Consider the following 144179-nt stretch of genomic DNA (forward strand, 5'->3'; position numbering starts at 1 on the left):
TACCGGTGAACTTTCTTATTATGAAATGAAGCTAACTGAAGACATAATCACTGAATTATTAATCTAACATAATAGTTATTCAATAAGTGAGTAGAAGGATATTGATGAAAGAAAGTCCATTTGCCGTTAACTATAGTGATGTTTCATGGCACTTTTAGCCTCTTTTGTGATTTTTTTAAGAAGATATTATATTTTACTTAGTCTCAAGTATGTGGATAATGACAGTTTAGAGGCTTATGAAATCCCTGAATAGTTTATGTGGCTACCCAAAAGTGCTTTGGGGCCAAGATGTACTTTAGGTTGACATTCTATGTAATCATTTATATTATAATGAAGTGGGTCTACAAGGTATGTAGTAGATCAGAAAAAAATTGATTTTTTTTTAAAGAATAACATCTTTTTATCCCTTCTTATGCCCTTACCCTCTCAGGTTACACAGTCTGTCAAAGCAATATATAGTTTCTACCTCCTGCTATGCTGTGCTCAGTGGGTGCTTAGTAAGGTCAGAAAACTGAACAAACAAGAACAAAAGAATGGAAGCAGAACATTTTTGTTTAAAGAAAAAAAGGAAAGCATTTGGAAGAAATGGAAAAATAAGTATGGTTCATTTATGGAAGTACTTTGCAAGGCATGTTTCATGTGACATTAATTCTATTAAATACCTTTATCTTACCACAATAAAAAAAAGTGCTATGTTCAAATATATGTGGAAAATCTGCATATTATAACAGATTCTAAGACATATTTGCATATCCAGTGTTCTAAGACATGAAGAGAAGAAACTCATTTAAATTTGGTTAGCTATATGATACTTAAAAGTGTTTGATTACAGAAGTCTTTCTAGCATTTGATTCCTTTTAAGCAGCTTCTCAAATCAGGGTTCTGAGTATCATACTTTGGGAAAGCATGGTTTGGGTGAGATAACCAAGTGCTGATTATTCCCTTCCAAAAAGCATTAAAAAGGCAAAATATATTCTGAAGACAAACATTGTATATTTGGCTTTCTTATGGATATTTGTTCTATTTATAAAATTTAAAATGAACAGCTATCTATAGGTTCCTCCCACTAAAACTGGGGCTCTTGTCACTCTAGATGGCTAGATGCTACTTTTATCCCTTGAATCTACATTAAAAATTAATGGCAGGACACTGAAAGACATGATTTCCTTCTTATCTACTAAATATACAGACAAGCAGAGTATAACTACTACCTCACTGCTCTCAGCTTTTATAAGTGTTGCACCGGCCTTGTGACTGAGAGAAAGAAGCATGGCTCACTTAGAGAAGGAGTCCAACAGAAATCCACCGCTAAAGCCAAATATCTGTGAATTTAACCAGTCAAACTTACCAACAGTGGAGGGAAGTGTTTTGGCACTCATTAATTTTTCAGAGCAGAAGTGTGTCCTCAAGTCATAAATTTCAGATCTCATTGGAAAAGACGAAAAAGGTTTTTCTCAATTCCTTACATAGAAAAATAAAAGCAATCTAACACGATTTCTAAACAAAGAAAGTGTCTATTTTTACAGATGTTATGTGCTCTCTCTTCATGCAGATAGGATGTCTGTTTTCAGAAAGAGGTGCATTGATCCTGGTGTATAATCCATAGCATTGCAGACCTTCTTCAGATGTATACATGCAGGCAGCTGCATTTTTCTTTTAAGTGCAGTATAAAAAGTAGGCCCATTTTACTGTTTCTCTTTTTTAGCAAGTATTCAGTTGTAACCAAAGTGGCCCTGTACATCAACATTGAAATACAATCTTTATGTCTGATGACAAGATATTTTTTTTTAATTTCTCGTTTGATCATATTTGTTGTTGTTGTTTAGTCACCAAGTTGTGTCTGACTCTTTTGTGGCCCTATAGACTATAGCCACCAGGCTCCACTGTCCATGGGATTGCCCAGGCAAATTTACTGAAATGGGCTGCTATTTCCTACTCCAGGGAACTCCCCAACCCAGGGATTGAACCTGTGTCTCTCAGTCTCCTGCATTGTGGGCAGATTCTTTACCACTGAGCCATGGGGAAAGTCCCTAATCATATTACATAAACTCAAACCCTCAGTCCCTCATAGGCATCATTAAGGCAACCTCCAAGACTCTAGACACCAGTCCCTGATTCTGACTATCCTTCTTTCCTGATTTATTCAACTTTATGGACACCTCTACCCTGACTTTCCAACCTTTGAGGTATATTTGTATCATAAATTAAGATTATCTAAGGGCTGTATGATTAGGAAGCATTTTGAATATCAGCTTTCTATTTCTGAAAAATCTACACAACAAGACTCATAATAAAATTTGTGGTAAGGAAAAACCTCTATGTCAGTTTATTCCATCATCCTCTCATGTCCTTTCTTGGTTGCACTGAAGAGGCTCAGAGTCAATCCTGGCATTATAATTCAGAGGTCAGAGATCAGAGATGTCTGAAACAGGAACAGACTGGGAGGTCCATTTGGTCAACCTCTCAGCAGCTAGAAACTTACCTTGACAAGTAGGCAAACAAAACAAAACAAAACAAAGCAAAAATACTTCTCTACAAAGTATATTTTTTATGAACTGTTATAAATCTTTTTAGGAGAAAAAGATAGCTGATTTGTGTTGCTTATTGTAATTGTTTTGAAAATTTCAGCCTCTAGGTCTCATTAAAAGATCTCTCAGATTGACTCAGGCTAGGACTATTTGTTTGATTATGCCTTTTTCAGTGTGAGCTGAAATTTTCCTATTTCTTTAGTGATTTAGCTTATGGTGACAGACTATTCTGGGATGTTCGCAAAGTTTCCACAAACTCTGTGAGGTAGAATTCCACTCTGCCTCCAAGAAATGTGGATGCTGCCTTTGAAATTCCATATCAGAATGATCCATGACTGGAAGGAATCCATTCTTAAGGTTAATGTTACAGCTCCTGCCACACTATTTTGCTTAATGACTGGTGAAGGATCTTTCATCTCTGACGAGTCTTTTAGAGTCTAATTCCCACCCAGTGTTCTGCTTCACCCTGCAGCATGAACATATTTCCATGACTCTCAGCTTTTAACTGACGGAGAAGTTGCTTCCAACACATTTTCTTCAATTGTTCTCAGTCATATTTGCCTGGTCAAGTCCAGTTAATCCTTCCTCTCAGTTAGAAGTTTGAAATTCAAAGGCATAGTATCCTGACCCAAGGTCATGTGAAATGAGAATACAGTTGGTCTCTTATCTTTACTACTCAAATTATTTTTAAATGAAAGTTCAGCCTATTAGATAGAATGATAGAATTACCTTTAAGAATTGCCTGTATTTAAATAACATAGTTGTTGGTTTTAAAAAAATCACCCAGAACACAGAAGAAGATTTTAGACAAAAGGTAACAGTGATGTTTTTCTGTAGAATGTTAAATGTTCTTCAGTTCAGTTCAGTCACTCAGTCGTGTCCGACTCTTTGTGACCCCATGAATCACAGCACGCCAGGCCTCCCTGTCCAGCACCAACTCCCAGAGTTCACTCAGACTCACATCCGTCGAGTCAGTGATGGCATCCAGCCATCTCATCCTCGGTCGTCCCCTTCTCCTCCTGCCCTCAATCCCTCCCAGCATCAGAGTCTTTTCCAATGAGTCAACTCTTCACATGAGGTGGCCAAAGTACTGGAGTTTCAGCTTTAGCGTCATTCCTTCCAAAGAAATCCCAGGGCCGATCTCCTTCAGAATGGACTGGTTGGATCTCCTTGCAAGTCCAAGGGATTCTTAAGAGTCTTTGTATGCACTAATTGACCAAGTGCCACATTGCAGCTGCTTTGAGTGAAAAATAATAAACCCTGTGACTTGCTGGGCTTATGAAAGTCATGTGTCCCAACATTCTTTCGGAAAAGTGTTACTGGAGGATCAGGCAACTCTCTGCAGTTTGGTTGCTGCTTATCTGAATATACACACAACAGAAGGTAGTTTTCAACCACACTGTTTCCCCCCGTGTTCCCCCTGAGAATTGTCTTGAACTTGTTTCGTTAAAAGCATAAACAGTAAAGGAACTAGGAATGGTATTTAGGATTCTGTAAGGGAATAAAGAATTGAGGGCAGGCCCCTGTGTGTAGTCTGTTGTGACATATGAACACAATTATGGTCTCAAACTGACCGCTGAGAATCCATGAACCAGGAGTAGACTGTGAAAAGAGGTGGTGCCCTTTCTCTGAGAGAGCCTTGGTTCCTCTGCTGCATTCATAGACAGTTCAGGTTGAATAAAGAAAGCCAAACATGCACACTGAATGTGTAACCAGTTCAGAGGAAGAAAGGTTAATTAATAGCAGAGATGGTAAGGTCACACTGAAATCCAAGAAAAAGATATTCTAAGGACACCATTGAAAGGCAGAGCATAAAAAGATCATAAAGGGCAACAGGCAAACAGAGTGGAGAAAAAGTCAGAATTCGTTATAGTGCAGAGTCTAAATTTTTAAAGGGCTACTAGCATATGACCACAAAATTGTGAACCTCAGAGTTTACATCTTTCCCAAAGGATTATATTAGCGAATTGGGAACAAAAGTGTTTTTTTAAATAATATTTTAATTTCATCAACTGTTTCATGTTCAAATGGGCTCTGAAAATTGGTGGCTAATACTATTATAATTGCTCTCTTCTTTTGTAAATTGTCAATTCACAGTGTGTTCATTTACCTATAATATTAGTATTTTCTTACTGATTCCTCTGAGGCATTTAAACTTTAATGATATAAATAATGTTTATCTTAAGTATTCTGAATCATGGCTATTTTGTTTTTAATTGTGGCTTTCATACACTTGAAGTTGTGATATTTTATGTTGTAAATCTATGAAACAGTCTCTTTTGGAACACCTTCTATTGCTTTCAAGTTCAAAAAATTCCTCTATTTCAAGTATTTTATTTATACCTTTACAGGATATAATATGGTTAGTATTATACAGAAGCTAATTATGATGGAATCAAGATTGCTGGAAGAAATATCAATAACCTCAGATATGCAGATGACACCACTGTTATGGCAGAAAGCAAAGAAGAACTATAGAGCCTCTTGATGAAAGTAAAAGAGGAGAGTGAAGAAGTTGGCATTCAGAAAACTAAGATCATGGTATCTGGTCCCATCACTTCATGGCAAATAGATGGAGAAACAGTGGAAACAGTGAGAGACTTTATTTACTGCAGATGATGACTGCAGCCATGAAATTAAGACATTGCTTCTTGGAAGAAAAGTTATGGCCAAACTAGACAACATATTAAAAAGCAGAGCTATTACTTTGCCAGCAAAGTTATGTCTAGCAAGGCTATGGTTTTTCCAGTAGTCATGTATGGGTGTGAGAGTTGGATTATGAAGAAACCTGAGCACTGAAGAATTGATGCTTTTGAACTGTGATGTTGGAGAAAACTCTTGAGAGTCCCTTGGACTGTGAGGAGATCCAACCAGTCCATCCTAAAGGAAATCAGTCCTGAATGTTCATTGGAAGGACTGATGCTGAAGGTGAAACTCCAATACTTTGGCCACCTGAAGCAAAGAACTGATTCATTTGAAAAGACTCTGATGCTGGGAGTGATTGAAGGTGGGAGGAGAAGGGAACGACAGAGGATGAGATGTTTGGATGGTATCACTGACTCAATGGAAATGAGTTTGAGTAACCTCCAGGAGTTGGTAATGGACAGGGAGGCCTGGCATGCTGCAGTCCATGGGATTGCAAGAAGTGGGACATGACTGAGTGACTGAACTGAAGTATGATGTTATTAGGGCATCATCTTAAATTTGCTCATTTGTGTTTGCTTCTATCTTAACTGGAGAGTGGATAGTAAATAAATAAAACAATTTACTTGTTCCTTAATATATATTTTTTTCTTTTTATCACATAATGGAGAAAAATTATAGAGGAAATGATAGTGCCTATTTTAGTAAGCTTGTTTTAAAAGTATCTTTTGAGTAACATGTTAATAATACAGTAGAATTCTTCAGGGCAATAATTTCTTCAAAGCCATTACAAGCACTGTATCTTTTAACATTACACTTGACAAAAAGAACAGAAAAAAAGATGGCATCTGCTCTACTAAGCAAGTACTTGAGGAGAATAAGAAATTATCAAAATGATATAATTTTTCTTTTCCACATAACACATATAGTAAAGCATTACTAGGACACACAAAGTCAAAGGAGATCTATACATCTATATATTTAGCATTATTACATACCTATTAATTATGCATTTGAAAGCTACATTGTGTTTTTAATATAAAATATCTAATATTTACAATATACAAATATTATCTGTGGAATCACACTTATAATAATAAGAGATTTTGTTCCCTTCCTCACAAAAATGAAGTGATGAAATGTAAGTTATTGAAACTTTTAAAAAGTGTTGAAAGGTTGAGTACAAGCATGTTTCACTTAATATAGACACTGGAGTAGGATGTGGTTTGTTTGGACAGGAACAGAGTGTGTTCTGAGGCAGTTTTCCTTGGCATTCTGTTTACTTTGACTGTCTATAGGAGCATGAGGGTACAGACTATGAGTTAATGTAGAATTATGTTTTTCATAATTATCTGCTTAATAAGCATTGAAGAAACAATTTAATTAAAAGAGTAACATGTATAACAGCAAAAATATTATCTGAGAACTCAGTCAAGGCTTTGGATTGAAACATGTTGGTTTACTAAACAACTATTAAATTAAAAACAAGAATCACACATATACAGCAACAGAAAATAATGATAATAATAGTAATAATAATAATGAGAGTGATAAGTACATCTAGAATGCGCCAAACATTGCTTTCAGCACTTTGAAAGTGAAAGTGTTATTTGCTCAGTTGTGTTTGACTCTGCGACCCCATGGACTGTAGCCCCAGGCTCCTCTGTCCATGGGATTCTCCAGGCAAGAATACTGCAGTGGGTTGCCATTTCCTTCTCCAGGGCATCTTCCTGACCTGGGGATGGAACCCGGGTCTCCTGCATTGCAGGAGGATTGTTTGCTGTCTGAGCCACCAGGGAAGCCCTTGAGCACTGCAGCTACACTTTAACCTTCTCAGCTTCATTTAATCTTCATGAAACTTTATAAGGAAGGTATTAACAATATCTTCCACACCTTTTTATTTAGTTGTTTTTAAGAATAAAATGTGAAAGATAAAGAGATGATATGAAGCCAAATAACCATAACAGAAACTAAAGTGAAAACAAATAAAAACAATATGAATCCAACTCTATCGAATTTTACTATTGCTATACGTATTTAGCGAGGGCTTCCCAGGTGACTCAGTGGTAAAAAATCACCTGCCAATGCAGGAGTTACAGGTTTGATTCCTGGGTCAGGAAAATCGCCTGGAGAAGGAAATGGCAACCCAACCCACTTCAGTATTCTTGCCTAGAAAATCCCATGGAGAGAGGAGCCTGGGGGCTACAGTCCATGGAGTTGCAGAAGAGTTGGATATGACTTGGTGACTAAACAACAACAAAAATAGCTATTTAACACTTTTAAAAACATTTTATTTTTTCATAATATGTGGTAAAATTATATTTTTAAAAAACAAGAGAATAATCTCATATTTCACAACAGTGGTTTCCAATAGTTGGAAGGAAGCACATAGAGAGTAATTAATTTGCAGTGTTGGCTTCTGAAGTTGGGTGGTAGAGTCATGAGTGTTTTTTCTATGCCTATTACCAATATGTGACATCTATTAAATACATATATATAGAAAGAGAGAGTGTGTACAAATAAGAAATAAAACAATCTCAAAAGTTCCTACAAAATTTTCTTAATTTAAGAAGTCCATTTAGCTAATATAAGTGAGTGAAGTCACTCAGTCATGTCCGACTCATAAGGGATATTCTTAAAGAGATGGGAATAGCAGACCACCTTACCTGCCTCTTGAGAAATCTGTATGCAGGTCAAGAAGCAACAGTAAGAACTGGACATAGAAAAGCAGACTGGTTTCAAACCAGGAAAGCAGTCCGTCAAGGCTGTATATTGTCACCCTGCTTATTTAACTTATATACATAGGACATCATGCGAAATGCCAGGCTGTTTGGAGCACAAGCTGGAATCAAGATTGTCAAGAGAAATATCAATAACCTCATATATGCAGATGACACCACCCTTATGGCAGAAAGCAAAGAACTAAAGAGCATCTTAGTGAAAGTGAAAGAGGAGAGTGAAAAAGTTGGGTTAAAACTCAACATTCAAAAAACTAAGATCATGGCATCATGGCATCGGGTCTCATCACTTCATGGCAAATGAAACAATGGAAACAATGAGAGAATTTATCTTGGGGGGCTCCAAAATCACTGCAGAGAATGACTGGAGCCATGAAATAAAAGAGGCTTACTCCTTGGAAGAAAAGCTGTGACTAACCTAGGAAGTGAAAGTGAAAGTGAAGTTGCTCAGTCGTGCCCAACTCTTTGAGATCCCATGGACAGTAGCCTGCACCAAGCTCCTCCATCCATGGGATTTTCCAGGAAAGAGTAATGGAGTGGGTTGCCATTGCCTTCTCCAGAGAATCTTCCCGATCCAGGGATTGAACCCAGGTCTCCCATATTGTAGACAGACCCTTTATCGTCTGAGCCACCAGGGAAGACCAACTTAGACAGCATATTAAAAAGCAGAGAAATTACTTTGCCAACAATGTTCCATCTAGTCAAAGCTATGGTTTTTCCAGTAGTCATGTATAGATGTGAGAGTTGGACTATAAAGAAAGCTGAGCATTGAAGAAGTGATGCTTTTCAGCTGTGGTGTTGGAGAAGACTCTTGAGAATCCCTTGGACTGTGAGGAGATCCAACCAGTCCATCTAAAGGAAATCAGTCCTGAATGTTCATTCGAAGGACTGATGCTGAAACTGAAACTCCAATATTTTGGCTACCTGATGCAAAGAACTGACTCATTGGAAAAGACCCTGATGCTGGGGAAGTTTGAAGGTGGGAGGAGAAGGGAACAATAGAAGATGAGATAGTTGGATGTCATCACTGACTCAATGGACATGAGTTTGAGCAAGCTCCAGGAGCTGGTGATGGACAGGGAAGCCTGGCATGCTGCAGTCCATGGGGTTGCAAAGAGTCCAACTGAACCCAACTGAACTGAAGGGTATATGTTATGTATACCAGTTGGGTCTTTCTGGAATTTGTATTTAAAACTCTGGGCTTTTAGAGAGCAAATGAGATAAGCATTATACTTTCCAGAAAGTTACTTTAGTCAGGCTTATTTATGAACTTATTGAAAAATACCATGACTAGCAAATTCTGGAGAAAGCATATGATTTAACACAGAATTTAGATTTTCTTCTTACCATCAGTTCAGTTCAGTTCAGTTCAGTTGCTCAGTTGGGTCTGACTCTTTGTGACACCATGGACTGCAGCTCATCAAGAGGCTCTTTAGTTCTTCACTTTCTGCCATAAGGGTTATTGTATATCTGAGATTATTGATATTTCTCCTGGCAATCTTGATTTCAGCTTGTGCTTCATCCAGCCCAGCATTTCTCATGGTGTACTCTGCATAGAAGTTAAATAAGCAGGGTGACAATATACAGCCTTGATGTACTCCTTTTCCTATTTGGAACCAATCAGTTGTTCCATGTCCAGTTCAAACTGTTGCTTCCTGACCTGCATATAGATTTCTCAAGAGGCAGGTCAGGTGGTCTGGTATTCCCATGTCTTTCAGAATGTTCCAGTTTGTTGTGATCCACACAGTCAAAGGCTTTGGCATAGTCAATAAAGCATAAATACATGTTTTTCTGGAACTCTCTTGCTTTTTTGATGATTTTCTTACCATACCTAATGCTAATAATGGCTTTGCCTATAACCCCAATAGCTCAGTGCTAAAGAATCCGCCAGCAATAGTGGAGACACAGGAGACGTGGTTTCAATCCCTTGGTCGGGAAGATCTCCTAGAGGAAAGCAAGACAACCCTATCCAGTATTCTTGCCTGCAGAATCCCATGGACAGTGGAGCCTGGGGGTCTACAGTCCATAGCTTCACAGATATTCAGACATGACTGAAACCACTGAGCACTCATAACATCTTACTCACTTTTTCCATGAGTTTTTAGTTTTGAAATGTTCATTGAATTGACATAACATGCAATACAACTAATAGTCCCTTCCCTAGACTTCAAGTGGACTGTTTTGTCATTCAGGCACAAAGACACCCACACATTCATAAATGGCAGCACTGTCCTAACACAGGACAAAAGCAGACACTGGTGTGTAAGGAAAAAGTATTTGATACATTACGTCATAGTGGGTTTACTCCATAAACTTGCTAGTGGTTATGGAGAGAAATATGGTAGGTAGTGAAATACCCAACATTACATTGAATAGTTACATAAACAAATATGAGCGAATATTTAGCTCTTCATCTTCACTATCTTTTAGCAAACTTTCAAGTCTCATGAATAGAGATTTTATTGGCTTATAATTCATATAAATGTACAACATTTATATTGTACAACATTATAATATAAATGTATAACATTTTCATCTAGAAGATGAGAAAGTCTTTAGATTTCACTATTAGCTATATTCATCTCAGATATTTATGTCTTAACTCTAAATATAAAACAAGCTGTTTTTTTAAGAGATCCTAAAACAAGCTAATTGATAGTTGCTTAAATGTGAAATGAAGCCAAAATAAATGATAAATTTAACTTAATGTTAAAGAAGTTTAAATTTCCCACTAGTTAGGTTAAAAACTTTTTAAGTTGTTTTCTATACACATTTTAGAATATTTAAAAATTGTATGCATTTATATCAACTTAATTTTCCAGGAATTCCTCAAGAAAGCAAAATAATTTAATAGATATAGTTTTATTACTATAAATCATTTGCTAAATTTATGATGTTGAAAGTAAACAAAATTATCATCTCAATAAAAGTACTCAACTCTATTAGCCTCAGATTTATGTACTAACTGAGAAACAGCATTACCCTTTCCATGACCTGCACTTTCAATCTGACTTTTTGTAAAAAGCGAGGTTTTAATAGACAACCCAAAGAGAGAATACATTGCCTTGTGTTTTGTAAGTAATTCAAATTTTCACACTTTACATATTTGCATCTTGTGAATTTTCAGATTCCAAATATAAGCCCATTCATAATGTTTTATAACATCCCTAAAACGACTGACAATGTAAAAGCATTAATCATTTACATGTTATGAAATTTATTACCTTCTTTTAGCCTCTTTGCATCAGGAAATTTTGTGGCTCACTGTTTCTAATTTTCTAAGTAATCAATACATGTTTTTAGTTTTAACCACTGCTGCCATTTTCTCATTTTTAATTTGTTCTTATGACCAATAAAACAAAGCAGTTTTCCACATCTCCTTAACTGCCTTGAAAATGTGCTTGAAAAGGCAATGCGTATGTCTTTTTCTTCCCTAAGATGTTTCTTCAGAATAACACAGCATATAATGAAGTTGACTTTTCCTATAGAACTACACTGTCCAATAGGGTAAGCTACATTTACTATATTTATTTTAAGTTAATTAAAATTAAATGAAAGTAAAAATTTAGTTCCTCAGGGCTCTTAGGCATACTTTGAGGGCTCAATAGCCACATGTGGCTCATGGTTAACATGTTATGCAGGAAGATTTTAACTACATTAAAATGACAAAAAAAAGAGAACCATGTAAATATATATTTATATTATTAAACATATGTAAAATATTATGTATATATATATATATTTCTTTTTTTCCTAAGGGAATTAAATGAGGGAAAGCCTAGAAAGCTTGAAATTATCAAAATCAACAAAAGTCACCAATAGAGAGATTAAAGAATCAAAAGGTTCTTCAAAAACTGCAGACTTCTGAGCATCAGAGCACTAGATGCTTCAGTCTGTGTCATCCATGGAAGCTAAGTATAGTCCAAAAATGGAATGGCTGAAGAGAAACATAGGAGATTTTACTTTTTATAACATTTGTTGTTATTCAGTCACTAAGTCCTGTCTGAAAGTTTGCGACCCTATGGACTGCAGCTCTCCAGGCTTCTCTGTCCTTCACTATCTTCTGGAGTTCACTACGATTCATGTCCATTGAGTTGGTGATGCCATCCAACCATCTCACCCTCTGCTGGCCTCTTTTCTTTTCGCCTTTGATCTTTCCTGGCATCAGGGTCTTTTCCAATCAGTCAGCTCTTTCATATCAGGTGGCCAAAGTACTAGAGCTTCAGTTTCAGCATCAGTCCTTACAATGAATATTCAGTGTTGATTTCCTTTAGAATTGACTGGTTTGATCTTCCTGCTGCCCAAGGGACTCAAGAGTCTTCTCCAGAACCACAATTTGAAAGCATCAATTCTTTGGCACTCAGCCTTTTTATGGCCCAACTCTCACATCCATATATGACTACTGGAAAAACCATAGCTTTGACTAAACGGACCTTTGTTGGCAAAGTAATGTTTCTGCTTTTTAATATGCTGTCTAGGTTTGTCATAGCTTTCTCTCCAAGGAGTGAGCATCTTTTAATTTCATGCCTGAAGTCACTGTCCACAATGCAAATAAAATCTGTCACTGCTTCTTGTTTTCCTGCTGCTTTTCCCATGAAGTGATGGGACTGGACGCCATGATCTTAGTTTTCTGAATGCTGAGTTTTAAACCAGCTTTTTCATTCTCCTTTTTCACCCTCATCAAGAGACTCTTTATAACCTCTTCACTTTCTGCTATTAGAGTGGTGTCATCTTCATATCTGAGGTTGTCAGTGTTTCTCTTGGCAATCTTGATTCCAGCTTGTGACTCAAGCAACTTGGCATTTCTCATGATGTACTCTGTATATAAGTTAAATAAACAGGTTGACACTTTTTAAAGCATATTATTTTTATATCCTGCCTGTCAACTACTCCATCACCCACAAACACCCAAAAGACTTTCCTTTGCCCCCTTACCCAGAAAATTTAAAAAAATCTGGAATTAAAGACACAAAGGCAGTTTCCTACTACAAATGGAGGGTAAAACAGAATAACATTTTAACCATTTTGTTTTGCTATAGAAGAAGAAATCTAGACAGTTAATTTCTTAATAGGTTATTCTGTACATATTAAATCCTTAAAAAATTACTGTTCCACCTTATGTAATTTTTGTTTTAACTCTACACTGAAACCACAAAGGTGTTTCTTTGGTGAAGGACAGGGAAAATGAAGGGGAAATTGTGTACTGTTCAGTGAAACATATATTTGTAGACATTCACATGGGTACCACAAAATAAAGTCATGTGTTCATAAAAGCCTAGGAGCAGTGAGTTTTTATTCATAGCTAATATGATGACTATCAAAGCTTAGAGTTTATCCACACAGTCACACAAAATTGATCCTCAATTTTATATTTATATTAGCACATCACTTTGTGGCTGTATATTCATAGGATAGAAACTTACACACACCTTTGAGGAAATTTTTTGTTTGTTTGTTTTTGACTGCATTACACAGCTTGCAGGATTTTAATTCCCAGGTTCCTGGCAGTGGAAGCACAGAATCCTAACCGCTGGATCCCCAGGGAATTCCCTAGAGGAATGGTTTTGTTCTCTTGTAATTTCTGTAGTGTTTTTTCTTCGCAGCTCCCACCCTTTTTCACTCTTGTATTACAGGAAAGTTCTAGTTTTGTGAGTAGACTAGGTGAGATCCATTACAGTACATAAAATGGCCCTTATTTCTTTTTCTTTTCTTTTTTTTTTAAATTTTGAGAACTATAGACAAGGCTATCTACATTATAGAACAATTTTAAAGCTGCTAGAGTTCCACTCCACCCCTCTCCTGTGTTGGACTTCACATATTTGTTAAACGGTGTGTGCTTAGTCATGTCCAACTCTTTGCAATCCCATGGACTGTACCCACTAGGCTCCTCTGTCCATGGGATTCTCCAGGCAAGAATACTGAAGTCGGTTGCCATGCTCTTTTCCAGGGGATCTTCCCAACTCCAGTACTGAACTCGTGTCTCCTGGGTCTCTTGAATTGGCAGGCAGATTCTTTACCACTGAACCACTGGGAAATCCCTGTTAAAAGCTAAAGGCAGGCAAACTAGCATTTCACCATTACTCACACTAGCCATGCCATCTAAGCAGAAAAGGAGAGCTTTGGAGGGAGCAAATGAGTTTGCTAGTGCTTCATGTGTCTCACTAGGCTAACTGAGGGGAGCTCAGTCTCACAGAGCTTGAGGTATTTACCAAAGGGGGAGTTGACATCGATCATCTCTGATTGACTATTTCAAAAGCTGCAGAGACCCTTAGACTCATCCCAGACCAGCCACTGGAGGGTGTTCAGTTCTTGCAAAATCAATGTTTCTCCTCAGTGGGGAATATATTTATAGATACTCTCAGACTTCGGTGCCATTTTATTTCTCATGAACTTTGAAGACTGGTGGTTTAAGGGATGGGCCATAACCAGTATGGTAAGGAGAGAGGAAAATGGAGAAGTGGGCCTGGGTGCATACATTCCACAAGGTTAAACAGATACTGTATTAAGTGGCTCTATCAAGTCAGGATATGGATTGTCAACACGAATATCTTGAGGACAGTAGTTTCAAAAAGAGGTTCCCCACATACCCCATGAAAAAACTTACATTCTAATGCCAGTTAAAATAGAATGCTAATGGACAAATATTAACATTTTCCTTTATCCTGCACCAAAAGGATCTCATCTGAGTAGCCGTGCCTCCCATGAAATTGTTTTACAGTACAGTGTAATTTCTAAAACACAATAAAGCAAGAAAACCATGACAATCCAAACATTTTCAAAAATCTAACTTTAAAGTTCGTTGTTGTTGTTGTTTAGTCATTTAGTCATGGCTGACACTTTGAGATCCCATGAACTGCATCATGCCAGGGTTCTCTGTCCTTCACTATCTCCCAGAGCTTGCTCAAACTTCTGTCCATTGAACCAATGATGCCATCCAACTAGTTAATCCTCTATGGCCCCCTTTTCTTCCTGCCTTCAATCTCTCCCAGCATCAAGATCTTTTCCAGTGAGTCATCTCTTTGCATCAAGTGGCCAAAGTACTAGACCTTCAGGTTCAGCATCAGTCCTTCTAATGAATATTCAGGGCTGATTTCCTTTAGGATTGACTCGTTTGATCTCCTTGCAGTCCGAGAGACTCTCAAGAGTCTTCTCCAGCACCACAGTTTGAAAGCATTAGTTCTTTGGTGTTCTATCTTCTTTATGGTTCAGCTGTTACATCCATACATGACTACTGCAAAACCATAGCTTTGACTAGATGGACCTTTGCCAGCCAAATGATGTGTCTGCTTTTTAATATGCTGTCCAGGTTTGTCATAGCTTTCTTTCCAAGGAGCAAGCATCTTTTAATTTCATAGCAGCAGTCACTGTCCACAGCGATTTTGGAGCCCTAGAGAATAAAGATTTTTTAGCCTTTAAAATATTTTTGTAGTTTTGCATTTTAGTGAAATTTTCATTAAATACCTATTTAAAAAATAAACTATTTCTTTTACGTAGTACTTAGGATCTGAGCATGTTTTAAGCATCTTAAAAAATAGAAAGACTTTTAAGTTGTTCAATATCTACATAATTTAATATATGTATATACTAAAAACCATATATTCATATGTACTACATAAACTCCTTGAACTAAACACAATTTATAGTTGCTATTTAAGAGTGTTCAGTTCAGTTCAGTCACTCAGTGCAGTCCAAGGGACTCTCAAGAGTCTTCTCCAACACCACAGTTCAAAAGCATCAATTATTCGATGCTCAGCTTTCTTCACAGTCCAACTCTCACATCCATACATGACCATAGCCTTGACTAGATGGACCTTAGTCGGCAAAGTAACGTCTCTACTTTTGAATATACTATCTATGTTGGTTTCTCAGAGATAACTACCACACAATTCCACTCATCTCACAAGCTAATAAAGGAATGCTCAAAATTCTCCAAGCCAGGCTTCAGCAATATGTGAACTGTGAACTTCCTGATGTTCAAGCTGGTTTTAAAAAAGGCAGAGGAACCAGAGATCAAATTGCCAACATCCACTGGATCATGGAAAAAGCAAGAGAGTTCCAGAAGAACATCTATTTCTGCTTTATTGACCATGCCAAAGCATTTGACTGTGTGGATCACAATAAACTGTGGAACATTCTTCAAGAGATGGGAATACCAGATCACCTGACCTGTCTCTTGAAAAATCTGTATGCAGGTCAGGAAGCAACAGTTAGAACTGGACATGGAACAACAGACTGGTTCCAAATAGGAAAAGGAGTACATCAAGGCTGTATATCGTCACCGTGTTTATTTAACTTATATGCAGAGTACATCATGAGAAATGCTGGGCTGGAAGAATCAAAAGCTGGAATCAGGATTGCTGGGAGAAATATCAATGACCTCAGATATGCAGATGACATCACCCTAATGGCAGAAAGTGAAGAGGAACTAAAAAGCCTCTTGATGAAAGTGAAAGTGGAGAGTGAAAAAGTTGGCTTAAAGCTCAACATTCAGAAAACGAAGATCATGGCATCTGGTCCCATCACTTCATGGGAAATAGATGGGGAAACAGTGGAAACAGTGTCAGACTTTATTTTGGGGGAGCTCTAAAATCAGTGCAGATGGTGATTGCAGCCATGAAATTAAAAGACGCTTGCTCCTTGAAAGAAAAGTTATGACCAACCTAGAGAGCATATGTTAGATAGCATATTCAAAAGAGAGACATTACTTTGCTGACATAGTCAAGGCTATGGTTTTTCCTGTGGTCATGTATGGATGTGAGAGTTGGACTGTGAATAAGGCTGAGCACTGAAGAATTGATGCTTTTGAACTGTGGTGTTGGAGAAGACTCTTGAAAGTCCCTTGGACTGCAAGGAGATCCAACCAGTCCATTCTGAAGGAGATCAGCCCTGGGATTTCTTTGGAAGGAATAATGCTAAAGCTGAAGCTCCAGTACTTTGGCCACCTCACGCGAAGAGTTGACTCATTGGAAAAGACTTTGATGCTGGGAGGGATTGGGGGCAGGAGGAGAAGGGGACGACTGAGGATGAGATGGCTGCATGGCATCACTGACTCGATGGACGTGAGTCTGGGTGAACTCCAGGAGTTGGTGATGGACAGGGAGGCCTGGTGTGCTGAGATTCATGGGGTCGCAAAGAGTCGGACACGACTGAGCGACTGAACTGAACTGAACTGAACTGAACCCAGAGATAATAACATACAACACAAGAAAAAATAAACTATAGAGCCAGAGAATATGAGCTTCTTGAAAGTTAAAGTTTTTCAAGAAACATAAATGTCAGTCCAACTTAAAAAAATTTTTACAGGTCTTTGTAGAGTCTGTATAACAATGAAGATTCTGTCTGACATTTCGGAGTGTTTCCAGGTTCAGCAGTCATGTGTTTTGACAAGGCTTCCTGGTGTAACTAATAACACAGAGGCCATGGTAGGTCTCTGCCATCTGTAGGGAATCATTCCTACATTCAGATTTACTGTGAGGTCTGTTGAGTTCTGAATTATTATTTAGGAGTAACTCAGTGTATATCTACTATTACTTGAAATTTTATTTTTAGTGTTTATTGAGCTAAACTACAGGAGTGAAGGGAAGAGACTTCCGAACAGAAAACTTTACATTGGTTACTACTATTGAATAAATTGTTTAAATTAAATATTCTTGGAAAACAATAAATAGACTAAAGATATTTGTTAAACTAGATGAGTTAAAATGGTTTTCCTAGATAGAGCTTTTTGCTGTCTTTAAGATAAACATGCAAACATGGTGATTAATTATTTATGCCTGAGTCGGGGGAGGGATATCTCTTTCTGATCCATGACTTGAAGAAATATTTGCTGACAAAATTAAAATAAATTAGATGTACATAGAATTTTTATCAAAGGATCTTAAAAACTTTATCTCTTAACATGTCTCCCAAATAATATGGGTGTTTTGGAAGTTTTGCTTTGAGAATCCTCTAATTTAGAACAAAAGTGGAAATATATATCTTTGGATTATTTTCTATAGAAGCTGGCTAAGTCATCACTTTTTGGGTGCTAAGCTTTTATTCTACTATACTTCAGTAGCTTGAGTCTTTCATTTTTTTTGGTTAATTACACCATTTATGTAGTTTTTTTTCCTATCTTATTTCACGTTATTGATTGGGAAACACCACTTTTAAGTGTACATGGTACATGTGAGCATATAATCCCCATTTTATCAGTGAGAATATAAAATTCTTAACCCCAGAATCCACTGCAACACTGTGAATCGCCACCTCTTCTTAATCTCTTCTGCTTCTGTTAGGTCCTTACTGTTTCTGTCCTTTATCAGCCCCCTCCCTGCAGGAAATGTTCCCTTGATATCTCCAATTTTCTTGAAGAGATCTCTAGTCTTTCCCATTCTATTCTTTTCCTCTATTTCTTGCCATTGTTCATTTAAAAAGGCTTTTTTTTTTTTAATCTCTCCTTGCTATTCTCTGGAACTCTGCATTCAGTTGGATATATCTTTCCCTTTCTCCCTTGCTTTTCACTTCTCTTTTTTCCTCTGCTATTTGTAATGCCTCCTCTGACAAACACTTTGCCTTCTTGCACACTTTACACACTTGAAATCTAATGTCACATAAATCTCATTTGTGTCTAAGTCATGCACTCTTTACTTTGTAAATTTAAAGTTACTGCTCTGTCCTTAGTGGAGAGGGATATGCCACTGCCTCAGGAATTTCTATTAGGATCTAATGTGATGAGATATGTAAACAATTTAGAATTCTTATTATAATATTTTCACATTGTAGTATAAATGCTGCTACTCTTCAATCTTTGCCCTCTGACTTTTTTTTTCCTTAAAGCAACTTCAATGACATTATTCTACAGCCAAAACACAGAAACTCTCCTTGTCAAGGCCACCAATGACCACCATCGGATTAAACCCAATATTTCTCAGTTCTTAAAAAATTGCAGCACTATTGAACATGGATGATCTCCTATATGTGAGTCAAGAAGCAACAGTTAGAACTGGACATGGAACAATAGTCTGGTTTAACATTAGAAAGGAGTATGAGAAGGCTGCATATTGTCACCCTGCTTATTAACTAATATGCAGAGTACATCATGTGAAACGTGAGGCTGATGAATTGCAAGCTGGAATCAATATTGCTGGGATAAATATTAACAACCTTAGACGTTCAGAATATGAAGAGGAACTAAAGAGCCTATTGATGAGGGTGAAAGAGAAGAATGATAAATCTGGCTTAAAATTCAACATTCAAAAAATTAAGATCATAGCATACAGCCCCATAATTTCATGGCAAGTAGAAGGGGAAAACTAGAAGCAGTGACAGGTTTTATTTTCTTGGGCTCCAAAACCACTGAGGATGATGACTGCATCCATGGAATTAAAAGACACTTGCTGCTTGAAAGGAAAACTATGACAAACTGAGACAGCATATTAAAATTCAGAGACATCACTTTGCCAACAAAGGTCTGTATAGTCAAAGCTTTGATTTTTCCAGTTGTCAATTACAGATTTGAGAGCTGGAACATAAACAAGGCTGAGGGCCTAAGAATTGAAGTTTTTGAATTGTGATGCTGGAAAAGACTCTTGGAAAGTCCCTTGGACTGCAAGGAGATCAAGCCAGTTAGTCCTAAAAGAAATCAACCCTCAATATTCATTGGAAGAACTGATGCTGAAGCGAAAACTCCAATATTTGGTTCCCTGATGGGAAGATCTGACACATTGGAAAATATTCTGATGCTGGGAAAAATTGAAGGAAGAAGGAGAAGATGAGGACAGAGGATGAGATGGTTAGGTAAGCATCACTGACTCAATGGACATAAATTTGAGGAAACTCTAGGAGATAATAGAGGACAGAGGAACCTGGCATGCTACAGTCCATGGGTTTGCAAAGAGTCAGACACAATTTAGCAACTGAGCAAAAATAACAACTTCACTCTATCTCACATTCTGGAAGAAAAGAAAAGAGACATATCAGTTCAGTTCAGTCACTCAGTCATGTCCAACTCTGCGACCCCATGAATCGCGGCACGCCAGGCCTCCCGGTCCATCACCATCTCCCGGAGTTCACTCAGACTCATGAACATCGAGTCAGTGATGCCATCCAGCCATCTCATCCTCGGTCGTCCCCTCCTCCTCCTGCCCCCAATCCCTCCCAGCATCAGAGTCTTCTCCAATGAGTCAATGCTTTGCATGAGGTGGCCAAAAAGTACTGGAGTTTCAGCTTTAGTATCATTCCAAAGAAATCCCAGGGTTGATCTCCTTCAGAATGGACTGGTTGGATCTCCTTGCAGTCCAAGGGACTCTCATGAGTCTTCTCCAACACCACAGTTCAAACGCATCAATTCTTCGGCTCTCAGCCTTCTTCACAGTCTAACTGTCACATCCATACATGACCACAGGGAAAACCAAAGCCTTGACTAGACAGACCTTAGTCGGCAAAGTAATGTCTCTGCTTTTGAATATACTGTCTAGGTTGGTCATTACTTTTCTTCCAAGGAGTAAGCATCTTTTAATTTCGTGGCTGCAGTCACTATCTGCAGTGATTTTGGAGCCCAAAAAAATAAAGTCTGACACTGTTTCCACTGTTTCCCCATCTATTTCCCATGAAGAGATGGGACCAGATGCCATGATCTTCGTTTTCTGAATGTTGAGCTTTAAGCCAACTTTTTCACTTTCCTCTTTCACTTTCATCAGGAGGCTTTTTAGCTCCTCTTCACTTTCTGCCATAAAGGTGGTGTCATCTGCATATCTGAGGTTGTTGATATTTTTCCCAGTAATCTTGATTCCAGCTTGTGTTTCTTCCAGTCCAGCATTTCTCATGATGTACTCTGCATATAAGTCAAATAAGCAGGGTGACAATATACAGCCTTGACGTAGTCCTTTTCCTACTTGGAATCAGTCTGTTGTTTCATGTCCAGTTCTAACTGTTGCTTCCTGACCTGCATACAGATTCCTCAAGAGACAGGTCAGGTGGTCTGGTATTCCCATCTCTTGAAGAATTTTCCACAGTTTATTGTGATCCACACAGTCAAAGGTTTGGCATAGTCAATAAAGCAGAAACAGATGTTTTTCTGGAACTCTCTTGCTTTTTCCATGATCCAGCAGATGTTGGCAATTTGATCCCTGGCTCCTCTGCCTTTTCTAAAACCAGCTTGAACATCAGACAGATATCTGAGTTCAATTTTAAAGTACAAAAAGTAGAATATATTAACTATAGATAGTGAGGATATGGAAAGACCAATGCAAGCAGCTCTTTATAATCATTGTCTTGCTTGCTATTTGTACTGTCTTTTCTGCCTGCTTTTCATTCAGTTCAGTTCAGTTCATTTCAGTCGCTCAGTCATGTCTGACTCTTTGCGACCCCATGAATCACAGCACGCCAGGCCTCCCTGTCCATCACCAACTCCCAGAGTTCATTCAGACTCACATCCATTAGCTTTGTTAAATTTCCTATAGATGATTTGTGACTATGTGCTTATAATAATTTATATAGCCTGTGCTGCCATTCTATGACATGTAAGAAAAGAGCAAAATGCCAAAGAGGAAGTATTTGATTAGACTGAGAAATAAAAGAACTGTGGAAAATACGCTAAACATACAGCTACTTTTTTAAAAATTATGATGACTTAGAAACAAATGATTTTAGCTCAGTTATTGAATTATTTTACTTGTGTGTTTAGGAATCTAATAGTAACATTAGTTGCAAGCATGAGACCAAAATAAGTAAAAGAGCTCTAAAATCATACTTATTCTCAGACTCCATATTCACGTGCAGCATACATCACACTGTAAATATGTCAAAATCCTTTGTGTCTATTAATTTACTGAGTGTGAGGGCAAGCATGCTCAGTCTTGTCTGTCTCTCTGTGACCCCGTGGACTGTAGTCCCACAGACTGCTTTCTCCATGGAATGTTCCAGGCAAGAATACTGGAGTGGGTTGCCATTTCCTATTCCAAATAATTTACTAACAAAACCTTTCTGAAGAAGAAAAAGATTTAAAGTTAATCTATGTGTTAAAGCTAGTGGAGGTGATGGAATTTCAGTTGAGCTATTTCAAATCCTAAAAGATGACTATGTGGAAGTGCTGCACTCAAATGCCAGCAAATTTGAAAAACACCAGTGGCCACATGACTGGAAATGGGCAGTTTTCATTCCAATCCCAAAGAAAGGCAATGCCAAAGAATGCTCAAACTCCCACACAACTGCACTCATCTCACATGCTAGTAAAGTAAGGCTCAAAATTCTCCAAACCAGGCTTCAACAGTATATGAACCATGAACTTCCATTTGAATAATATGAACCTATTGGGTTATACTTGGGTAAAGAATGATTACCCATTAGTGGTAGGGAGATGATATATAAATTTGAAGGCCCGTCCAGTTTGGTGTGATGTAGGGGTCCTGCTGAGTCACCCATGCTCCACTTGACACACCCGGTCCTCTCAGGTACAAGGTGCAAATACCTCACTTACTCCAGTTAGTGTACCTGTCTTGCTGGTCATCGTGAATCACCTAATCATTTCTCTCCCATGTTTCCTTGTTCAAATCCCAGCTACCATATAAGCCTGAATTCTATAGTCACTCCCTCCTCGAGTATCCCAGATCTTTTGCTATGAAAAGAATTTTCAATACCATATTACAAATTGAGCTTATTTATACATCATTTCTCAGGGGACATTCACTACTTGGTGTATTTTATTTTAATCACTTCTGTGCATGCTTTATTTGTCTTAACTTCATGTTTTACTGGCTTCATTTTTCACCATCAGTTCTCTAACACCGCAGCTTCCAAATCTGGATTTACTGCAACCTCCCTCCTGATCACTTAGATTATACCTTGATTACGTTTTCAGTGAGAGATCATGGATTTTTTTTTCTTCCCAAAACCCTTCAGTAACTGAAAACATCTTTTCTGTTGATATCACCTATGACAAGAGCACCACAGAAAAGCTAATGATATCTAGTCCTTAACATATATTTTAGTGAAAATGCATAACTAATTAATCATTTTATCCATTATATAATAACCAACATAATGACTGCCTTTTACTTTGCACACTCTCAGCTTTTAAAAATAATCATTCATAAATATGTTTCTCATCCTAAGATATATTTCTGAGCTCTGAACATCTAGGTACAAATGCCTATTTAATAGCTTTTCATGTAACAACTGTCACAAGAAATTTCCCACCAATACTCCTTGATAGTCATTCCATCTTGGGTAGTGTCACCATCTCCATGCAGCTTCTCTGGGTATACAGGTGGAAGTCATTTTTTGACACTTCCCTACATCTTTCATAGGTCAAAAATATATTTTAAATAGAATGATATATCACTTCCATGGTCAAATGTTACATTTATCTTTTATTGTTTTTACTATAACAGCCTCTTAATGAACCTCCTTAATTATCCCCTTCTAATTCTTTTCATGACTTAAAGTATTCTTAAATTATCTTTCAACAATAGTATCATATTACATAACTCACCTGAATAAACTCTATAATTTTTCACTGCATTTTAAATGAATGTTGTAACAGTTATCTTGCGTATGAATATTATTATACTGGTGGTGGTGGTTTAATCATGTCCGACTCTTGCAAACCAATGGACTGTCGCCTGCTAGGCTCCTCTGTCCATGGGATTTCCCAGGCAAGAATATAGGAGAGGTTGCCATTTCCTTCTCCAGGGAATCTTCCTGACCCAGGGATCAAACCCTCATCTACTGTTTTTCAGGTGGTCTCCTACATTGCAGGCAGATTCTTTACCACTGAGCCACCAGACATGCTTAACCAATAAATATAAAACCTCATATCTAAATTTCTGTTGTATAACTTACAAATACAGACACAAAATTTACAGAAATTCTTAATAATCTCTGGCTCTTTCACTGAACCCAATCTGACAAACTACTCAAAGAATAACATTATATTTGTCCAAATAATTTCTACTTAACCATATTTCATAAACATGTCTTAAATTTAGAATTAACAATATCATCTGGATATCTTGATGTTATTATTTAGAATCACTTTATATAAAAATGTCTTTACATTGTATCACTTAGTCAATACCTTTAAAGCTCTGGACAAAGTATTGATATGAAGTAAGAGAATGTCTGTGGCCAAAAGGAGGCATATTTTCGTCACTGGGACTTTCTTCATGGAGACAGTTCAAACGAGAACATGTTCCATTGCTGAGACTAAATCACAGAACACTTGCCAAAAATGGCTACATCGATATTTGCTCCAGTTTCAAAGATATCAACAACCACTGTTAGGTAGATGAAGAATGGCAAAGCTCTAAGATCTGGTAGCAAGCCCACCAGAGTCTGTAAACAGAAAATGAAGACGACACTGAGGCTTAGTCCTTAAATGATGTCCTAATATTTACATAAACAAAATAAAAATAAATCAAATCATTGACACAACACTAAATGCACCCTTTTTCCTCTTCTCTTAGTACACTCTGACCTTCGTAAGGAAATGCTGCTGCTGCTGCTAAGTCGCTTCAGTCATGTCCAACTCTGTGCGACCCCAGAGATGGCAGCCCACCAGGCTCCCCCGTCCCTGGGATTCTCCAGGCAAGAACACTGGAGCGGGTTGTCATTTCTTTCTCCAACTCATGAAGGTGAAAAGTGAAGTCGCTCAGTCATGACCGACTCTTAGCGACCCAGGGACTGCAGCCCACCAGGCTCCTCCATCCATGGGATTCTCCAGGCAGGAGTACTGGAGTGGGGTGCCACTGCCTTCTCCGAAGACGTTTTGTGAAGGCAAAGATTCCTTTAGGCCTTAAAATATAAACATTAACTGAAACAAAGAAGACCACAACCTAACCATCTTTTTAGATTTTGTAGTAGTGCCTTGGAGAAGGAAATGGCAACCCACCCCAGTGTTCTTGCCTGGAGAATCCCAGGGACCGGGGAGCCTGGTGGGCTGCCGTCTGTGGGGTCACACAGAGTCAGACACGACTGAAGCGACTCAGCAGCAGCAGCAGCAGCAAGCCTGAAACTAAAAGCAGTGAGGAAATGTCAATGTAAAAAATAACTTGTATCTTTCCTGATTATATTGCAACAATTAAAACTCACACATGTAAACTTTAGCATATCAAGAAATATATGTGCAAACAGTACATAAGACTCTTTGTGGATTGCAAACATTTCTTCATTGCCCATTATTCTCCTCTGACTTGCTATATTTCAAGACTTTGGCCTCTTAAATCACACCAAAGTGGTTACGGTAGGTGGGATTTTGACTCTTCTACCTGTTCTGAATATTGAAATGTTCTCATCAAGTCAGTGCTTCCAAACTTCTATTTGGAAATATATATCTAAACAACCATTATTATTATTAAAGTAAATAGATTCAGTATAAATTGCAATTATTTTCAACAAGTAATGGAATACATCAAACACAAAGAATTCTTTCCTGCACTTATGTTTTATTCATTAGAAAAAGCTGAACAAGTTGATATTTTTGTTCCAAAGATAATAGGGAGTTTGGTAAAAGGGCTATTTTCAAATGTTAATAAAATATTAATCTACAAGTGAGTACATGCTTATATAAAAGAAAATAGAACATTTGAAAATAATATAGTTTGTTATTATAAAATGAAGCTGCAATATAAATTCAGAAGTCCATTTTTAAGATTGCTAGCATTTAAAAATAATTAGATTAAGTAATTAGACACTTAGTATTCTTTTTTGTACATACATTTGTTTAAAGCCACTGTAGAGTACTAAAGAATGAGCTTATTCTGCTATGGCACCATTGATAAAGGAACTTCATCCCACATGTATATTCACATCATTTTCAAACAAAGACGTAAGGGAAGAAAAGGGAATGAATCATGTGAAGAGCTATGGGAAAGATGTTGGATATTGGAGAAAAAATGATTTATTTTGGACAAGTGAAATTTGTAATGCTTTTAATGTTTAAACTTTTATGACTACATACCAAGCAGAGTAAAAGTTGGTTTGTATTTATTGTATCATTCAATTATCATAGCAACCTCATAAATTTAGGATTATTATTATTATTCTCACTCTTGTGAAAGGAAGCTGAGGCATATATAGGATAAGCGATTCTTCAAGGTCAGCTATCTAGTATACAGCAAAAGGAAATTGAAGACTTAGGTCTGTAGGCCTCAAAACACATGTGTTCTCCTGTGCAGTACAATCTTTCTAAACTACATTATGTTCAAATAATAAAATCCAGTAGACAATAATACATTTTTAGGTATGTGTAAAAACTGATGAAAATCTTATTCTAACTAGGATTTCCTAGAAAGTTTATCAAATCCAAATAGGAACAGTTTTGCATTCTATGCTAAATTTTTTAAAAATTGCTTAAGAGTTGAAATTTTCAAACTAGAGGATTGTTATATACAGTTTCCTCTTATGCAATAGCCTAGAGTTAAATAAATCTAGGGGGCTTCCTAAATGGCTCAGTGGTAAAGAATCTGCCCGCCAATGCAGGAGACACAGGTTCGATCCCTGGGTCAAGAAGATCCCCTGGAGGAGGAAATGACAACCCACCCCAGTATACTTGCTTGGAGAACCCCATGAACAGACGAGCCTGGTGGGCTACAGTCCATGGGCTCACAAAGGGTCAGACACAACTGAGTGACTGAGCATGAGCACAAAATAAATGTAACCATGGTTAATACAATATGATTTTATAAGCAATGGAATAAATTTGTGCAAAATACTCCATACGTTTATATCCCCAAAGACAAACTCTTTGATAGAAGCAGTGAAGCCAAAAGACATGGATGTCAGGAATAATTGCAGACTGATTTCTCAGCTAATATTTAGTATTTTTTTAAAAATGATGCAAAACTGCATTAGACAAAAAGGATTTGACTATCACAACTACTTTTGTTGCTGAAAAGAAATAACAGGCTTTGGCTCTCACTGAATAACTGTCAATCTTGTTTGTAGCCATTTGCCTACAGGGCAGACTTTTGTGGAAACAGTCAAAAGATACTTGCCTGGAGTTAACACGATTTTTGGTGCACTGTGTTTAGCTCTGGTTTGTGATTTTACTTTAATTTAATTGGTTGGCATAGGTTCTGCTAAATTGTATTGCATTTCATACATAAAATACAGTTATAGTATATTTCTAATACCTTGAAATATGAACATTAAAAGGAGAGAAATCTATTTGTATTTAAGGACACATTCCTCCATTATGAAAAACAAGTTTCAATGTAAGAACAAGGGGCTCCGGGGAAATGACAGGAGCATAATATTTAATCTCCTCAAACACCTTTATAAAAGCAGACAGAACAATTAAATAGTAAGCTAAAACCAATGAACCCCATTTAAAACAAAATTAAATTACAAGGTATCTCCACCAATCCCAAAGACAAGGGATTGGGAGAAAACTTGATGGCTACAAGCCCTGTGCTGTCTCAGCCTTTCTACAGATAGAAGGGTCAACTTTAAAAAAGCACACAGTGTGAGAGATGGGGGTTAAGTTTTATTGGGGGTAAAATGAGAACTGCAGCCTGGGAGATAGCAGCTCAGTCAGTCAGTCAGTCAGTCAGTTCAGTTGCTCAGTCCTGTCTGACTCTGCGACCCCATGAATCGCAGCACGCCAGGCCTCCCTGTCCATCACCAGCCCCCAGAGTTCACTCAAACTCATGAACATCAAGTTGGTGATGCCATCCAGCCATCTCATCCTCTGTCATCCCCTTCTTCTCCTGCCCCCAATCCCTCCCAGCATCAGAGTCTTTTCCAATGAGTCAACTCTTCACATGAGGTGGCCAAAGTACTGGAGTTTCAGCTTTAGAATCATTCCTTCCAAAGAACACCCAGGGCTGATCTGCTTCAGAATGGACTGGTTGGATCTCCTTTCAGTCCAAGGGACTCTCAAGAGTCTTGTCCAACACCACAGTTCAAAAGCATCAATTATTCGATGCTCAGCTTTCTTCACAGTCCAACTCTCACATCCATACATGACCACTAGAAAAACCATTGCCTTGACTAGACAGACCTTTGTTGGCAAAGTAATGTCTCTGCTTTTGAATATGCTATCTAGGTTGGTCATAACTTTTCTTCCAAGGAGTAAGGGTCTTTTAATCCATGGCTGCAATCACCATCTGAAGTAATTTTGGAGCCCCCAAAAATAAAGTCTGACACTGTTTCCCCATCTATTTCCCATGAAGTGATGGGACCAGATGCCATGATCTTCGCTTTCTGAATGTTGAGCTTTACTCCAACTTTTTCACTCTCCTCTTTCACTTTCATCAAGAGGCTTTTTAGTTCCTCTTCACTTTCTGCCATGAGGGTGGTGTCATCTGCATATCTGAGGTTATTGATATTTCTCCTGGCAATCTTGATTCCAGCTTGTGCTTCTTCCAGCCCAGTGTTTCTCATGATGTACTCTGCATATAAGTTAAATAAGCAAGGTGACAGTATACCTCAGATAGTTCTAAAAAACTACTCCAAAAGGGTAGCAGGAAAGGAGAGTATACATGTGATTTTGGTAAAGGGGGAGAACATAAAATCAAGCACATATATTTTTCTTTTTTTGTAGAAAGTTTCTGCTGGCCTTGTGAAGCTATTGCTAGTCACAAGAAGCAGTCATCACCATGAAGGGTTTTAGTACTTCCCTAGATGTGAGGAGATACAAGAAATGAGCTCATAAAACGAGCTCCTTAGAATACCTTTCTGAAGACCTGTCCCGCCAGTGTTCTGGAAGCACAGAGTGCCTCATTTCAACTCGCCACCCTGATCCCCTTCCGGGGTGCTGAGGGTCAGCAGCAGCAGCAACACATGACTTAATCCTCGTGGAGGCAGACGGCATACACCTATGGCAACTAGCTAGCTTCTAGTTGACAGAAGCATGGAGAGACCATCAGACATTTTAAGAACTGAAAACAGGATATTCACCAGGAACCATTTTGGAAACAGCAACTGAAATCAGGAGGGATTTTGCTTAATCCACAGTTGGTCAGTGTAACTGTTTGTAGGAAGGTCTGACAGGGCTGGAACCATTTAGCTCCTCTGAATTTTTAAATTGATTAAGCATGGCCAACACCCAGAAGGCAGTGGCACTCCACTCCAGTACTCTTGCCTGGAAAATCCTATAGACGGAAAAGCCTGGAAGGCTGCAGTCCATGGGGTTGCTGAGGGTCGGGCACGACTGAGCGACTTCCCTTTCACTTTTCACTTTCATGCATTGGAGAAGGCAATGGCAACCCACTCCAGTGTTCTTGCCTGGAGAATCCCAGGGACGGTGGAGCCTGGTGGGCTGCCGTCTATGGGGTCGCACAGAGTCGGACACGACTGAAGCGACTTAGCAGCAGCAGCAGCAGCAGCAGCAAAACCCAGAATTAAGTTCCACACTAAGGGAAAACAATGAAACAAACAAACAAAAACCTGAGAATTGAACTACTGACCTCAAACTTATCAGGACAAGTCCAATACAAAAGAAAAAGTCAGATAAAAGTGGGAGAGTGAAACTAAACCAGAAGAAACTTGTATTTTTAAATACTAATAGCAATTAAAAAAAAAAGTTGTGAGAGCTCTGTGAAGTTACAGAAGATATTTTGAAAAAAGCTGCCTTTTAAAATTTCAAATTTTCATATGAAAATAAGCCTTGGATTATAGCTAATTATAAGGAACTAAGCTTAAATGAGGAAGGGAGATAGAATATAATTACTTTTTGTCTAGACAAAGTAGATTCAGTAATATTAAAAATAACTGAGGACATAAAGAATGTATTTGCAAATCTTTTACAAGTGTTCAACAATCATATTATTTTTGGAAATATTTATATTGTTACATGGAAGCTGATGTGACTATGATGTGGAATAAGGCAAATGGATAATTATTGAAAGCTGTAACTTTATCATTCCTTCTTTAGAATTGAATTCTAAAGGTGAAAGAGGAGTAGGTATAAAGTCGAGGAGGCTGAGTGGTCCTACACGCTTAAGCTAGAAAATTAATATAAACTCATTAGGAATTTTATTCATCCATTGGTCAAGTCGTTGTTCTAACAATGTTTATTTCCTATGAATTCACCCACAAAACCAAATGGAAAGAAATCAGGTAAAAATGAACATCCTTAACAAAAGCAGAGATATTACTTTGCCAACTAAGGGTCCGTCTAGTCAAGGCTATGGTTTTTCCTGTGGTCATGTATGGATGTGAGAGTTGCACTGTGAAGAAGGCTGAGCGCTGAAGAATTGATGCTTTTGAACTGTGGTGTTGGAGAAGACTCTTGAGAGTCCCTTGGACTGCAAGGGGATCCAACCAGTCCATTCTGATGGAGATCAGCCCTGGGATTTCTTTGGAAGGAATGATGCTAAAGCTGAAGCTCCAGTACTTTGGCCACCTCATGCGAAGAGTTGACTCATTGGAAAAGACTCTGATGCTGGGAGGGATTGGGGACAGGAGGAGAAGGGGACGACAGAGGATGAGACGGCTGGATGGCATCACTGACTCGATGGATGTGAGTCTGAGTGAACTCCGGGAGTTGGTGGTGGACAGGGAGGCCTGGCGTGCTGCGATTCATGGGGTTGCAGAGAGTTAGACACGACTGAGCGACTGAACTGAACTGAACTGCTCATGTGATTGTTGGCCTGAATAATGTGAAAAAGACCTATGCACTGATAAATTGTTTCTCTCGAAATGTGCCAATTTATACTTTATGCTATATTCTGTTTTCCGCAGTTTTCCAACTGCTCATAATCTTTAAATTTTTCATAAATATTTTTAATCTTAAAAATTTTCACACACCTCTCAGTCTTTTTAAAATATATATTTAATATAGTCCCATTGCTAAAAAACTTAAAGAAAATTTTACAATTAAATTTTAAAACCAAATATGTGCCATGGGTTGCTGAGACATATTCTGAAACTTTATCACATAACATTATGATTCATGTCAAATTTTGGTTATCTGATGTCCTAAACTATGTGTGTGTGTGTGCTCAGTGTGTTCAACTCTTTGTGACCCTATGAACTGTACCTACCAGGCTCCTTTGTCCACGTAATTTTCCAGGCAAAAATACTGGAGTGGGTTGCCTGTTCCTACTCCAGGGGATCTTCCCGACCAAGGGATTGAAAGGGTCTCTCTTGAGTCTCCTACATTGGCAGCTGGATTCTTTACTACTGAGCCACTTGGGAAGGCAGTCCTAAATATGTTCCTGTTATCTGATTATCAGGGTAAGGCTTGATGTTTTTCAAAAACAATTATCATGGAAAAACACTTAACATGAGGTCTCCCTTTGTACCAAATTTTTATGTGCACTGTATAGTTTTTGTTGACTAGAGATACAATGTGGTATAGCAGATATCTAGAGTTTATTCAGACTTGACTGAAACTTAATGCCTGTTTATTAGTATCTCCTCATTTCCTCTTTGCTCAGTAGCTGGCAACAACATTATTACTCTGAGTTTGGCTATAGTAGATACCACATATAAGTGGAATCATGCAGTATTTCTGCAGTTTCTCTGGGCCTGGCTCATTTCACTAAGCATAATGCTCTCAAATTTTATCCATCTGTCACATATTATATATTTTCCTTCTTTTTACTTAAAGGCTCAATAAAATTTTATTTTATATATGCACGCATATATATACATATACCACATTTTCTTTATCCATTTATCTGTCAATGGAAATATAGATTGTTTCCACATTGAAGCTTGATTTTAACATATTCTATATTGTTAAATTTTTTTTCATGTTTAGCTTACTTTTCTATTAAGCATTTCATCTTTATCTTATTTATTTAAAAAAGTCCTTATCAATTTAATTTGCTATAAAGATCCTTTATCCATCTTGTTGAACTCTTGAATGGTTGACCTTTCACTTTAAAAACTTTGCTTTCCCCATGTAGTCCATGCACATGGAGTCAGTGTTGTTTCACACCATAGCCTCATTCTTCTCTTGCTGGGTACTGTGCCTTTCTCTTGTATTTACTACTGGGAATTTAATTGTACTTATTTTTATATTCAAACATTAAGGCCTCTGGGAATTTGCCTTTATGCATGCTATAAGGTGGGAAAACCATATAAGCAAAACTAAAATTATTCCAAATTTCAAGTTTTTTATAAAATAAAGTTAGAATAAACAGGAATATTTAGATATCAACAGTGAAACATAAAGTATTTAATGATAGAAGCATGTTAATTATAGGATAAGTCTAAAATTCAGTGAGAAAGTTTTCTAGGACATATAATGTTTCTATACTATGATGTTAATAACTTGGTATTTGTCAATTAATTGATGGTATGCTAATTTAAATAACATTTTTGTGCTAATTGATAGAACAATTTTGTAATTTTGCAAGTATATCTTTGATATGTATATAAGCAATTTGACCATATTAATTCTATCAGTTCTCCCAATGACCTAGCTAATATATTTTCTGTTGATTCATCTATCATTTGACTGAATGATTAAGCTAACAATTTTTTGTTGTTGTTGTTCAGACACGATCTAGGAATATGTTGGTACAACCACTTGAGATTTATTTCTTACAGAAAGCCTAATGTTTAAATTAATGAACAGAAGTCTATAAAATGTAAAGCATGACATTTGAATTAGTCATTACATGCCTAATTCTAACTGTGAAACCTAAATATATTTTCAAGTTGAACAAAAGGGTGGCATTGCATCAATTGTGCTCTCCTGCAGAGCTCTTAAAGTACAGCAATATATACTAGCATCCTACATGTGTCCTTGAATTTTATACTTTTGCCCATTACAGTTCACACAGAGACTGTCAGATAAGACTGATGATATTGAACTGAAAGTAAAGAGTTGCTTCACTCCACATTCTTAATGAATTTCATCCTTGTCACAATTGCATTATGTTCATGAGACATCTTTGTATGACTGGTATTAGCACTTTAATTTTTCATTTACTAGTAATTTATATAAATTAAGAGAAAATTCAAAAAAATCATATTAATTGCACAAACACTACTTTATAAAGAAAGATGACATGGCAATAACTGAAATTTTGCTCACCGACAGCATGGTCAAAGAATGAAAGTCCAAATTTTCAAACAAAACATGGTTTAGGAGTCATTCAGTCATGTCTGACTCTTTGTGACCCCATGGACTATAGCCCATCAGGCTCTTCTGTCCATGGATTTCTCCAGGCAAGAATACTGGAGTGCATTGCCATTTCCTTCTCCAGGATATAGACAGATAGACAGATAGTATAAAAATCAAACACATAAAAGCCAAGAGTTGGAAATAAAAATTTTATTCCAAGGGTGATGGCATATTAATTTTAAGAATCTAGTAGAAAATACAAAGCAAGTCTTTCATTGAATGCTATATAGTTATCTATGAATTATTAAACTGTAATTGAAGAGAAAGATAAAATCCATCATCCTATCTTAATGTACCTCTCCTGACCTTCTCTGTCTTAAGAAATTACAGGGAAATTCCTGGTGGTCTAGTTGTTAGGCCTTGGTGCTTTCACTGCGATGGCTCGGGTTCAACTGCTGGATGGGGAACAAAGATCCTGCAAGCCACCTTGTATGGACAAAAAATGCATAATTAAAAACATAAAATAAATTACATCATTATTCTTTCAGATGCTCAAGAAAAAACCCTTTACTTTTGATTCTTTCTCACACTCCACACCCAGTATAACTGTAAATTTATCATTTTTACTTTGAAAAGGTACCCAGAATCTGGCCACATTCCACTGTTTCCTGTTACCCTCCTTGTCTTTTATTTCTTCGTCGACTATGTCTATTGACCACCCAAATGGTTCCCAGCTTTTGTTCTTGCTTTTATACCACAAAGGTCCAATGTTAATGTAGCAACTAAATTGATCCTTTTAAAACATAATATATATCTTTTTACTTCTCTGCCAAAAATTTTCCCATGGACTTCTATTTTATTTAGAGTATTATACAAATTATTTACAATGGTCCACAGTGTTCTATAGAGACTTCCTTCCGATGTGTCTCTGACCGGATCTCTTACCTGTTTCTTTGCTGACTCTGCTGTGTCCACACTGGCCTCCCTTCTAATCCTTGAACATGTTAACTATGCTTCTACATACATTCTGTGCTGTCCTATGCTTAGTTGCTCAGTCATGTCTGACTCTTTGCAACCCAGTGGACTTTAGCCTGCCAGCCACCTCTATCGATGGGGATTCTCCAGGCAAGAATACTAGAGTGGGTTGCCATGTCCTCCTCCAGGAGATCTTCCCAACCCAGGGATTGAGGTCTCCCACACTGCAGGCTGATTCTTTACCAGCTGAGCTACCAGGGAAGCCCTTCCACATACATAGGTACTGTTTATTCAGCTTGGAGCTATTTTTCTTCAGATATGTGAATGGTTGCTTTCTATCTTCAGGCTTTTATTAAAATGTCTACCTTTTAATGATGTCTCCCAAAGCAACCTATTTGAAATAACAATACCACCTTTCTTGACCCTCCTTCTCACATAATATTGCCACTGTCTGACATACTTATTTTGCTTACTTATTTGTGCTATTTCCACAACAAGAATCTAAGCTCCACAAAAACAAACAAACAAACAAAAAAAAAACAGGTATTTTTCTATTTTGTTCACTGTTATAGCAGCCCAAGACCTAAATTAGTGTTTGTGACATACTGTATTCCCCATAGATATTTATGGACTAAATTGAGGAGTGTAAATTTGTATTACAGCTGATTCCTTTGGCAACTGTTCATTGAGTAATGCCTGTCAGGACCTCCTGACAGTGCCATATCACGCGATTTCCCACTTGCATTCAGGTGCATACGCACACCCTTGCAGTTCACATGCCCTCTGAAGAGTTGCTTCCTGCTTACCTGTTGACACTGAACCACCTATATTCCAGGAAAATCAGCAAACTTCTCTTCTTTCCAGTTGGATGGCTGCAAGTACACATTATCCTTGGAAGTGTTAACAGAAATTTCTAGGCTCAAGATGGAGTCACTCCTGCCCAGGGTACCACATTAGCTGACGGAAACTTAGATAACTCTCATGTCCTTATAGATGCTCTGCTAGACATGAAACTCAGGGTATCCTTAAGCCAATCTGCAATCACCAAGCCACCTTTGGGCTCTATACTAATTTCTTTGTCCCTTCTTCCCCCAAACAATGTGGATTATATGGCTCCAGCCAGTCAGATATTTTTCTGTTTTTCTCTTCTAGATACTTCATCCCATAAAAGCTACCTAATTTGCACATTTCTGAATGAAGATTGTCCAGGAGGTATTAAACATTTTTCTTTGTATCACTCAAATTGTCTTATTTAACCCCTGGTGGCTCAGACAGTAAAGAATCCACCCGCAACGTGGGAGACCCTAGTTCAATCCCTGGGTTGGGAAGCTCCCCTGGAGGAGGACATGGCAACCCACTCCAGTATCTTGCCTGGAAAATCCCATAGACAGAGGAGCTTGGCAGACTACAGTCCACGGGGTCGCAAAGAGTTGGACATGACTGAGCAACTAAGAACACAAGCACTTTATAACAGGTTTTGTTATGAGGAATGGGCTCCTAAGTTGACTGCTGATGGCGTACAGAACAATGAAATGCCCAGGTGAGATACCCACTCACCTGAATTCACTGTTCCTCTCATCACCACTGAGCGCCCTGGGTAAGTCACTCTCGGGTTTAAGCTCCACCCCCTTGTGTATAGCGCTCCAACCCAAATAACCTTTAAAGAATATACATATCTTATTCCCAGAAAGTTTCTAGAACCCCAGAACAATTTAAGGGATTATTAAAATTCCCAGAAAGGTTCTGGGTGCCAGAAAGTTTCCAAGTTTGTTGGAACATCAAACATATGAAATGATAGTGATAATTAAATATATATCTGTAATATCAGTACATTTAAAATGGCAAAATATTGATGAGAAAAACTAATAAAAATGCTCTTTATTAGGTTGAGGAAGTATTATTCTATTCCTAGTTAGAGAGGGTTTTTATTAGGATGTATCTTTGATATTATCAGAAGATTTTGTTTATGAAGATACTCATAATTATTTTCATTTGTTAATGTATTAAATTACATCAGTTGACTTTTAAGTGTTAAATCAACCTCACATTCCTGGGGTAAAACTTACTTGATTTTAACACATTGTCTTTATTTGCGGGGATTGATTTGCTAAAATTTTGCTTGTTATTTTTGCATTTATATTCTTATGGTATTTGGTCTGTAGTTTAACTGAAATATATTTGACTGGTTTTGGTGTCATTATAATTATGGTCCCATAATATAAATGGAAACTTGTTACCTTCTCTCAAATTATCTCTCAGTTTCTTTAGAATTGTTATTAATTCTTCTGTAAATATTTGATAGAAATTACTAGGTTGGGCGTTTCTTTGAGGGTTAATATTTTCAATACATAGTCAATTTTATTAATAGATACAGGGCTATTCAGATTTTCTATTACTTCTTTAGTGAGCCATGGTAGTTGTGTCTTTAAATAAACTTGTCACATGTGTTGGTCAAAACATTAACATCTCCTTTGTGAAAAGAGAAAATTGCTCAGTTGTGTCTGACTCTTTGCAACTCCATGGACTGTAACCTGCCAGGCTCCTCTGTCCATGGAATTCTCCAGGCAAAAATAATGGAGTGGGTAGCCCTTCCCTTCTCCAGGGGATCTTCCAGACCCAGGGGTCAAACCCAGGTCTTTCACATTGCAGACAAATTCTTTACCAGCTGAGCCATCAGGGGAAGCCTAAGGATACTGGAGCAGGTAACCTATCCATTCTCCAGGGGATCTTCTTGGCCCAGGAACTGAACCAGGGTCTCCTGCATTGCAGGTAGATCTTTACTAGCTGAGCTACCAGGGAAGCCCATTATCCCCTTTACATCCTTTTAATATTTGTAGAATCAAGAGTGATATAACCCTTCTCACACCAGAGGTTGTTAATCTGTGCTATTTTTTTTAATTCCTTGTCAAGAATTTTATTAATTTTATTGGTCTTCTCAAAGAGCCACCTTTGGATTTCACAGATTTTCTCTATTGCTTTGATTTCATATTTTCATTGGCTTTCAGCCTGGGCTTTGTTTTTAAAATATTCTAATTATTAATACTATGACTCTAATATTTCCCTTGTTTCTTAAGATGGAACCTGAAGTCATTTGTTTTGAGATCTTCCTTCTTTTCTTATTTAGGTATTTAGTGCCATAAAAATACCAAGTACTGCTTTAGCTCTTACTGATAAACTGAGGCACATTAAAATTTTCAAAATTTGAGCAAACATCAGTTCTCACGGGAACACATCCAGCTGAAAGTGGTTAGGAGCTTTGCTTCTACAGGAGCTGGGAAAGGCTTTTATAGAGCAGATGCAGAAGTAATGCAAAGACATCATTTTATTCCATACAACTTAAATAGTTGAGTTACTTGGGAAGGTCTGATTGTCTGTTCATGACTGGCTGTCCCTGAATTTTATTGAGCATATTTATAAGACTTTACTTTGGCTCAGGTTTTGGTTCACTTATATAGGCTCAGAGCCCTAAATCTAATGACCTCCTTGTCTAACTAATCTAACAGCTATATGAACAGCTTTTGATGTGTATTTTTGCTTTCCTTCAGTTCAAAATATTTTATAAGGTCACTTTTGGTTTCTTCTCTTGATCTGTAGATTATATACAATTGTCTTATTTAGGCTATAAATGTTTGGGGAAATTCTATACAGTCATATATTTGGAAACAATTTTTCCATCATTATGAAATTTTACATATCTTCTAGGTTTGCCAGAGATTTTTTTTTTTACTCTTGTATTATCTAGAAGTTAGTGCAGCCCTTTGAAATGTGTTGAGACTCATTTTATAAATAAGAGTATGGTCTATATTGGCTAAGGCACTAGGTGGGATTTGTAAATTTTAATGTTGCAGATGTAGTAATTAGTGTTCTATAAATATCAATTGGGTCAGTATGTTGATAGTGTTGATAGTGATACCAATTTTTAAATATGTTTGTTCTATTATATTTTCAAAGATAGATTTAAATGCCTAAAACTATGATCTTAAAATTTATTTTTCATTAATTTAATCAAGTTGTGCTTCATGCATGCGTATACACACACATTTACAATTGTTATGTCTTCCTGATGTATTGTCTTTGAAGTGAAGTGAAGTCACTCAGTCGTGTTCAACTCTTTGCGGCCCCGTGGATTGTAGCCTAGCAGGCTCCTCAGTCCATGGGATTCTCCAGGCAAGAATACTGGAATGGGTTGCCATTTCTTTCTCCAGGGGATCTTCCTGATCCAGGAAAGATTGGCTTTAATCATTACCTTTTTCTCTCTCTTTCTTTATTTTCATCCTTCCTTCCTATCTTCTCTTTCTTCATTTCTCTCTTTCCTTCTAATCAAAGTTACTCATGTTATCATCTCTCTTCAGCCGTGGGAATCTCCTTTCATATCTCTTGTGTACGGGTTTGCTGATGACCCCTTCTGTCATCATTATTTTGTGTGAAAATGTCTTAAGTTTGTCTTTATTATCGAGGACAATTTTTACAGGTGGAGAAGGAGATGGCAACTCACTCCAATGTTCTTTCCTGGAAAATTCCATGAATAGAGGAGCCTGGTGGGCTACAGTCCATGTGGTCACACAGAGTTAGACATGACTGAAGCGACTTAGCATGTACTTTCACAGGATATAGAATAATTAGCTGACTTTCCCTCTAGCATTTTAGAAAATTCTGGTCTTCATATTTCCTGATTAGATGTCAATAGTCAAACAAGTTATTGTTCCCCTATATGTTTTCTTTCATTTTTGTCTGTCTGGTTGTTTTGAAGATTTTGCCTTTATATTAAATATTTAGTTTTTGCCACTTTATTTGCTTTTGCTCCATCCCTTCATTCTTTCTGGAGTTATTTCTCCACTGATCTCCAGTAGCATATTGGGCACCTAATGACCTGGGGAGTTCCTCTTTTGGTATACTCTCATTTTGCCTTTTCATGCTGTTCATGGGGCTCTCATGGCAAGAATACTGAAGTGGTTTGCCATTCCCTTCTCCAGTGGACCACATTCTGTCAGACCTCTCCACCATGACCCGCCCATCTTGGGTTGCCCCTTGGGTTGCTGTGGTCCTAGTGTGATTAGATTTACTAGTTTTCTGTGAGTATGGTTTCAGTGTGTCTGCCCTCTGATGCCCTCTTGCAACACCTACCATCTTACTTGGGTTTCTCATACCTTGGGTGTGAGGTATCTCTTCATGGCTGCTCCAGCAAGGCACAGCCACTGCTCCTTACATCGGACGAGGAGCAGCTCCTTACCGCCACTGTTCCTGACCTTCAACATGGGGTAGCTCCTCTAGATCCTCCTGTGCCTGCTCAGCCACCACTCCTCAGGTTGCTCCTCCCGGCCACCGGCCCTAGCCTCGGGCGTGGGTGGCTCCTCCCAGCTGCCGCCCCTGACCTCGAGCGCTAGGTGGCTTCTCCCTGTGGCCCCTGACCTCTGACACGGGGTGTCTCCTCCCGGCTGCCACCCCTGACCTTGGACGCTGGGTAGCTCTTCCCAGCTGCCACTGAGCTTGGACTCAGGGTAGCTCCTCTCAGCCACCGCCCCTGACCTCAGACGCAGGGTAGTTTCTCTCAGCCATTCCTGCACCATCCCAGCCTGGCACTCTAGGCCACTGCCAAAGCAAAAACAATACCCAGTTGTGGATGCCACTGGTGATAGAAGCAAGATCCAATGCTGTAAAGAGCAATATTGCATAGGAAACTGGAATGTGAGGTCCATGAATCAAGGCAAATTGGAAATGGTGAAACAAGAGTTGGCAATGGTGAACGTCGACATTCTAGGAATCAGTGAACTAAAAAGAACTGGAATGGGTGAATTTAACTCAGATGACCAATATATCTACTACTGTGGGCAGGAATACCTCAGAAGAAATGGAGTAGCTATCATGGTCAACAGAAGAGTCTGGAATGCAGTACTTGGATGCAGTCTCAAAAACGACAGAATGATCTCTGTTCGTCTCAAAGGCAAACCATTCAATATCACAGTTATCCAAGTCTATGCCCCAACCAGTAACACTAAAGAAACTGAAGTTGAATGGTTTTATGAAGACCTACAAGACCTTTTAGAACTAACACCCCAAAAGATGTCCTTTTCATTATAGTGGAATGGAATGCAAAAGTAGGAAGTCAAGAAACACCTGGAGGAACAGGCAAATTGGGCTTTGGAAGGTGGAATGAAGCAGGGCCAAGACTAATAGAGTTTTGCCAAGAAAATGCACTGGTCATAGCAAACACCCTCTTCCAGCAACACAAGAGAAGACTCTACACATGGACATCACCAGATGGTCAACACCAAAATCAGACTGATTATATTTTTTGCAGCCAAAGATGGAGAAGCTCTATAAAGTCAGCAAAAACAAGACCTGGAGCTGACTGTGGCTCAGATCATGAATTCCTTATTACCAAATTCAGACTGAAATTGAAGAAAATAGGGAACACCGCTAGACCATTCAGGTATGACCTAAATCAAATTCCTTATGATTATACAGGGGGAGTGAGAAATAGATTTAAGGGCCTAGATCTGATAGATAGGTGCCTGATGGACTATGGAATGAGGTTCGTGACATTGTACAGGAACAGGGATCAAGACCATCTCCATGGAAAAGAAATGCAAAAAAGCAAAATGGCTGTCTGGGGAGGCCTTACAAATAGCTGTGAAAAGAAGAGAGGTGAATAGCAAAGGAGAAAAGGAAAGATATAAGCATCTAAATGCAGAGTTCCAAATAATAGCAAGAAAAGATAAGAAAGCCTTCTTTAGCGATCAGTGCAAAGAACTAGAGGAAAACAAGAGAATGGGAAAGACTAGAGGTCTCTTCAAGAAAATTAGAGATACCAAGGGAACATTTCATGCAAAGATGGGCTCGATAAAAGACAGAAATGGTATGGACCTAACAGAAGCAGAAGATATTAAGAAGAGGTGGGAAGAATACACAGAAGAACTGTACAAAAAAGATCTTCATGACCCAGATAATCATGATGGTGTGATCACTAATCTAGAGCCAGACATCTTGGACCATGAAGTCAAGCGGGCCTTAGAAAGCATCACTACGAACAAAGCTAGTGGAGGTGATGGAATACCAGTAGAGCTATTTCAAATCCTGAAAGATGATGCTGTGAAAGTGCTGCACTCAATATGCCAGCTAATTTGGAAAACTCAGCAGTGGCCACAGGACTGGAAAAGGTCAATTTTCATTCCAATTCCAAATAAAGGCAATACCAAAGAATGCTCAAACTACCACACAATTGCACTCATCTCACATGCTAGTAAAGGAATGCTCAAAATTCTCCAAGCCAGGCTTCAACAATACGTGAACCGTGAACTCCCTGATGTTCAAGCTGGTTTTAGAAAGTGCAGAGGAACCAGAGATCAAATTGCCAACATCCGCTGGATCATGGAAAAAGCAAGAGAGTTCCAGAAAAACGTCTATTTCTGCTTTATTGACCATGCCATAGCCTTTGACTGTGTGGATCACAATACACTGTGGAAAATTCTGAAAGAGATGTGAATAACAGACCACCTAACCTGCCTCTTGAGAAATTTGTATGCAGGTCAGGAAGCCACATTTAGAACTGGACATGGAACAACAGACTGGTTCCAAATAGGAAAAGGAGTACGTCAAGGCTCTATATTGTCACCCTGTTTATTTAATTTATATGCAGAGTACATCATGAGAAACGCTGGACTAGAAGAAATACAAGCTGGAATCAAGGTTACTGGGAGAAATATCACTAACCTCAGATATGCAGATGACACCACCCTTATGGCAGAAAGTGAAGAGGAACTAAAAAGCCTCTTGATGAAAGTGAAAGAAGAGAGTGAAAAAGTTGGCATTAAGCTCAACTTTCAGAAAACGAAGATCATGGTATCCGGTCCCATCACTTCATGGGAAATAGATGGGGAAACAGTAGGAACAGTATCAGACTTTATTTTTTTGGTCTCCAAAATCACTGCAGATGGTTACTACTGCCCTGAAATTAAAAGACGCTTCCTCCTTGGAAGAAAAGTTATGACCAACCTAGATAGTATATTCAAAAGCAGAGACATTACTTTGCCAACTAAGTTTTGTCTAGTCAAGGCTTTGGTTTTTCCTGTGGTCATGTATGGATGTGAGAGTTAGACTGTGAAGAAGGCTGAGCACTGAAGAATTGATGCTTTTGAACTGTGGTGTTGGAGAAGACTCTTGAGAGTCCCTTCGACTGCAGGGAGATCCAACCAGTCCATTCTGAAGATCAACCCTGGGATTTCTTTGGAAGGAATGATACTAAAGCTGAAACTCCAGTACTTTGGCCACCTGATGCAAAGAGTTGACTCATTGGAAAAGACTCTGATGCTGGGAGTGATTGGGGGCAGGAGGAGAAGGGAATGACTGAGGATGAGATTGCTGGATGGCATCATGGACTCGATGGACGTGAGTCTGGGTGAACTCCAGGAGTTGGTGATGGACAGGGAGGCCTGGCTTGCTGTGATTTATGGGGTCGCTAAGAGTCGGACACGACTGAGCAACTAAACTGAACAACTTTATTTCGTACAAACCACAAATTTATTCATATACATCCTGTTTAGAAGAAGCTTCGTGAACTAACACATTTTTTTAATCTTTGGAAAAATTCAACTTTTACATTTTTATACTCTAAAATATATTTCTACCTATTTTGTCTCTCTGCCTTCCACTACTCTTCATTAGAATGGTATAATTTGTGTTATATTCCCTGGAGTTTCTTAGGTTTGAATAATTTCTGTCAACTTTTTTTTCTCTCTTTTTTTCATATTAGTTTATTGGTATTGATATACCTTTAATGTCTTCTCTGATAGCTCAGTCAGTAAAGAATCTGCCTGCAATGCTGGAAACCCCGGTTCAATTCCTGGGACAGGAAGATCTGCTGGAGAAGGGTTAGGCTATCCACTCCAGTATTCTTTGGCTTCCCTTGTGGCTGATAAAGAATCCACCTGCAATGCGGGAGACCTGGGTTTGATCCCTGGGTTGGGAAGATCCCCTGGAGAAGGAAAAGGCTACCCACTCCAGTATTCTGGTCTGGAGAACTCCATGACTGTATAGTCCATGGGGTCATGAAAAATTGAACACAACTGAGTGACTTTTAGGTCCCTTACTACTTTTCCTGTCTTAAACCCATTTTTCTGTTAACAGCATCCAGGTTGCTTTTTTTTTTTAATTTTTTAATTTAAATTTTATTTTTTTACTTTACAATACTGTACTGGTTTTGCCATACCTTGACATGAATCCACCACAGTTGTACATGAGTTCCCAACCCTGAACCCCCCTCCCACCACCCTCCTCATATCATCTCTCTGGGTCATCCCAGTGCACCAGCCTCAAGCATCCTGTATCCTTTATCGAACCCAGACTAGTGATTCATTTCTTACATGATAGTATACATGTTTCAATGCCATTCTCCCAAATCATCCCACCCTCTCCCTCTCCCACAGAGTCCAAAACTCTGTTCTTTACATCTGTGTCTCTTTTACTGTCTCGCATAGAGGGTTATCATTACCATCTTTCTATATTCCATATATATGTGTTAGTATACTGTATTGATGTTTTTCTTTCTGGCTTACTTCACTCTGTATAATCAGCTCCAGTTTCATCCACCTCATTAGAACTGATTCAAATGTATTCTTTTTAATGGCTGAGTAATACTCCATAGTGTATATGTACCAAGGCTTTCTTATCCATTCATCTGCTGATGTACAACTAGGTTGTTTCCATGTCCTGGCTATTATAAACAGGCTCTACTACAAAGCCACAGTCATCAAGACAGTATGGTACTGGCACAAAGACAGAAATATAGATCAATGGAACAAAATAGAAAGCCCAGAGATAAATCCACACACATATGGACACCTTATCTTCGACAAAGGAGGCAAGAATATACAATGGAGTAAAGACAATCTCTTTAACAAGTGGTGCTGGGAAAACTCATCAACCACTTCTAACACCATACACAAAAATAAACTCAAAATGGATTAAAGATCTAAACGTAAGACCAGAAACTATAAAAATCCTAGAGGAGAACATAGGCAAAACACTCTCCGACATAAATAACAGCAGGATCCTCTATGATCCACCTCCCAGAATACTGGAAATAAAAGCAAAAATAAACAAATGGGATCTAATTAAACTTAAAAGCTTCTGCACAACAAAGGAAACTATAAGCAAGGTGAAAAGACAGCCTTTGGAATGGGAGAAAATAATAGCAAATGAAGCAACTGACAAACAACTAATCTCAAAAATATACAAGCAGCTTATGTAGCTCAATTACAGAAAAATAAATGACCCAATCAAAAAATGGGCCAAAGAACTAGACATTTCTCCAAAGAAGACATATGGATGGCTAACAAAGCCATGAAAAGATGCTCAACATCACTCATTATCAGAGAAATGCAAATCAAGACCACAATGAGGTACCATTTCATGCCAGTCAGAATGACTGCGATCCAAAAATCTACAAGCAATAAATGCTGGAGAGGGTGTGGAGAAAAGGGAACCCTCTTACACTGTTGCTGGGAATGCAAACTAGTACAGCCACTATAGAGAACAGTGTGGAGATTCCTTAAAAAAGTACAAATAGAACTGCCTTATGACCCAGCAATCCCACTGCTGGACATACACAGCGAGGAAACCAGAATGGAAAAAGACACGTGTACCCCAATGTTCGTCGCAGATTTTTTTTTTTTAGTTTTAGAAATTGTGGTTTATTTTTGTTTCCTGAATTTCCATTTTATACTTTTCTTTGTTGATATTTCAAATATTTTCATTCATTGTGAATCACATTTTTCTCTACTTCACTGAGTTTAATAATAATAGCTATATTAAAATCTTTGTATCCTAATTTCTGTGTGACCTCAAATCAAGATTGGTCACAATTGATGGACTTTTCTATGGAGAATTGGGTACATTTTCTTGATTAATAGTGTGTTAAGTAATGTTTTACTTTACTCTGAACATTGTTAATATTTTCTAATGGAGAGTCTGGGAGTCTTCCAAGGAGTGTTTATATTTAAGGGCTGTTTGTTTGTTAATGTAGCTGGACTAAAATTTCAACTCTGTTCTTTGGTGGCAACTCGTATTTTTAGATTTTACTTTTTATTCTAGCTGTAATATATCATACCCATATGTGATTCAAGGGGCAATCAAAGGCTTCTTTAGAGTTTAGATATAGAACTTGGGGTTCTGTTCTCATGCTTTCCCACTTTGAGTTTACTTTCTAAATGGCTGTATTTAGCCCAAATCTTTCTCTTTTTTTCTTAATGTCAGATAGGCTTTAGGTTTTTATCAAAGTTTCAGGCACCTTACATGAAGTCAGGTCTTTCTACCATCTTGCTAAAAGCTTGTTTAAATTTCCTTGTTAAAAAGGAAATTCATGTTTTAACTCTCCTCTCAGAATCTTCTTATTTGGATTCACTTACCAATGCCTACAGGTTACAACTTTCTCCAAAGATTATAGCTGTAATCTGTGGGAAAGCAGGAAATGGTGGAAGCTTCCTTAGTTTTAGTGAAAATAGAAATTTTGTAAATCAATTTTTAAAATTTGTGCTAGTGTAATTCCTGTGGAGAAATTATACTTTCACTTGAACCACTAGAAATTCATAATAAATTAATGATACTTCAACTGCTATCACACTACACAAAAAATAGCTTGAAACGAGTAATTATCCTGAATAGAAATGCCAAAAAACTTAAAACTTGTGTAAGGAGACAAAGGAGGGAATCCTTATGACGTTAGGATAGATAAAGTTCACGTAGGTGGGATACAAGAACCAGTGCCATAAAATAAGTGCTTATAAATGTGTCTGAGAGCTAGTTTCCAAGCTGGGTCCTGGTCATCCCCCTAGTACTTCCTGGCATTCACACCCTGTGTTATTCCTCTCACACTGTATAGAGTTGGCGTGTGACCAATGGGCTATGTCAGAAGTGATCACATGTCATTCTCTGAAATTACTGTATCAGATGCTGTGGTTTCCATCTTGGTCTCTTACTCTTGCTCTAGCTCTGCTTCTCTCCCCGCTTTGGATGACACCTGTTAAAGAAATTGAACCTGTCTTACCATAAGCAACCCTATGGAGATGTCTAGGTTGGAGGAACTGGGGGCTAGAGAATAACCATGTGAACGAGAATAAAAACAGGTCTCAAGCTCCAGTCCAACCAACAGCCTTACTGCAAACTCATGAGATATTCTGAGCCAGAAATATCTATCTAGCTGCTCCTAGACTACTGACCCACACAATTATGTAAGATAATAAGTATTGTTGATTTAAGCTGCTAAATTTGAAAGAAACCTAGTATGCAGCAATAGATAACTAACAAAGTGAGTTTTATAAACAATGAAAAATTATATTCTTTAAAGATACTGCTAAAAGTAAAAAGTTAAGTCACATGTTATAAAAAATGTCATGTATGTGACAAAAATCTTGTAACTAAAATATTAAAAAGTCTCTTATGACAAAAGCCAAATTTTTTAAATGGATCAAAAAGATTAAGACACTTTATTAAAAAGATATTTAAATAGTCAGTAAGGACATGAAGAGATACTGGTTATTAATCTTCAGAAAAAGAAAAAAAAATTACAATGAGGTACCAACTATACATCCACCCACTAGAATAGCTAAGTTTGAGTGGCTGGCAATACCATTTATTGGGTAATATGTGGAGCAATTAGAACTCTTCTTTACTGCCAATGGGATTAAAATGGAAAATTATTTGGCAGTCTCTTAAAAAATTAAATATACACTTTTCATAGCTGTTGTTGTTCACTCACCCAGCCGTGTCCAACTCTTTGTGACCTCATGCACTGCAGCACCCCAGGCCTCAAAATACTGGAGGTTAAACTTCAGCATCAGTCCTTCTGAGTATTCAGGTTTGATTTCCCTTAAATCAAACTGGTTTAAGTTTGATTTAACTTAAGTTTGATTGACTGGTTTGATCTCCTTGCTGTCCCAGGGACCCCCAGGAGTCTTCTCCAGCACCATAGTTTGAAAGCAGAAATTCTTCAGCACTCCACCTCCTTTATGGTCCAGCTCTCACGACCATACATGACCACTTGGAAGACCATAGCCTTGACTATATGTATGGAACTTTGTTGGCAGAGTAATGTCTCTTTTTTTTTAGCACACTGTCGAGGTTTGTCATAGCTTTCCTGCCAAGAAGTAAATGTCTGATTTCATGGCTGCAGTCACCATCTGCAGTGATTTTAGAGCCCAAGAACAGGAAATCTGCCACTACTTCCACCTTTTCCCCATCTATTTGCCATGAAGTAAGGGGGCCGGGTGCCATAATCTTAGTTTTGTTCAGTATCTAAACACTTATCGTATGGCCCAGCAATTTCTCTACCAGATATTTACATGAAGTAATTGAAAACATTTGTCTAAAAGGATATATATGTGGATGTGTTCACTAGTTCTCTGTATAAAAGTATGCATAGAATAGAACACTACTCTTTAAGAGGAACATATAACATGATAAATTTAAAGCCTTGTTGGACAATAGGAATCAGAAGCAAAAGACTAAATGCTGTATGAGTTCATTTATATGAAATTCTAGAATATGTAAAACAGTTGAATAGTGACAGGAAGAGATCAGTGGGTGCTGGGCAGGGCAGGGAGGGATAGACTGAAAAGAAATATGATGCAACTGTTTTGAGATAATAAGATCATTGAGGTGATATTCCATGACTAACTACGTGAATTTGTGAAAATTAAACTGTTCATTTTATATCTGTGGTTTTATTGCACATAGATTTATCTTAAGTTGATTTAAGAGAATAAATTTTTGTAGAGCACATGAAGCTATACATCATTATTTTTATTTTTAAAATTGAACTTAAATACCAGAGATAAACATGAAATACATACCTAAATACTTGTTCTAAGACTAATACTGATTATTAAGCTTAGGTCTGGAATCTTTTTTATAGGTTTTAGACTTGATATCTAAAAATATTTTCCACATTTAAATAAGTCATAAAGATAACCATGCTTTGCTCTTGTAAAGGGCTTCTGTGTATATGTGTGTGTGAGTGTGTTAAATGTAAGATGGCACTGAAGAACCCATCTGCAGGGCAGCAACAGAGACACAGACATAAAGAACAGACTATGGACAGAGGAGGAGAAGGAGAGGCTGGGACGAATTGAGAGAGTAGCACTGAAACACACACATGACCACATGTAAAATCAGATGGCAGTGGGAATGTGCTGTATAGAGCGGGGAGCTCTGTGACTAGCAGAGTGGGACAGGGTCAGGGTGCAAGGGAGGCTCAGGAGGGAGGAGACATACTCATACCCATGGCTGATTCATGTCGATATATGGCAAAACCAACACAATATTGTAAGACAATTATGGTCCAATTAAAAATAAATACATTTTAAAATTAAAAAATAACTTTGAGCAAATAACTTAGAGTCTGTGAGTCTTATTTTAATTATCTGTAAAATGAGGATTCACTTAGGAAGGTCACTGAATGATCACAAACATGACTCTACTTCTAAAGTTTCAAATTTATGTTAAAGTTCAACAGTCATATTTTATATAAACACAAATGAACACAAATGAATACAAACGTATATATAATGCAGAAAGATATCCTTTATATTGAATTTTATTTTTATTTTTATTTTATATATAAAAATGTGAAAGAATTGATTTTGACCATTTACATAGCTAATTGAATAAATGGTTCATTCCACTTAATTCCAGTTGCATGTTAAGTGTTATGATGATCAATTTTCTCCCTCCATGAATCTTTCAGTGTAGGTTATAAAATATGAAGGAAAAAAATCTTTCTATAATCCCTCAAAAATTATGCAACTAGGTTCTTAAAAAGATGATTTATCCAGCATTTGTTATTAGTATTATCATGTTGTTACAGATATACCCACTGCATATAGTCTTTCATATTTTATTTAAAAATGGCATTAAACAGAGGTTTGAATTACAGATCACTAGCTAATTATTGGATTTCAGGCATAACAGATGTAGTCCCTATACATTTATAATGAAGTGTTCTTTAGCTCGCTATCCTCAAGTCCCTGACAAACAAAGTTGCCAATTGGCAAAGGCAGCTTTCAAAACATAACAGCTGTTTATTTTTTATTTATTTGAGTTTTACATGGGATTTTGTGAACTCATCACATTTTTGTGGATTATTTTTCTATTCAAAGAGTGAGAAAGCAGACATGAAATTGAAGGCTTCCAAACTCTAGAGCCACTGTTGCCATTCAAGATTAGGAGAAGCTAAGCTACTTCGTGTTTATAAAAGCATCAGTTAGAGGAGCTTTTTGAAAGTCAATCTGCCAAATTTTCCATTTGAAGTCAAAGAGTCAGAATTGTCATATTAGTCAGAATTATTGTAAGTTCTTTAAAAGATATAAGGTCTTAAAGGATGTCAAATGAGATACAGGGGAAAATATCTGAAAAAGCAAAAGATTCTTAAAAGATACAGACCCTACACACAGCTTCATGTTAATGCATATCATACTTTCCCTCTATTTCTAGGCTTTCTTTCCTTCTTTCTCTCTGCTTTTTTTTTTTTTTTTTTTGTCGTTGTGGAAGTTCATGTAGCCACTGTTGTAAATTAAAACTCACATTTTTCATTGATATGAAAGATGAAAGTGACACATGATAAATAACTTTTAATACACCATGTTTCCCAGGTGATTTACTAATACAGTTCTCGCAAACTACTGATAGGGATAGTCATGCATTTTAGATACAGATATTCCTTTGAAATTGTCATGTCACACAAATGTCAACTAGGAGAGGCCTAAGGAAGTAAAACAAAACAAAATCCACGTAATCATCAGTATTCTTATGTAAATTTTTATTTCATGTGTAAAAGCTCTTTGTCATAGTAGTTATGAACTGAATTATATCATCAGTCTTCATGAGTTTAAATTCCAGCTTTAACACCTTGACTGCATGTAACATATATAACCACTGTATACCTTATTTTCCCTTTCTGTAGGATAAGAAAATATTAGGGCATATCTCATATATTTGCTAGGAGGTAGGAAGTAAATGCTATTACCTTCAGTGCCAGGTATACCTGGAATAAATTGAGGATTAAAAATGTTAACTTTCCCTAGTTTGTTCTGGCTGTTATAACAAAATACCATAGACTGGGTCACTTATAAACAGAACACTTATTTCTCATATTTCTGGAGGTTGGCACCCAAACCAGGGTGCCAACATGATTTGGGTAAGTGCCCTCATCTACATTTCACTTCTGGTATACTCACATGATGGAAGTGGCCAAGGAGCTCTGTGGAATTTATTTTCTCAGGGCACTAATCCCATTGATGAGAGACCCACATTCATGACCTAATTGCTTCTGAAAGTCTCTACCTCTTAAAAGGCCCACATTGGGTGTTAGGATTCCAAAATGTGAATTGGGGTTCAGGGGGAACACAAACACTCATGCCATAACACTTATATTGCCATTTTTACTCTTGTAATGTCATTGTAATGAGAAATATATTATTCGTCAACTACACTGCTAAGTACAGAGATAGATTTATGTTGCCTTTATTAAGTAAGCAATAGTAGTAGTATTTAATAGGCATCTTCCCAATAGCTCAGCTGGTAAAGAATCTGCCTGCAATGCGGGAGACCTGGGTTCGATCCCTGGGTTGGGAAGTTCCCCTGGAGAAGGGAAAGGTTACCCACTCCCGTATTCTGGCCTGGAGAATTCCATGGACTGTGTAGTCTACAGGGTCACAGACAGTCAGACACGACTGAGCGACTTTCACTCATTCACTCACTCAATAGTGGTAGTAGTATTTAACAGGCATTGTATTTCCAAAACATTCAACACTAACTTAATTGGTATAATTTGTAAGTTTGTGATGTAATCCTCAACAAAACATTCTTAAGTCAGTATATATACTTTTATGAAGTTAAATAAAAGTTTCTTTCTTTTTGTTTCCTTAAAGGCTTCATTGAATTTATTACAATGTTGCTTTTGTTTTAGGTTTTGGTTTTCTGGTGGCCAGGTATGTGGGATCTTAGCCCCCCAGCCAGGCATCAAACCTGTACCCACTGCACTGGAAGGCAAAGTCTCAACCACTGGACTACTAGGGAAGTCCCCTCAATGAAAGTTTCCCCTAAATGAAAATTATCCAGTTAAATCTCAAATATCCTTACTAATGGAATACAGTAGCTTTTAGGAACAGGACAACTATTGTTCTAATCTTAACAGAAAAGAAGTGAGGAAAGGCAATTGAGGACACACTAGAATGATGTCCTAGAATCAAGGCAGAATAAGGCAGCCTTAAGAGCAGTTTAGTCACAGTGTACTCAAGTTACTGATTGCAAAGTTAGCAGAGTTCACAAAAGACTTTTAGAATCAGCTGGAATCAAAGTCAAGACAAGGTCATTCTGTGTTCCTCTCTTTAAATGTTAAGTATAAGTGAAAAATAAAATATTTGTCTTGCTAATTTTGCATGAAAAATTCAATGTGATTAGCACAGAACTCCAAGATTAACTTATAAACACACTTATCAAATTTACCAGCTATTTTATTGTCCTGTGTTTGTGGATTTGTTGAGGCAGTTTTTATATATTCACTCTAAGTACAGCAGTTGTTCTGAAGTGATTCTCAAGATGGTCTTCCCAATTAAACTGAAAATCCTTTAAAATTAGAAGTTATGTTAGAGAAGAGATGCCTTGGTGAATTATAAAACATAAACTTCAAAGGGAGGTAGAAGAGTCATTCTTGTATCTGACTATTTTCATCCCCTGAAATCACCGATGGAACCCGTGCGATATCTAAAGGTGGGGGCTGGGTGTTCCATAGGACCCATTCCTTTGATGGAATGAGTAATTTCATAAAGGTGCTTTCCTTTAATACCTCAAAGAGGCAGGTACAGGGATATTAGACACTGACTGAAGCAGATGCACTAGGTTGGATCTATGAGAGGATAGATTGCTATTTAAGAATCACTGATTAAATTTTCCAGGAGAATTGTTTTCTAGTTTTGGCATTGCAATGTGTGTCAATATCTCTCATATCCTCCATGCTTTTTAAGACCCAATAGATTATTAAAACCAATTAAGTCTATGGTTAATAAACCATTTCTTTTGCACACTCTCGCAATTCTCTTCCCTTTTTTGCCTCAATTATACTTTCTAAAACCTTACTGATTTCTGCAGTGCATTCAGCTTTCTGGCACTTATGCTAAGTTCCTAACACTTCACTTTCAGTGAGATTTCAGTGCTCCCTAACAGTGTTGTCTTTCAATTCATGCGTCACTCTCCAAAAGGACTATTTTACACTTTTTTCACATTTCTCAATATATCAGCCATTTCTCCTGCTCCCATTACTCTCTGCTTATGACTGTATTATCTACTCATTTCACTTGAAAAATAGAAGGACTTAGAAGAGAATTTCTGTATTATTCCACCATGATGTCCATAAAGTATCCTGCCTCGGTAACTATGTGCAGAATCTTTCCTCTTGTTATGGATGGGTTATCAGTGTGCTTCACAATGGCCAACTCTTTTACCTCTGAACTGGATCTCATAACGTTTGGACTACTTGAATTTTGCTTTTGTAATTATCTTCTTTCTTCTGAATTGTGATTATTCTCTCTGTACTAGATTAAACACACTAAATATTTCTCATCTTAAAGAAATATAATATACACAATCATAGACAAAACTCCCTAGACTCTAATTTGTTCTTTCAAAGCAACTTTGAAGAAATGTATTACTCTGTCACTGCTTTCCCTCATACTCTTGAACTTATTTCCAACCTTGAGTGCACTGAAATCCTTTCACTCCACAAAACCAAAACAATTTAAGGTCAGCAATGGTCTCCACAGTATCACATCCAGTGTTCAATTACAAATTCTCATTTTACTCAAACTATAGGCTGAAATCCTAATGCAATTAAACACTACTTCTGAAAATATACTGTTCATGTATATGTGTGAACTGTACATGCAGTTTTCTTGATTATTTTAATAACTGTTCTTAGAGTAATACTCTTATTGTTCCTAAATTCACTGATGTTGCAATATTGGTATTTCTTAGGGATTAATGTTTGAGCCTTCAGTATCTACAGTACATCCAAGCATGTATCATTTCATCCATGGTTTTCAGTGTCATTTACACATTATCCAATCCCACCAATGATTTGTTTTTAGTTTATTTTTAAATAAATTTATTTATTTTAATTGGAGGCTAATTACCTTACAATATTGCATTCGTTTTGCCATATACCAACATGAATCCACCACAGGTGTACATGTGTTCCCCATCCTGAACCTCCCTCCCACCCCCTCCCCATATCATCCCTCTGGGTCATCCCAGTGCATCAGCCCCAGCATCCTGTATAATGCATCGAACCTGGACTGGCGATTCATTTCATATATGATATTATGCATGTTTTTTAAATTATCTTTTCTACCTCTAGAGTGAAACTTCTATGAAAACACGGGGTTTGTTTTATTTATTGCCATATCTTCACTGCTTAGAAAAATATATGCAAGTTGTTGAATGATTACATGAATAAATGAATAAAACAGCAAACAAGCTCACTGTCAAACTCTCAGCCCTTGAAGGATTTAATCTAACGTTCTGTTTTATTCAGAAGAGATTTTTCTGAATGTTGAGACTTGCTCCTTATTCCTCTTGACAGAATACTAACAACTGCAGAATAATGTATATTAACAAACTATCTTCCTCTCTACCACTTTGGATGAAATAATGTATTTCTATGCTACCAATGTATTCCTCCAACTACTGAACCACACACTATATGTGGTTCCAGGTAGAAGATAGGCCATAGTGATACTACTGTGTTAGCAACAGTTATAAGTCAGAGGACACTGTTTTAGGGTTCATTCCGTTACTATCTGCCCAAGCATTTTCTGAGTAACAGAGACTGCATAAATGTTAAAGGAGGGAAGAGTGATGAAAATAGAGTGTAGAATTCTAGAAACCTTAAAAAGTACCTCCACACTGACCTATGGAATGAGAAAAGATAAAGAAATAAGTGACACAGGACTGGAAAAGAGGAGGGAGGCTCTTTTCTTTGATAGATTATGTGATTATATACTTTAAAAAAAGATGGAAAATAGGTGTAAAAAAATTATCAGGTAGTAAAGTTAGTAACATGCTGGATTACAAACTACTTAGACAAATAAGTAAAAATGCAACTTGTGCTAGCATTAAGTAGGAAACAAAGTAAAATATTGTCTTCATAATTGGCAATATAAAAATATGAAATGCCCAATAATGAACTTTTCTAGAATATAAACAATGCAAAAACTGCAGAAATAACTCACTAAATAGAAAGAAATGCATACTCTGTACTTAGATAAGAAGATTACATGTTTTCAAAATGCCATTTTCCTAAATTAATATTTTAGATAATAACAGCTTTCATTTTGAATTAGAGAAACAGCTTTTAAAGTTGATATTAAAAGAGAAATACCTTAGAATAATCAGAAAATTTATGTAAAAAATGGAGGATTAAGATGGTGGCAAAAGAAGTATTTCAGTTAGATATCAAGGGATAAAGCTATAGTTAATAAAATAGATTATTTGTGTATAAGTAGGCTAACAAATCAATGGAGCATAATAGAAAATCTATAAATAGTCCCCAAAACATAAGCTAATTTAATCTATGAAAATTGGTGTGGAAAACAGGATTAGTAAAGAGACTATGGTAAGGAATTGACTAACTATTGGAATAAACCTGGATTTGTACTATATGCCCCATTACAAAATTAATCCCAGAAGTGTCCAATTTAAAAACATAAAAATGAGTTCAAAAAAGTACTAGAATAAGCATAAATTTTTCATGTCTTCAACTAGATGCCTAAGGATGACATAGAATCTATAAGCCATAAAAGCATTTGTTTTTATGAGAAAAACAAAAGAAAAACCTTTATAAATCCATAAAACAGTACCATCTTGAAACATTTGTAATGCATAAAGATAATTTGCTTCATGTATAAACAGTCATGTCAAATCTGTAGGAAATAAAAATACCTTGTTGGAGAAAACAGATAAAGATATGTTTACCGGTTTTGAAAAAAATTGACATAGCCACTTATATATGAAAATATATTTATCACTGATTAATTTAAAAACATTAGAAAACACCTTCTAAAATGAGACATAGTCGTTCCCTGGTATTTGAGTGGTTAGAATTTGTGGCTTGGGTTTAGTCCTTGGTCAGAGAACTGAGATCCTGCAAGAGGTGCTAGACAGCTAAAAATAAAAAATAAGAGAAAATAGAAAAACCTTAAAAAAGAAAAAGTGAGCTAAAACTGTATTGATGAAAATGAGGGAAAATGTGTATCCTAATAGAACAGCAGTTGTTGATGACCTTAATAGCACTAAAACTGTACTGTGCTGTACTCTGCTTAGTTACTGTCGTGTTTGACTCTGTGCAACCCCATGACGCAGTCCACCAGGCTTCTCTGTTTATGGGGATTCTCCAGGCAAGAATGCTGGAGTGGGTTGCCATGCCTTTCTCCAGGGGAACTTCCCAAACTAGGAATCAAACGGGGGTCTCCTGCACAGCAGGCAGATTCTTTACTGGCTGAGCTAACCCAAGAAGCCCATATTAAAGTTACCACATAACTAAAATATTTTAGAATTTTAGTAAAACTAAAATCTCGCATATTTTGAAGACCTTGGAATATGATATAAGGAAAGGTAAACAGGGAGTCCAAAGCAAGTGCTGTGCTAAGTCACTTTAGTCGTATCCAACACTTTCTGACTCTATGGAATGTAACCCACCCATAGGATTCTCCAGGCAAGAATACTTGAGTGGGTTGCTATCCCCTTCTTCGGGAGATCTTGCTGACTCAGGGATCGAACCTATGGTTCTTAAGTATCTCCTGCTTTGGCAGGCAAGTTCTTTACCACCCAGTTCAGTTTAGTCACTCAGTTGCGTCCACCTCTTTGCAACTTCCCTGTCCATCACCAACTCCTGGAGCTTACTCAAACTCATGTCCATCAAGTCAGTGATGCCATCCAACCATCTCGTCCTCTATTGTCCCTTGCTCCTCCTGCCTTCAATCTTTCCCAGCATCAGGGTCTTTTCCAATGAGTCAGTTCTTCGCATAAGGTGGACAAAGTATTGGAGTTTCAGCTTCAGCATCAGCATTTCCAATGAATAACCAGGATGTATTACCCACAGGATTCACTGGTTTGAGGTCCTTGCAGTCCAAGGGACTCTCAAGAGTCTTCTCTAACACCACACTTCAAAAGCATCAATTCTTCTGTGCTCAACTTTCTTTATTCTTTTTTTTTTAATTTTATTTATTTTTTTATTTTTTAAATTTTAAAATCTTTAATTCTTACATGCGTTCCCAAACATGAACCCCCCTCCCACCTCCCTCCCCACAACATCCCTCTGGGTCATCCCCGTGCACCAGCTCCAAGCATGCTGTATCCTGCATCAGACATAGACTGGCGATTCAATTCTTACATGATAGTATACATGTTAGAATGCCATTCTCCCAAATCATCCCACCCTCTCCCTCCCTCTGAGTCCAAAAGTCCATTATACACATCTGTGTCTCTTTCCCTGTCTTGCATACAGGGTCGTCATTGCCATCTTCCTAAATTCCATATATATGTGTTAGTATACTGTATTGGTGTTTTTCTTTCTGGCTTACTTCACTCTGTATAATCGGCTCCAGTTTCGTCCATCTCATCAGAACTGATTCAAATGAATTCTTTTTTACGGCTGAGTAATACTCCATTGTGTATATGTACCACAGCTTTCTTATCCATTCATCTGCTGATGGACATCTAGGTTGTTTCCATGTCCTAGCTATTATAAACAGTGCTGCGATGAACATTGGGGTACATGTGTCTTTTTCAATTCTGGTTTCCTCAGTGTGTATGCCCAGAAGTGGGATTGCTGGGTCATAAGGTAGTTCTATTTGCAATTTTTTAAGGAATCTCCACACTGTTCTCCATAGTGGCTGTACTAGTTTGCATTCCCACCAACAGTGTAGGAGGGTTCCCTTTTCTCCACACCCTCTCCAGCATTTATTGCTTGCAGATTTTTGGATCACAGCCATTCTGACTGGTGTGAAGTGGTACCTCATTGTGGTTTTGATTTGCATTTCTCTAATAATGAGTGATGTTGAGCATCTTTTCATGTGTTTGTTAGCCACCTTATCTTTGACAAAGGAGGCAAGAATATACAATGGAGTAAAGACAATCTCTTTAACAAGTGGTGCTGGGAAAACTGGTCAACCACTTGTAAAAGAATGAAACTAGATCACTTTCTAACACCCCACACAAAAATAAACTCAAAATGGATTAAAGATCTAAATGTAAGACCAGAAACTATAAAACTCCTAGAGGAGAACATAGGCAAAACACTCTCAGACATAAATCACAGCAGGATCCTCTATGATCCACCTCCCAGAATTCTGGAAATAAAAGCAAAAATAAACAAATGGGATCTAATTAAAATTAAAAGCTTCTGCACAACAAAGGAAAATATAAGCAAGGTGAAAAGACAGCCTTCTGAATGGGAGAAAATAATAGCAAATGAAGCAACTGACAAACAACTAATCTCAAAAATATACAAACAACTTCTGCAGCTCAATTCCAGAAAAATAAACGACCCAATCAAAAAATGGGCCAAAGAACTAAATAGACATTTCTCCAAAGAAGACATACGGATGGTCAACTTTCTTTATAGTTCAACTTTCACATCCATACATGACTACGGGAAAAAGCATAGTTTTACTAGACAGATCTTTGTTGGCAAACGAATGTCTCTGCTCTTTAATATGCTGTCTAGGTTGATCATAGCTTTTCTTCCAAGGAGCAACAGTCTTTTAACTTCATGGCTACAGTCACCATCTGCAGTGATTTTGGAGCCCAAAAAAGAAAAGTCTGCCACTGTTTCCATTGTTTCACCATCTATTTGGCATGAAGTGATGGGACTGGATGCCATGATATTTGTTTTCTGAATGTTGAGCATTAAGCCAACTTTTGCACTCTTCTCCTTCACTTTCATCAAGAGTCTCTTTAGTTCTTCACTTTCTGACATAAAGGTGGTGTCATTTGCATATCTGAGGTTATTGATATTTCTCCCGGCAATCTTGATTCCAGCTTGTGCTTCATCCAGCCTGGCATTTCACATGATGTACTCTGCATATAAGTTAAATAAGCAGAGTGACAATATACAGCCTTGACGTACTCTTTTTCCTATTTAGAACCAGTCTGTTGTCCCAGGTCCAGTTCTAACTGTTGCCTCTTGATCTCCATACAGATTTCTCAGAAGGCAGGTCAGGTGGTCTTGTATTCCCATCTCGTTAAGAATTTTCACAGTTTGTTGTGATCCACGCAGTCAAAGGCTTTGGCATACTCAATAAAGCAAAAGTAGACTTTTTTTCTGGAACTCTCTTTTTTTTCAATGATCCAGCAGATGTTGGCAATTTGATCTCTGGTTCCTCTGCCTTTTCTAAAACAAGTTTGAATATCTGGAACATCTCAATTCATGCACTGTTGAAGCTTGGCTCTGAGAATTTTGCACATTACTTTATTAGCATGTGAGATGAGTGTAATTGTGTGGTAGTTTGAACAGTCTTTGGCATTGCCTTTCTTTGAGATTGGAATGAAAACAGACCTTTTCCAGTCCCATGGCCACTGCTAAGTTTTCCAAATTTGCTGGCATATTGAGTGTAGCACTTTCACAGAATCATCTTTCAGGATTTGAAATAGCTCAACTTGAATTCCATCACCTCCACTAGCTTTGTTCATAGTGATGCTTCCTAAGGCCTACTTGACTTTACATTCCAGGGTGTCTGGCTCTAGGGGAGTGATCACACCATCTTTTTTATATCATCTGCTTCTTTCAGGTCCAGACCATTTCTGTCCTTTATTGTGCCCTTCTGCATGAAATGTTCCCTTGGTGTCTCTAGTTTTCTTGAAGAGATTTCTAGTCTTTCTCATTCTATTGTTTTCCTCTATTTCATTGCATTTGTCACTGAAAAAGGCTTTCTTATCTCTCATTGCTATTATTTGGAACTCTGCATTCAAATGGGTATAGCTTTCCTTTTCTCCTTTGCCTTTCGCTTCTCTTCTTTTCACAGCTATTTGTAAGCTTACTCAGACAACCATTTTGCCTTTTTGCATTTTCCTTGGGGATGGTCTTGATCCCTGCCTCCTGGACAATGTCACAAACCTCCATCCATACTTCTTCAGGCACTCTGTCTATCTGATCTAATCTCTTGAATCTACTTGTCACTTTCACTGTAAGGGATTTGATTTAGGTCATAGCTGTGTGATCTACTGGTTGTCCCTACTTTTTTTCAATGTAGGTCTGAATTTGGCAATAAGGAGTTCATGATCTGAGCCACAGTCAGCTCCCGGTCCATTTTTGCTGACTATAGAGCGTCTCTATCTTTGGCTGCAAAGAATATAATGAATCTGATTTCTGTGTTGGCCATCTGGTGATGTCCGTGTATAGAGTCTTCTCTTGCCTTGTTGAAAGGTGGTGTCTGCTATGACCACTGCATTCTCTTGGCAAAACTTTGTTATCACTTTACCTGCTTCATTTTATACTCCAAGGCCAAATTTGCCTGTTACTCCAGGTATCTCTTGACTTCTTACTTTTGCATTCCAGTCCTCGAGAAGACACAAACAAAAATTCTCAAGATGAAATTTTAAGCAATGCATTTGTGAACATTCATCTATTTATATAGATAAGATAACAGCCAAGAAGAATCTCACAAAAATGAGAAAATTCAGTCTGATTTTGAAAGATAGGAGAAAACATTTCAGATTAATGGACCATTAAAAACACGGAAAGCAATGTAAGCTTCAGTTCAAAGCAGCAAACAGTAAGAACTCTTATATGTTAAGAGGACTTCTATTACAGTAGGAAAAGTGATTAACATGGTTAGAAATGTTGTCATAAGACTATGATGAATTTCTGGTATAGGTAAGGAATTTGAAATTTATCGTGAATACAATGGGATTCTAATAAAATATTTTTGAAAGATCACTTTAAGATCACCTGAGAAATGGATTTGAGATAGAAAAAAGATGAATTATTCTGTTATAGAGAAAATGAGAGCAGTGGTATGCTAGTGGTACCGAAGACAGAGAATGAAGATGAATTCAGATTTATAGGAATTGGGATGAAAAAGTCTTGGTTGAATGATTGAAATGTGGAATGAGAAAGAGGCTTTTTAAAGACTCTTAAGGATATCCAGACAGAATGTGGTCCACTGGAGAAGGGAATGGCAAACCATTTCAGTATTCTTTCCTTGAGAACCCCATGAACAATATGAAAAGGCAAAATGATGGGATACTGGAAAGGGGAACTCCCCAGGTCAGTAGGTGCCCAATGTGCTACTGGAGATCAGTGGAGAAATAACTCCAGAAAGAATGAAGGGATGGAGCCAAAGCAAAAACAATACCCAGTTTTGGATTTGACTGATGATAGAAGCAAGGTCTGATGCTGTAAGGAGCAATATTGCATAGGAACCTGGAATGTCTGGTCCATGAATCAAGACAAATTGGAAGTGGTCAAGCAGGAGATGGCTAGAGTGAACATTGACATTCTAGGAATCAGTGAACTAAAGTGGACTGGAATGGGTGAATTTAACTCAGATGACCATTATGTCTACTACTGTGGGCAGGAATCCCTTAGAAGTAATGAAGTAGCCATCATGGTCAACAAAAGAGTCCAAAATGCAGTACTTGGATGCAATCTCAAAAACACCAGAATGATCTCTGTTCATTTCCAAGGCAAACCATTCAATATCACGGTAATCCAAGCCTATGCCCAACCAGTAATGCTGAAGAAGCTGAAGTTGAACGGTTCTATGAAGACCTACAAGACCTTTTAGAACCAACACCTAAAACGGATGTCCTTTTCATTATAGTGGAATGGAATGCAAAAGTAGGAAGTCAAGAAACACCTGGAGTAACAGGGAAATTTGGCATTGGAGTATGGAATGAAGCAGGGCAAAAGCTAATAGAGTTTTGCCAAGAGTACACACTGGTCATAACAAACACTCTCTTCCAACAACACAAGAGAAGACTCTACACATGGACATCACCAGATAGTCAACACCGAAATCAGACTGATTATATTCTTTGCAGCTAAAGATGGAGAAGCTCTATACCATCAGCAAAAACAAGACCAGGAGTTGACTGTGTCTCAGATCAGGAACTCCTATTGCCAAATTCTGACTTAAATTGAAGAAAGTGGGAAAAACCACTAGATCATTCAGGTATGACCTAAATCAAATTCCTTATGATTATACAGGGGAAGTGAGAAATAGATTTAAGGGACTAGATCTGATAGACAGAGTGCTTGATGAACTATGGACAGAGATTCATGACATTGTACAGGAGACAGGGATCAAGACCATCCCCATGGAAAAGAAATGCAAAAAAGCAAATTGGCTGTCTGAGTAAGCTTACAAATAGCTGTGAAAAGAAGAGAAGAGAAAAGCAAAGGAGAAAAGGAAAGATATAAGCATCTGAATGCAGAGTTCCAAAGAATAGCAAGAAGAGATAAGAAAGCCTTCCTCAGTGATCAATGCAGAGATATAGAGGAAAAGAACAGAATGGGAAAGACTAGAGATCTCTTCAAGAAAATTAGAGATACCAAGGGAACATTTCATGCAAAAATGGGCTCGATAAAGGACAGAAATGGTATGGACTTACCAGAAGCAGAAGATATGAAGAAGAGGTGGCAAGAATACACAGAAGAATTGTACAAAAGAGATCTTTGTGACCAAGATAATCACAATGGTGTGATTACTCACCTAAAGCCAGACATCTTGGAATGTGAAGTCAAGTGGGCCTTAGAAAGCATCACTACGAACAAAGCTAGTGGAGGTGATAGAATTCCAGTTGAGCTATTTCAAATCCTAAAAGATGATGCTGTGAAAGTGCTGCACTCAATAAGCCAGCAAATTTGAAAAACTCAGCAGTGGCCACAGGACTGGAAAAGGTCAGTTTTCATTCCAGTTCCAAAGAAAGGCAATGCAAAAGAATGCTCAAACTATGGCACAATTGAACTCATCTCACACACTAGTAAAGTAGTGCTGAAAATTCTCCAAGCCAGGCTTCAGCAGTACATGAACCGTGAACTTCCAGATGTCCAAGTTGGTTTTAGAAAAGGCAGAGGAACCAGAGATCAAATTGCCAACATCTGCTGGATAATGGAAAAAGCAAGAGAGTTCCAGAAAAACATCTATTTCTGCTTTAGTGACTATGCCAAAGCCTTTGACTGTGTAGATCAAATAAATTGTGGAAAATTCTGAAAGAGATGTGAATACCAGGCCACCTAAACTGCCTCTTGAGAAACCTGTATGCAGGTCAGGAAGCAACAGTTAGAACTGGACATGGAACAACAGACTGGTTCCAAATAGGAAAAGGAATACTTCAAGGCTGTATACTGTTACCCTGCCTATTTAACCTCTATGCAGAGTACATCATGAGAAACACTGTGCTGGAAGAAGCACAAGCTGGAATTAAGATTGCTGAGAGAAATATCAATACCCTCCGATATGCTCAGGACACCACCCTTATGGCAGAAAGTGAAGAGGAACTAAAAAACCTCTTGAAAGTGAAAGAGGAGAGTGAAAAAGTTGGCTCAACATTTAGAAACCTAGGATCATGGCATCTGGTCCCATCACTTCATGGGAAATACATGGTGAAACAGTGGAAACAGTGTCAGACTTTAAATTTTTTGGCTCCAAAATCACTGCAGATGGTGATTGCAACCCAGAAATTAAAAGATGTGTCCTCCTTGGAGAGACTTCCCTGGTGTCTCAGATGGTAAAGCATATGCCTGTAATATGGGAGACCCAGGTTTGATCCCTTGGTTGGGAAGATCTCCTGGAGAAGGAAATGGAAACGCACTCCAACCTTCCTACCAGGAGAATCCCAGGGACGGAGGAGCCTGGTAGGCTACAGTCCATGGCATTGCAAGGAGTGGACACAACTGAGCGACTTCACTTCACTTCACTTCCTCCTTGGAAGGAAAGTTATGAACAGCTTAGATAGTATATTGAAAAGCAGAGATATTACTTTGCCAACAAAGGTCCATCTAGTCAAGGCTATGGTTTTACAGTGGTCATGTATGAATGTGAGAGTTGGGCTGTGAAGAAAGCTGAGTGCTGAAGAATTGATGCTTTTGAACTGTGGTGTTGGGGAAAACTCTTGAGAGTCCCTTGGACTGCAAGGAGATACAAACAGTCCATTCTGAAGGAAATCAGTTCTGAGTGTTCATTGGAAGGACTGATACTGAAGCTGAAACTCCAGTACTTTGGCCACGTCATGCGAAGAGTTGACTCATTGGAAGAGACTCTGATGCTGGGAGGGATTTGGGGGCAGGAGGAGAATGGGACGACAGAGGATGAGATGGTTGGATGGCATCTCCGACTCGATGGACGTGAGTCTGAGTGAACTCCAGGAGTTGGCAATGCACAGGGAGGCCTGGCGTGCTGTGATTCATGGGGTTGCAAAGAGTTGCACATGACTGAGTGGCTGAACTGAACTGAAGGATATCCAGAGACTTCCTAAGGATCTCCTAAAAATTGAAACAATCACAGATATAGAAAATTTAAGACAAAGACCATTTTGGCAGAGACAGAGTGAAGCTGGGGAAATTACATAATTAATTACGGATCTAACGATAGTCAAGTTCTTGTGAAATACTCCAGTGCAGGTGTCGACTCAGCAGATGAAACTAAGAATCTTTAGCTTGGAAACTGATTTTAGACCTGCAAGAAAGCTATGGAAGCCTCCAATCTACAATACAATCTGAAAACATGGGAAAGAAATCAGTGAAGGAAAGTGTGCCAAGTGGATGACAATAGACAGAAACTTTGTCCTACTTCCACTTAAGGGATTGTATAATGGAAAGGAGCTGGTAATTATGGGCAGGGCATAATAGGCAAATGCTTGAGGTGAGTCAGTCACATCTTCTGGATTTAATTTGCTTCTTCTTTTCTCACTAACATTGTGTTGTGGCAGGTTAGTTTCCTCTCTGCCAAAAAAAAAAAAAAATAGTTACCCAATAATGTTATTCAGAAAAATTAAAGAAGAAAATGCATTTGGAGTACTCATTAGTGAATACTAAAATCATTAGTACCTAATGGCTAGTGACTATGATGATATAAAATGAAAAGGTGGAAAATATTAGAGAGTAGGATAGTATAGTGTTAAGGAAATCAGGAAAGCACACTATTTTCAAGATGTAGTTTTCCAGTTTCTTAAAAATGTGAACACGAGGTCGATGGTGGAAAAAAATGGAATGCATTTTATTTAGCCACTGTCTCTCAGGAACAGCCTATTGTTCCACGCCAAAGACAGATGATTGCAAAGAAAATAAGACAGCTTCTAATAACAGTGGTTATTGCACTATTAGCAAATATTCTGCTATAGGGTAAAATTCTTTCTTTCCTTGTGCAGGAAGATAGCCTGCTTTATTTCTGGTTTTTTTTTTTTTATTCGTTTTTAAACCACCAAGTGAACATTTGTGAAATTATGGGCATTCATCCAGAAAATATTTAAGGACATTTGTCATAACAATGCATTGTAAAATCATGATTAACTCTTGAAATAAAGACATAGTTATTGTTGTTAACAAATACACTAACAATAGATGAACCCACACTGGAGGAGATGAACTTTATGGTCAAATTAGTAATGCAAAGGAGACTTTCATTTCTAGAGACAGGTGGGAATATTATCTTGCCAGATTTGCCACTAGTTATTATGATAGCAAATGCAATTGCTATACAAAGAAATTATCCATATGTTTTAATTGTGAAGTGTAACAAGTGACACAATCAAAATGATAATTGACAATCAGTGAAGTGAAAAGCTACATATATTATCGCATTGTAATGTGTTTAAAGTTTCATGATGAAATATATAATTGTAAACATCAGGTACAAAAGATGAGCAAATAGTTAAATAATCTAAAAAACTATTGTAATTACTATAATTTAAATGTCTAAAGCAAGCATTTTTATAAGAAAATCTCAATGTTCATTTTAACAAAGATGTAGATGAAGAAAAGTCATGATTCCCTAATATTTAACAGAGTTTAGCATGGCTTTAGAAAGAAAAAAGAAAAAAAAAAAGAAAGAAAAAAGAAATACATGAAAGATACATATTGCTGAAATTTTTAATTGTAATAAATTTTAATGCTCTGTAGCATTTAGCCATTTAATGAACTTCCTGAAATTTTATTATCTGTTAAGATAATATTTTAACAGAACAAAGTTTGAGTTTAATTTTTAGGACTGTTTTTCTTTACTACTCAAAAACAGAATATTAAGAATGTTGGTAATTACTAATTCATTGTTTCACTTCTGGAAGTTTATTCTACAGAAATTATCTAAATGGTCATATCCTTCTGTTTGAAGATGTCCGCCATAGCATTATACAAAGTAAACAAAAGCAACAGGGCACATCTTTTTGAAGTTAGAAGCTTTCTGAATATGCAATTGGTTTTCCTGAATGTCTACTGAGGGAAAATGAAAAAGTTACCCACATGTTCTTGTGCTCTATATGCTGGAATATTATGAAATAATAAAACAATATTTGTAAAAATTTTAAATAATGGAGTCTTAACGTTAGAATTTATACCCAGGTGATGCTACTGGTAAAGAAACTGCCTGACAATGCAGGAGACCTTAAAGACCCAGTCTTGATTCCTGGTGTGGGAGATCCCTGGGGAAGGGCATGGCAACCCACTCCAGTATTCTTGCCTGGAAAATCCCAGGGACAGTGGAGCCTGGTGGGCTATAGTCCATGGAGCTGCAAAAAGTTGGACATAGCTAAAGTAACTTAGCACACAATTTTAGAATGCTAACTAAAAAAATGAATTTTAAAATGTATATTCTTTAGGCACCCAAATGTTTATTTAGGTAATAACAGAGCACTTACCAAGAATGTACAGTGTTCAACATGAATTCCAGATATTAAATTATTTAATCTTGACTTTGACCTATGAACGGATACCATTATTATTTTATTTTTCAGTGATCCTATGAGTCTAGTTTTTTGTACTGACATTTTAAAAAGAAGAATCCAGGACAAAGAGATTCTTGCTCTTTTTCACACAACTATTAAGTAATAGGGTCGAGATTTAAAGCTGATCTGTCCTGGTATGTGCTATGAACCACTAAATTCCATCAGGAATAAATAGCAAAAGAAAGACCAAAAAGAAACAATGTGGACCTCGAGCATTAATAGCAACTCATCTTACTTTCTCAAGGGTTTCATTAGCTCTGTTCTTTTTCTCTCTCTCATTCTTCATTAATCTCTCCGTTTTTGCTGAGCCATTCTCCATTATCTACCACACTGCAGAACTAAATTGCTCCATTATCAACCATCTTATAAAAAAGAAATGAATCAAAAACCAAAAGCTAAATAAAAATTTGCACTTTACTTCTGTCTGTTTCAGCAAAACCCTTGAAAGAAAAGAATGGTAGGTATTTACTCACCTCCCATTCACTCTTCCACTCTCAGGAGAATTTGTACTGCGCCAGTTAGCTACACAGGAATTAATTTCCCTGAATTCCCTTCCCCGCATAGTTCTATTTTGCATGAGTCACAAGAGACACCACCATGAGCAAGATTTAGACAGTGTAGAAGCAATGTTTGTTTTCACTGTGGGAAGGATAGAGAACGGGACAAGGTGCTGCTACAGCTCAGGGAGGTTGGTTCACCAGATTGGGACAGGCTACAGCTGAATCCACTGCAACCTCAGTACTGCCTCATCTCCTCCAAAAGGATCTTGGTCTCCTCAGTCTTTTGAATTCTTAGCTTATTGAAAAAAGCCACCAGCTGTTCCTGTAGGACATCCCTGTTACTGAAGCTAGAGGCTTGGAAATGATAGAGGATCCATGTCAGTTCTATTCTTTGCTCCTAGAGCCCATGTTTCCCAGCTTCACATCAATGTCAACCTTCCCTTGGCAGCTTACGCACTGACTTCTGGCTACAGCTCCACCAAGCATAGCATAATGAGCTCCCACAGTTGTTAAGGTTGAATCTTCACAATAACCAGCTTAATTATCAATATAAATGATTCTGTTTCTCTGATCAAATTCTGACTGATAGGAATCCCTCCAAAAGTGAATTTTATTTCACTCAGGCCAGGGAAAGTACCACTTATTTCATACCATTTCTTTCCAGAAATTCAGCATGCTGAAACACCTTTTTTCTATTGTTCATAGTCACACTCAGGAGTTTCCTCGTACCACACAACTTTTTCTTATTCTCCTTTGCTGACTTCTCTTTCCCACCCAGTTTCTAAATGTTAGAGTGTTCCAAAGCTAAACTGTCATTCCTATTGAAACCATGTCTAAGTGGACTCATATATTTACTTCTATATGGTCATGATTTCTGCATATGCAGCTTCTAGCAGATCCCTTGAGATCTATACTTGTGTAACCAAACTGCTCCCTTAATATTTGAACATCTATCTTAAGTTGTATTCTCAAATACAATATGTGAGAACTAGAATTCTTGACTCCCTCACTTCTCCAAAGACTAACTACCTTGATCATGTCTCTGTCTCACTGAACGGCACAGATCACTCAGGTGCTTAAGCCAGTTACCTGAGAGTTATTCTCAATCCTGTATTTATATATATATATATATATATATATATATATATATATATATAAAACTTTAGTTGTAATTCCATTAGATATGAAATGTCTTTGGATGAAAACAGAATAGATGCCTGAAAGCTATTACTTGAAGTCAGTAAACCTGAGTAAATATGCCACTAAAGTTGATTTGCTAAGAAAGATATTTGATATAATAAACAAATTGACAAGTTGCTAGAATTTTGTTTATAATTGTTTACTTTATCAATTAATATGTAAAGCTGAAATACACAAACTTTAATTAAGAAATTTTGTTTAAAGGGAAAAGATATGACCTCTTGCTTTAAATCTGCTACTTACATACGGATGAAATCTAGTAAGTCATCTTCCCTCTAAAAACCAATCGTGTCATCTGTAAAACGGAGAAGACTATTTTCTCCAGTTAGGTCACTGATTGGTTGTGAAGCTTATATGGGCATACTTCCTGATCTCAACACTGCTTTTCTCTCCCAGTTGCGAACAAATGTGCCAGCAGGAAACCTACTTTAGATCCGACGTTCCGATGGTCTGCGGATAGCTATAACAATCATAACGTCTATGAACACACTCCCTCCACGCTTGCTGTGTGTTGGGAAATCATACACGTTGTCTAATTTTATGTCTACAGAATCTTTGGGGGCAGGGGCCTTCTTCAATCTCACCATTCAGGAGACAAAATGGAGGCAGACAAAATGACTATAAACATGAAAGTGGAGGGCCTACATCTTTTTTCAAGTTACGTGATTTTATCTAGCTAGCTAGCTAGCTATGCTGCTGCTGCTGCTGAGTCGCTCCAGTCATGTCCGACTCTGTGTGACCCCATAGACGACAGCTCACTAGGATCCCCTGTCCCTGGGATTCTCCAGGCAAGAACACTGAACTGGGTTGCCATTTCCTTCTCCAATGCAAGGCTATCTATATATATACATATAGATGTCATTTTCTATTCAGTTTTTGTCAATCATTAGAATCACTGAGCTTAAACAAATTATATAGTCTTATTATGGATTTTTCTAATACAGAGAGGGAAAAAACAGAACAAGGACACCATGTTAGATTTATAAAGAAATAATGTCCAAATGTCTAATGTCGTTCACCACTTCAATAAACTGGATTACATTTTAGTAAGACAAAAGATCAGTAAAAGCCTATTTATATTCATTGACTGAAGGCTGAAACAGCAACCAGGTAATACGCTTCCTATCTTTAGGCTCATTAGCTGTGGCTATCATATTTGTTGGGTACCATAACATCCAGATGTTTCTAGACAGCTCAGCTGATTTTTTTCTCTTATGTGCAGATTAAATAGTAACAGAGAGCAGGTGAGAAATTCAATCACCAGTCAAAGTTTGAGGCTTTTTTTTTTTATTCATTGCTACCTTTGTCTCTATTTTTCAAAAATTGATGTCTTCATAAGACAAACCTTGAAGACACAGGACACCTCTCTCATGGATGAATATGCCACAAGGATTAGAATGCTATATACTTTTTATTTGCATAATGTCTTCATTCACTCTACAGACTTGAGTGTAATTTTATGCTCTCTCCCTCTGATTATTCCTTAAGCAGATCCAAAAGTAAGGAATCTAATAATATTATTTTCTCACTAACTTGCCTTTTCTTGGTTCTGCAATAGTCAGTATCACTTTCCTGAAGAGAATATTGTGTTCTACAGAGGATGTAAGCAATTCATTTCTGGTAGAAGATTGAGTTATGATATTATATTTTATATGTCATATAATTGAATAATGGACACCAATATTTGTTTTCCTTTTTTAGGAAAAAGTCACACATGTTACATATATGTACATATACACTATTGATAAAAATACATATAAAAGAAATAAAACTAAGATATATTTCCAAAATATAATTATATCATCATACCACTATAATGGATATTCAACAGGATGGCATTCCTTTTTGATGGTGGTAGTAATTTACAGTGTTATATTCTTTTTTTAATTATTAAAAGCATAATGGTAGTCTTGATAGATCTTGGAGGTATGATAAAATGTGTTATTACTTTTTATTGTGTGTGCATGTATGTGTATTTGAAATGCATGACTTTGTCTATCTTCTCTTTTTACATTTATACTTCAACCAAAATGTGGATTTGTCATAGTTATCCTTATCCTGACATTAAGTACTGATTAACTAGCTGATTGTAAATGCCACTCTGGTGGCTACTGAACAATGACAATTGATTGTAAATAGTTTACCCCCTAGGAGTTTGCAGGTTATGACAGACACCTCTCTCTGGAAATATATGTCAAAGTAACATGGAGAGTTAGAATAAAAACATCATACCCTGGACAGCTTGTGAAGTTTCTCCAGAATGGAGCAGTCAACAGCACATGAATGTCAGTACATTTTACCGTCAAGGATCAAGACAAGCACATAATTAAGGTGAGGATCAAAGAGAGTAGCTGTGGGAGCCCGATGTCCTGACTAGGTGATGATTTACTAACTTAATTATTTCAGAATGTTCCCAGATACACGGGAGTGTCTGCTCTGTAATGGATATTACTCTCAGATGTGCCACTGGGTATTTGCTGACATACACAAATAACTATATCTTATTCAGTTTAGAAACATGTCAGGATACTTGATGGTAGGTTCCAGTAAATGCCTTTGGATTTCCTTTGCTTAATTAGAAAATTTGCATGAATTGCCTTTTTTTTGGTTTTTCACAGCTCTGGCAGTCAGAGAGGCAAACTTGCTAGACTGAGGAATACTGACTTTCTCTAAGATATTTAATGTCAGAAGAATGGAAACATATAGACTTGAAAAAATTTGTTACTTTTCATGGGCTTGTACCTAGGTTTTAAAGACAAACAATAGCAGGAACTAAATAAAAATGATTAAATATTTTATGTTTGATTAGAAAAAGAGAATACAATTGTAAGCTTTCATAAGTATATATACATATGTATAAGCATCTCTGTTCTGCAACCTTTAGCACACTGAAGATTGCTGTTTTCCATCTCAGATTTGTGCTTTCAGAAATCATATTTTTGTTTTATAAATAAATGGACAGGAAAAGTAAAATATTCAAAGCTTCTCAAGAAAAATTAGTTCTGTCTAAAAGAGATTAATGATTTCTTACCATTCTCACTTTACTCTCTAATTCTACGTTTACTTCCTTTCAGAGCCTGTGATGCTAGTTACTGATTTGGGGCTGTTCTGGGACTTTATTGCTGTGTGCAGTTTTTCTCTAGTTGCAGCAAGCGAAGGCTACTCTCTCGTCATGGTGCACAGGCTTCAGGGCACACAGGCTTCAGTAGTCTGGCTCGTGGGTTCTGGAGTGCAGGCTCATTAGTGGCAGTGCATTGGATTAATTGCTCTCCTACACATGGAATCTTTGCAGACCAGGGATAGAAGGCATTTCCCCTGCAATGGTAGGCAGATTCTTAACCACTGGACCACCAGGGAAGTCCATGTGATGCTATCATTTTCTTGTCCCTCACTGCCTCTGTCTCTCTTTCTTAGAAAAAAAAATGTCAAAACAGAGAGGTTTTATTTCAGAACTGCTATTACAAACATGAAAATAATATTATTTGCATGTTTAGTTAAATAAACCTATGTTGTTTTAAATACTAGTTGACTTGATATGTACTACTTCAGTGATCACTTCAATAATATTTGAGAGAATAGTTCTTTCAAAACACTGTCCCCTTTAAAATAACAGACTTTTTTCTTCTCTCAAATTCTTGTTTTTTAATAATTTTTATCAGGAATCTAGAACCGCAGCCCTAGATTAAAGTACACAGTAAACTAATTAAATTGGTGTGTTCATGTAAAATGTTTTATTAATTTCTTTGTTTCTACTAAAGAACACAGCCTTAGCATTGGGATAACTGAGAAATACTGATGGACAGGGTGACTTTATGAGGCCAGCTGGCAGTTCTGGCTTAGTTTCTTGCTCCTTCATAGTCGTGAGCTATCTCCGTGACATAACGGTAGGAACAGTGTCCACTGTGGCTTCTTGGAATGGAAGAACAGCTAGTGCCTAAAGACATCTATGAGGAAATATATGGACATAATTACATTCTAATTATTATATATGCTATCTCACATTGTATATTAGATGTTAATGTCCTCTGTGCCTGAATGAAGAATTAGATCTGTGACCTTTCCTCCACAAGATGATTCTGATGGATGATATTGAGAGCAAATTCTCAAGATTTGGGGAGAAAGAAAACTAATGAAGCCAATAAAGCCTTTTAATTTTATTTATGATGGAACCTGTGAGTTTAAAGCTTTCTTTAAAATCCTGTCTTACTTCTGCTCCTTCTAATACATCTATTGCTGGAAAGAAACTCACCTAGAGATTTTTGCTTCTGTAAACTGGGACTCCATTTTGGAACTCTTTTACTATTCCCGGTGCCATTATAAGGAACAGTAGATATCTTGAAACTAATGTGTTAGACAAATTAATTTATAAGTATTCTGCCTATTGGAGAAGGCAATAGCACCCCACTCCAGTACTCTTGCCTGGAAAATCCCATGGATGGAGGATCCTGGTGGGCTGCAGTCCATGGGGTCGCTGAGAGTTGAACACGACTCAGTGGCTTCACTTTCACTTTTCACTTTCATGCATTGGAGAAGGAAATGGCAACCCACTCCAGTGTTCTTGCCTGGAGAATCCCAGGGATGGTGGAGCCTGGTGGGCTGCCATCTATGGGATCACACATAGTCAGACATGACTGAAGCGACTTAGCAGCATTCTGCCTGTTATTATGTAATTTATTAATATTTAAGTTAAATTTTAGTAGTTTACCATTTTTCTCCTATGTATTTATTCTATATATTAAATGGCATGCTCTTGTACAAAAATATTAAGTGATAATTAACTTTTAGCCTTAAAGATATTTATATCTAACAGTTTTATGATAGTAAATTCTTAACTATGTCATGACTTAGTCAAGTTTTATAAATTAATGTAGACCATCAAGGTATCTATCTTCAGAATCTGGAAGTAAATTTTCTTGCTTATCATATAGTTTTCATAGCATTATTTAATGGATATAGTATAAATGAACAATCTCTATATTTTAAAAATATAAAATAATGTGATTTTTAATAATATTAAAAATATAAAATTTATAAATAAATTAAGTGATATAAGCTTTTGTTGATTAGCCCAACAATGTAAAAGTCATAATCTTTACAAATTTTCAAATATTATTTTAACTAAAAATTCAAAAAAAATATTTTCTCTAGAAAATAAAAAAAAATCATGTGAATTATTATATATAATTGATCAGAATGTTATAAAGCTTGTGAAATAGGGTTTTCTGCTTTGGTAGAATGATAAAGTCCTATTCCTGGTACTCCAACTCTGGTCTTCACAGAGTAGATGATCAGGAAATGCATTACCTTTCTGACACTGCTGTCTTTCCTCCTGATAAAACCTTGATACAGTTCTGTTGCCTATTGTTAAAAGAGTAAATGCATATTTCTGTTTAAACACAGAGATTTACATGTCCTTAACTGTCCAGTCAAGGCTATGGTTTTTCCAGTAGTCATTTATGGATGTAAGAGTTGGACTGTGAAGAAGGCTGAGCACCAAAGAATTGATGCTTTTGAACTGTGGTGTTGGAGAAGACTCTTGAGAGTCCCTTGGATTGCAAAGAGATCCAACCAGTCCATTCTGAAGGAAATCAGCCCTGGGATTTCTTTGGAAGGAATGATGCTACAGCTGAAACTCCAGTTCTTTGGCCACCTCATGAGAAGAGTTGACTCTTTAGAAAAGACTCTGATGGTGGGAGGGATTGAGGGCAGGAGGAGAAGGGGACGACAGAGGATGAGATGGCTGGATGGCATCACTGACTCGATGGACATGAGTCTGAGTGAACTCTGGGAGTTGGTGATGGACAGGGAGGCCTGGCGTGCTGCGATTCATGGGGTTGCAAAGAGACAGACACGACTGAGTGACTGAACTGAACTGAAGTGAACTGAAGGGGACTGTAAATCATCAAGGAGGCTCTAAAATCGTCAGCAGAATCTTCTTACTCCAAAAGAAGCCACTTGCTTACAATGACGCCAAAGTGGAGGAGAGGTAAAATAGTGGACCCTCCTCTCCATAGAGCAGGCGGTGGGGTTGGGAGTCAAGCTGACTAAAGCTCCTGTTTCCAAGCAGGACTTTGTCTCCTGAACTTTGATGAATGGCATATAAAGACATCATCAACCAGTGACACCATCCAGGCAAGTTGATTATTGGATATACTTTAATAACAATATTAAAGGTTTTTTTGTATTAACACCTATGCACTTCCAGAATGCAAACCTGCCTGGTCAAGTGCACACTGTCCATCTGAAAAAAGGAACCATCTTTTAAGTTCAGCAAGATTTTTTAGTTATAATAACCTGCTGCTGCTAAGTCGCTTCAACTTAGACATACCCAAAAAGTGTAGAGCCAACTTATTCTACCCAGTTTTTTTTTTTTTTTTACATACAGGTTGCCCTTATTCCTTCTTTCCCTGTAGACCTTAATTAGAATCTTATTGATAATTGCACAAACTTTGAAACTCTGTTAGAAGTGGTTGAGATATGCTTCTAGAGGATAAATAGAAAACCATGTCTCTCTCCACAAGAAAATCCAGAAAAAACTTTGCATTAGTAAAGAAGAGGGAGACAATAATTGTGTATGTACTAATATGTCAGATCACACACAGGAAGACACTCCATGGAAGACTGCAAAGTATTGAGAAAAATAAAGGATAATTAGAACTTCCATGGGATAATTATTTTCATGAGAAATGATTGATTATCCCTTGTGATAGTTTCCTGGACCCTTCATAAGAATCTCCTGGGTGAATTTTGGAGCTATGTGTTTCAAATCCCAAGAGTCAGAAAACCTTCAATTTTATGTTGTAAAATCAAAAGGTTGGATGTATTGTTTTCAAGGAAACAACCTGATGTGAGGAGAGAGAGAAGTTGAAACCTTTATTCCCTTAAGTAAAGAAAATCTCATCTTTTTACTCTTGCATTTCTTTCCCCAACAGAATACTTTACACCTCACATGCAGATGTCTTCCTCAGGCAATCTTCAGTTTATTACATATCAATATATATACGAAGATAAACAATAATGTAATAATGAACTGCAATTCACTAGATTCCTTAAAAGTAATATCAGTAAAAGTGATACTGAGAATCTTGGAGTCTGGGTTATTATACATGAAGGCTAGATTCTTCAAGGGTAAGAAATGAGGACATATTTATACCTGGTTAAATATGGTGTCCTGGTTTTACATCTGTTCTTAAGTAGGAAATAGTAAACTGTCAAAGAAGGGAAGCAGTTATAGAACATGCTCAATAAGAAAGGTGATGACTAATACAGAATGGATTTTTTTTTTAATTTAGAACTGGAAAATGATCAAGGTGGGTTATATTTACAAGAATGTGCTATAGCTGTTTCTCAGAATGTGCTATATCTGTTTCCTTATATCCATTCTTAAGTAAGTCATCTCAAGGATGAGAACTCTTTGGTCCATTTAGACATAACTTTTGTTACAGCAACCATTTTTTCTAGTACTTTTATGGTTTTGGTAATATTTACATACAGTTGCTGCTGCTGCTGCTGCTAAGTCGCTTCAGTCATGTCCGACTCTGTGCGACCCCATAGATGGCAGCCCACCATGCTCTGCTGTCCTTGGGATTCTCCAGGCAAGAACACTGGAAGGGGTTGCCATTTCTTTCTCCAGTATTTCCTCTTATTCCTGAAACCTATGAAATAAATCAAACCTTTGTCATTTATTTGCTACATGACCTTGGGCTAGTCAACTGATATTTCTAAACCTTATTTTCTCTGTGTAGTAGATCCACTACACAATAAACTAATAAACAATACACAATGAAGTAAATGACAAAGCCAAGTATCTGATATTAAAGTTGCAGCTCAAAAGATAGCACCTGTCATGTATACAATTATGCTAATACACAAGTACATAAAGGTGAAGCGAGAATCACAGCCTTAAAACTATCAGAAGGTATAATATTTAGAAGGGTTGAGTGAAGGAAATATAAATGCATTCAGTCTTAAAACATAGTTTAAATATTATGAAGTACTGTATAATACCAAATTATGCAAGAAAAAGATGCTTTATGGATTTGAAGAAATTGATCATACATGTTTAAATATTATTGATCACATACGTTGAGATGCACTCGTCACACATGCTAGCAAAGTTATGCTCAAAATTCTCCAAGCCAGGCTTCAACAGTATGTGAACTGTGAACTTCTAGATGTTCAAGCTGGGTTTAGAAAACGCAGAGGAACCAGAGATCAAATTGCCAACATCTTTTGGATCATCGAAAAAGCAAGAGGGTTCCAGAAAAAAAATCTACTTCTGCTTTATTGACTATACCAAAGCTTTTGTGTGGATCACAACAAATTGTGGAAAATTCTGAAAGAGTTGGGAATACCTGACCTGCCTCCTGAGAAATCTGTATGCAGGTCAGGAAGAAACAGTTAGAACTGGACATGGAACCACAGACTGGTTACAAATTAGAAAAATAGTACATCAAGGCTGCATATTGTCACCATGCTTATTTAACTCATATACAGAGTACATCATGCAAAATGTCAGTCTGGATGAGGCACAACCTGGAATCAAGATTGCTGGGAGAAATAGCCAAAACCTCAGATATGCAAATGACATCACTCTTATGGCAGAAATGAAAGAACTAAAGAGTCTCTTAATGAAAGTGAAAGAAGAGAGTGGGAGAAGTTGGCTTAAAGCTCAACATTCAGAAAACTAAGATCATGGCATCTGGTCCCATTACTTCATGGCAAGTGGATGGAGAAACATTGGAAACAGTGAGAGACATTATTTCAGGTGGCTCCAAATTCTCTGCAGATGGAGACTGCAGCCATGAAATTAAAAGACATTTGCTCCTTGGAAGAAAAAAAGCAGAGACGAGACTTTGTCAACAAAGTTCCATTTAGTCAAAGCTATGGTTTTTCTAGTAGTCATGTTTGGGTGTGAGAGTTGGACTATAAAGAAAGTTGAGTGCTGAAAAATTGATGCTTTTGAACTGTGGTGTTGGACAAGACTCTTAAGAGTCCTTTGGAAAGCAAGGAGATCAAACCAGTCAGTACTAAAGGAGATCAGTCCTGAATATTCATTGGAAAGACTGATGCTTAAGCTGAAACTCCAATACTTTTGGCCACCTGATGCAAAGAACTGACTCACTGGAAAAGACCCTGATTCTGGGAATGATTGAAGGCAGAAGGATAAGGGGACGATAGAGGATGAGATGATTGGATGGCATCACTGACTCGATGGACATGAGTTTGAGCAAGCTCTGGGAGTTGATAATGGACAGGGAAGCCTGGCCTGCTGCATTCCATGGAGTCACAAAGAGTCGGACATGACTGAGCGACTAAACACAACAGCAACACCTTATTATTACAAAGGTAAATATTTATGTCTTAAAGACTGGCTGAATGGATACAAAAACAAGACCCCTATATATGTTGTCTACAAGAGACCCACCTCAAAACAAGGGACACATACAGACGGAAAGTGAAGGGCTGGAAAAAGATATTCCATGCAAATAGACACCAAAAGAAAGCAGGAGTAGCAATATTCATATCAGATAAAATAGACTTTAAAACAAAGGCTGTGAAGAGATACAAAAAAGGACACTACATAATGATCAAAAGATCAATTCAAGAAGATATAAAATTATAAATATATATGCACCTAACATAGGAGCACTGCAATATGTAAGACAAATGCTAACAAGTCTGAAAGGGGAAATTGACAATAATACAATAATAGCGGGAGACTTTAATACCCCACTCACATCTATGAATAGATCAACTAAACAAAAAATTAACAAGGAAACACAAACTTTAAATGATACAATAGACCAGTTAGACCTAATTGATATCTATAGGACATTTCACCCCAAAACAATGAATTTCACCTTTTTCTCAAGCACACCTGGAACCGTCTCCAGGATAGATCACATCCTGGGCCATAAATCTAGCTTTGGTAAATTCAAATTAAAAAAAAAAAGAAATCATTCCAAGTATCTTTTCTGACCACAATGCAGTAAGATTAGATCTCAATTACAGGAGATGCTGAATAACCAACAAATCACAGAAGAAATCAAAATATGCATAGAAACGAATGAAAATGAAAACACAATAACCCAAAACCTGTGGGACACTATAAAAGCAGTGCTAAGGGGAAAGTTCATAGCAATACAGGCATACCCCAAGAAACAAGAAAAAAGTAAAATAAATAACCTAACTCTACACCTAAAGCAACTAGAAAAGGAAGAAATGAAGAATCCTAGAGTTAGTAGAAGGAAAGAAATCTTAAAAATTAGGGCAGAAATAAATGCAAAAGAAACAAAAGAGACCATAGCAAAACTCAACAAAGCCAAAAGCTGGTTCTTTGAAAGGATAAATAAAATTGACAAACCATTAGCCAGACTCATCAAGAAACAAAGGGAGGAATATCAAATCAATAAAATTAGAAATTAAAATGGAGAGATCACAAAAGACAACACAGAAATACAAAGGATCATAAGAGACTACTATCAGCGATTATATGCCAATAAAATGGACAACGTGGAAGAAATGGACAAATTCTTAGAAAAGTACAACTTTCCAAAACTGAACCAGGAAGCAACAGAAAATCTTAACAGACCCATCACAAGCACAGAGATTGAAACTGTGATCAGAAATCTTCCAGCAAACAAAAGCCCAGGTCCAGACGGCTTCACAGCTGAATTCTACCAAAAATTTAGAGAAGAGCTAACAGGGAGGCCTGGCATGCTGTGATTCATGGGGTTGCAAAGAGTCGGACATGACTGAACTAAACTGAACACCTATCCTACTCAAACTCTTCCATAAAATTGCAGAGGAAGGTAAACTTCCAAACTCATTCTATGAGGCCACCATCACCCTAATACCAAAACCTGAAAAAGATGCCACAAAAAAAGAAAACTACAGGCCAATATCACTGATGAACATAGATGCAAAAATCCTTAACAAAATTGCAGCAATCAGAATCCAACAACACATTAAAGAGATCATGCACCATGACCAAGTGGGCTTTATCCCAGGGATGCAAGGATTCTTCAATATCTGCAAATCAGTCAATGTAATATGCCACATTGACAAACTGAAAAATAAAAGCCATATGATTATCTCAATAGATGCAGAGAAAGCCTTTGACAAAATTCAACATCCATTTATGATAAAAACCCTCCAGAAAGCAGGCATAGAAGGAACATACCTCAACATAATAAAAGCTATACATCACAAACCCACAGCAAACATTATCCTCAATGGTGAAAAACTGAAAGCATTTCCCCTAAAGTCAGGAATAAGCCAAGGGTTCCCACTTTCACCACTACTATTCAACATAGTTTTGGAAGTTTTGGCCACAGTAATCAGAGCAGTAAAAGAAATAAAAGGAATCCAAATTGTAAAAGAAGAAGTAAAACGCTCACTGTTTGCAGATGACATGATTCTCTACATAGAAAACCCTAAATACTCCACCAGAAAAATTACTAGAGGTGATCAATGAATATAGTAAAGTTGCAGGATAGAAAATCAACACACAGAAATCCCCTGCATTTCTATACACTAATAATGAGAAAATATAAAGAGAAATTAAGGAAAGAATTCCATTCACCATTGCAATGAAAAGAATAAAATACTTAGGAATATATCTACCTAAAAAAACTAAAGACATATATATAGAAAACTATAAAACACTGGTGAAAGAAATCAAAGAGGACACTAATAGATGGAGAAATATACCATGTTCATGGATCAGAAGAATCAATATAGTGAAAATGAGTATACTACCCAAAGCAATCTATAGATGCAATGCAATCTCTATCAAGCTACCAACGGTATTTTTCAGAGCTAGACCAAATAATTTCATAATTTGTATGGAAATACAAAAAACCTCAAATAGCCAAAGAAATCTTGAGGATAAGAATGGAACTGGAAGAATCAACCTGCCTGACTTCGGGCTCTACTACAAAGCCACAGTCATCAAGACAGTATGGTAATGGCACAAAGGCAGAAATATAGATCAATGGAACAAAATAGAAAGCCCAGAGATAAACTCACACGCCTATGGACACCTTATCTTTGACAAAATAAGCAAGAATATACAATGGAGAAAAGACAATCTCTTTAACAAGTGGTGCTGGGAAACCACTTGTAAAAGAATGAAATTAGAACACTTTCTAACACCATACACGAAAATAAATTCAAAATGGATTAAAAATCTAAATGTAAGACCAGAAACTATAAAACTCCTAGAGGAGAACATAGGCAAAACACTCTCTGACATAAATCACAGCATGATCTTCTATGACCCACCTCCCAGAATATTGGAAATAAAAACAAAAATAAACAAATCGGACCTAATTAAAATTAAAAGCTTCTGCACAACAAAGGAAACTATAAGCAAGGTGAAAAGACAGCCTTCAGAATGGGAGAAAATAATAGCAAATGAAGCAACTGACAAACAACTAATCTCAAAAATACGCAAGCAACTCCTGAAGCTCAATTCCAGAAACAAATTAGACCTAATTAAAATTAAAAGCTTCTGCACAACAAAGGAAACTATAAGCAAGGTGAAAAGACAGCCTTCAGAATGGGAGAAAATGATAGCAAATGAAGCAACTGATAAACAACTAATCTCAAAAATACACAAGCAACTCCTGAAGCTCAATTCCAGAAAAACAAACGTCACGATCAAAAAATGGGCCAAAGAACTAAATAGACATTTCTCCAAAGAAGACATATGGATGGCTAACAAACACATGAAAAGATGCTCAACATCACTCATTATCAGAGAAATGCAAATCAAAATCACAATAGGGTACCATTTCACGCCAGTCAGAATGGCTGCTACCCAAAAGTCTACAAGCGATAAGTGCTGGAGAGGGTGTGGAGAAAAGGGAACCCTCTTACACTGTTGCTGGGAATGCAAACTAGTACAGCCACTATGGAGAACAGTGTGGAGATTCCTTAAAAAACTGGAAATAGAACTGCCTTATGACCCAGCAATCCCACTGCTGGGCATACACACTGAAGACACCAGAATTGAAAGCGACATGTGTACCTCAATGTTCATCGCAGCACTTTTTATAATAGCCAGGACATGGAAGTAACCTAAATGTACATCAGCAGATGAATGGATAACAAAGATGTGATACATATACACAATGGAGTATTACTCAGCCATTAAAAAGAACACATTTGAATCAGTTCTAATGAGGTGGATGAAACTGGAGCCGATTATACAGAGTGAAGTAAGTCAGAAAGAAAAACACCAATACAGTATACTAATGCATATATATGGAATTAAGAAAGATGGTAATGATAACCCTGTATGTGAGACAGCAAAAGAGACACAGATGTATAGAACAGTCTTTTGGACTCTGTGAGAGAGGGAGAGGGTGGGATGATTTGAGAGAATGGCGTTGAAACTTGTGTAATATCATACATGAAATGAATCGCCAGTCCAGGTTCAATGCAGGATACAGGATACTTGGGGCTGGTGCACTGGCATAACTCAGAGAGATGATCCGGGGAGGGAAGTGGGAGGGGGGTTCAGCATGGGGAACACGTGTACATGGCAGATTCATATTGATGTGTGGCAAAACAAATACAATATTTTAAAGTAAAAAATATATTTTTTTTTGTCTTAATACAGAGAACATATATATTCTATCAGGTCACATCATAAGACTTATTATTGTTCCAGTTCAGTAGCTAAGTCATAGCCTATTCTTTTGCAAGCTACTGGACTGTAGCCCATTAGGCTCTTCTGCCCATGAGATTCTCCAAGCAAGAATACTGGAGTGGATTGCCATTTCCTTCTCCAGAGAGTCTTCCTGACCCAGTGATCGAACCCATGTCTCCTATATTGGCAGGCAGATTCTTTATCACTGAGACACCAGGGAAGTCCCAAGCCTTACCTTGGGAGACAGGTAATGCCAAATTATAGGTAACCATTATAATGACTGGGGGTACATTTGATATCAGATGGCAGCATCATCACTCCCACTGCCATTACTTGTGATGAACTTTATTTAATATCTTGCCTATTTTCATATTTTATTTCCAAATTTGAAAAACTTGTCTGAGAGTACTTATTTTTTAAATGGTGAAATTTTGGTTTGTTCGTCATCACCAAGTATTTAGTCTCTGTGGTCTTTACTCGAAACCCACTTAGAAATCAACTGTATGAGTTTCAACTTTTCATTTATTCTGAATTTAACAGTGAACTAGTCAGACTTCACAAAGTTTTGAAGTTATTCACCTTCTCTGTCTCCTCATACCTGCATACTAGCTCCTTTTTCCTCTGGTGAAGCTGGGGAAAAGATAAGGGTACATCCGTATTTGCAGGTGTTTGTGGCAGCCACATCAGTTACAGTATCAGACAAGCGCACATTCCATAGTCCTGAGAAATTAAAGATTCCCTGAGGAAGTATGGGCTGGGGCAAGGGGAGTGGGAGTGGTGGTCAATAGAGAATGTTTTTCTGCTTTTTGCCATTTGGTATGTGTTGAAGGCTAGTAATGACCCTTAGACAAAATCTAATGTTTGCTTTGTGTTGTTGTTATTGTTGTCGTTTTTTGAACTTGAAATTTGATACAAGTTTAATCTACTTTTATGTGATTGCCTCAAATTTTTCTTCATCATTTCTCAGAATTACTTATAGTTTCACTGTTTCATTTTTATATGTTCAAAAGGCATACTAATGCTAATTATTAATGCTTATTAATGCTAACTATTATATTAATAAAAAAAGCAATTCTATTTCCTTTACATGGTACTTTATAGTGTTAAAGCTTTTTCACTTGATTTTTAAATTATCCAATTTTCAGAACAATTCTTTGAAATAGAGATAAATTATTATCATTTGTTTTACATGGGGAAACTTAGGCAAGACCCCATAATCAAAGGGAAGGAAGAATAACAATTTTCTTTCTCTTTTTTCTGTCTCTATTGATCTGCTGAATATTGATAAAACATCAACAAATTTACAAATAACACATGAGCATAAAGTAAGTGAACTGTTTTGAATATTGATGCTAGACAACTCACACAAAACCAATAAAATGAAAATAAATTAATCACAATTCTTGAAAAGTTTATTTTTCAGAATGCTGAAACTGTGTATCAGTTACTATGAGGTCATCATTTTAATAATGTGACATTATTAGAGAAACAGGTAACATAAAGAACAATGAAGACCAATGGTTTAGCCACAAGGGCTTAATAGCTATTTGTATTTCTTCTCTCTGTGACACTTTCCTAAAACAGATTTTTCAGAAGCTCTGAAAACAAAGCTTTGCCCATATCATTACATTGTCATTTCTTCCCTTCTGACTACCTTTGTTCATAAACTTCAAGTATCATTGAATTTGTTTATTTTGTTGTGTGGTTGAATTACTTTTAACTAGGAGCTGGGGATTTCTAATCTTCTTAAGCCAAATTATTTTCCTTCTCCATCATGCACTAATGCACTCATGATTTCTTGTTGATAATACAACATGTCTTTAATTGGCACTTTCGCTAATACAGTAGGGCTTATCTGGTTTCAGACTTCCCCTGCTTTGCTTGTTCTTTCCCCTAGGTATGAATTATGAGGGCCATCAATGTGTGGCAGAGTGGAAAGTTAGACTAGCTTGCATCCCCTTATTTCAAATTCTTATTTTTCTCCCTGCTGAGCAAGAAGTTTCACTTTACATATATTATAGAATTCACCAGTGACATATTTGCATCCAGATTAGAGATATTTGCAGCATCAGATGTACTTAGTCCATTTCAAACCCATGTTCACTTATGACTTATTTTACACATTAGCCTAAATTTTTATTTTGCACAGAAAAGTGGAGGGGAAAGATCATGATGTTTAACAAATGTTTAGTTGGATTCACAAAAGAATAAGTTTTAGTAAATAAATGTCTTTTAAAATGTTTGAGCCAAAATAGCCTAATTTTTTTTATTATTGTATGTACATATTTTTCTATATTTTCATGATCTTGGTCTTATTATGTATGATATGTTGGCATTTTATCATGTATGAAGTTACACCATAGTTTATTGCATTGATATACATGTGAATTTAATAAAGTTATCTATCTGTATATATTATTTTAAATGTTCATAAAAATTAAGGCAACAAAGTTCTACTCTGTATGAACAAATAAATATAGTTGTTTTCATCAAGGGGTCTTTTTTACAGCCAAGATAATCATGCTTTGACTTTGGCAAAAAAAAAAAACAAGGAAATGTTCACCTTTGAGCAAAGTAACTTCCTGGTGAATCTGTTAAAATTGTGTGTTCTAATTGTACATGATAATTAAATGAGTCAACTTGCTTTGATGGATTGTTGTTTACAGTTCTTAGAACAAGTAATACAAATAAAAGGATTTGGCTTTAGAATAGTTAATTATTGGCCTTCAGACTTGTACCTGGGTCAGTAATCACAAGCCAGGTAGTATATAGATATAGAATTCCAAATTACTAGCTCTAAGTCATATCAACTCAACTAGAATATGTATTCCATGAGGATGGGAGGCATTGTCTGCTTATCCGAGAACACAGGATAATAATACCTTGCCATATGGGAAGTGATCAATGGATATTTGTTGAAGGAAGAAAGAGAGGTCACAGCTCAGAATATACACAACAGAGACTACTTTCCTACCGGCTTAGAGGACTTTGCCTTTTAACATTACACTAATCCTGGTTAACAGTCAAAGATGCAGGGGCAGGTCTGGCATAAGAGCGTTCCTTTTTCTCTCCTTTATTATTGATTCAATTTCAGACTCTTTGCACCTGATCATACCAATGGCACTCTGGTCATCCTTTCCTGTTCTCATCACAATCTCCACATTTTTCAGCAACTATTGTTTCAATTCTTCTCTACCAACGATACGGAAAGAAATGTCATGCTTCATAGAAATACTATCTAGAAATCTTAAAAGAAAGAGGGGACCCTAAAACAATTATCTAATCTTTCTACTGACACTGGATAATCTAACACAAGAATTATAGGCTCTGCTTAATATTTGTGCAATAAATTTATAATTATATAGCAAACATTTCCTCTTATGAAAATTTTAAAGTTAAAGCTAATACAGTTATACCATCTTTTATTGAAGTATACCTGACATAATATTATATCAGTTTCAAGTACACAATATAGTGCATTGAAATATTCTTTGTCTTTTGTATTCTAAGGCATGCTAGCATGTATCTACTTGAACTAGGATTTTGCTATTCAGTCACTAAGTTATGTCTGACCATTTGTGACCCCATGGACTGCAGCACACCAGACTTTCCTGTCCTTTACTATCTCTGGAATTTGCTCAAATTAGTGTACATTATAATGCTATCTAACCATCTGATCCTCTGTTGCACTCTTCTCCTTTTGCCTTCATTTTTTTTCCCCAGCACCAGAGTCTTTTGCAATGCGTTGGCTCTCCACATCAGCAGCTAAAGCACTGGAGCTTCATCTTCAGCATCAGTCCTTCCAATGCATATTCAGAGTTGATTTCTTTTGGGATTGATTGGTTTGATTTCCTTGCAGTCCAAGAGACCCTCAAGAGTCTTCTACAACACTACAATTCAAAAGCATCAATTATTTGATGCTCAGCCTTCTTTATGGTCCACCTCTCACATCCAAACTTGACTACTAGAAAAGCCATAGCTTTGACAAAACAGATCTTGGTCTGCAAAGCAATGTCCTTGCTTTTTATATGCTATCTAGGTTGCCATAGCTTTCCTTCCTATGAGCAAATGTATTTTAATTTCAAGGCTGCAGTCACTGTCTGCAGTGATTTTTATAGCCCAAGAAAATAAAGTCTATCATGGTTTCCATTGTTTCCCCATTTATTTGCCATGAAATGATGAGACCAGATGCCATGATCTTAGTTTTTGAATACTGAGTTTTAAACCTGATTTTTCAGTCTCCTCTTTCAGCTTCATCAAGAGGCTCTTTAGTTTCTTCTCACTTTCTGCTATTAGAGTGGTTTCATTTGCATATCTGAAGTAGTTGATACTTCTCCTGGCAATATGATTCAGGCTTGTGATTCATCCAGCCCTACATTTGGCATGATGTATTCTGCATAAACAGAGAAGGCAATGGCACCCCACTCCAGTACTCTTGCCTGGAAAATCCCATGGACAAAGGGGCCTGGTGGGCTGCAGTCCATGGGATCACTAAAGAGTCAGACACAACTGAGCGACTTCACTTTCACTTTTCACTTTCATGCACTGAAGAAGGCAATGGCAACCCCCTCCAGTGTTCTTGCCTGGGGAATCCCAGGGACAGGGGAGCCTGGTGGGCTTCTGTCTATGGAGTCGCACAGAATCAGACACGACTGAAGCAACTTAGCAGCAGCAGCAGCAGCATTCTGCATAAAAGTTAAATAAGCGGAGTGACAATATACAGCTCCTATTGTACTCATTTCCCAATTTTGAACCGGTCAGTTGTTTCATATAAGACTCTAACTATTTCTTCTTGACCCACATATAAATTTCTCAGGATACAGGAGAGGTGGTCTGGTATTCCCATCTCTTTCAGTATTTTGCACAGTTTGTTGTGATCCACACAGTCAAAGGCATTCACGTAGTCAGTGAAGCAGAAGTATACATTTTTCTGGAATTCTCTTGCTTTCTCTATGATTCAATAAATGTTGGCAATTTGACATCTGGTTCCTCTGCCTTTTATAAACCCAGCTTGTACATCTAGAAGTTCATGGTTCACATACTGCTGAAGCCTAGCCTGAAGGATTTTGAGCATAACATTACTAGAATGCAAAATGAGTGCAAATGTTCAGTAGTTTGAACATTGTTTGGCATTGCATTTCTTTTGGGATTGAAATGAAAACTGACCTTGGGATTGAAATTAAAATAATCCTATGGCCACTGTTGAGTTTTCCAAATTTGTTGACATATTGATTGCAGCACTTTAAAAGCATCATCTTTGAGGATTTGAAATAGCACAGGTGGAATTCCATCACTTCCATTAGCTTTGTTTATAGTTATGCTTCCTAAGGCCCACTTGAGTTCAGACTCCAGGATGTCTGACTCTGAGTGAGTGACCACATCATCGTGGTTATATGGGTTATTCCATTTTTGTATAGTTCTTCTGTGTATTCTTTCCACCTCTTCTTAAGCTCTTCTGCCTTTGTTAGGTCCTTATCATTTCTTTTCTTTATCGTGCACATCTTTGCATGAAATGTTCCCTATCTCTAATTTTCTTGAAGAGATCTCTAGTCTTTACCATTCTATTGTTTTCCTCTACTTTTACACTTTTCATTGAAGAAGGCCTTCTTATCTCTCCTTGCTATTCTCTGGAACATTGCATTCAGTTGGGTATAGCTTTCGCTTTTTTCCTTTGCTTTTCACTGCTCCTTTTTCATCAACTATTTGTAAAGCCTCCTTAGCCAACCACTTTGCTTTCTTTCATTTGTTTTTCTTTGGGATGGTTTTGTTCTCTGCCTCCTGTACAATGTTATGAACCTCTGTCCATAGTCCTTCAGGCACTGTCTCTACCAGATCTAATCCCCTGAATCTATTCATCACCTCCACTGTGTAATCAAAATGAATTAACTTTAGGTCATACCTGAATGGTCTAGTGGTTTTCCCCACTTTCTTGAATTTAAGTCTGAATTTTGCAATAAGGAGAGCTCATGATCTGAGCCACAGTCAGCTCCAGGTCTTGTTTTTTTGCTGACTGTGCACAGCTTCTTCATCCTCAGCTGCAAAGGATATAATCAGTCTGATTTTGGTATTGACGATTTGGTGATGTCCATGTGTAGCGTTGTCACTTATGTCTTTGGAAAAGACTGCTTGCTGTTACCAATGTGTTCTCTTGAAAAAACTCTGCTAGCAGCTGCCTTGCTTCATTTAGTACTCCAAAGGCAAACTTGCCTGTTACTCAAGGTATCTCTTGACTTCCTACTTTTGCATTCCAATCCTCTATGATAAAAAGGACATCTTTTTTGGTGTTAGTTCTAGAAGGTCATGTAAGTCTTCATAGAACTGGTCAGTTACAGCATCTTTAGCAACAGTGCCTGGGTCAGTGTTGTTGTTCAGTCGCTAAGTCATGTCTGACTCTTTGTGACCCCACGGACTGCAGCACACCAGTTTTCTCTTTCCATCACTATCCCCCCAAGTTTGTACAAACTCTTGTCCACTGGGTCAGTGATTCCATCCAACCATCTCATCCTCTGTCACTCCCTTCTCTTGCCCTCAATTTTTCCCAGAATCAGGGTCTTTTCCAGTGAGTTAGCTCTTCACATCAGGTGGCCAAAGTATTGGAGCTTCAGCTTTAGCATCACTCCTTCCAATGAATAGTCAGGGTTGATTTCCTTTAGGATTGACTGGTTTGATCTCCTTGTTGTCCAAGAGACGCTCAAGAGTCTTCTCCAGCACTACAGTTTGAAAGCATCAATTCTTTGGCACTCAGCCTTCATTATGGTCCAACTCTCACATTCATACATGACTACTGGAAAAACCATAACTTTGACTATACATACTTTTGTCAGCAAAATGATGGCTCTGCTCTTTAAAATACTATCTAGGTCTGACATAGATATTCTTCCAAGGAGCAAGCTGTGTGTGTATGGGTGTGTGGCTGCAATCACCATCAGCTTTGATTTTGAAGTTCAAGAAAATGAAATTTGACACTGTTTCCACATTTCCTCATCTGTTTGTCATGAAGTGATATGACTGTGAGGTGATAGGTTGGGGCATAGACTTGGATTACTGTTATGTTCAATGGTTTGCCTTGGAAATGAACTGAGATCATTCTGTTATCTTTCAGATGGCACCCAAGTATTCCATTTTGGACTCTTGTTGACTATGAGGGCTACTCTATTTCTTCTGACAGATTCTTTCCCATAGTAGTAAATATAAGTCATCTTAATTAAACTTGCCCATTCCCATCCATTTAAATTCACTCATTCCTAACATGTTGATGTTCACTCTTGCCTTCTCCTGCCTGACCACATCCAATTTACCTTGATTCATGGAGCTAACATTCCAGGATCCTATGCATTATTGTTCTTTACAGCATCTGAGTTTACTTTCACCACCAGACACATCCACAGCTGTGTTTTGTTTCCACTTTTATTCAGCTTGATTCTTTCTGGAGCTCTTAGTAATCCCCCTCCACTCTTCCCCAGTAGCATATTGGACACCTTCCAACATGGGGGATCATCTTCTTCTTGTCTTTTCTTATTGTTCATGGGTTTCTCACCACAACAATACTGGGTTGGTTTGGCATTCTCTCCTCCAGTACTAGAGTACTATTAGATTAATAAAAAGAGAGACTTTTTTTTGAAGGGAATAAAGAATATATTCCTATATTGACTTCAAAAATGTTTGACTGCTTCATCAGGAAACTAATCCTCATAATTTTAATTCCCTTTATGATTCTGTGTCATGGATTCTTCAGGAAAAATTACTATATGAAGCATTAAGAGAGTTCATGCTATCTAGATCAAATTTATTTATATCAAGATTCAAAAAGACAAGAAAAGGAAAATATAAGCTGAATATTTTCTATAATAACTTTCCTGAGCCTCAAAATGGTGCCTACCACTGGATGAATCCATGACACTAATGAAAAGAGCCTTGTTTCTAAAGACAGTTTCAGAAGAAACAGTCCATCAATTTTTCCCTCAATAGCAATGTCTTCAGAATAAATATTTTCATAATATACCAAAATATTAATAGAACAAGATCTATGTAATGAAATGCTCTGATCTATTATTTTAAAATAACAATCATCTTAGTAACTCTTCAAGCTCATTAATCACTATTGCATCTCCAAGAATGGTTGGCATTCAATATTCTTTATCCAACTCAAGAACAGTTCTCAGTTGTGTGTTGTCTATGTCAGTCCTGAGGATCATCTCCATTTATTGAAAATATACTTTTTTATTTGTTAAGAAGAGATGGAACAGCATGACTCTTCAGTTGAATCTTTGGTGCTATTAATATATCAACAGGAATTTAGAGATATTTTGGTACCCAGTTAAGTAGCAAGTAACTCATTTTGTAATTAAAGAATTAGGAAAACAAAGCCAAATGAATTAGGTTATGTGCATATGTATGTGTAAGGAGGAGGCGGGTATACAATTAAGTCAACATGGATAAAATTTCAGCACTTAGATAGAATGGGACAAGGATATTGAAATGTTGTGTACAATAATCTATATCTTATCCCAAAGAAGCTTTCATTATTTTTTAAATCAAATTATAAAAGTTAAATTGTGGTGAAATATTTCTCGCAAGAAAGCAATGATTGTAATGTGTTCATGATATTTATTCTTTGACTCTCTGGGCAGTATCTTTCTTACTTTACACTTTAGAGAATCACAGAATTAATTTGAAAATGCATGAAAAATAAACTGTCATTTATTTAGAACTTTTTCCATTGTCCTTAGAAAAAAACTAGTTGGAGAAATACATTCGTAACCAATATGTGTACTTCCACCATCTGATGCAAAGAACTGAATCATTAGAAAGACCCTGATTCTTCAGAAAAAATGAAGGCAGGAAGAGAAGGGATGACAAAGGATGAAATTGTTGGATGGCATCACCGAATGAATAGACATGAGTTTAAGCAGGCTCCGGGAGATAATGAAGGACAGGCTGCAGCCCATGGGGTCACAAAGAGTCAGACAGGACTGAACAACTGAACATCAACAACTTGAACTTCTCAGAATCTTTAATCTTAGAAATCTCTGCTCATAATAAGAAAGATAATAAATAAACACAAAATAGAGTTTAGGAATATCAGAGCGTGGCTGAAGACCTATGGAACCCCCCTGAAGTGGGAGATAGCGCTGCGTGTGCCCTGGTGCTGGCTGCTAACTGCTCAGCAGCTGTGTTTGGTGAATGTGATATTATAGCAAACATTCTTCTGAAACCAAATGAAACCAGGATACAGCGAGTGGTTGTGAACTATCCTATCTGCAAGGTTTACTAAAAAAAAAAAAAAAAAAAAAAAAAAGGCACTTTAATTGTTTTCTGTTATTCAGTTCAGTCACTAAGTCGTGTCCCATTCTTTGCAAATCCATTAGCTGCAGCACACCAGGCTTCCCTGTCTGTCACCAACTCCTGGAGTTTACTCAAACTCATGGCCATCCAGTCAGCAATGCCATCCAACCATCTCATCCTCTGACATCCTCCTCTCCTACCACCTTCAATCTTTCCCAGCATCAGGGTCTTTTCCAGTGAGTCAGTTCTTTGCATCAAGTGGCCAAAGTATTGGAGTTGCAGCTTCAGCATCAGTCTTTCCAATGAATATTCAGGACTGATTTCCTTTAGCACTGACTGATTTGATCTCCTTGCAGTCCTAAGGACTCTCAAGTGTCTTCTCCAATATCAGAATTCAAAATCATCAATTCTTCAGCACTCAGCCTTCTTTATAGTCCAACTTTCACATCCATACATGCCTACTGGAAAAACTATAGCTTTGACTAGATGGAACTTTGTTGGCAAAGTAATGTTTCTGCTTTTAAGTATGTTGTCTAGTTTGGTCACAGTTTTTCTTCCAGGGAGCAAATATCTTTTAATTTCGTGGCTGCAGTCATCACCTGCAGTGACTTTGGAGCCCCCCAGAATAAAGTCTCTCACTGTTTCCATTGTTTCCCCATCTATTTGCCATGAAGTAATGGGACCAGATGCCATGATCTTAATTTTCTGAATGCTGAGTTTGAAGCCAGCTTTTTCACTCTCCTCTTTCATTAAGCAGTTCTTTAATTCTTCTTCCATTTCTGTCGGAAGGGTGGTGTCATCGGCATATCTGAGATAATTGAAATTTCTCCCAGCAATCTGATTTCAGCTTGTGCTTCATCCAGCCAAGCATTTTACATGATATATTCTGCATATAAGTTAAATAGGCAGGGTGACAATATACAGCCTTGATGTACTCCTTTCCCAATTTGGAACCAGTCTGTTGTTCTATGTCCAGTTGTTTCTTGACCTGCATACAGATTTCTCAGGAGGCAGGTCAGGGGGTCTGGTATTCCCATCTCTTGAAGATTTTCTAGTTTGTTGTGATCCACATAGTCAAAGGCTTTGGCATAGTTAATAAAGCAGTAGATGCTTTTCTGGAACTCTCTTGTTTTTCAATGATCCAATGGATGTTGGCAATTTGATCTCTGGTTCCTCTGCCTTTTCTAAGGAAGTTCACAGTTCATTTACTGTTGAAGTCTGGCTTGGAGAATTTTGAGCATCACTTTACTAGCATGTGAGATGAATGCAATTGTGTGGTAGTTTGAACATTCTTTGGCATTGCCTTCCTTTAGGATTGAAATGAAAACTGAATTTTTCTTGTCCTGTGGCGACTGCTGAGTTTCCCAAATTTGCTGGTATCTTGAGTGCAGCACTTTCACAGCATCATCTTTTAGGATTGAAATAACTAAACTGAAATTCCATCATCTCTACTAGCTTTATTTGTTGTGATGCTTCCTAAGGCCCACTTGACTTCACATTCCAGTATGTCTGGCTCTAGGTGAGTGACCATAGCATCATGGTTATCTGGGTCATGAAGACCTTTTTTTGTATAGTTTTTCTGTGTGTTCTTGCTATGACTTCTTAATACCTTCTGCTTCTGTTAGGTCCATACCATTTCTGTCCTTTATTGAACCCATGTTTCCATGAAATATTCCCTTGTTATCTCTAATTTTCTTGACAAGATCTCTAGTGTTTTTCCAATCTATTGTATTTGCATTCTGGGAAGAGAACCAGAAGGCACTCACGTGCAGACCATCCACAAGTTTCCAGGCACTAGACAGTGGACCCTTGTTGTCCCACAAAGGGAGATGTTTGTTTGAGCAAAGTAGATGCCAAGAGCTGCATGGGTAACAAAAAGCAGAGGGGATTTGCCAGGGGGCAGCGAGGAGTGAGCAGAGCCTGCGTGGAGCCACGACCCCAGTGCCTTTCCCTCCCCCTCACCTATCCCACCGCTGCTACCCATCATTTGATGAAAGACATTGCAGCCACAATACTCGATACATAAATGCTGCCTTCTCTGGCTGCCCGTCCAGCGAAGCAGTGATCAGCAAGGGACCACACCTGAGGGTGGCTCAGGCTACTGAGATTGTTTTATGCTTGAAACCCATGCCCTGCATGGAACCAACCCCCTGCCCGTGGCTCTGATCATGGGACTGGTGAACAAGTCATGGACTGGATGAAAAGACTCATCTTCTTCTGTGAGACCTCCAAAATTACAACTGGCTGCTGAACAACCATGGACAGGAGAATGTTGGATCCTACAAGAAGAAGATACCTCACATCCAAGGGCAAAGGAGAAGCACCAGCAAGATGGTAGGAGGGGTAAAATCATGCTTGGAATCAAACCCCATAATTGTCAGAGTTGCTCAGAGGGCTCAAAAAGACCTTGTGCACAACAGTAAACCCCACAGAGACTGAGCCAGACCTGCCTTCGAGTGTTTGAGTGTTTCCTGCAGAGGTACGGGTCAGCAGTGGCCTGCTGCAAGGGCAGGGGTACTGACCTTATGAAGGAGGTCACCATTACCTTCATTAACTCCACCATAGTTTGGCCTCAGGTCAAACAACAGGGAGGTGGCATAGTCCCACCCATTATCATAAAATCGAATTAAAGGTTTATTGACCATGGTCCTGTCCATCAGAACAAGACCCAGTTTCCCCCTCAGTCCATCTCTCCCATCAGAAAGCTTCCATAGCCTCTTATCCTCATCCATCTGAGGGCAAACAGAATGAAAACCACAATCAGAGACAACTAGCCAATCTGATCACACAGATCACAGCCTTGTCTAACTCAATGAAACTAAGCCATGCCTTGTGGGGCCACCCAAGACAGACAGGTCATGGTGGAAAGTTCTGACAAAATGTGGTCCACTGGAGAAGGGAATGGCAAACCACTTCAGTATTCTTGCCTTGAGAACCCCATGAACAGTATGAAAAACCAAAAATATAGGACATTGAAAGATGAACTCCATAGGTCAGTAGGTGCCCAATATGCTACTGGAGAACAGTGGAGAAATAACTCCAGAAAGAATGAAGAGATGGAGCCAAAGCAAAAATAACACACAGTTGTGGATGTGACTGGTGATGCAAGTAAAGTCCAATGCTAAAAAGAGCAATATTACATAGGAACCTGAAATGTTAGGTAAATTGAAAGTGGTCAAATAGGAGATGGCAAAAGTGAATGTTGACATTTTAGTAACTGATGAACTAAAATGGACTGGAATGTGTGAATTTAACACAGATGACCGTTATATATACTACTATGGGCAAGAATCCTTAAGAAGAAATGGAGTTTCAGCCCTCATAGGCAACAGAAGAGTCCAAAATGCAGTACTTGGATGCAATCTCTAAAACAATAGAATGATCTCTGTTTATTTCCAAGGCAAACAATTCAATATCACAGTATTCCAAGTCTATGCCCCAACCAGTAATGGTGAAGAAGCTGAAGTTGAATAGTTCTATGAAGACATACAAGACCTTCTAGAATGAACACGCCAAAGAGATGTCCTTTTCATTATAGGGGACTGAAATGCAAAAATAGGAAGTCAAGAAATACCTGGAGTAACAACCAAATTTGGCCTTGGAGTACAAAATGAAGCAGGGCACAGCTAACAGAGTCTTGCCAAGAGAACACACTGATCATGACAAACACCCTCTTCCAACAACACAAGAGAAGACTCCACACATGGACATCGCCAGATGGTTAAAACTGAAATCAGACTGATTATATTCTTTGCAGCCAAAGATGGAGAAGCTCCATACAGTCAGCAAAAACAAGACCAGGAGTTGACTGTGGCTCAGATCATGAACTCCTTATTGCGAAACTCAGACATAAATTGAAGAAAGTGGGGAAAACACTACACCATGCAGGTATGACCTAAATCAAATCCCTTATGATCATACAGTGGGAGTGACAAATAGATTCAAGGGATTAGATCTGATAGACAGAGTGCCTGAAAACTATGGTCAGAGCTTCCTGACATTGTACAGGAAGCTGTTATCACAACCATCCCCAAGGAAAAGAAATGCAAAAAGGCAAATGGTTGTCTAAGAAGGCCTTACAAATAGCTGAGAAAAGAAAAGAAGCTAAAGGCAAAGGTGAAACAGAAAGATATACCCATTTGAATGCAGAGTGCTAAAACCGTTTACTACAAATTGGAACTCGAGCCCAGCCGAAACCCAGTTTGGGACTTAAACCCACATGGCTGGGAATCAAACCTAGCCAAAACCCTGCTTGGGACTTGAACCTATGTGGCTGGGACTAGAACCTAGCCAAAACCCATGGTACCTGGTTTCAGGATCTAATGAAGCTTATTTCCTCGATGTTTCATCACAGAAAGAATTCAGTGAGAGACAAAGTAATAGGCAAGAAGTGGGTTTATTCAGATACAGAGAGAAGCACACTCTGACAGAGTGTGGGCCATCCTGCAGAGGGCGAGTGCAGCCCTCACTGAGGGCTTACCAAGGTTGGTTTTTATAGGTCGGGTAACAATATGCTAATGAGTGGGAGGATTATTCCAATTATTTTTTGGAAGGAGGTGAGATTTCCAGGATTTGGGCTGTTTCCCAGTCCTTGGTCTTTTAGCAGTCCCTTGGAACTGTGCTGGCACCTCTGGGTGTGTCATTTCACTTTCTGATTGAGGAGCAAGGTCTAGTCTGATCTGCCATCTTGGTCCCATTTGATTCTAATCCTTTTATACTGTGTCCTTGGGCTATGTCATTCTTTCAAAAGTTGTGCCCTGCCCCTTTTCCTCCTGTTACAGTTCGAAAGAATAGCAAAGAGAGATAAGAAAGCCTTCCTCAATATCAATGCAAATTAATAGAGGAAAACAATAGAATGAGGAAGACTAGAGATCTCTTCAAGAAAATTAGAGATACCAAGGGAACATTTTATTCTTAAGAAAAGCCACACTCTGCTCTTGGCCCTGGGATTTCTTTGGAAGGAGTGATGCTAAAGCTGAAACTCCAGTACTTTGGCCACCTCATGGGAAGAGTTGACTCATTGGAAAAGAGTTTGATGCTGGGAGGGATTTTGGGCAGGAGAAGAAGGGGACGACCGAGGGTGATATGGCTCGATGGCATCACTGACTCGAGGGACATGAGTCTGAGTGAACTCCAGGAGTTGGTGATGGACAGGGAGGCCTGGTGTGCTGCGATTCATGGGGTCGCAAAGAGTCGGACATGACTGAGTGATTGAAATGAACTGAACTGTTGGCCCTAACTTTCAGATACCCAAAGCAATTCAGCTATTAATGAGTATAAGAAAGAAGTAAGGCCATTAAGGAAAAAAGAAAAAAACAAATATCTATATGCCACATAATGAAAGTTAGCATCTATTGCAAAAGTTCTTCTTTGTTGTTTGCTGGTTTGTAATCCTTTTTCTCTGTTGGCAAGAACAGATGAAGAATCACCAAATGAGAGTCTAGGACAGTCACTATGGTATTCATGTCAGGCATTCATTCTATTACCTGACTGGCTTCCCTGGTGGCTCAGTGGTTAAAGCGTCTGCCTGCAATGCAGGAGACCTGGCTTCAATACCTGGGTCGGGAAGACACCCTGGAGAAGGAAATGGCAACCCACTCCAGTATTATTGCCTGGAGAATCCCATGGATGGACGAGCCTGGTGGTCTATAGTCCACGAGATCACAGAGTCAGACACGACTGAGCAAGCAACTTAACTTTGACTTAACTTAAAAATATATTGAAGTGGTAGCTACTCCCTTCTCCAGGGGATCTTCCAGACTCAGGGATGGAAGTCAGGTCTCTTGCATTACAGGAAGGTTCTTTACCATCTGAACCACCGGGGAGCCCCTAAGAATATACAGCACCCTGTAAAATATACAAAAATGGTCGGATTCCCTGTCTCACAGTCCCTTTGTATTTCCTAATTGTAGTGCAAAGCTAAAATATTACTAGAAATAGCAAGAAAATCCATTTCTTAGCATTTATGTAACCAAATATCTGGAACCCATCAATTCTTTAAAAATAATAGAATCCTAATCAAGGTATTTATATATGTGCACTTGACTAAGCTTTCATCATATTGCTATGATAATGAAAACTTAAAATAAATATATACTTATCACTTTAATGGTTCTGTTTTCCTGAACACTGTGCCTTTAGACATTCACATGATTGTAGAACTTGGAAAGTTGCGGTTTCACCTTCAACATGGAAAGAGCTTAGAAGTCATCATTTGTAACCTCTCAACAGAAAAATATCGCTGAACCAACTTAAAAACTTTTATGAACCTGTCAGAAAATTGGGGTCACAGAGTAAACCACCATTTTGAAATCTGAAAGATAAGACAAGTAGGTGAATACAGAGAATCACAGTAGTTACTTGTTTACCTGGATTTGAAACTACTAGAGCCATAAACTGGAAATAACACCCCACCCATAATTTTGTAAATTACTGGAGGCTCCAGTTTGGACTAGTAGGAGAATGGTAACTCCTGGGATCTGCAGTTTTAGGAGGGTCCCTAAACTTTTGTGTATTTTACCTCCAGGAAACTCACTAGTTTTCAGTGATGAGATAACAGAGATCCTCTGTGGCCTTTGCAGAAATGGGAAAGTTAACCATTTTTGAAATCTGCCTGAAGCTGTTTCAATAACAAAGGGCTAAGAAAAAAATACTCTTCTGCAGATCATTATCTGACCCACAGGAGAGTAATTAATTACCTAGCTTCAACCCCCTCTAACCTTCCTGTTTTACCAAAGGGAAGGAAAATAGGTAAGAAACATTTGAGAAGGTCAAAGTTCAAGATAAAATGGATCAACTGGATCAACTGTGTGGTGGCAAAGAGAAGCTAAACTTTTGGTGGTGAGCATACTGTAGTGTAAACAGAAGTTAAAGTTTAATGTTATACACATGAAACATTTAATGTTATCGACTTCTCTGCTGTTAAAGAATCCACCTGCAGTGTAGGAGACATGGGTTCGATCCCTGGATCAGGAAGATCCCTTGGATAAGGAAATGGCTAGTCCATGCCAATATTCTTGCCTGGAGAATACTTTGAGGAGTCTGGCAAGCTACATTCCATGGGGGTCACAAAGAGTCCAACATGACTGAGTGACTAACACAATGCACTGTTATCTTGATTTATTTTCTTTTAAAGTATAAAACACGGTGAGAGGGGGACAGGAAGTAGATAGTATTAAATATTATAATTTATTTGTATGTTAGTGAACATTTATTAAGGCTTCCTTTGTGGCTGAGAAGCAAAGAATCTGCCTGCCCATGCAGGAGATGCAGGTTTCACCTCTGGGTTGAGAAGACCCCTTGGAGAAGGGAATGGCAACTCATTCCAGTATTCTTGTGTGAAAAATCCCATGGACAGAGGAGCCCGGTGGGCTAAAGTCCATGGGGTCCTAAAGAGTCAGACAATTAGATGAGTTTCAGTTTTTTAAACTTTTAGAATTTAAATTTAGTAAACATACAGTAAAGTGTAGAGTTTTTTTTTTTTTTTTTAAGTATAATTGATAAATGGCAGTATTCTTGCCTGGAAAGTCCCATAGACGGAAGAGCCTGGTAGGCTACAGTCCATGGGGTCACAAAGAGTCGGACACTACTGAGCAACTTCACTTTCTTTTCTTTCCCTAATGGTCCAGTGGTTATGACCATGCTTCCAATGCAGGGGGCACAGGTTCAATTGTTGGTCAGGGAACTAAGATCCCATATTTCATATGTGATGCAACTAATAATAATAATAGAATTACAGAATACTCCCCTACTCAACATGTTATCACTACCTTATCAGTAGAGTTTACCTGAAATTACTTGAAAGGCAAAGACTCAACTGAAGAAGTTCTTACAAAGACTCAAGGAAAACAGAGAAGATATAAAACAAGGACACAAGATCAATTGGAAACATCTGACAACTATAGCTACTATAAACATTAAGCACAGCACAGCTCCTAGGAAGTTTAACATTAAAAAAAAAAATCATGCTATGTGACCACTCTAGTTGGTGACTTCAACATACCTCGTTCAGTAATTAATAGACTCAGCAGGTAGAAAATCAGGAAGGATATAGTTGAACTGAACAGTATCACAATTAATCAATTAGATTTAATGGAAATATTTACAGAATGCTTTGTTCAGCAACAGCAAAATACACATTCTTCTCAAGCTCATATGGAAATATATCAGGATAAATATATACTTTGACAAATGTAAAGAATAGAAATTATACAAATATGTTCTCAGACTACAATGGAATTAACTAGACATTAATAACTGGCTAGAAATAGCTGAACATTTCAGAAATATCAGGGATTAAGCAATATATGTAAATATCATATGAATCAAAATGATGATATATCTAGAGAAATTTAACCATTTGGAACTAAATGAACATAAAGTCAAAACACCAAAATTTGTGAGGTGTGGTGATAACAGTGCTTAAAAGCATATTTCGATTTCATAGATCAAGCCTTGTTGTGGCCAAAGGGCTTGCATAACTCACTGAAGCTATGAGCCATGCCATGCAGGGCCATCCAAGATAGATGGGTCATGATGAAGAGTTCTGACAAAACAAGGTCCACTGAAGAAGGAAATGGCAACCCACTCCAATGTTCTTGCCTAGGAAGTCCCCATGTAGCCTGATAGCATACAGTCCATAGGGTTAAAAAAATTAGACATGATTTAGTGACTAAACCACCACCACACCAGAAAGAATGAAGTAGTTGGGTTAAAGTGGAAACAATGCTCAGTTGTGAATTTGTCTAGTGGTGATAGCGAAGTCTGATGGTATATAGAACAATATTGCATAGGAGTATCTCATATATGAAATGACAAGGTGGATGAATCACAAGCTGGAATCAAGACGCTAGGAGAAATATCAACATCCTCAGATATGCAGATACGACTCTGATAGAAGAAATTGAAGAAGAACTAAAGAACCTCTTGATGAGTGTAAAAGAGGAGAGTGAAAAAGTTGGTTTAAAAATCAGCATTCAAAAAAACCGAGATCATGGTATCAGGTCTCATCACTTCATATAGTAAATAGAGAAAATGTGGAAGCAGAGACAGGTTTTATTTTCTCGGGCTCACTGTCCAAATCACTGCAGATGGTGACTGCAGCCATGAAATTAAAAGATGCTTGCACCTTGGAAGAAAGCTATGTCAAACCTAGACAAAGGAATAAAAAGCAGAGGCTTCACTTTGGTGATAAAGATCCTTATAGTCAACGCTATGGTTTCTCCAGTAGTTGTGTACAGATGTAAGAGTTGGACCATAAAAAAGGCTGAGTGCCAAAGAAATTTTGCTTTCAACTTGTGGTCCTGGAGAAGACTCTCGAGAGTTCCTTGGACAGCAAGGAAATCAAACCAGCCAATCCTAAAGGAAATCAACCCTTAATATTCATTGGAAAGGCTGATGATGAAGCTGAAGCTGCAATACTTTGGACACCTGATGTGAAGAAATGACTCATTGAAAAAGACCCTGTTGCTGGGAAAGAATGAAGGCAAAAGCAGAAGTGGATGGCAGAGGATGGGATGGTTAGATAGCATCACTGACTCAATGGAAATGAATTTGGGCAAACTCTGGGGGACAGTGGAGTACAGAGGAGTCCAGCATGCTGCAGTCCATGGGGTCACAAAGAGTCAGCTATGACTTAACAACTGAACAACAGCAACAGCAATAGAAAATTTACATTAAATACTTATATTTTTAGAAGAAAAATCTAAAAATCTTTCTAAGTTAATAGTTTTATGAAACTAAAGATAGAAGCTTAAGTCTAAAAGAACTAAAAGTAGTCACAATTAGTAATTAAATTAATTAAATTGAAAGTAGGAAATTAATAGAGAAAACCAATAAAACCAAAGCTGGTTCTTTTAAAAATCAATTCAAATGTATTAACCTCTAGTGTGTTGTATGCTTAGTCACTCAGTCATGTCTGATTCTTGCAACCCCAAAGACTGTAGTCTGCCAGGTTCCTCTGTCCATGGGATTCTCCAGGCAAGAATATTTGAGTGGGTTGCCATTTCCTTCTCAAAGGAATCTTCCCGACTCAGGAATCAAACCCGGGTCTCCCACATTGCAGGCAGACTTTTTAGAAACTGAGCTACGAGGGAAGCCCCTCAATTAATCTCTAGACAAGTTAATAAAAGAAAAATAATAAGATAAAAAATACTAATATCAAAATAAAGGAGGCATCACCACTGATACTATAGATATTCAAAGAAATGTAAATAAATTTTAATATTCTGTCAGCTTTTCTAAGTTACTAAGAGGTGGCATGCAGAATTGGTGAGCTTTTGTTTGGATGAACACTTTTAGAATTTTTAAATATAAATTTTAAGGGGAGGGATAAATTATCTTGATATATAAAATAAAGGAAATAGACATGTTGAGGTGCAAAAGAGAAGGAGTATCCAGAAAATATAAAAATATGGACTGATGAGCATAGTCTTGGAGTAAATCCAGAGGTGAACTAAGTGGCAGGAGTTTTGGAGCCTGCAAAGGCTGCTGGACTATGAAAAATACCAAAAGAGAAAATGGCCAAAGGACTTGCACCAGGAGTCCCTCATATTTTAAATTTGAAACTTCTTCACTGACTATGGACTTAAGTGGAGTGTTCTGCCAACACAGTAACTATTGGAAAAATGCCAGGAAAGAGGTCTGTTTCATTTCTGTGCTTCACAGTGCAGAAAAAAAGCTAGTGAATGGACATGAAAGAGACTGGGAATCATTGAAATGAGAAATCTCAGGCAGGACAATGGAATTCAGGTCGTGGATCTTTGCATTTGACCAGATAAACAGAATCATTATGGGAGATAAAATGGATTTATTGTGGAGATGGAACCTTATGTGATTGTGGGAGCTGGATAACCATTCCACAGAACTTCACTGTCTCTGTGTCAGATGCTGGGCTTGATTAAAATGGAAAGACAAAAGTAAAGGGAGGGAGAACAAGGACAAACTAGGATGCTGGATGAGCCCGTAGAATCCATGAGGACAAACTGAAACCTGTCCTATTCAGAAAAGACTCTGAATCAATCTTTAACCACCTTAAGTCTTCAACTTTGTTTATGCAAGTGACCTGCAGTAGAACTGGGGTATATCTCTATAGCTTTTCATGCAGATGTGGACTAAGGAAGCATAAGGAAGAGCTCTGCAGGGAGGTGAAAGAGTCTGAGTCTGGCTGTAGGCTCAAGAAGATCTGGCAGAAGCTAAAGTCGCTATGGGCTGATGCTGCTTCCTGTCAATAAGGTGTCAGCAGATCCATTACAACACATGGGACCTGCAAGAGCATCTGATCTAGTCAGATCTTCCAAGCATAAAACAAAGCCACTAACTTCTTTCTTCCAAATCTTGTTTGTATATCTATTGTGGCAATCTGGAACTTAACATCCTTCAAGGAAGGGAATTTTGAAAAGGCAGTTCTAATTTAGTGACTTTGACACAATACAAAAACCAACAAGGTCTGTAAGTTGTCTATGCTGTGTAAATGTTAGTGGAAACACTGACTGAAACCATCCACCCCGGCTAGGCACCACAGTAAACATTTGCATGAATTATTTTGTGACAGGAGGTCCTGGTAAGGAAAATGGAACTAACAAGCCACCACCAATGAGAAGAATTCAGGAAAAGTTAAAAGGACATACCACAAATCCTACTAGCTCCCAGAATCTTCCTCTCTGGAAGCCATCTTGACCAAGCAATGCATGTGCTACCAGGAAGGACCCTGAGTCATAATGATTTCCAGAGACAACCCAGACATGAATCCCATCACCATAAACCCCGAGACTGAGTCACATGGTAGAGCAGCCCTCTTGGCTTCCCTTACCCTGTAGCTCTCTGCCCAGGTGTCCCTTCCCAAAAAAGTCTCCTGAGTAGTCAGCATGTGTATCTCCTTGAATAAATCATTTCCACGTGTTAGACAAGAGCACACTCTCAGGCCCAGGAAGGAGTCTCCCTTCCTACCACATAAATAGCTGTCCCAAACAACAGTGCAGAACAACACATATTTGTTATTATTACTTACAGTTCTGGACATTGAATGGAATTGGCCTGGGACTTCGCAGCCTCAGTTTCTCATGTGGTTATAAAGTGGATAGTGAAGACTTTCTCATACGATAATAGGGAATTATCATGTCACAGAATTGGCTTTCATTTATTGCTGTGGGTGGGACACAACTATGTTACCTGGATTTCATCACAGGAGCTAGTGGGATCCACAAGCATCTGAAAGGACACAGGGGGAATCTGTATCACTTTTTAGAACATGGTCTTGAGAATCATACAGTTATATCTGCATGAGTAACTGCATTAGTAAGTGCATTAGTCAGGGTTCAACCAGAGAGACAGCCAGTAGGAGATATCCGATAAAAGATTTATTGAAAAAAAAAAATTGGTTATGTACCTTTAGGGGCTGAGTAGGTTAGAACTAGACATGGAACAATAGACTGGTTCCAAATAGGAAAAGGAGTATGTCAAGGCTGTATATTGTCACCCTGCTTATTTAACCTATATGCAGAGTACATCATGAGAAACGCTGGGCTGCAAGAAGCACAAGCTGGAATCAAGATTGCCAGGAGAAATATCAATAACCTCAGATATGCAGATGACACCACCCTTATGGAAGAAAGCAAAGAAGAAATAAAGAGCCTCTTGATGAAAGTGAAAGAGGAGAGTGAAAAGGTTGGCTTAAAGCTCAACATTCAGAAAACAAAGATCATGACATCTGGTCCCATCACTTCATGGGAAATAGATGGGGAAACAGTGGAAACAGTGTCAGCCTTTATTTTTGGGGGCTCCAAAATCACTGCAGATGGTGATTGCAGCCATGAAATTAAAAAATCTCAAAAATATACAAGCAACTTATGCAGCTCAATTCCATAAAAATAAACGACCCAATCAAAAAATGGGCCAAAGAACTAAATAGACATTTCTCCAAAGAAGACATACGGATGGCTAACGAACACATGAAAAGATGCTCAACATCACTCATTATTAGAGAAATGCAAATCAAAACCACAATGAGGTACCAGTTCACACCAGTCAGAATGGCTGCGATCCAAAAATCTGCAAGCAATAAATGCTGGAGAGGGTGTGGAGAAAAGGGAACCCTCCTACACTGTTGGTGGGAATGCAAACTAGTACAGCCACTATGGAGAACAGTGTGGAGATTCCTTAAAAAATTGCAAATAGAACTACCTTATGACCCAGCAATCCCACTGCTGGACATACACACCGAGGAAACCAGAATTGAAAGAGACACATGTACCCCAATGTTCATCGCAGCACTGTTTATAATAGCCAGGACATGGAAACAACCTAGATGCCCATCAGCAGATGAATGGATAAGAAAGCTGTGGTACATATACACAATGGAGTGTTACTCAGCCATTAAAAAGAATTCATTTGAATCAGTTCTGATGAGATGGATGAAACTGGAGCCGATTATACAGAGTGAAGTAAGCCAGAAAGAAAAACACCAATACAGTCTACTAACACATATATATGGAATTTAGAAAGATGGCAATGACGACCCTGTATGCAAGACAGGAAAAAAGACACAGATGTGTATAATGGACTTTTGGACTCAGAGGGAGAGGAAGAGGGTGGGATGATTTGGGAGAATGGCATTCTAACATGTATACTATCATGTAAGAATTGAATCGCCAGTCTATGTCTGACGCAGGATACAGCATGCTTGGGGCTGGTGCATGGGGATGACCCAGAGAGATGTTGTGGGGAGGGAGGTGGGAGGGGGGTTCATGTTTGGGAATGCATGTAAGAGTTAAAGATTTTAAAATTAAAAAAAAAAAAAAAAGCTTACTCCTTGAAAAGAAATCTATGACTAATCTAGACAGCATATTGAAAAGCAGAGACATTACTTTGCCAACAAAGGTCCGTCTAGTCAACGCTATGGTTTTTCCAGTGGTCATTTATGGATGTGAGAGTTGGACTGTGAAGAAAGCTGAGCACCAAAGAATTGATGCTTTTGAACTGTGGTGTTGGAGAAGACTCTTGAGAGTCCCTTGGACTACAAGGATATCCAACTAGTCCATCCTAAAGGAGATCAGTCCTGGGTGTTCAGTGGAAGGACTGATGCTGAAGCTGAAATTCCAATGGTTTGCCCACCTCATGCGAAAGTTGACTCATTGGAAAAGACCCTGATGCTCGGAGGGATTGGGGGCAGGAGGAGAAGGGGACAACAGAGGGTGAGATGGCTGGATGGCATCACCAATTCTATGGACATGAGTTTGAGTGAACTCTGGGAGTTGGTGATGGACAGGGAGACCTGGCGTGCTATGATTCATGGGGTTGCAAAGAGTCAGACACGACTGAGCAACTGAACTGAACTGAACTGACTGCAACACATATACTCCTACTCAAAACAAGTTAATGAGCCACACAGGTTAAGAATACAAGGACAGAGTTGACATTTGCAAATAAGTTTAATCTGCTTGTGTTATAGATAAGAACCTTCATGTGGCAGCTCTAGGCTGTATCACACTAATTTAGAAGGCTTAGAAAATTCCAAGCCCATTTTAAAATTACCAGATAAATCACTTGCTGAGAAAATCTTGTTGGCCCTGATCGAAACTCATACTTTCCTCATGGTCTTTGTTTTTGTTTTTGTATTGTTTGGTTTTGCCTAACCATGTATCTGTCACACCTAATTTTCCTCTATTCTTCTCTCAAAATAATATCTTTAAAATAATAAAGAGAAATCTAGCTAAAATAGATGAAATGGATTAAAATTAAACTAATTCAGCAAAATACTGGCTTCATGTTGAATAAATTAAATGCAGTCTTGGATAGAGACATTGATAAAGTTACTTTCATTTTCACTGCTGATCATCAGCCTTGAAGAGTCTGTTTTCAGAACTTTAGATCCCAATTGGTGAGATTCAGCCAAACACTAGGTGTAAAAACAAGTTCAGTGAAAATAGCAAAACTGCATATTAATTGCTGGTGAATTGATAGAGTGGCTTTTTATACTTGATGGAAAGTTTAGTCATATATCTTAAATTCCTTCTCAACCTTCAGCACTCAGAAAGTTTCTCCCAGAGAGTGCTTATCCTAGGGGAAAAAAAAAAAAAAAAAAAAGTAAACTATAGCTCTAAATGCACAGTGCCCTGTTATGTCTTTGCTATTACTTTAAGACTTCAAGAAGAACATTTCTTTTCAAATTTTCATTTCCAGGAGTTTTAATGCTCATAAAAGAACTTTTATTTCTAATTGAAGAGTGGTCCACTGGATTAGGAAATTAATTCAAAGACCTCCAACCATACGGTATTACCAGTGAAAACATATGAGATTTAATTTCAAGCATCTACCAAATACTCAACTGACCAGCAAGTAAGAGGAAATAGTTTATGTGGGAATTCAGTACATAACTGAGGTCTTCTTGATGTTAATGTCCTGAAATGTACTTAAAGGGTAAGGAATATAAGCAAACTATTAACCAGTTTAGCCAAGACAGTCTATCTTTAGTGCAATCAATCTGTGTCAAGAAAGCACCAGCTTACAAGGCATGGAAGGCAGGAAACTCACTGTACTCTGTGAGGGTCTGACAACCTGCTTCTGTGGGAACCACCATATTTTATGAGTGACATGCATCATATATGTGAGTTATCAGAAGCGTTCTACGTGTCGTATACTATAGATAAATAATTAATCTAAAGATGTTTAGTCCAAAAAAATTTCTTATAGGATACATGACAACATTTCTCAAGTATGTGAAGATTTGTAACCTGAAAGTAAGATAAGACACTGTGAAAGCAAATTTGTAGTGCAAAGCAAGTGAGTAAATATTATAGTGAGGATGGTTTTGCTTAATATAATAAATAGAAATTACACCTGTCCAACTAGGGATATATCTCAGGAGGAAATGAACTTTTTCATTTTTCTTTCTGCTTAAAATTTTTGTTAATAAGAACAAAGACTCTCACCATATCAACATTTCATCAACTCTAAATATTTTAGCAAAGAATTTAAGAGGGTCATTTTTGGTGCAATCAATAGGGAGCAGATTCATAAAGGTTTTTTTAAAAACTAAGTTATTTGTATGTAGAACCAAATCATTATTTCTCTATGATTGAAAATATTGAAAATGGATATTAATTGCTACTGAACTGATAGATCTTTTGGTACTAACAGAATGGAAGTATGTTCTTAGGAACCTTAATGAAATGCAAAGATTCTTATATTCTTAGTAAAGTTCACTAAAGTAGATTCCGAGAGGAGCAAGCCCACGTCCAAGGAGTGGTAGCTGTGCGGGTGCAGGAGGGGCAAGGGGAGCTACTCCACGTTCAAGGTCAGGAGGGGCAGCGGTGAGGAGATACCCCTCAACCAAGGTAAGGAGCAGCAGCTGCACTTTGCAGGAGCATCCGTGAAGACATACCACATGTCCAAGGTAAGAGAAACCCAAATACAATGGTAGATGTTGCAGGAGTCCCTCAGAGGGCAGACACACTGAAACCATAATCACAGAAAACTAGTCAATCTAATCACATGGACCACAACTTTGTCTAACTCAATGAAACTAAGTCATGTCATTTGGGGCAACCCAAGATGGACGGGTCAGGGTGGAGAGGTCTGACAGAACGTGGTCCACTGGAGAAGGGAATGGCAAGCCAATTCAGTATTCTTGCCTTGAAAACCCCATGAACAGTATGAAAGGCAAAATGATAGGATGCTGAAAGAGGAACTCCCCAGGTCGGTAGGTGCCCAATATGCTACTGGAGATCAGTGGAGAAATAAATCCAGAAAGAATGAAGGGATGGAGCCAAAGCAAAACAATACCCAGTTGTGGGTGTGACTGGTGAAAGAAGCAAGGTCCGATGCTGTAAAGAGCAATATTGCATAATAACCTGAGATGTTAGGTCCATGAATCAAGGCAAATTGAAAGTGGTCAAACAGGAGATGGCAAGAGTGAACGTTGACATTCTAAGAATCAGAGAACTAAAATGGACTGGAATGGGATGATTTAACTCAGATAACCATTATATCTACTACTATGGGCAGGAATCCCTTAGAAGAAATGGAGTAGCCATCATGGTCAAAAAAAAAAGTCTGAAATGCAGTACTTGGATGCAATCTCAAAAATGACAGAATGATCTCTGTTCATTTCCAAGGCAAATCATTCAATATCACAGTAATCCAAGTCTACACTTCAACCAGTAATGCTGAAGAAGCTGAAGTTGAACGGTTCTATGAAGACCTACCTGACCTTTTAGAATTAACACCCCCAAAAGATGTCCCTTTAATTATAGGGGACTGGAATGCAAAAGCAGAAAGTTAAGAAACACCTAGAGTAACAGACAAACTTGGCCTTGGACTATGGAATGAAGCAGGGCAAAGGCTAATAGAGTTTTGCCAAGAGAACACACTGGTCATAGCAAACACCCTCTTCCAACAACACAAGAGAAGACTCTACACGTGGACATCACCAGATGGTTAACACTGAAATCAGACTGATTATATTCTTTGCAGCCAAAGATGGAGAAGCTCTATAAAGTCAGCAAAAACAAGACCAGGAGCTGACTGTGGCTCAGATCATGAACTCCTTACTTAAATTGAAGAAAGCAGGAAAACCACTAGACTATTCAGGTATGACCTAAATCAAATCCCTTATGATTATACAGTGAAAATGAGAAACAGATTTAAGGGACTAGATCTGATAGACAGAGTATCTGATGAACTATGGACAGAGATTCGTGACATTGTACAGGAGACAGGGATCAAGATCATTCCCATGGAAAAGAAATGCAAAGAAGCAAAATGGCTGTCTAGGGAGGCCTTACAAATAGTTGTGAAAAGAAGAGAGGCAAAAAGCAAAGGAGAAAAGGAAAGATATAAGCATCTGAATGCTGAGTTCCAAAGAATAACAAGGAGAGATTAAAAAAAGGCTTCCTCAGTGATCAGTGCAAAGAAATAGAGGAAAGCAATAGAATGGGAAAGACTACAGATCTCTTCAAGAAAATTAGAGATACCAAGGGAACATTTCATGCAAAGATGGGCTCAATAAAAGACAGACATGGTATGGACCTAACAGAAGCAGAAGATATTAAGAAGAGGTGGGAAGAATACACAGTAGAACTGTACAAAAAAGATCTTCATGACCCAGATAATCACGATGGTGTGATCATCCACCTAGAGCCAGACATCTTGGAATGTGAAGTCAAGTGGGCCTTAGGAAGCATCACTACAAAAAAAGCTAGTAGAGGTGATGGAATTCCACTTGAGCTATTTCAAATCCTGAAAAGTGATGCTAAAAAAGTGCTAAACTCAATATGCCAGCTCAATTGGAAAACTCAGCAGTGGCCACAAGACTGGAAAAGGTCAGTTTTCATTCCAATCCCAAAGAAAGGCAATGCCAAAGAATGCTCAAACTACCACACAATTGTACTCATCTCACATGCTAGTAAAGTAATGCTGAAAATTCTCCAGCCAGGCTTCAGCAATATGTGAACTGTGAACCTCAAGATGTTCAAGCTGGTTTTAGAAAAGGCAGTTCAGTTCAGTTCAGTTCAGTTCAGTTCAGTCGTTCAGTCATGTCCGACCCTTTGTGACCCCATGAATCACAGCACACCAGGCCTCCCTGTCCATCACCGTCTCCAGGAGTTCACACAGACTCACGTCCATCGAGTCAGTGATGCCATCCAGCCATCTCATCCTGGGTCGTCTCCTTCTCCTCCTGCCCCCAATCTCTCCCAGCACCAGAGTCTTTTACAATGAGTCAATTTTCGCATGAGGTGGCCAAAGTACTGGAGTTTCAGCTTTAGCATCATTCCTTCCAAAGAAATCTCAGGGCTGATCTCCTTTTGAATGGGCTAGTTGGATCTCCTTGCAGTCCAAGGGACCCTCAAGATTCTTCTACAACACCATAGTTCAAACGCATCAATTCTTTGGTGCTCAGCCTTCTTCACAGTCCAATTCTTACATCCATACATGACCACAGGAAAAACCATAGTCTTGAATAGACGGACCTTAGTCGGTAAAGTAATGTCTCTGCTTTTGAATATGCTGTCTAGGTTGGTCATAACTTTTCTTCCAAGGAGTAAGCGTCTTTTAATTTCATGGCAGCAGTCATAATCTGCAGTGATTTTGGAGCCCCAAAAAATAAAGTCTGACACTGTTTCTACTGTTTCCCCATCTATATCCCATGAAGTGATGGGACCAGATGCCATAATCTTCGTTTTCTGAATGTTGAGGTTTAAGCCAACTTTTTCACTCTCTTCTTGCACTTTCATCAAGAGGCTTTTTAGCTTCTCTTCACTTTCTGCCATAGGGTGGTGTCATCTGCATACCTGAGGTTATTGATATTTCTCCCGGCAATCTTGATTCCAGCTTGTGTTTCTTCCAGCCCAACGTTTCTCATGATGTACTCTGCTTATAAGTTAAATAAGCAGGCTGACAATATACAGCCTTAACGTACTCCCTTTCCTATTTGGAACCAGTCTGTTGTTCCATGTCCAGTTCAAACTGTTGCTTCCTGATGTGTATACAGATTCCTCAAGAGATGGGTTAGGTGGTCTGGTATTCCTATCTCTTTCAGAATTTTCCAAAGTTTATTGTGATCCACAAAGTCAAAGGCTTTGGCATGGTCAATAAAGCAGAAATAGATGTTTTTCTGGAACTCTTGCTTTTTCCATGATCCAGTGGATGTTGGCAATTTGATCTCTGGTTCCTCTGCCTTTTCTAAAACCAGCTTGAACATCAGGGAGTTCACGGTTCACGTATTGCTGAAGCCTGGCTTGGAGAATTTTGAGCATTACTTTACTAGCATGTGAGATGAGTGCAATTGTGCGGTAGTTTGAGCATTCTTTGGCATTGCCTTTCTTTGGAATTGGAATGAAAACTGACCTTTTCCAGTCCTGTGGCCACTGCTGAGTTTTCCAAATTTGATGGCATATTGAGTGCAGCACTTTCACAGCATCATCTTTCAGGATTTGAAATAGCTCAACTGGAATTCCATCACCTCCATTAGCTTTGTTCGTAGTGATGCTTTCTAATGCCCACTTGACTTCACATTCCAAGATGTCTGGCTCAAGATTAGTGATCACATCACTAATTATCTGGGTTGTGAAGATATTTTTTGTACAGTTCTTCCATGTATTCTTGCCACCTCTTCTTAATATCTTCTGCTTCTGTTAGGTCCATACAATTTCTTCCCTTTATCAAGCCCATCTTTGCATGAAATGTTCCCTTTGTATCTTTAATTTTCTTGAAGAGATCTCTAGCCTTTCCCATTCTGTTGTTTTCCTCTATTTCTTTGCATTGATCGCTGAAGAAGGCTTTCTTATCTCTTTTTGCTATTCTTTGGAACTCAGCATTCAGATGCTTATATTTTTCCTTTTCTCCTTTGCTTTTCACCTCTCTTCTTTTCACAGTCATTTGTAATGCCTCCCCAGAGAGCCATTTTGCTTTTTTGCATTTCTTTTCCATGGGGATGGTCTTGATCCCTGTCTCCTGTACAATCTCATGAACCTCATTCCATAGTTCATCAGGCACTCTGTCTATCAGATCTAGACCTTTAAATCTGTTTCTCACTTTCACTGTATAATCATAAGGGATTTGATTTAGGTCATACCTGAATGGTCTAGTGGTTTTCCTACTTTCTTCAATTTAAGTCTGAATTTGACAATAAGGAGTTCATGGTCTGAGCCACAGTCAGCTCCCGGTCTTGTTTTTGTTGACTGTATAGAGCTTCTCCATCTTTGGCTACAAAGAATATAATCAATCTGATTTTGGTGTTGACCATCTGGTGATGTCCATGTGTAGAGTCTTCTCTTGTGTTGTTGGAAGAGGGTGTTTGCTATGACCAGTGCATTTTCTCGGCAAAACTCTATTAGCCTTTGCCCTGCTTCATTCCATAGTCCAAGGCCAAATTTGCCTGTTACTCCAGGTGTTTCTTGACTTCCTACTTTTGCATTCCAGTCCCGTATAATGAAAAGGACATCTTTCTTGGGTGTTAGTTCTAAAAGGTCTTGTAGGTCTTCATAAAACCGTTGAACTTCAGTTTCTTCAGTGTTACTGGTTGGGGCATAGACTTGGATAACTGTGATATTGCATGGATTGCCTTGGAGACGAACAGAGATCATTCTGTCATTTTTGAGATTGCATCCAAGTACTGCATTTCGGACTCTTTTGTTGACCATGATGGCTACTCCATTTCTTCTGAGGGATTCTTGCCTGCAGTAGTAGATGTAATTGTCATCTGAGTTAAATTCACCCATTCCAGTCCATTTAGTCCAATAGTTCGCCTATTCCTAGAATGTCAATGTTCACTCTAGCCATCTCTTGTTTCACCATTTCCAATTTGCCTTGATTCATGGACCTGACATTCCAGGTTCCTATGCAATATTGCTCTTTACAGCATCAAATCTTGCTTCTATCACCAGTCACATCCACAACTGGGTATTGTTTTTGCTTTGGCTCTATCCCTTCATTCTTTCTGGATTTATTTCTCCACTGATCTCCAGTAGCATATTTGGCACCTGATGACCTGGGGAGTTCCTCTTTTGGTATCCTATCATTTTGCCTTTTCCTACTGTTCATGGGGTTCTCAAGGCAAGAATACTGAAGTGGCTTGCCATTCCCTTCTCCAGTGGACCACAGGAACCAGAAATCAAATTGCCAACATCTGCTGCATCATCGAAAAAGAAAGAGAGTTCCAGAAAAACATCTATTTCTGCTTTATTGACTATGCCAAATCCTTTGACTGTGTGGATCACAATACACTGTGGAAAATTCTTCAAGAAATGGGAATACCAGATCACCCTACCTGCCTCTTGAGAAAGCTGTATGCAGATCAGGAAGCAACAGTTAGAACTGGGCCTGGAACAACAGACTGGTTCCAAATAGGAAAAGGAGTCCATCAAGGCTGTATATTGTCACCCTGCTTATTTAACTTATATGCAGAATACATCATGGGAAATGCTGGGCTGGATGAAGCACAAGCTGGAATTAAGATTGCCAGGAGAAGTATCAATAACCTCAGATATGCAGATGACACAACTCTTATGGCAGAAAGTGAAGAGGAACTAAAAAGCCTCTTGATAAAAGTGAAAGAGGAGAGTGAAAAAGTTGGCTTAAACCTCAACATTCAGAAAATGAAGATCATGGCATCTGGTGCCATCACTACATGGGAAATAGATGGGGAAACGGTGGAAACAGTGTCAGACTTTATTTTTGGGGGCTCCAAAATCACTGCAGATGGTGACTGCAGCCATTAAATTAAAAGATGCTTTCCCCTTGGAAGGAAAGTTATGATCAACCTAGATAGTATATTCAAAAGCAGACACATTACTTTGCCGACTAAGGTCCATCTAGTCAAGGCTATGGTTTTTCCAGTAGTCATGTATGGATGTGAGAGTTGGACTGTGAATAAGGCTGAGCACTGAAGAATTGATGCTTTTGAACTGTGGTGTTGGCAAAGGCTCTTGAGAGTCCTTTCGACTGCAAGGAGATCCAGTCCCTCCTAAATGAGACCAGTCCTGGGTGTTCTTTGGAAGGAATGATGCTAAAACTGAAACTCCAGTACTTTGGCCACCTCATACGAAGAGTTGACTCATTGAAAAAGACCCTGATGCTGGGAGGTAATGTGGGCAGGAGGAGAAGGGGACAACAGATGGTGAGATGGCTGGATGGCTCACTGACTCAATGGACGTGAGTTTGAGTGAACTCTGGGAGTTGGTGATGGACAGGGAGGCCTGGTGTGCTGCAATTATGGGGTCGCAAAGAGTCAGATATGACTGAGCAACTGAACTGAACTGAACTGAAAATAGATTCAAGAGAGCTGGGCTTTACTATTGCTTTTTCTTCATTTTCTCATGGAAAATTACTTAGTGTCTCTGGCTTTAGGCTTAGCAAATGAGAGGATTAAACCACATGATAGTTATTGTTTCTTTTAATTTCCTCTCACCCCAGGTTGACTGAGATATTATTGACATTTAACTTAGGTGTGTAATGTGTTGTTGCTGTTCAGTTGCTCAGTCATGTCCAACTCTTTGCAACCTCATGGACTACAGCACACCAGACTTCCCTGTCCTTCACTATCTCCTAGAGTTTGTTCAAATTCATGTCCATTGAATCGGTAATGCCATCCAACCATTTCATCCTCTGTCGTCCCCTTCTCTTCCTGCCTTCAATCTTTCCCAGCATCAATGTATTTTCCAATGAGATAGCTCTGTCTTTCATGTGGCCAAAGTACTGAAGCTTCAGCTACAGCATCACTGCATCCAATGAATATTCAAGTTTGATTTCCTTTAGGATTGAGTGGTTTGAACTCCTTGTCCAAGTGACTCTCAAGAATCTTATACAACATGCCAGTTTGAAAGCACCAATTCTTCGGTGCTCAGCCTTCTTTATTAAGGTCCAACTCTCACATTTGTACATGACTACTGAAAAAACCATAGTTTTGACTATATGGGCCTTTTTTGGCAAAGTGATTGTTAATACACTGTCTAGGTTTGTCATAGCCTTCCTTCCAAGGAGTGTCTTAATTTCATGACTGCAGTCACCATCCACAGTGATTTTGAAGCCCAAAAAATGAAATCTGTCACTGTTTCCAATTTTTCCACAACTGTTTTGCCATGAAGTGATGGGACTGGATGACATGATCGTAGCTTTTTGAACGTCAGCAATGCAATATGATAAATAAAAGAAGAGAAGTAAAAAGTAAAGGAGAAAAGGAAAGATATAAGCATCTGAATGCAGAGTTCCAAAGAATAGCAAGGAGAGATAAGAAAGCCTTCCTCAACGATCAATGCAAAGTAATAGAGGAAAACAACAGAATGGGAAAGACTAGAGATCTCTTCAAGAAAATTAGAGATACCAAGGGAACATTTCATGCAAAGATGGGCTTGATAAAGGACAGCAATGGTATGGACCTAACAGAAGCAGAAGATATTAAAAAGAGGTGGCAAGAATACACAGAAGAACTGTACAAAAAAGATTTTCACGACCAAGATAATCATGATTTCACCTAGAGCCAAACATCCTGGAGTGTGAAGTCAAGTGGGCCTTAGAAAACATCACTACAAACAAAGCTAGTGGACGTGATGAAATTCCAGTTGAGCTATTTCAAATCCTGAAAGATGATGCTGTGAAAGTACTGCACTCAATATGCCATCAAATTTGGAAAACTCAGCAGTGGCCACAGGACTGGAAAAGGTCAGTTTTCATTCCAATTCCAAAGAAACGCAATGCCAAAGAATGCTCAAACTCCCACACAGTTACACTCATCTCACACACTAGTAAGAAAGAAAGAAAGTGAAGTCGCTCAGTTGTGTCCGACTATTTGCGACCCCATGGGTTGTGGCCTACCAGGCTCCTCCCTCCACGGGATTCTCCAGGCAAGAGTACTGGAGTGGGTTGCTATTTCCTTCTCCAGGGGATCTTCCTGACCCACGGATTGAACTTGGGTCTCCTGCATTCCAGGCAGACGCCTGAGCCACCAGGGAAGCTTACACACTAGTAAAGTAATGCCCAAATTCTCCAAGCCAGGCTTCGGCAATATGTGAACTGTAAAATTCCAGATGTTCAAGCTGGTTTTAGAAAAGGCAGAAGAATCAGAGATCAAATTGCCAACATCCTCTGGATCATTGAAAAAACAAGGGAGTTCCAGAAAAACATCTATTTCTGCTTTATTGACTATGTTAAAGCCTTTGACTGTGTGGATCACAATAAACTGTGGAACATTCTGAAAGAGGTGGGAATACCAGGCCACCTGACCTGCCTCTTGAGAAACCTATATGCAGGTCAGGAGGCAACAGTTAGAACTGGACATGGAACAACAGACTGGTTCCAAATAGGAAAAGGGGTACATCAAGGCTGTATATTGTCACCCTGCTTATTTAACTTTTATGCAGAGTACATCATGAGGAACGCTGGGCTGGAAGAAGCACAAGCTGGAATCAAGATTACTGGGAGAAATATCAATAACCTCAGATATGCAGATAACACCACCCTTATGGCAGAAAGTGAAGAGGAACTAAAAAGCCTGTTGATGAAAGTGAAAGAGGAGAGTGAAAAAGTTGGCTTTAAGCTCAACATTCAGAAAACGAAGATTATGGCATCTGATCCCATCACTACATGGGAAATAGATGGGGTAACGGTGGAAACAGTGTCAGGCTTTATTTTTGGAGGCTCCAAAATCACTGCAGATGGTGACTGCAGCCATGAAATTAAAAGATGCTTACTCCTTGGAAGAAAATTTATGGCCAACCTAGATAGCATATTGAAAAGCATAAATATTACTTTGCCAACAAAGGTCCATCTAGTCAAGGCTATGGTTTTTCCAGTGGTCATTTATGGATGTGAGAGTTGGACTGTGAAGAACGTTGAGCAGCAAAGAATTGATGCTTTTGAACTGTGGTGTTGGAGAAGACTCTTGAGAGTCCCATGGACTGCAAGAAGATCCAACCAGCCCATTCTAAAGGAGATCAGCTCTGGGTGTTCTTTGGAAGGAATGATGCTAAAGCTGAAACTCCAGTACTTTGGCCACCTCATGCGAAAAGTTGACTCATTGGAAAAGTCTCTGATGCTGGGACAGATTGGGAGCAGGAGGAAAAGGGGATAACAGAGGATGAGATGGCTGAATTGTAACACTGACTCGATGGACGTGAGTTTCAGTGAACTCTGGGATTTGGTGATGGACAGGGAGGCCTGGCATGCTATGATTCATGGGTTTCTAAAGAGTCGGAGACAACTGAGCGACTGAACTGAACTGATATATTGCAAAACGATTGACAATAAAGTTAGTTAACACTCCGATCTCCTTACATAATTATATTTTTATGTGTATCATGATAGCATTGAAAATTTACTCTCTTAACAACTTTCAAGTATATAATACAGTATTGTTAATTATACTCACTATGCTATGCATTGGGGCTTCCCAATTGGCACTAGTGGTAAAGAACCTGTCTGCCAATGAGGCAGATATGAGACAAGAGTTCAACCTCTGGGTCAGGAAGATGCCCTGGAGAAGGAAATGGCAACCCACTCCAGTATTCTTGCCTGGAAAATCCAATGGACAGAGAAGCCTGGCAGTTTATAGTCCATGGGGTTGCAAGGCGTCAGACATGACTCAAATGACTTAGCACACATGCTATACATTAGCTCCTCAGATCTTTTTTATCTTACTGCTGGTTGTTTATATGCTTTGAACAACTTCTCCCTATTTCCCTGACCTTTCAGCCCCTGGTAACAACCATTCTACTATTTCTATGAGTTCACTTTTTTTTTTTAATTTCAGTATTATTATTATATTAGATTGTTAAAATATATATACACCACATCCTCTTTATCCGTTCATCCACTGATGAACATTTGTTCTACCACTTTGTTACTATGAATAATATTGCGTTGAACACGGGAGTACAAATATCTCTTTGATATAGTAATTTCATTTACTTCAGTTATAGACACACAAGTAGGATCACTAGATCACATGATAGTTATCTTTTTGGTTTTTAAAACCCTCCGTATGCTGTTTTCTCTAATGCTGCACCAACTTACATCCCTACCAATGGTGCACAAGTGTTCCCTTTTTTCCACAGTCTCATCAACAATTGCCATTTCTAGTTTTGAACTGTTTTTGATAATGGTCATTATATTGTGGGGTGTTATCCTATTGAAGAGGAACTAAAAAGCCTCTTGATGAAAGTGAAAGAGGAGAGTGAAAAAGTTGGCTTAAAGCTCAACATTCAGAAAACTAAGACCATGGCATCCAGTCCCATCACTGCATGGGAAATGGATGTGGAAACAGTGTCAGACTTTATTTGGGGGGGCTACAAAATCATGGCAGATGGTGGCTGCAGCCATGAAATTAAAAGATGCTTACTCCTTGGTAGAAAAGCTATGACCAACCTAGATAGCATATTCCAAAGCAGAGACATTACTTTGCCAACTAAGGTCTGTCTAGTCAGCGCTATGGTTTTTCCAGTACTCATTTATGGATGTGAGAGGTGGACTGTGAAGAAGGCTGAGCACTGAAGAACTGATGCTTTTGAACTATGGTGTTGGAGAAGACTCTTGAGAGTCCCTTGGACTGCAAGGAGACCCAACCAGCCCATTCTGAAGGAGATCAACCCTGGGATTTCTTTGGAAGGAAGGATGATAAAGCTGAAACTCCAGTACTTTGGCCACCTCATACGAAGAGTTGATTCATTGGAAAAGGCTCTGATGCTGGGAGGAATTGGGAGCAGGAAGAGAAGGGGACGACAGAAGATGAGATGGCTGGATGGCATCGCTGACTCAATGGACGTGAGTCTGAGTGAACTCCTGGAGTTGGTGATGGACAGGGAGGCCTGGCGTGCTACGAGTCATGGGGTCACAAAGAGTTGGACACGACTGAGTGACTGAACTGAACTGAACTGATCCTATTATGGTGTTGACTTGCATTTCCTAGTGATTAGTGATATTGAGGATTTTTTCATGTACTCATTGATCATTTGTATTAATATATCTTCTTTGGAAAAAATGTTTAGCAAGTTATTTTGCCCATTTCTTAAAGTAGATGATTTGTTTTCTTTTAAAAAATGATTCTATGTGCAAAATGATGGACACTATAAGTCAACAGAGGAAAGATTGCTTAATGAATGGAATAGGTTATGACAGCATGTTCACTGGATTTCTCAGATGAGGTGGATTAAGATGGGATTTGAAGAATAACTAGAGTTTAAATATGAAGGCAGTTCTATACTAAAAGGAGAGTAAAGACAAAGGTGGATTATTAGTGGCAGTGAGTAAATTTGGAAATAGTGAGAAATATATATAACCTCCAATGGGGTATTCTGGTCAAATGGATGTTATGATGAAGCTACTCCTACTCTGCATGATAAAAGTCAGACAATTTGAATCAGTGGGTCAATATTCAGAAACAAGAAAGTTAATTTACCATTTATTTAAATGACAGTAGTTCGATACCTGCTATTTGTAGGAGACAGGAAGAATAAAAGAAAAGCAGGCCCCAGCAAGGGCCACAGAATAAATTTATAATTACTGATAAACTGGATGCTATAAGGCACGAGACTCTTGGAACAAGTCCAGAGGGAACAGTTCAGTCTTAAAAACAGGATATGATCCAAGCGTCAGAAAACCGACCCCAGACTGTTTCTCAACTGGCATTTCAGAGTCACATGTTTTACGAATCTGATGGGAAATCTATAGATAAGAATATTAGTCTTAGTTATGATTTGTTATTGATTACTCTTTCTTAGTTACTCAGTGGTTAATGATCACTTTGTTCTTTGGCCCTGAAGGCCACATGAGTTTTAACTTAACTCCCCGCATATTTTTCCTTCATGGCTGAAAGTATAAAAAATTGGCTTGGATTCAGTTTCGGCACTTTCACCTTGGAGCCCTTGGGTGTTGGTCCCCCGATCCTCACTTTTCTCTGAATTCTTGTGTCTTGTTTCTCTTTCTTCTGCCCTATCGCGCTTTCAGAAACCCTGCCTGTCTAGCCAGTCTCAACACTATATGTGACATTTTGTGTAACTTCAAGTATCATTTATCTTCAGTATTCAACAATAAATCTTGTTATGGCTTTAAGAGTTGGGAGAGCAGTTAACTATACAAGTAACTATGTTGTACCTAGTAGATGGAAAGTATATTCGAAAGTCTTCTTCTCCAGTACCTAATCTTTCCTTTATTCATATACTCATTTATCTCTTCTTTGCCAAAGGAAAAAAAAATCACTTAAAAAAGCTATATTGCTGAAAAGTATGGTGAAGGCACAACTCACCAAAATTAGGCATTTTGAAGATATGGCTGTTTCTAAGTCATCTCTAGTTTTCTGTTGATTTGTGCCTTTCTCCTTTTTACACAGCAAAAGTCAGGATGAGTTTTGCCATAAGTCAGGTTAACTAATCTGATGATTAGCTCCATGTGATTAGTAAGAAGTATTGTATCCATAAAACACACCTATTTTCACACCATATCAGCGTGTAAATACAATGATGCCATTACTATATCAATGTGAGTTTAAAAGTGCTTTTTAAAATTTTTATCATTTAGTGCTGAGATATAAATTTTCAAACCAGTTGGACTTTTATTGAAATTGCTTGGGAATCCTGAATAAATCTTTTCACTAAAATGCTGAGAACAAGTTGAGGAGGCATTGGGTTTATTGCATGGAGATATGAAGCTGGCACTATTTTTTCCTCCTTCTTGTAATATTATTTGTTTGAGAGAATGTAAAGTCTTCCCATTATCCTTGAATTTGACCTGGAATCAGACAGATGAGAGCTTAATTACTTGCTGATGTTTGATAGTTAATTTTTCCAACCTCTCAACCTCAATTTTTACATCTGTAAAATGGGGCTAATAAGAACAGCTGTTAATAGCTTTAAATGGTGGAGGAGGTCGGGTGGTGGTGGTAAGAAAACACGTAGTGGGCAATCTTTCTCATACTGACATTTTCTATGTTGATGTTATAGAACCTGACTATTTCTTATCACACAGCCCTGCACTGAGAATTGAAATCCATCACCTAACTAAGTATCACATACTCAAGAACTACTGATATGAAGGGAGTGGTGACAATTGCCACTGCTTGGAAGGTGACTAGGGATGATTATTAATGTCTCTAGTTCTAGACAGGTCACTGGCCAGATTGAAATGACCATAACACATTGTACAGACAAGACAGGTGAATGACTGTAGAGGGAATTCAAAAGTATCAGTTTTTTGGTGCTCAGCCTTCTTAATGGTCTATCTCTCACATCCATATGTGACTACTGGAAAAACCACAGCTTTGACTATACAGATCTTTGACAGCAAAGTGATTGATGTCTTTGCTTTTTAATACACTGTCTAGGTTGGTCTTGGCTTTTCTTCCAAGGAGCAAGTGTCTTTTAACTTCATGGCTGCAGTCACCATCCACAGTGACTTTGGAGCTCCCCAAAATAAAATCTGTCACTGCTCCCACTTTTCCCCCTTCTATTTGCCATGAAGTGATGGGACCAGATGCCATAATCATGTTCTGAATTTTGAGTTTTAAGCCTGATTTTTCACTCTTCTCTTTCATCCTCATAAGAGGTTCTTTAGTTCCTCTTCACTTTCTGCCATTATAGTGGTATCATGTCATTCCACCTGGCAGTCTTGATTCCAGCTTGTGATTCATCCAGCCTGGCATTTCACATGATGTACTTTGTATACAGGTTAAATAAACAGGGTGATAATATATACCCTTGTTGTAACCCTTTCAAAATTTTGAACCAGTTGTTTGAACTCGGGTACCCTGCATTTCAGGCAGATTCTTTACTAACATATTTAATTTTCTGCTCCAATAATATGATCACTACCTGTTTTAGGAGCAAAAGTTTCTCTTCAGAAGCTATACAATTGACCTTAATTGCACAATCAGCAGAGGAGTTTTAAAGGACAAATGAGGAAGTTGGCTACCAGTAAAACTCTTTCCATAATGCATCAGAAAATCGTAACAGTGAACCCACTTGGGGATCTGTGATCCCTCCTGTTCTCTGAGAAGTTCTTGAGCTTTTTAAATTCTCTTAAACAAAAGGGATGGGTGGAAGGGCATGTCACTGGAAACAATGACTCTGAAAGAGATCACAATCTGATATTTAACCAACTGGATGATCATTAACTTGCTGCAACAAACCTTTATGCTAGTACTTCTGAGGATACAAAAAAAAAAAAAAAAAAAAAAAAAACAACCCTCAATGTAAGAAGAATTTTAAAGGATTAAATTTTACATTAAATGTTTGATTATATTTGAAAGTTAATCGAACTTCATTATAAATGAAGTTAGTATATTTTCATAATAAAATCACCACATTTAAAGAGTTCATATATTGCACATTAAAAATGATTTCCTATATCACCCCCACTGCCCAAATATATCATATAAATACAGGAGAAATATTTAGGAATTTAATAGATGTTCATCAATGTTATGAATTAGCCTGCCTTGCAGATTTTATTACCCTTGTTTTTATATATATATATATATAAGTGACCTCAACCAATCCAATTATACCCTCTTACTCCTGCCTGGAATGCATTTTGTAGCTTAAAATATATTCATGATATTATTAATAGATATTCACATTGTAGCCATTTATTGCCAGCATTATACACAGATATTACCACAAGAAATTCAGTCAAAATTAATTCACTTTAGTTGTCGAGAATTAGCAAAACCTTAAATGAACCAAAGTTTTAACTTTTTAGATCATTGACAATGCAATAATATTAAAAGATTTAAACAGATATTTTATAGACGTAAAAAATCAAACAGATTTTAGTGATAGTTTAGAAGACTGTATATCTAAGAAGTTGCCACATTATAAAATTTTTGTATCTTGGTGGTAGTTTATCATTAAAAGTATATGACCAATGTTTGTAGTTTCTGAAACAACATCTGTTAGCTCCTGTTATGCCATTACTTTCTTCTTTTTTCTAACAGCTGAGGATTAAAAAATAAAACAAACTATTACATTTTATGGATATGATTACAACTGTTTCCAGCAAGCCAGAAATACAGAAAGAGCTTCTTGTCTTTGCAGCATGAAGGGAGAAACAGAATAGCTTTCTGTACGTCCTTGGATATGCTAAGCATTAAGATTTCAATCATATACTGGCAACTATTGCAAATATAAGTATTGCACTGTAACTATTGCAAATGTCCAGCTCTTTGCAACCCCATGGATTGCAGCATGCCAGGCTTCCCTGTCCATCACCAACTCCTGGATTTTACTAAAACTCATGTCCATTGAGTCAGTGATGCCATCCAACAAACTCATCCTGTGTCGACCCCTTGTCCTCCTGCCTTCAATCTTTCCAAGCACCAGGGTCTTTTCAAATGAGTCAGCTCTTTGCATCAGGTGGCCAAATTATTGGACTTTCAGCTTCAACATCAGTCCTTCCAATGAATATTCAGGATTGATTTCCTTTAGGATTGACCAGTTGAATCTCCTTGCAGTCCAAGGGACTCTCAAGAGTCTTCTCCAACACCACAGTTCAAAAGCATCAATTCTTCTGCACTCAGCTTTCTTTATAGTCCAATTCTCACATCCATACATGACCACTGGAAAAACTATAGCCTTGACTAGATGGACCTTTGTTGACAAAGTAATGTCTCTGCTTTTTAATATGCTGCCTATGTTGATCATAGCTTTCCTTCCAAGGAGTAAGTGTCTTTTAATTTCATGGCTGCAATCACCATCTGCAGTGATAGTATACATGTTAGAATGCCATTCTCCCAAATCATCCCACCCTCTTCCTCTCCCTCTGAGTCCAAAAGTCCATTATACACATCTGTGTCTTTTTTCCTGTCTTGCATACAGGGTCGTCATTGCCATCTTTCTAAATTCTATATATATGTGTTAGTATACTGTATTGGTGTTTTTCTTTCTGGCTTACTTCACTCTGTATAATCGGCTCCAGTTTCATCCATCTCATCAGAACTGATTCAAATGTATTCTTTTTAATGGCTGAGTAATACTCCATTGTGTATATGTACCACAGCTTTCTTATCCATTCATCTGCTGATGGACATCTAGGTTGTTTCCATGTCCTGACTATTATAAACAGTGCTGCGATGAACATTGGGGTACATGTGTCTCTTTCAATTCTGGTTTCCTCGGTGTGTATGCCCAGCAGTGGGATTGCTGGGTCATACGGTAGTTCTATTTGCAATTTTTTAAGGAATCTCCACACTGTTCTCCATAGTGGCTGTACTAGATTGCATTCCCACCAACAGTGTAGGAGGGTTCCCTTTTCTCCACACCCTCTCCAGCATTTATTGCTTGCAGATTTTTGGATCGCAGCCATTCTGACTGGTGTGAACTGGTACCTCATTGTGGTTTTGATTTGCATTTCTCTAATAATGAGTGATGTTGAGCATCTTTTCATGTGTTTGTTAGCCATCCGTATGTCTTCTTTGAGAAATGTCTATTTAGTTCTTTGGCCCATTTTTTGATTGGGTCGTTTATTTTGCCACAGTCATCAAAACAGTATGGTACTGGCACAAAGACAGACATATAGATCAGTGGAACAAAATAGAAAGCCCAGAGATAAATCCACACACATATGGATACCTCATCTTTGACAAAGGAGGCAAGAATATACAATGGAGTAAAGACAATCTCTTTAACAAGTGGTGCTGGGAAAACTGGTCAACCGCTTGTAAAAGAATGAAACTAGATCACTTTCTAACACCCTACACAAAAATAAACTCAAAATGGATTAAAGATCTAAATGTAAGACCAGAAACTATAAAACTCCTAGAGGAGAACATAGGCAAAACACTCTCCAACATAAATCACAGCAGTATCCTCTATGATCCACCTCCCAGAATTCTGGAAATAAAAGCAAAAATAAACAAATGGGATCTAATTAAAATTAAAAGCTTCAGCACAAGAAAGGAAAATATAAGCAAGGTGAAAAGACAGCCTTCTGAATGGGAGAAAATAATAGCAAATGAAGCAACTGACAAACAACTAATCTCAAAAATATACAAGCAACTTATGCAGTTCAATTCCAGAAAAATAAACACTCCATAAATTTAAAAAGTGATATAGATGTTCTGAAATATCTAATAATAGGTGACTTATCTTTGGTTTTGTTACACATTGCAATTCTGTATTTTTCCTAAATTATCTGCCTCCATAATTAAGTATAATTTAACTACTATTAAAATAAGTTTAGATTATATAAACAGGAGATAAAATATCTGTAAAATTATTAAGAAAATTGACTATAATCAGTAAATTCCAGCCCTTTTCTCACCAGCAGCCCTTCACAAAATTTTTTTAAAAAGAGGAACTTTTTCAAGCCTTCTTATGCAAAGGAGATTTGAAAACAGAAGTATTTGAAATGCCAATGCTTTGGAGGTTCTACGCCTTAAACAATCCTTCTAACTACAGGAAAAGGGAGAAGTGTATGTTTATTTAGCCAGCTGCTCTAGAGACTGCACTCCAAACCCATAGCCCCAGCATCCGAATCAGTCAGTAGCTTGTGGGATCAGTCATGCTCCTTCCACAACTCCAGAGGCGCCTCCCATGCTGTTTCCATGCCCCATTCATGCTGATGATGGCAAAGACCACGCTGGTGTCATTGTACATTCTTGCTGCTGCTGCTGCTAAGTCGCTTCAGTCATGTCCGACTCTGTGCGACCCCATAGACAGCCTCCTACCAGGCTCTTCTGTCCCTGGGATTCTCCAGGCAAAAACACTGGAGTGGGTTGACATTTCCTTCTCCAGTGCATGAAAGTGAAAAGTGAAAGTGAAGTCGTTCAGCTGCGTCCAACTCTTAGTGACCTCATGGACTGAAGCCTACCAGGCTCCTCTGTCCATGGGATTTTCCAGGCAAGAGTGCTGGAGTAGGGTGTCATTGCCTTCTCTTGGGATAAGCCTAATAGCAAAGCCTCTAGTCTAGAGTTAGTAGATCTCAAGGACTCTCTGAGTCTTCTGCTGGTGTACATTGGGATTTTTAGCAAATATAATGTTCACACATTTAAAATTACATTCTTGTATTTCCCAGCACTCCAGTTAAGACAGAGGCTGTGGCTAATTTGGACCAATGGACTATAAAGTGAAATAGCAAGTAACACTTTCAGGTGGGGCAGAAATAAGCTCAAGAGTGACTGTCCTGTCCCTCTTTTGCTGCCTCAGCAAATAGCAGCTGTTGTAGACAGCAGAGCTCCAAGATAGTGGAGTTTGAAATTTCTGTTTCTGGAACCATACTCTGTCCACATCAAGCCACCGTGCTGTTTCATGCTCCAGCTGGGAGTGGCTTCATGGATGGGTGACCTGTGGAGCTTAGAAGCTCCTGTATTTGATTTAATACTGTATAGCTGACATCTTGAAATTCAAAAAGAGCTTAATTAGTTCTCATTAGGAGAGGATTTTTAGTGGCTGACAATAAAATGTACTGTAGAATAAGAGGAAAAAATAATTTATTTTAAAATATTATTATTTGGATACTAAATTTGTATGCTGTTTCCAGAAACAATGTAAACAGCAGAACTACCTAATTATACCAACAAAATATTCTTTTGAAATCCTGCAATAGCATAGCTTTTTGGTCCTCTCTCTTTGGCTACTCCATCACCTGCAGCCTGTCTTCTGGTGTCCATTGAGCAAGAAGCCCTGGATCAAAGAACACTTTATAAGGCCTGGACATGTTTACATGCAATTTCCAACTAATTAATAACAGGAAAGCCAGTACCATGCCCACCAGCAAGGGGGAGTTGCCAGCTGGCATTGGCCAAGGTTTCCATAAGTCTCACATGGAAACTTACTAGCAGCAGCACCGGCACCATAAACATTAGGTTTGCGAAGATAATATTCAGGGAAATATTAGACTTTTGGAGATGCCTTCCCTTCTGCCTTCACAAGGACTCTCCCAATTTCCTTGTTGCTGTGAGTCCCGATACCCACTCCTGGTCCGGAAATGGAAGGGAAAGTGGGTGCAGGGTTACAAGAGTGGGTCTGTAGGTGGAAGTGGGGGTTAGCCTTATAAGGCCAAGATTCTCATCTTTTAGTGGGTTTGCCAGAGGGGTCCACAGTGGCCAAGATCCGGGGCTGAGGTTCTGTGAGCCTGCCCCAGCTCGTCTTCAAGACCCAAGATGCCAAACACTGGAGAACAGAGATCCTTATAGAGTTGCTATTAGAAAGACAGAGAGAGGAGGAACGAGGAAAGAAAAAGAAAAACACTTTCTGACTTGACTTGCTAGAGAAGCCTCATGGCCTCTGCCCTATAATCTTAGTTCTGCCTTCCAAGTCTTGCATGACAATCTGGTAGAAATCTGTCACTTTTGAAAACTCAGCTTCAAGAGTGTGGAAAATGAGATTTCATCTTTCCATTCTCTAGTTTACAGAAAGTGATGTTGATCAAACCAATCTGCAGTATTTGCCACAGGTAGGTTCCTCTGAGATTCAGAATTAGAAAGCCATCTCAAAGCCTCTTCAAAGGAAAGACTGTGAGCATTATTGCATTAATATTGTTTTTCCAATTTTATTTATTTATGTTTTTTGTTTAAATTTAGCTCAATACTAGGCTTTTGTCCTGAGTATCAGATCCTTCTATTTAAATATCCAATACAAATATCCACTTGATATCTGCTAGACATTTCAAACTCTATATGAGCAAAGCTTATTATGGCATCTCCTAACTCTATCTTCCATAATGGTTTCCTTACTCCAGGACTGTACTACAACACCATTAGTTACCGCAGTCAAAATCTCTAGAATTATTCTTTTCAACCCCATACAATGACTTGCAGACAATGTCTTAAGCATATTTCCTAGTGATGTTTTTATTTCCAAGTGATGTTTTTATTTCCAATACCACTGAAACCAGTTGATGTCTCTACATAAATTGACTTTTATCCATAAATTTTTTTCCATATTAAATCTCTGTAAACTTTATTGTTTAACCACTTTTATTACACACTAAACTGTTGCTTCTAAGGTACATCTGAATAAGCTGCACAAGGGTCTTCATCTTCTAGCTCCTACCTTCTTCTGTATCCTCATGCCTTTTCACACTCTATCTTGTACTCTAAATAAATATTTATCATAAAATTATTATGTGCCAGATTCATAACTTTATGACTTTGGACATCTAAGTTAAATATGATCCACGTTTCACTATGTCCAATATCAGAATAGTAAAATTTATCTCACAAAATTCAGAGTTTTGTTGTAAAATTAAGTGTTCAAAATTATTAATTTTATAGTGTTCAGTTCAGTTCAGCTACTCAGTTATGTCCGACTCTTTGTGAACCCTTGGACCGAAGCATGAAAGCTTCCCTGTCCATCAGCAACTCCCGAAGCTTACTCAAATTCATGTCCATTGAGTCGGTGATGTCATCCAATCATCTCATCCTCTGTCGTCCCCTTCTCCCACCTTCAATCTTTCCCAGCATCAGGATGTTTTGCGATGAATCAGTTCTTTGCCTCAGGTGGCCAAAGTATTGAAGTTTCAGCTTCAGTATCAGTCCTTCCAATGAACATTCAGGACTGATTTCCTTCTGGAGTGACTGGTTTGATCTCTTCGCTGTCCAAGTGTTAATTTTGTTATATAGTTGAATTTTCTTTCTAGGTGTTGTTTATCTTATTGACAGTGGATTGGGGAAGCTTATTTTTTATTAAAAATGGGCTTCCCCTGTGGCTCTGTGTTAAAGAATATTCCTGAAATGCAGGAGACTCAGGAGACTCTGGGTTTGATCCCTGGAAGATCCCCTGGAGGAGGGTGTGGCAACCCACTCCAGTATCCTTGCCTGGGAAATCGCAGGGACAGAGGAGCCTGGTGGGCTGTGGTCCATAAAGGGTAGTAAAGACCCAGACATGACTCCCGACTGAAGAGGCTGAGCACACAGATGCACATTCTTGTCAAGACATAAATGTGTGACATAGTGATAGATTCTGTGAGCAGAATAGGTTGAGTCTGGTAAACAATTTGCAATAAGGTTTTAAGTTAATTAAAGCACTATCATTTGTCTAATTTATGGTGTCTTTCTGAGAGGTTTAAGGTATAATTACCTTTTTTTACTTTCCTTAGGATTTGTAACCTTGCAAAATATCCATATTCCAGCTCAGATTTTGGACTGTTTCTCAACAGCTGCATTTCTCTTATTACGTCAATATTTCATGTGTATATTGTGTGGGTATACACTCACACACATATATTAATGGTACTACTGTATTCGTACAACCTCTCCCAGAAATGATAGTTCAGTCCAGCTTAGTAGTGAAACTTTTCTCTTTTCCAATTCTCTTTCTGACATCCACTGAACTAAGTACTGAGAAAAGTGGGAATAACCAGGCAGAAGAGGGGTGTGTGTGTGAACATCTGTCTCGCCAAATTCTAGTGTACCACTCACGCTTATATTTCATCTCTCCCAAATTTAGACCTTGGAGTTCAACAGGATGTCATCATGGCTTAAGTTAATCTCATTGCCCTCAAAATGTCCATTATTGGTATAATTTTCATTTTAAGAAATACTTTCACAGTTATAAAGTTTCAAACACATTTTGAACATAGCTCATGGTTTCAACCCTGTATAGATAACTCTGCTATTTTCCCCCCATAATTTGATAAAGATTTCTATAAGTTTTTCAAGTCTGTAATGTTTCATCCATATCCAACTTAGTACCAAACACGTTCTCTTGATTTCATGTATATAGTGCTCCTTTCTGCCAGAAAGGCTTTTTTTAATCTTTTCCTCTTGCTTTTATGTTCTTTCTTTGCCTTTTGCCTTTGTATTTTCTCTTCCTCTTTCAATTCCCTAAATATTTCCCTGACTTCCTTGTCTTCTGCACCCTCTCGTATTATAAACTGTATTGCTTATCCATGGTGATGATCACCTTTGTAAATCACACATTTTTGTTCAGTTGATTAATGTCTGTCTCACTCAATTGTAATTCCAGCACCTAAATTATATAGCATATAAATTAATACACAAGAGGCTTTTGATACATGGTTTAGAATGAATGATTCCCAAGTTCCCAGAGTATGAAGTACATGAATTTATAAGTCTAATTGAAACATACTTAATCAAGTTAGATACATAAAAATGATCATTGCTGTGTATAAAATATAGAGATAGAAATATAAGAAAGCAAAAAGAAAGTTAAGGAAAGAAACTACCATTCATGGTGCTTCTTACTTTTCAGCATTCTAGTGTAATTCTCACTACAAATCCACACCCTTTCTATTATTTTCCTTTTACAACTGAAAGACTTGTGAGGCAGAGTTTAAGTGATTATTTCAACTTCTTGCACCTAAAAAGCCTGTATGCAATTACATCTGATCATCTTTAAAGACACTGCTGTGTCCGCCAGTCCCCGACTGAGCACCTTATAGTTTCATAACCTTGAGCACCCTCTTTGATCCTGTTCAGACCTGACTCCAGTCTCTCTTCTGAAGAATAAGTTATGCGGAAATTATGAGTTTAAACCTATCTTAGACTCACATCTTTTTAATTGCATTTTTTTCTCCTTCTCCATAAGTACAGCTACAATTTAAATGCTTCTGCAATAGCCAATTACTATACTTACAATGTGCCAGATGTTATCTCATTTGAATGGTGCCCACACACTGCAGGTGCAAAATGGAGGCCACAATTGAGCAAATTTGGACCTAAGTATCTCTGTGTTTTCATTTAATCTATATGCTTGGCCATGTAAATCATTTTCCTCTGATTTTTTTCAGCTTTCTTTTTGCCTAGCAGAGTTACTTTACATCATTTGAAAATCTTTGAAAAGTGAGACTGTTATATTGCCTCTTTTAGAATCATTAAAAAATTCACACCTCTGAGGTATCACTCGAATATCCTATCATGCCCAAACGTATACATCTTGGAACTTGGCGCAGCATCCACCAGTGGTGTTTCTATTGGTTGATATACCTACTCTAGTGAGAAAAACAAGGAAAAACTCCAATATATTTGTAAAAATACTCATCATATGATACATTCTAGGTCACTATTTTCTAGGATCTGAGCAGCTTCTATACTTCGTTAACTTCAAAACTCAGTCAATTATATGACACACTGTTATGGTAATTACCGTTAAGAAAGAACAATAGGAGAATACTGCCAATTAAAAGTTATTACAATGTTTTTATTTAGTTTATACTTGTGGAAAGATATCTTGCAGACTCAATGAAAACTTTTGATTCATATATCACTCTTGGTATATACATTAAAAATAAAGTACAAGAGAAATAATGTGATTGTTATTCCTAAAACCTTTCATTCAGAATCTGGCTCTTTGGAATCACAGAATTGTCACTCTCTGTATTTTACCTAAAATAATATGCCCTGTGGTGACACCAAGAATATCGATGATACAGTGATACACAGTTCCTTCAAAATATCCTCTGCTTTTCTCTCCAAATAGTTTTTGCTGTCCCTTACTTCTGTTACGCACACTAGATTTTGTTGTTCCACTGAATTTTCCAGAGAATTTCATGGCATATCTTTAAGCAATAATGAGAAACTGTATTTTTTTCTCAAATTGTTTTTAAATACTCTATTGATTATAAAAATGTTAGGGAAATGGTTATCCAGTCATGTCACCAGAAAAGAAAAAAAAAAAAAAAAAGCTTCCTCAAGCCCAAGCGAACTTTCACTGCTTGATCTATGACAGTTTTAAAGGCTATCAACATTTCAAAGAACTTAAAATGTAAATAAATATATAAAGCTGCTTCTTAAAGAAGTAAAAGTGAATACCCAATATTGGCTAACGTTATACCACAGCTGGCATAATGGTTTTATTGAGTAAATGTTGTCATGTTTGTGCCACTTTAATACAAGTTTCTCTGATTCAATGAATTGGCATACCATAGGGTTCCTCTCTGGAGTTTTTAGACTTAACCACTGTGTCCCTAGTTCTTTGCCATCTATGTCAACTTTTCTCCAATATGCCCTCCTCATTATGTCTTAATTTAATCTAAACAGTTGGGGAAATACCTCTGAAGTACTTCCCTGGGGCAGAAGGTGATATGTAGCTAACACTTTATGGGCACTCATCTATTATGAACAAGTCACTTTCATAGGGGATTTATATCTACTTTGGTATTTAAATCCAAGTAGCAATTCAGGATTTATAGTTGCTGTTTTAAAACTATAAACATAACAAGGATTGGTTTGGTTATGCAGTTTAACCTGCATAATCCAGAGTAGAGTTTGATGCTGTAATAGACATTCTAGGTATCCTTTTTATTTATTCTCCCTTTTTATTTTAATCTCATATAAATTAGCCAACATGCATTCTGTGTTCCTCTTATTTTTTAAGATATTTTCTCCATTTAGAAACTGCTTTCTTTATCATCACTACTACCTCATTTATACTTATTGAAATGCAAATCACAGAATGTTTTATTTTGGGTGTTAGGTATATAGCCACCTTACCACGGGCTGATTATATGCTCATTCCAAACAAGTCTTGTTTGATAAAGTCTCTTGAGAATCTGATCAAGTTTCTTGATTAGAGCTGAAATTTAAAGATTTTTTGGAAATAGGCAATAAAGATGTAGGACCAATTAGAGATTGCAAATTTGGAACACTGTCTTAATATTTTCTTAAGGAAGTAAAGTGGTTCCTAAGAAGCAGCAATTAGTAAGGCAGAGGTAAGGAAGGGAGGATTTGCTTTGAAGGACAGACTCAGATATAATGCTGAGCTTGGCCATGATAATGCAAGACCCATTTTGAGCTGTTAAGTTCTCTGTTCTGAAGGGAAAATAGCATTAGAATATATGCACTCATACTTCATGTAGTTGATTTGATAGAATTTAAAATGTTGGCTTAAAGCTCAACATTCAGAAAATTAAGATCATGATATCCGGTCCCATCACTTCATGGCAAATAGATGGGGAAACAGTGAAAACAGTTTCAGACTTTATTTTTTTGCGGCTCCAAAATCACTGCAGATGGTGACTACAGCCATGAAATTAAAAGACATTCAGTCTTTGGAAGAAAAGTTATGACCAACCTAGACAGCATATTAAAATGCAGAGACATTACTTTGTCAACAAAGGTCTATCTAGTCAGGGCTATGGTTTTTCCAGTGGTCATGTATGGATGTGAGAGTTGGACTGTGAAGAAAGCTGAGCATCGAAGAATTAATGCTTTTGAACTGTGGTGTTGGAGAAGACCCTTGAGAGTCCCTTGGACTGCAAGGAGATCTAACCAGACCATCCTAAAGATCAGTTCTGGGTGTTCATTGGAAGGACTGATGTTGAAGCTGAAACTTTAATCCTTTGGCCACCTGATGTGAAGAGCTGGAAAAAACCCTGATGCTGGGAAAAACTGAGGGCAAGAGGAAAAGGGGACGACAGAGGATGAGATGGCTGGATGGCATCACTGACTCAATGGACATGTGTTTGGGTAAACTCTGGGAATTGGTGATGAACAGGGAGGCCTGGCGTGCTATGGTTCATGGGGTCTCAAAGGGTCGGACATGACTGAGTGACTGAACTGAACTGAAAATGTAGGATAAAGTATATTATGTGCCCCCGTGTACCAGGTTTCTTATATTTCCAGAAATGTGTGGAAAAGATATTTATTCAAAATCTATAATTTTACGCATCAGAGACTAGTCAATTTGTTTTAAGTTAAGCAAGCAAGTTCACCTTATCTAATCAGGAAGAGATGGTGACCTAGGTCTCCATAATTCTTTGTCTGAAAGATTTACTGATTTTTCTGTCTGTGTACACACACACACACACACACACACACACACAAATATGCACTTATTGATCATTGATCAATGATCTCTGAACATAGATTAGCAGCAACAACAACAAAAATGGGTGTGTGTCTGCTTGCAAGTTACACTGGGAATGGTCGGCATAATACACCATGCTGCTGTTGTTGCTGCTAAGTCGCTTCATGCGTGTCCGACTCTGTGTTACCCCATAGATGGCAGCCCACCAGGCTCGCCCTTCCTTGGGATTCTCCAGGCAAGAACACTGGAGTGGGTTGCCATTTCCTTCTCCAATGCATGAAAGTGAAAAGTGAAAGTGAAATCGCTCAGTCGTGTTTGACTCTTTGCAACCCCATGGACTGTAGCCCACCAGGTTCCTCCGTCCATGGGATTTTCTAAGCAAGGTGCCATTGCCTTCTCCAATGTCTAGGGCATATTTTCCTAATAGAGCAGCTGGGAATGTTGTTGTACCCAAGTCTTAGATGATTTAAAACTTTTTCATTTTAGCTACCAAAGATAAACAATCTGAGCTAAAATAAAACCAAGCGAGGACACCAAAAAGTAATTTTTAAACACAATACCTGCTAGCTACTGTTACACCATTAACTGCTTTTTCTAACAGCTGAGAGATGAAAAAAAAATCTAGTTAAATGAGGGGTTTCAGTGTTTAAGGTTTTCTTGCCTACAAATAATGGCACAATAAGAATACACAAATTAGCCCAGCAAATAGAAAACTTCAATTATTTTCTGCCTTATTGGAAGATAGAAGTATCAAAGAAGGTCCCTGGGGATCAGAATGTGCATTGATATTATTCACTATATTCATTAAACAGTCAGTGGAAAATATAAACGGGTACACAGCCAACTCTACAATAAGAAAATGCTAGAAACTAGAGATAATAAATCAGATTGATCAAAAATACAGATGGATTTGGACAGCTGGGGAAATTATTCAGATGAGGAGATGAATTTTAATGGAAAGAATAGCTCGATAATGCATTTGAAGAATACACAGTAGAAAAATACAAACTAATAAGAAGTTAAGATACAGAAGAGGTAATTATAGAGAACCCTGTCTTAGTGTATTTGTTGATTAACTGAAAACTTTATTGTCACATCAATGAGAAATAAATATATCCTAAATACTCTAAGTTAAACAATTGGAAAAGAAGAGAAAAATTATAATACCACTTAGCTAGACAATCAAATTCTGTTTATAAGCTTAACAGGGTTTTATTTTTAAGTTAGACACTTTCACAGCAAAGTAGCAGTTTACTAAGAGTTGGCAATTTTAACTAGCATGGAGATAGCTGTTTGAATAGTTTTGTGTTTAAAGTACTGAATTCCCTGCATATACCCAATCTTGTAGATTCATTTAAACTCTATCCTCAAAGTTTTCCATCTTATCACAGTCTTGTGACATTTCTCCACAGTGTCAATCTAAAATCAATATATCAACTCTTCCTTTGCACTTAAGATGCAGTGAAACATCAAACCAAAGATTCATAGCTGACTGTTTTGAATAAATGAAACAGAATTCTAATTTCCCAGATAAATAACACACTCTTACTGTAAATTAAGCCATGTTATTTCTAATTATATAAATGTTTGCATTTGCTAACATAAGATATAAGAAACTATCATTAGAACATACTCAGTATCAATTTGTCTCCAAGGAGGCAAATAATAACCAGTATAAATACTAGTTGGTTTACCCTGAATTGTTGCAAGAGTGTGTTTGCTATGACCATTGCATTCCCTTGGCAAAATTCTATTAGCCTTTGCCCTGCTTCATTCCATATTCCAAGGCCAGATTTGCCTGTTACCCCAGATGTTGCTACTTTTGCACTGCAGTCCCCTACAATGAAAAGGACATCTTTTGGGGTGTTAAAAGTCTAAAGTTCTAAAAGGTCTTTTAGGCCTTCATAGAACCGTTCAACTACAGCTTCTTCAGCATTACTGGTTGGGGCACAGGTTGGAAAAGGTCAGTTTTCATTCCAATCCCAAAGAAAGATGCTGTTCAAACTACCGCACAATTGCATTCATCTCACACGCTAGTAAAGTAATGCTCAAAATTCTCCAAGCCAGGCTTCAGCAATATGTGAACCATGAACTTCCAGATGTTCAAGCTGGTTTTAGAAAAGGCAGAGGAACCAGAAATCAAATTGCCAACATCCACTGGATCATGGAAAAAGCAAGATAGTTCCAGAAAAACATCTACTTCTGCTTTATTGACTATGCCAAAGCCTTTGGCTGTATGGATCACAATAAACTGTGGAACATTCTGAAAGACATGGGAATATCAGACCTCCTGACCTGCCTCTTGAGAAACCTATATGCAGGTCAGGAGGAAACAGTTAGAACTGGACATGGAACAACAGACTGTTTCCAAATAGGTAAAGGAGTAGGTCAAGGCTGTATATTGTCACCCTGCTTATTTAACTTATATGCAGAGTACATCATGAGAAACTCTGGGCTGGAAGAAGCACAAGCTGGAATCAAGATTGCCAGGAGAAATATCAATAACCTCAGATATGCAGATAACACCACCCTTATAGCAGAAATTGAAGAAGAACTAAAAATCTTCTCGACGAAAGTGAAAGAGGAGCGTGAAAAAGTTGGCTTAAAGCTCAACATTCAGAAAACGAAGATCATGGCATCTGGTCCCATCACTTCATGGAAAATAGATGGGGAAACAGTGAAAACAGTAGCTGGTTTTATTTTGGGGGGCTCCAAAATCACTGCAGATGGTGATTGCTGCCATGAAATTAAAAGACGCTTACTCCTTGGAAGGAAAGTTATGATCAACATAGATAATATTTTAAAAAGCAGAAACATTACTTTGCCAACAAAGGTCCATCTAGTCAAGGCTATGGTTTTTCCTGTGGTCATGTATGGATGTGAGAGTCGGACTGTGAAGAAAGCTGAGCACCGAATAATTGATGCTTTTGAACTGTGGTGCTGGAGAAGACTCTTGTGAATCCCTTAGACTGCAAGGAGATCTAACCAGTCCATTTCAGAGGAAGTCAGTCCTGGGTGTTCATTGGAAGGACTGATGCTAAACCTGAAACTCCAAAACTTTGGGCACCTCATGCAAAGAGTTGAATCATTGGAAAAGACTCTGATGCTGGGAGGGATTGGGAGCAGGAGGAGAAGGGGACGACAGAGGATGAGACGGCTGGATGGCATCACCAACTCGATGGACATCAGTTTCGGTGAACTCTGGGAGTTGGTGATGGACAGGGAGGCCTGACTTCTGTGATTCATGGGGTCGTAAAGAGTCGGACACGACTGAGTGACTGAACTGAACTTACCCTGAATTTAAGAAATTGATGAGATTATACATATTAAGAAGGCCTACTGAGATGGTAGCCTCCATGTTAAATGTTTATGAAATTAGGGAAAATCTACTGGAGAGCATGCTATATGACGGCAGAATCTTCAGTTGAACACTTAGAAAATATAAATTCTTGTCCCAATTCTGACCCATTTGCTCTGTGGTCTTAACAAGACTCTCCTTCTTTCTGGAACTGACTAAAGTTGTGGTATTGAGTTAATGAAAATGTAGAAGCCCCGTATAAATGTATCATATCGTTGTTGTTACTGTTGTTTAGTTGCTGAGTCATGTCTGACTCCTTGCAACCCCATGGGCTGCAGCATTCCAGGCTTCCCTGTCTTTCATTAATAATATCACTAATGTTTTAATTTCATTATTTTTATTATATATAATGTTACAAATAAAATAGAAATTCCTGCTCTAGTGAGAATAGGTAAATATATTTTTATGAGACTTAAAAAGTTTGATCTTTCAAACTCCTGAATATTAAAATTTTAATCATTTACTTCACACAGGCCTCCACATTTTTTCTTCCTTCCTCTTTTTCTTTATTTAAAACAAATAATTCTATTATCTTGAGTCTCTTTCTTTTATGGTCTTTCAGAATTTTTTTTTTTTTAACCATTCCTCCTGTCCTAGATAGCTCAGTTTATCATCATCACCAATGGTAATGTTTTGAAACGTTTCCAATAAGTCATAATTACTATCACTTCCCATTTTATATGATAGACTGTTCTGTCATTTGCCCAGAAAGGAGAAAACATTTAGTATTCACAGTAGCTTTTTTACTTTTACAAATGGTGTTTCCTCCTGCACTGCTTTCTACTACAGTCTCAGAAGCACTTGCTAATTCCTAAACCCTCTCTTGGGTGATTCTCTGAATTGGAAATTGTGACCTTGAGGCTGTGCTGATAGATCACATCTGTGTGCTCTGCTTCCATGACTATGCTGAATTCCAGAAAAGAGCATCTCTGCTTTGCTCTGGGAGATTTATTTGTCTCAAGGGTCTTGGTTTCTCTTCTCTCATGGGAAACATTGCAAGTTTGTGCACACTCTGGGCACTGAATGCAAGAAGAAACATATGGCCAATAATATACTTCTGATGTATTCACATAGGAAAATGAGTGTGAGAGGTCAAGTAGAACATATAAATCAAGTAGCAACTTCAGGCAGATAATTTCATGATATAGCATGAGTCAGAGCACATTATTTTGATTGAATCTCACATCTTAGGAATTACTATTAAAAGAAATCTTTGCCTGAGGCTGGACTCATTTTAGATGATTATTGTTTATTATACTATAAAACTAACACTAATATTAATATATCACACTTTGTGGGCTAATAAGGATTACCTAATTTAATAATAATAACTATCACCCAATGAAATAATCTATTAACATCATCCTAGCTCACAAGGGAAGAACCCAAGTCCCAAAGACTCCCAGATAGTAAGCATGAAAGCAGGGGTTAGAATGTGTGTTTATCACTATTCACAGAACTCTGAGATCTTAAAAACCATCTCCACATATTGGGAAAATACTCCAGTATGCAAAAGTATCAGTCCCTGTGTGCATTAATGAATTCAAAGGCATAGAGGTATAAAGGATTCTTTATAGCCCTTATCCCACGCTGATCAGTTCTGAAACAAAATTCCTGGGACCCACAGTTTGGGAAATAAGGGAAACTCTTCTACTCCTAGGTATACACTGAAGACCTTGATAAAGTTATTTGGGAAAACCTCTACACTGCTGACTCTGCCCTGGTAGCACACATTCAAGAAGACACGCAATAAACTAGGGATTGTTTAAAGGCTCAGCATAATACAATGAAATGACAATCATCCTGAAAATCAAGGTCTTGCTGGACAAATACTACACTTGGCTGCAACTCTCTTCTAACCTACAGACCTCAGAGCTCTCACTGTATTCTGTTACCTCCATAGTTCATATTCAGTCTCCATTATTTGTGTTAGGGTTATATACCAGCTTCCTGTTAAAGAAAGCTGGCTTAATTAAAGAGGAAATATCACTAAATATTGTGAAACCAAAGCAGATACATGGTACTCAGGTAAACCAAAGAGATAACCATAAATGAAACATAGATAAAAAAGAGCAGGCATGTCTTATATGTGATGCATATCACATCAAATAACTTCCTAGTAGTAGGTGAAATGTTACGTGTTAATGCCCATAAACCAGAGTGTTTTACTACTTTATCTTGAGATAAACCATTGACTTTATCCAAAAGTTAATTATTTTGTCATGTTTTGCTATTTTGTTACTAACAACACCAGTGTTTTGGACTAGAGGTACTGTTTTTATTAGTGTACTTTACAATACAATTTTGTTGTGGGTGGCAGAAACCCAATTCAAATTGATACAGCAAAAATGGAGTGTTTGGATAGTATAACAGGGACGTCTAAGAGTGGTGACAGCTTTAGATATGACTTGATGTAAGTACTCAAATGAGATATACAAGGAGAGTTCTCTAAAGGCAACTTCACCACTGCTTTGCTTTCATCTTTGTTGACTTTATTTTTAAGCAGCTATCCTCAATCACAAGTAATGCTAAATGAAAACTAGTGACACCAATACAAAATTGTATCAGTTTAGACAGTTTTAGGGGAGAAAACAAATTAATTCCTTTTCCTATTGACATAAAAACCCTCACATAAGTATCTGCCTAGTCCACCGTAGATAATGAGTTTAAGTGAAGAGATTTAAGTGCTCTAAATGGGTATATCTGTGTCACATGTATTGCTAAAGTTCAAGACTGAGTCAGCTCACCTCAAGTCACAGAGATTGAGACTGAGAAAAGTTATCTTCCAAAAGAAAGGCAAGGTACTTTTACCAAAGGAAAGGGAAATGATTGTTGGGTAGGCCAAATAACAGATCAGCATAAATGCCACCCACGGAAGACAATGAAGATTAACACAGACTCTAAGAATAATAGTGCATTCTCAGAGTTTAGAGAGTTCTTGAACATGATCACTCTCTTTGTTCAATATTTGGACAGGATTTATTGGCAAGCACTGTGTCAATGATGTTTTCAATTAGCAAAATGGAGCTGAAATTATCAAGATCCTGGTACAAAATGCATGAACTGGTATTATAGCCATGCTTACTAGACCCGCTCTCAAATGAAGCCAATATATTCTCCAGCCAAAAGAAAGATGACCACAGAAACTCAGCCTGTAGAAATGTAGACGAGCTGTTGATTGCTTAAAATAAACAGAAATAGGAATGGTCAGCTGGCAGGGAGGAATGCAAGATAGGCTAATAACATTTTGAGAAAAAAAAATCTCAACAGATCTATAATACAGAGACTAATAGACAAGAGAAAAAGCTTAACTAAAAATGCATGCTGTTAAAGCTGGAACCTCACCTTCAAAGCAGAAGGCAGCTTTCTTAATTGATTGCCTTGGAACAGATACTGACATTTTCAACCTGATTCCCTATTATCACTGTCAGTTTCAAATGTTAAAGTGTATTAAGTTTGTATATTTTTATACCATATAAGTATAAATAACATACAAATATTCAACATCATTGCCTGTCAAGGGTAGCCATGAATTTATACAATAAAGTGATTCTGTCTGAAAAACTGCCAAACGCACAAACAAAAAGCTGTCAATGAAAATTTCATCCCTAAAGCCAAATAATCAAAATAGAGACTCTGTAATTAAATCCCAGTTAAATTTGAGGCTACTTGAAAAAAGGTTATTTAAACGTTTAGAACAAGTACATTGCCTTGCCTGCTTGAAAATGGAAAAATGGAAAGTTCAAAAGATATATTTTTATTCATATAAATTATATTAGCAAGCTTTTATGAATATGTGCTGTATCTGGTTTTGTCTCATTACAGTTTACCAAAACGTATGAATGTATGTGTGTGTGTCTGCGTGTGTTCATTTATGTATGGTAATCCCCTCAATGGCACAGGTGTTCATTTTGACTCTTAGGGACATGCTATAAACAGAGCAATGCTTATGGTCTAATTCCAATGCAGTAAGAGGGAAAGGAGTAAGTGCATGTACTTTCATTTATCAGGTTCAGCTAGCTTATTTGTGCATCTAACATAATCTTTTAAAAATTACCATAAGAGAAATATAACAGATTGTAAACGGTTGCTCATATTAACTTAGCTAAGTACTTGTAATGTTCCTAAGCATTATTTAACAGAACACAATAGCAAAACAGAATGATACCTCTAGAGTTTGAAGGACTGTTACTGACTAAATCATATTTAGCAATTGAAAGGCTAAAACAGAGAATTTTTAATCAGTAAATACTTTTCAAATACATGCATATATATATATATAAACATATACCTAATTTTTACATGTTGAAAGTATGTATGAAATTGGAAAAAGAAAATATAATTCTTCCTCCTAGCACTGGTGGCTCAGTGGTACAGAATCCACCTGCCAATGCAGGAGACATGGATTCGACCCCTGAGTCAGGAAGATTCCCTGGAGAAAGAAATGGCAACCTATTCCAGTATCTTTGCCTGGAAAATCTCAGGGACAGAGGATCCCTGGCTACAGTCCATGGGATCACAAAAGAGTCAGACACAACTTAGTGACTAAAAACAACAATTTCATTTTATTAATCTCAGTTTGAAACAGATCCAAAATATACTAAGGAAAAAGGAGAAAACTACTTGACTTTTGGTGAGAGAGAAAATGTTTTTCTAGAATTCCAAAAGTTTGTCTTTAAAAGTTAAGAGACAATTTTGAAAGACTGAGAAATGCGATTAAGGGAAAATTCACCATGATGATCTTCCAGCCCAAAAGGAAATACAGATCATCCAGGTCAGTGGTTTCCCACATATTGTTCAGCAGCATCAAGATAACCTGGAAACTTATTAAAAATTCAAGTTATCGGGCTCCATCCAGGACCTACTGAATCAGAAATTCTGGGAGCAGAGAGCTTTAATCTATGCATTAAAATCCCCCTAGGTGATTCTACTGTAACCTTGAGTATCACTCTTTCAGGTTAAAAGAGATTTGATAGGAATTATCTGGAGATAGTTGTTTGTAAAGCACAGGCCAAAATGCTGGATAGCTCAGAGTATAGCCAATATAACTAACAGGAGGATACAGAAGAATCTCCAGATATGGCCTTCAGCCTCCCTTTTGAGCATAGCATACATAAAGAATGTGAACCTTTAATGCACGTTCTGCCCAGCATGAGGTCAAACCCTGACAGCAGCTGCACAGTCCTGGATAGTGCTGAGAAGAGATGAAGTCTCCTGTCTACTTGCAAATGGAGTCAAAAATGTTGTCGTTCAGACACAAGGACATGTCCAACTCTTTGCAGCTCCATGGACTACAGTAAGCCAGGATTCCCTGTCCATCATTATCTCCAGGAGCTTGCTGAAAGTCATGTCTATTGAGCTGATGATACCGTCCAGGCATTGCATCCTCTGCCTCCCTCTTTGCCAGCCTTCAACCTTTCCCAGCATCAAGGTCTTTTCCAATGAGTCAGCCCTTCCCATGAGGTGGCCAAAGTATTAGAGCTTCAGCATCAGTCCTTTCAATGAATATTCAGGACTGATTTCCTTTAGGATTGACTGGTTTGATCCCCTTTCAGTCCAAGGGACTCTCAAGAGTCTTCTCTAGCAACACAGTTTGAAAGCATCAATTCTCCAGCACTCAGCCTTCTTTATGGTCAAACTTATCACATCTGTACATGACTACTGGAAAATCCATACCTTTGACTATACACAGACCTTTATCTGCAAAGTACTGTCTGCTTTTTCATGCACTGTCCAGGAACATCATAGCTTTTCTATCAAGTAATGAACATCTTTTAATGCCATGGCTACAGTCACTGTGGTGATTTTGGAGCCCCCCAAAATAAGGTCTGTCACTGTTTCCATTATTTTCCGATCTATTTTCCATGAACGATGGAACTAGATGCCATGATCTTAGTTTTTTTAATGTTGACTTTCAAGCCAGCTTTTTCCACTCTCCTCTTTCACCTTCATCAAGAGGCTAGTTAGTTCCTCTTCAATTTCTGCCATAAGGATGGTGTAATCTGGATATTTGAAGTTATTGCTATTTCTCCCAGCAATCTGGATTCCATCTTGTGCTTCATCCAGCCTGGCATTTTGCATGACGTACTCTGCATATAATTTAAGTAAGCCACATGACAATGTACAACCTTGAAGTACTCCTTTCCCAATTTGGAACCAGTCCGTTGTTCCATTTATGGTTCCAATTGTTGCTTCTTGACCTGCATACAGGTTTCAAAGGAGGCAGGTAAGGTGAACTGGTATTCCCATTTCTTTAAGAATTTCCACAGTTTGTTCTGATCCACACAGTCAAAGCCTTTAGCACAATCAATGAAACAGAAGTACACATTTCTCTGGAATTTTTGTGCTTTTTCTATGATCTAACACATGTTGGAAATTTGATCTCTGGTTCCTGTGCCTTTTCAAAATTCAGCTTGAACACTTGGAAGTTCTCGGTTCATGTCGAAGCCTAGCTTGGAGAATTTTGAGCATTATTTTGCTAGCCCATGAGATGAGTGCAATTGTGTGCTAGTTTGAACATTCTTTGGTATTGCCTTTCTTTGGGATTGGAATGAAAACTGACCTTTTCCAGTCCTATGATCACTGCTGAGTTTTCCAAATTTGCTGGCATATTCAGTGTGGCACTTTCACAGCATCATCTTTTAAGATTTGAAATAGGTCAGCTGAATACCATTACCTCCTTTGTTTTGTTCATAGTGATGCTTCCTAAGGTCCACTTGACTTCACATTGCAGGATGTCTGGCTCTAGGTGAATGACCACACCATTGTGGTTATCTGGGTCATTAAGATCTTTTTTTTTGTATAGTTATTCTGTATATTCTTGCCACCTCTTCTTAATATTTTCTGCTTCTGTGAGGTCCATATAATTTCTATCCTTTATTGTGTGCATCTTTGCATGAAATGTTCCATTGGTATCTCAAATCATCTTGAAGAGATCTTTAGTATTTCCCATTCTGCTGATTTCTTATATTTCTTTGCATTCTTCACTTAGGAAGGCTTTATCTCTCTTTGCTATTCTTTGGAACTCTGCATTCAGATGGGTATGTCTTTCCTATTTCCTTTGCCTTTCCCTTCTCTTCTTTTCTCAGCTATTTTTAAGCCCTTCTCAGACAACCATGTTGCCTTTTTGCCTTTCTTTTTCTTGGGGATGGTCTTGATCACTGCCTCATATACAATGTTATGAACCTTCATCCATAGTTCTTCAGACACTCTGTCGATCAGATACAATCCCTTGAATCTATTTGTCACTTCTACTGTATAATCATAAAAGATTTGATTTATGTCATACCTGAATGGTCTAGTGGTTTTCCCTACTTTCTTCAATTTTAGTTGGAATCTTGCAGCAAGCAGTTCATGATCTGAGCCACAATCATCTCCTGGTCTTGTTTTTGCAGACTGTGTAGAGTTTCTCCATCTTTGACTGCAAAGAATATAATAAACCTGTCTTTGTATTGACTATCTGCTGATGTCCACGTGTAGAGTTGTCTCCTGTGTTATTGGAAGAGTGTGTTTGCTATGATCAGTGCGTTCTCTTAGCAATATTTTGCTAGCCTTTCCCTGCTTCATTTTGTACTCTAAGGCTAAAGTTGCCTGTTAGTTCAGATATCTCTTGACTTTCTACTTTTGAATTCCAGTCCCCTATGATGAAAAGGACATGGACTTAACTCTGTTGAATTACCAGTCCCCTACCACAAGGTGATCACTTTGGTTTTTTGTTTTTTGTTTTTTATGTTTGAAGCTGATAATGTGACGTGGCAATGTCAGGTTATAAAATGGCCATTGAGGGCATTTCCAGTAAAAGTGAAAAGTGATAGAGAAGACAAGAGGCCAGTTTAAAAGGGGAATTGTGTGTGGGGATTGAAACATCAGTTGCCTTCCACAGATTTATGCCACCCTCTTGTAGTAATGATCATCCTAAATGCCACCATGCTACTGTCAAATCAACCAGAGCTCCCTCATCCCACCTGCCCATCATGGTTAACCCAGTAGGGCACAGCAAGTTTCCAGGCGGGAAGCCAATTGCAACAGAAACACAACTCAGAATGAGAGCACAAAATGAGAGGCTTTAGGACAACACTCTAACACGCAACAATTCCCAGGAAACGTTTATCTCTGTGA

Source organism: Capra hircus, chromosome 5 (genome assembly GCF_001704415.2).
Source record: "Capra hircus breed San Clemente chromosome 5, ASM170441v1, whole genome shotgun sequence".
Classification (NCBI taxonomy): domain Eukaryota; kingdom Metazoa; phylum Chordata; class Mammalia; order Artiodactyla; family Bovidae; genus Capra; species Capra hircus.